The sequence below is a fragment of the Lathyrus oleraceus genome, chromosome 6 (genome assembly GCF_024323335.1).
Source record: "Lathyrus oleraceus cultivar Zhongwan6 chromosome 6, CAAS_Psat_ZW6_1.0, whole genome shotgun sequence".
Lineage (NCBI taxonomy): Eukaryota > Viridiplantae > Streptophyta > Magnoliopsida > Fabales > Fabaceae > Lathyrus > Lathyrus oleraceus.
The window spans coordinates 174,182,615-174,326,793 of NC_066584.1; the positions used below are offsets into that span (position 1 = coordinate 174,182,615).

The 144,179-nt window shown below is 35.5% G+C and overlaps 2 protein-coding genes across 8 annotated transcripts; one reads left to right on the forward strand and one right to left on the reverse strand.

Moving 5' to 3' along the window:
- Positions 1–37,415: 37,415 nt before the first annotated feature.
- On the reverse strand, positions 37,416–43,015 carry LOC127094613 (uncharacterized). The gene is made up of 3 exons (XM_051033423.1): positions 41,700–43,015; positions 38,342–41,613; positions 37,416–38,065 (listed from the first exon to the last, which is right to left on the reverse strand). The coding sequence occupies exons 1-3, from the start codon at positions 43,013–43,015 to the stop codon at positions 37,416–37,418; spliced, it is 5,238 nt and encodes a 1,745-aa protein (XP_050889380.1).
- A 10,202-nt stretch (positions 43,016–53,217) lies between these two features.
- LOC127091272 (uncharacterized) lies at positions 53,218–101,343 on the forward strand. Of its 7 annotated transcripts, none has more exons than XM_051029858.1 (30): positions 53,218–53,363; positions 55,058–55,210; positions 55,395–55,715; positions 56,040–56,200; positions 56,857–56,919; positions 57,308–57,425; positions 57,533–57,642; positions 57,733–57,825; positions 63,876–63,999; positions 64,669–64,736; positions 71,301–71,387; positions 71,606–71,758; positions 71,852–71,947; positions 72,082–72,141; positions 72,230–72,351; positions 77,370–77,457; positions 90,146–90,250; positions 90,346–90,450; positions 90,527–90,579; positions 90,678–90,741; positions 91,212–91,346; positions 91,858–91,970; positions 92,079–92,172; positions 95,091–95,310; positions 95,832–95,962; positions 97,457–97,603; positions 97,738–97,827; positions 98,900–98,998; positions 99,756–99,794; positions 100,932–101,343. In XM_051029858.1, the coding sequence occupies exons 3-30, from the start codon at positions 55,475–55,477 to the stop codon at positions 101,067–101,069; spliced, it is 3,117 nt and encodes a 1,038-aa protein (XP_050885815.1). In that variant the 5' UTR covers positions 53,218–53,363; positions 55,058–55,210; positions 55,395–55,474; the 3' UTR covers positions 101,070–101,343. The 7 variants fall into 7 exon arrangements, with proteins under 7 accessions (XP_050885815.1, XP_050885821.1, XP_050885818.1 ...); XM_051029864.1 differs by having other exon boundaries at positions 90,349–90,450; XM_051029861.1 differs by having other exon boundaries at positions 55,466–55,715.
- Positions 101,344–144,179: the final 42,836 nt, after the last annotated feature.

The following is a 144,179-nucleotide window of genomic DNA, read 5'->3' on the forward strand; positions in this document are numbered from 1 at the left end:
GAAGGACCTAGGTGAAGCAGCCTATATATTAGGAATCAGAATCTATAGAGATAGATCACAAAAACTGCTTGGCCTAAGTCAGAGTACATACATAGACAAAGTGCTGAGACGCTTTAATATGCATGATTCCAAGAAAGGATTCATACCTATGCAACATGGCCTGTGTCTATCAAAAACGTAATCCCCTTCAACTAAGGAAGAAAGGGAACGCATGAATAAGATTCCATATGCATCTGCAATAGGATCTATCATGTATGCCATGTTATGTACTCGACCAAATGTCTCGTATGCTTTAAGTGCAACGAGTAGGTACCAATCTGATCCTGGTGATGCCCATTGGGTAGCTGTTAAGAATATCCTTAAGTACTTGAGAAGGACTAAGGAATCATTCTTGATATATGGAAGTCAGGAAAAGTTGGCTGTAATTGGTTACACTGATGCTAGCTTCCAGACAGATAAGGATGACTTTAGATCGCAATCTGGTTATGTGTTTTGCTTGAACGGTGGCGCTGTGAGCTGGAAAAGTTCGAAGCAAGATACAGTTGCTGATTCTACAACCGAGGTCGAGTATATTGCTGCCTTAAGTGCAGCAAAGGAAGCTGTTTGGATCAATAAACTTGGCATAGTCCCTAGCATTGTGGATCCCATTGGTCTCTATTATGATAACAATGGTGTTATCGCACAAGCTAAGGAGCCTAGATCTCACCAACGATCCAAACACATACTTAGACGTTGTGTGAAAATATGTAAAGTACCTACACTTGACAATGTTGCTAACCCACTGACAAAGCTTCTTGCGCAGCAGAAGCATGATGGCCATACTAGATCAATGGGCATACGGGGTATGCCTGATTGGCTCTAGTGCTAGTGGGAGATTGTTGGTGTAAGCCCTAGAGGCCAATACTTTTGTTACTTGTATCGAATTATTTATTGATAATAAAAGGCATTTTCTTTATTATGGTTGATTAATAAAGTCCCTGGAATAGATAGTCCGTTTAATGTATTAAGTGTGACTTAATCATGAGAACACATTAAACATAAGGACACTATTCTTAAAGTATCCGTAGTCGAGCTTTAATGTGAAGTGGGATAACATTAAAGCATTAAGACTATTATGTTTGTAGACTGATGATCACATCTCATGGATCATGGATAAAGAGTTATCAAGTCTTAAACATAGGTATGAATATTAGGAGTAATATTTATACCGGATTGACCCGCTATGAGAATACTATATAGAAAGTTATGCAAAGTGTCATAAGTTATTCTCATGGTGATAATAGTGTATACCACTCTTCGACCTGAAACCACTATGGATCCTAGATGTAGAGTTGAGTGCTTTATTGCTGATCCAACGTTGTCCGTAACTGGATGACCATAAAGACAGTTGATGAGTACTCCACAAAGCATGTTGAGGGACATGAGTGTCCTAGATGGAATTTGCCAATCTTGCGTAACAGGATAAATGTCTATGGGCCCAATATTGAACTGGACAAGGGTGACACGGTCTATACCTTGTGTTCAATATAGACATAAGGGCAAAGGGGTAATTATACACATAATTATTATCACGGGAGGTTTTGTCAGATCACATGACATTTTCGTGACTTGGGTAGCAGTGATGTGTTGCTAGATACCGCTCACTGTTTATTATGTTAAATGCGTGATTTAATATAATTGCCAACGCCGCGAAAACCTATAGGGTCACACACAAAGGACGGATTGATAAGAGATAGAGTAACTAAGGAACACCGTAAGGTACGGTGCACTTAAGTGGGAGACGAAATATGGTAAGGTACCAAATACTTAAGTGATTTTGGGCATATTATAAGATATGGGCCAAAATACACTTAAGTGGGCTTTTTAGCTTGAAGCCCACACAAGTGGTTCTATAAATAGAACCCCTTGGGTAGAAGCATTGTCACTCCAATCCACTCAGACAGAAATTCAAGTAGAGACTTGGAATTTTTGTTTCCCTCTTTCTCTCACTCAAAGCCTTCATTCATAACAGCTAGCACTGCGATTGAAGGAATCCGTTCGTGTGGACTGAGTAGAGACGTTGTCATCGTTCAACGTTCGTGATCGCCCCGTGGATCTGTATCAAAGGTTTTGATCATTATCAGAGATATGCACCAAAGGTTTGAATCGCCATAAGAGGTAACGATTCTATCACTGATCATACCCATTCGTAAGGATCACTAAATGGAGAAATTTTTAAATTTCGCTGCGCCTTGGATGGAAATTCTCCAACAAAAACCTCGTAGTTCGTGGTATCAATTTCAAAGTGGGTGCATTGCTTTTAACAAAATTTTAAATTTAAAAGGCACAAGGGCCTAAAAATGGTTTGAATGAATGTTAGTCCTTTTTGGCTTTTGAAATTTTAAGTCTAGGATAGTTAAGTTCATTTACAAGTTTCAATTAAGAAAAGAGTTTGAAAATGCAATGGCATAAGGCCAAAGTTTCTAGTTTGTAATAATGGTCTAAGTTTAGAAAACAGACACAAGCAAAGAAGATTTTTTTTAAAAAAAGGAGAGATTTGAAATTAAAGAAATGGGGAGGAGATGAAGAGACTAATCCTAAGCAGTAATTTAAAAGTTGAGAGTTGAAAAAGATCTAACCAATGGGCTGCAATCCAATAGACAAGAATGTCATATAGAAACCCAAATTTCCCTTGGACTTTAGAATCAAGCAATATCAATACACAAGTAGCAAATTGAAGAGCAAGGCATCAAATAAAGATAACCACATCCAAGCTTAGCAACTCCATGATCTTCTTCAAGTTTTGCCCATGTAGAAGATGACTTCAAAGATGGCATAAGTTACAGGTTCAAAATAACAGCTTTACAATGATCATGTTACAGATGAACTCAAATGGATCTTCAATGATGTATCAAATGAAGTTTCAATTCACAAGCACTTGGTCTCATGAAAGTTGGCATTGGCCAAGTCCTTTGCATATGGAATGTTGCCTAATTCTAAGTCCAATAGTCTCAGATCAAACCAATAGTCTACACAACATATTTTTAGGGTTTTTGTTCTTATTATGTACATTAAGGTCAAAATACATACAAACAATAACAATATACACAATCACAATATATCACAAAAATATGGTCCAAGTGGACAAAATGAAAATGACATTAACATAAACAACTTGAGTGGTATGAATAATGACAAATGAAAAAGGCTTAAAAATTAAAGTGCATTAAAAGTAAATGACTTGAAATTAAATGTTAGTTGTTAATGAGTTAGAAGTTAGTATTGCTTTTGCTTTTGTTTTGTTTAAGTCATTATTTAGAGAACACTCAACCCACTTATCACAAGCATGGATCCTTGAACCAAGACATCTTCCAAAGGAAGGAAAAAGGGCCAAGTTTCCACACAATACCATGAAAGAGGGGAGACTTACAATCTCACTAACTAGAATGCTATGCCTTTTTGTGTCACAAATTTAGCGCTATGTTAAGCAATCGTAATTGGACCTATGCAGAAGTCACAATTATTTGAGGTTGGGCAATAGAATTTTGGCGTTAATGCATGTTAGAGACATAGTATGATGAACTATGCTCATGAAACATACCACACACAAAAAGAATATGCAAAGTGGGGGACATAATATCATCCATACTTATGTTGATTTTGCAATCAACTAGCCTTAGGATATAGAGACATTATAGGTCCATGACATGAATACATAAAGAATGGGAATGAGATGAAGAGGGAGGGGGAATGGATCAAACACAAATTGGACAAAGGAGGACTTTTACCAAGTTAAGATCATTCATTCTTTTTGGGAGATAGAATGTACATTCTATCAATCCCCTAAATCCAATGATATTAACCTAACAAAGTTAAATCAACCTTGACCAAGGCCCAACAACACAATTCAAACTCACAAAGTCAACTAAAATGGTTCTACACAATTTATTTGGCATTTAATCGAGTAAAAATAATAAAAATAATGCATTAAATTAAATATGGTTGGTCAATTTCCTAAAACCTCGTCAAAACACCAAAGAAATGGCCATGAGATTTATCATAGGTCAAACAAGGTAAAAGGACCTTGGAGAAAAAAATTCAAAATTTTTGGAAACTTAAAAGTATTTTTAAACAATTAAAAATATTTATAAAATCAATTAAATCATGACAAATATTAATAATGATCCAAAAAATAATTTTAATTCAGAAAATGAAAAAGGATTTTATTTTAAAAAAATTGGTGAAACTCTCATATTTTTTAGATCAATATTAAATTTAATATAAATTAATGAAAATAAAAGGAATAAAATTAAAATCAATTAAATCAGAAAAACGTGGACCACTTGATCTCCCTCATTAATTGAGGTGGCAGATCAAGTGGTGGAAACGTGTGTTCCATGATACGCTTGAGTCAGCGCACCACACGTCTGGTATTCAAAAGCAACGTTCAAGATTAAAACGATTTGAATTGATCCAATGGCTCAGGACACAGCCAACGCATCGTCGGAGCAAAGTGTCGATCATCTTCTTCGATGACCCTGGCCGGACTGGTTCCCTCATCACCATCACATAAATGAAAAAGGAGGACATGATCTTAAATAAAAAATGGCATAGATCACGAATATCACCTCAATTTAACCTAACTCTAAGTATATTGAGAGATGCATGGAGTTGAATTTTGAGGTGTATGAACTGAGTTGCTTTGATTTGACCTCAAAGCAACTCAATCTTCTTGCCTACATTGGTAGGACTTCAGATAACCAAGGATCCAAGAGAATTGATGAGAATTAAGGGAGAATTGAAGAGAAGAAAAATCTGGAAAAATACCTTCAATGTTGTGCAGAACTTCACTTCTCTTGCTTCAATTCGTGCTTGATCTTGCTTATGGAGGTTCCAGAAGTGGATTAGGAATGGTGCAAGGCTTTGGATCATGGAGTTCTTGAATCTCCAAACAATGAGATTCAAACTCAAATTTCAAGTGAAACTTATCAGGTTTTCCTTTGAATTACGAGGGTTTCAATGGTTGGAGGCAAAGCTGGCGTGCAAGGTCCTCCAAATCTGATGCAAGGGACCTCTATTTATAGCAAATGTAAGTGATATTTGCACACTTGAAAATGCTTCCAAAATTGGAAATGTGAAGTACACGCTTGCATGGGCATGTACAGGCCCATGAAGCAACTCAATTAGGTCCAAATGCAAGTGAAATGAAGTCTGAATGAGAATTGTGATGCAAGGCAAAGATGTTTTGATGTTTGAAGAATGATTATTGCCAACTGATACGACCCTCTTCAAGACATGAGCAGACCCCTCAAACCTTGTCCAAAATGAATGAATTTGTATTCTTTAGAAAGGTTATATCAAGGGGAACAACTATTATGTTTAACACTTTTCCATTTGAAGCTTGTATCATGGTGAATTTTGAGGTGGAAGTTTGGAAATTTCAACATGTCAAAATATTTTCTAAGTGTCAAGCCATATATTCAATTATTCCATCTTGGGTAACGTTTTATGTGAGCTTCAAATGAGAAAAGTGTCGTGAGTAAAGTTGTATCTATTTAAAAAAACTTCAAAATGGTCACAAATTTGACATCATTTGGATTTGGGATGAATGAGTTATACATTTTTGAAGTTGAGGAAAATCACTTGTTCAATGGTATTGGTCCAAAATGACTTATAATGTATCCTCATATCACATTCTCATAAAAGTTGAATTAGCTCTTCCTCCAAACATAAATGTTGAAGTAGACACACTTAATTTGATTGTGAAACTTGGAAATCGTTCATCTCATAAAAATTGAGCAAGTTATGGCATTGGGAAGTTGACTTTCAAAATAGGGTTTAGACAAAATGACCTATAATGTTTCAACATAAAAAATGACTTTCCAAGCAAAATTAGCTCTAGACCTAAACATGAAAGTTGTTTGGAATGTCATTTAGAGTAACTTTTATCTTTAAATAATTTTCATATGATGAAAATTGTAGGATATAAGGTCTATGGAGACCCAGTTTTGATTAGATTAATTCATCTGACCAACCACCATCAACCAACTTGCTAACTTGCAATTCTCTTGACTTTTTAGGCTCATGGGAGATAATATATGCATAAGATGATGGAATTTGAAGTGTCCTTTGAGATATTTGATCAATTGGTGAAGAAACTTGTTGATGAAGTTACTCAAGATACCCAGATGAAATAGGGTTTCCAAGGCAAACCAATTCCAAATTCTTGAAGAAATCTTGATCAAAATAACATGTAAAGATCATGGGGACTCGTATATGATTCTTAGAGCCAATATGGATCATTCCTTGGTTGAGCTCTTGGCAATGAGGGTCTTAAACCCTATATGTGAACTTGATGGATCAAATGTGATCATGTGCCCTCCCTACAAAAGAGTTAGACAAATACAAAGACATATTTTTGGTATTTTAGTTAGTAAAGATGATAAAATAACAAATATGATACAATCACATGGTGCTTGGTGATCTCTCCCAAAACAAACCCAATGAAAGAGGGGTAAGGAGGATATCAAGGTATGATCCCAATGCTAATGCATGTGATGAGATGACATGAGGGATCTTAGGGTTAAAATTGGGGTCTTATAGCTGGCATTGCCTAGACCATCTGATCATGAATCCACGTTATAATCATGGCCCTTGCTTTTGAATATCATGCATTCACACACGTTGACAGAGGTGTTTGACGGAAGCGCGCGCTTGACCATCATATCTGCCACCTCAATTAATGAGGGAGATTTAATGGCCCTTGTTTTTTTTAATTTCATTTTATTTTTTGGTTTTTTATTTAAACCCTTTATATTGTTTAATTCATATTAATTTCATTTTTAATCCAAAAAATATGGGACTTCCACCAAAAATCTTTAAATATTTTTCTCTTTCATATTCATAATTAAAATTATTTTTTGGATTAATTTTGATATTTTTCATGAATTAAATGTTTTTGTGTATATTTTTAATTATTTAAAAATATTTCTGAATTTTTAAAAATTGTGAAATTTTTTGTCTGATGTCCTTTGACCTTGTTTGACCTAGGGTAAATCCCTTGGCCATTTATTTGGTGTTTTAAAGGGATTTTAGATTTTGACCAAATTAAAATGCATTTTAATTTATTTTTAAATTGATTTTTAATTGATTAAATGCTTAAAAATGTTGTTGAGCCATTTTTATGGTCTTGTGATGTTTGACTTTCTGTTTGGGCCTTGGTCATGGTTGGTTTGACTTTTGTTGGATCAAAACCATTGGATTTAGGGGATTTATGAAATGCACATTTCATCTCCCAAAATGAACGGATGGTTTTGATTTGATGAAATTCCCCTTATGATCAATTTTTGTTTCTATCTTCCCCTCCCTCTTCATCTTCATTCCCTATTCTTTCTCATTCCCTCATTTGACCAATGAAATCTCCAATGTCCAAAGGCTAATTGATTCATCAATGACCTTGTGTCAGATGAATCAATACAAGTATGACTGAGATAGGTCCCTCCGTTTTGATTTTTTCTTTTAGTGTGTGGTATATTTAGGAGTTTAGTTCTTCATACAAAATATCTAACATGCATTAACACCTATATTTTTATTGCCCAACCTCAAATAGTTGTGACTTCTATATAAGTCCAATTACGATTGCTTAACATTGAGCTAAATTTGAACCTCAAGGCATAACATTCTAGTTAGTGAGATTGCAAGTCTCCTGTTCTTCATGGCATTGTATGGAAACTTGACCTTTTTTCCTTTCATGGGAGCTAGTGGCATACTTATTGAATTATCCAAGTTGGAGCCCTTCTCATGGAAGATGTCTTGGTTTAAGGATTCATACTTGTGAATGAATGGTTGAGTGTTCTCTAAAGAATGACTTAATCAATTATAAATCACCACTAATACTTGACTAACATTTAACTAACTCTTGTTAATATTGCTTTACTCTCAAGTCATTTACTATTATGCAATTTAAATTTCAGTCCTTTATCATTGATTGTCATTTACATTTCATATAACTTGTTTATGTTTATGTCATTTTCACTTTGCTCATTTGAGCCATATATTGTGATTTTATATATTGTTTATGTGTTTTGATTTTGTTTATGGTCTTAGGACCTTAAAACACCTAATAACAACAAAAACCCTAAAAAACATTTGGTGGACTGTTGAACTTAATTCAAACTTTTGGACTTAGGATTAGGCAACATTCCCTGTGCTAAAAGGACTTGGCCACTGCCAACATCTTGAGATTAAGCTACTTTGAACTGTGCCTTCATCTGATACAAGACTTGAGAATTTCTTGGGTTCATCTGCTACTTTGTCTTTGTGCTTAATTGTTATTTTGATCTTGTGTCTAATGTTTTGTTCTAAGTTGATCAAGGAATATTTCATCTGATACATGGGAAGACAATGAAGACTGTTAGCTATTGGAGTGCTTACTTGGATGTGACCTTCTTTATTTGATACCTTGATCTTCATGATGTCTGGATATTACTCATTGCTCATTGATTATTGCTTGATTAAAGTCCAAAGGAAAATGGGTTTCTATATGACACTCTTGTCTGTTGGATTGCATCCCATTGGTCATATATTTTCAACTCTTAACTTTTAATTTTTTTGCTTAGGATAACCTCTTCATCTCCTCCCACTTCTTAAATTTCAAAATCTCTCCCTCTTTTCAAAAACTTCTTTGCTTGTGATTTTAAACTTAGACTTTGTTTTAACAATTAGACACTTTGGCCTTATGCCATTGAATTTCCAAACTCTTTCTTAAATCAAATTTGTAAATAAACTTAATCATATTGACTTAAAATTTTAAAAGACAAAAAGAACTAACAACTCCATTCAAGCTTTTGGCCCCTTATGCCTTTTCCTATTAAACTTTTGTTAAAAGCAATTCACCAACTTATTTGAAATTTTTACCATGAACTACGAGGTTTTAATCCCTCATTTTTATGTTGGTACGTAGGCACAAGACCGAAGGTCTTGTAAAACACAAAAATATAATCAAGGAATTATTTTCTCATCCCCACACTCTATTTTTATCAAACATCATTTATACCAAAAACATATGCACACATAAAAAAGGACTCCTTAAGAGTACCTAGGACACTTTGGGTGCTAACACCTTCCCTCTGTGTAACCAACACCCTTACCTGTAATCTCTGGCATTTTATTAGTTTTGATTTGAAATTCTTATCTTTGGGTTTTGTTCATACTTTTCTCTTTTCCTTTGGAAACAATAAAAGTGCGGTGGCGACTCTGGTTTTATTGACGTCAAGTTTATTCATAGCTTGTTGGTCATGAATTTATCGCTACAAAAATTAAGTGGCCACTCTGCTGGGGAGTAGTCCTCAGTGGGTTTAGCCTACTTTTTTATGTGTATATATTTGTATATTTGATGTTTGTATATCTTGTTTGTATGATATAATTTGCTTGTTGTGCTTGGTGATCTATGAGTGGTGAGATAAGTTCTAACCCAAACTTGAGTGCAATTAAGATAGGAGGATGGTATAGTCATGTTCAACTTGTATGGAGTAGTCCTTAGCAAGTTGGGTTGAGACCCATCTACTCAATGGAGACCCTTTTGGAGTTACTAATGTCACACGAGTGATTTGTGGATAGGCATTACTTTTTCTGATTTGGGGTCCGAGAAGCTGAGGGCCATAGAACATTTAACCCAACTTGGCCTATTTAGGACGTAGTGCAGAGACTGTTCAGGTGTAGACTTGATCACAGTTGTTACACGATACTACACTCAGACGAGTCTCTCTTGAGAATATTATGGGTTGATGAGTCAGTCAACCTAACCTATAATATCTAATAGATGGGATTAAGACTCTGGGAACTTATTAGAACATGATCTACAGGTTTTTATCCCTAGTATACTCCTTTGGGATGGTTCTTTACCTGACTCCATGCTCGTGACTCACAACAAACCCTTTGATTCTTGGTTGATCCGATCAAATCTCATCAATATCAATGGAACTTGGGTGTTGATAAGGTGAAAATCGTAATCCACCAAAATGGATGATTGATCTTGATGATGACTTAATCCATCCCTTGACCTTTGTTTGTGTTTTGTGTGTGATCCCTTGTTTGTGATTGTTGCATTCATGCATACATACACATCATACCATTCATCACAGGAAAAACAAATTCAAGGAAACTGAGGTCTTGTTTGCAAATATTTTTAGACCATGGATTGTGGATGAAGGAACACTAAGAAGTACAGTTTCAGGCGTCCTAATTTGAAAGAGCTGAGTAATTTATCATTCTTTGTATTAAATCCCTTGGACTTCAAGCAACGTCATGGGAAGCTCTTGTCTGTATTATTTGCTTATGTGGTGAACGACTTCTGAGTGTCTTGGTTCAGTTCTATGATCCTCTCCATTGGTGTTTCACTTTTCCTAATTATCAGTTTGTGCCTACGTTAAAGGAGTATGCCCATCTCTTGGGAATACCCGTATCTGACAAGGTACCTTTCAGTGGATTAGAGGAGATTCAATGATCTCATGTTATAGTTGACGCTCTTCATCTGAAGAAATCTGAGATTGATGCTCATTTGGTAAAGAAAGGAGGAATTCTTGGTCTGACTTCTGATTTTCTCATTGGTAGGGCTACTGTTTTTGCTCAAGCTGGTAGCATGGATGCTTTTGAAGCCATCTTTGTATTTCTCATCTATGGCTTAGCTTTATTCCCTAACATTGACGGTTTTGTTGATGTTAACGCCATTAGAATTTTCTTGATGGGGAATCATGTTCCTACTCTGTTGGGTGACATGTATTTCTCTTTGCATTTGAGGAATTCTAAAGGTGGTGGGACTATTGTGTATTGTGTTCCTCTTCTGTACAAGTGGTTTATTTCACACTTGCCTCAGACGCACGCTTTTTTGGAGAACAAGCAATGTCTATGGTGGTCTCAGAGACTTATGTCTCTCACTAATAATGATATTGTTTGGTATGATTCTGCATTAAGTAGTAGGGACATTATTGATAGTTATGGTGAATTCTCTAATGTGCCCCTTATTGGTACACAAGGAGGAATTAACTACAACCCTGCTTTGGCTCGTCGTCAACTTGGGTTCCCTTGAGAGATAAACCTAATAACACCCAGTTAGAGGGTATATTTTATCAAGAGGGTAAAGATCCCTAACTTTTGAAGAAAAGGATGGTACATGCTTGGCATAATGTGCATAGGAAGGGTAGGTCCGAGGTTGGTCCATGCAATTGTGTAGCTTTGGAAGCTTACACTATTTGGGTGAAGAAGAGAGCTTTAGAGCGGAAGATGTCGTACGCTTGTGAAAGACCTATGTCTATGGTTATGGATGAGCCATCAACTCTCCTTAACCAAGATGTAGCGGAGTTGGAAGACACACTCACCAAGATGAAGCAAGAAAAATATATGTGGGAAGAGTGGTTCCATGCTTTAAGACGAAAGCATGAAGAGTTGCAGCTTGAGTCAAAAGACAAGGATGCGCATATTGAGGTTCTTGAAGACCGAGCAGTGAAGAGACAAAGAGAGCCAGAGGGATTACCTTCCTCTAGCATACCTCAAACTTCCGATGCTTAGAAGAAGATTGTTGATCAGTTAGTTCTTGAGAAGGCTCAAATGAAGACATCCTTTGAGTTTGAGATTCGACGCATCCGAAGGAAGTATGCACCCATAGCTAAGTCATCTAGTAAAGTTGCTAAGGGATCCTTAGGATGATAGTTTCCTTTTCTCTTGTATTTGTACTTTGGTTTCTGAAATTGTACTCAATGTAATCCTTCCAAATTTTATGAATAAAAATAGATTTTATGGTCAATCAAATTGTTATTATTGTTATATTTGCAAATAAGACCTCATATATTCCTTGAAATTAAAAACAAACAAAAACATTGCATTTCATGTATCATTTGCATAACAGATCTCTTCCGCCAGATGTCTTATCAGTTCTTCTTCTGTGCACCAGCCAAGCTAACTCACTGCTATAATACTCACACTAATCAACCGAAGAGAATGGAGCATCTAGAGCCAAAAAACCGAGAACTGAAGGACGAGATCACCAGACTTACGGTACTGATGGAGTTTGTCATTGCTTCCCAGAATCAGTCATCATCATCTACTGCAACTCCTCCTCCTTAGAGGATTGTCATTTTTGAGGATGCTTCTTCAACTGTTCCAATTGCCAGTGCTAGTCAATCCATTCCTTTTACACCTATTGGATTCCCTTGGGGAATGCCGTCAAATTTTATGCCAGAAGGGTATGCGCCCACATTTGTTTCTCTGTCGGCATCTGGCCAAATCATGTCAGTGCCACCTCCAGTTGTTCACACTCTTCCTCGTGTTGGGGACACTATCTACCATTCCGAGCCGTCTGAAGGTCCAGATGTATACGAGAAGATGGATGAAATGAAAGATCAATTCCTTGAGCTGCGCAAAGAGTTAAAGACTCTGAGAGGGAAAGACTTGTTTGGGAAGAGTACTGTTGAACTCTGCTTGGTCCCCAATGTTAAGATCCCGGTGAAATTCAAGGTCCCAGACTTTGAAAAGTACAAAGGGAATACTTGCCCGCTAAGCCATCTTGTTATGTATGCCAGAAAAATGTCTACTCAGACTGATAATGATTAGTTGCTAATTCACTATTTCCAAGACAGTTTAATTGGAGTTGCCTTAAGGTGGTACATGGGTTTGGATAGTGTAAGCATCCGTACTTTAAATGACTTAGGCGAGGCCTTTGTCAAGCAGTATAAGTATAATATGGATATGACGCCTGATAGAGACCAGTTGAGGTATATGTCTTAGAAGGATAAGGAGACATTCAAAGAATATGCCCAGAGATGGAGAGAATTGGTTGCTCAGATAAGTCCACCTCTTGAAGAGAAAGAAATGACGAAGATCTTATTGAAGACATTGAGTTCGTTTTATTACGAACATATGATTGCGAGTGCCCCCAATGATTTTACCTAAATGGTAAACATGGGGATGAGGCTAGAAGAAGGAGTTTGTGAAGGACGTTTGTCTAAAGAAAAGGTGTCAGCCAGCAAGAAGTACGGTGGTAGTTTCTCTAAGAGGAAGGAAAGAGAAACTAATTCAGTGTCTGTAGGGAGGCAAAGGAAGCCTCATGTCAGAAAAAGTTCTCAACCTCATCAACATCAACATCAAGTTTCCTCAGTAATTCCGGTTTTTTCTAACAACTCTAATAATCAATCAGTTCCAATTCAGCAACAACAACATTAACAACAACCGCAATAAAGAACCAACAACAACAACAACAATAATCACCAATAAAATTTTGAGAGGAAAAAGGTCTCTTTTGAGCCTATTCCTATGACGTATGCAGAGTTGTACCCGTCATTGGTCCTCAAGAATCTAATCCAACCAAGAAATCCTCCACAAATCTCTAAGCCACTACCATGGTGGTTCAAGCCTGATCTTTATTGTGCTTTTCACCAGGGAGCCCCTAGTCATGATGTAAATAATTGATATCCTCTAAAGTACGAAGTTCAGAAACTGGTAAAGAGTGGTATGATGTCCTTTGAGGACAGAGCGCCAAACGTGAAAGCAAATTTGTTGCCTCCTCATGGTAACACATCGGTGAACATGGTGGACGGTTGTCCAGGGAATTTCTGAGTTTTTGATGTGAGACGTATCCGAAGATCTCTGGTGGAGATGAATAAGACTTTGTGTTTAATCATTAAATGTGAACATGACCATGACGATTGTGTTATTTGTAGCACGAATCCCCGTGGGTGTATGATTGTCAAGAGATATATCCAGAAGTTGATGGATGAGAATGTAATCTAGATTCAACAGTTGAGGGATATGGGAGATGATGTGAATGTCATTGTGTCGGTGTTCAAGACCCCTGAGCGGGTAGTTATTCAGTTTGATAGTAGTAGCAACAGTAATGTCAATAGATCAATATCGTCGTTAGTCATACGGTTAGCAAGCCCTATCCCTTACTCATCTGACAAAGTTGTGCCATACCAATATAATGCCACTATGATTGAAGATGGTCAAGAGGTTCCTCTACCAGTTGCAGACTCAGTGGTAAATATTGCAGATATTATGAAGGTGACCCGTAGTGGTCGTGTGTTCAGTCCAGTTTTCTCTAAAGAAGTAAAAGATGTTGTAGCAAGTAAGAAGGCAGAGATTCCAGTAGTGAATCCAATTAGTGCTCCAACGTGTCAGTTTGGTGAGCCCAGCAAGTTAAAGACTAACAATGATGATGAGGTGTTAAGATTAATCAAAAGAAGTGAATTCAATGTTGTGGAGCAGCTGCTTCATACACCGTCAAAGATCTCCGTGCTATCATTGCTAATGAATTCTGAAGCGCACAGAGAGGCATTGCAAAAAGTGTTGGAACATGCCTATGTTGAACATGACATTAATGTGGATCAGTTTGACCACATTGTTACCAATATCACTTCTTGTAACAATTTGAGTTTTTGTGATGAAGAGCTTCCCGAGGAAGACAGAAATCACAACTTGGTATTACACATTTCGATGAATTGCAAGGAGGATGCTTTGTCCAATGTGTTGGTTGACACCGGGTCATCATTGAATGTGTTGCCGAAGTCAACTTTGTCAAGACTCTTTTATCAAGGCGTCCCAATGAGGTATAGCAGCGTAATTGTCAAAGCGTTTGACGGTTCTCATAAAACTGTCATTAGAGAAGTGAACCTTCCAGTGAAGATAGGTCCGAGTGATTTCCAAATTACTTTCCAAGTAATGTATATCCACTCGACCTACATATATTTATTGGGAAGGCCATGGATTCACGAAGTTGAAGTAGTGACGTATACCCTTCACCAGAAGCTGAAATTTGTGAAGAACGGCAAGATCGTCGTTGTTGGTGGAGAAAAGGCATTATTGGTAAGTCATTTGTCATCTTTCACGTATGTTGATGCTGAAGAAGAGGTTAGAACTCCGTTCCAAGCCATATCTATTGCTGATGAATTAAAGAAAACTGGGGCACCCATGTCTTCTTTGAAAGATGCGCAAGAGGCTATGCATGCTGGCAGTATTGATAAGTGGGGTCGTGTTGTGGAGGTCGCTGAAAACAAGAACAAAGCCGAGATAGGATTTCAACCAGGATCGTCCAGCGCCAATGTCAAAGTTATGCAACCAATTTTCCGCAGTGGAGGGTTCATTCTTTGGAATGATCAACACTCAGTTGCCGTTATTGAGGATAGTGGTGATGGAGACGAAGCTTGCACCAACTTTGTGACGCATGGTCAGAATTGCAACAATTGGGTCGTTGTTGATGTTCCTGTTGTCATTCATCGTTCTAAGTAATTTGTTTTTTTTTATTTTAAAGAAAAATCCTTCTCATATGCCTAAGGGAGAAGTAAACATTGTTGGGCATTTTCCGGATTATCATCAATGAAATACAATTTTATTCATCCACATCTATGATGTTTTATTTTTACTTTTTGCTTTTTTTGAAAATGGTAATCACAAAAAAAATTAAATAAATAATAATCCTTCCATCTGTATAATATTTGTTTGCACTCCACTTCTCTAAAATCGAAATATCAAATTATTATGCAGGTTGGTTCTCAAACCCATTGAATATAATGATCCTACTCTCTCTCCAAACTTTGATTTCCCTGTGTTTGAAGTTGAGGAAAAGATTGATGATGAAGAAGTATCTGATGAGTTATCCTGTTTACTTGAGCATGAGGAAAAAACCATTCAGTCGTTTGAAGAGATATTGAATTAGTCAACTTGGGTTCTGAGGATCATGTGAAGGAAGTCAAGATTGGGTCTCAACTATGTCCAGAAGCTAAAGAGGGGTTGATTAATCTTCTTTGAGATTATTCTGATGTGTTTTCCTGGTCCTATCAAGACATGCCTGGTTTGGATTCTGATATTGTGGAACATAGATTGCCATTGAAGCCATAATGTTCGTCGGTCAAGCAGAAATTGAGAAGAACTCATCCTGGTATGGCAGTAAAGATCAAAGAGGAAGTGTAGAAGAAGATTGATGTTGGTTTTCTTGTTACCTCCGAATATCCGTAATGGGTGGCCAACATTGTGCCTGTTTCGAAGAAAGATGGAAAAGTCTGCATGTGTGTTGATTATAGAGATTTGAATAAAGCCAGTTCGAAAGATGATTTTCCTCTGCCACAAATTGACATATTAGTAGAAAATACAACTAAATTCAAAGTCTTTTTCGTTTATGGACGGATTTTCCAGTTATAATCATATCAAGATGGCACCTGAAGATATGGAGAAAAACCATATTCATTACACCCTGGGGAACATTCTGTTATAGAGTGATGCCTTTTAGTTTAAAGAATGCTGGTGCAACGTACCAGAGAGCTATGACCACTCTTTTTCATGATATGATGCATAAAGAGATTGAAGTTTACGTTGATGATATGATTGCCAAATCAAGTGATGAAGAAGAACATGTTGAGAATTTATTGAAGTTATTCCAGCATCTGAGAAAGTATAAACTCCGCTTGAATCCCAATAAGTGTACTTTTGGTGTTCGTTCTGGTAAGTTGTTAGGCTTCATTGTCAGTGAGAAGGGTATTGAAGTTGATCCTCCCAAGGTCAAAGAAATTCAAGAAATGTCTGCGCCCAAAACTGAGAAACAAGTTAGAGGTTTTCTTGGCCGCTTGATCTATATCTCAAGATTTATATCGCATATGACTGCCACATGTGCGCCTATATTCAAGCTTCTTCGGAAAGACCAATCTTATGATTGGACCAAAGATTGCCAGAAAGATTTTGATAGTATTAAAGAGTATTTGCTTGAACCTCCAATTCTGTCTCCGCATGTTGAAGGAAGACCGTTGATCATGTATTTGGCTGTGCTTGATGAGAGTATGGGTTGTGTTCTTGGTCAGCAAGATGAATCTGAAAAGAAAGAGTATTCAACTTACTACCTCAGTAAGAAGTTCACCGACTGTGAGACTCGGTATTCTATGCTTGAGAAAACATGTTGCACATTGGCTTGGTCTGCTAAGCGTCTACGCCAGTATATGTTGAATGATACTACTTGGTTGATATCCAAAATGGAACCAAGCAAGTATATTTTTGAGAATCCTGCTTTAACTGGGAGGATCACCTATTGGCAGATGTTGTTATTTGAGTATGATATTGAATATTGATCTCAAAAAGCTATTAAAGGTAATGTCTTGGCTGACCATTTGGCTCACCAACCTATTCAAGATTACCAATCAGTGCAGTATGATTTTCTTGATGAAGAGATTTTATAATTGAAGATGAAAGATTATGACGAACCATTGCTTGAAGAAGGGCCATAACCTAGTTCTTGTTGGGGCATGTTATTTGATGAAGTTGTAAATTCATATGGTAATGGCATTGGGGCATTGATTATTACTCCACAAGGCACTCATTTTCCGTTTATAGTTAGATTGAATTTCAAGTGTACAAATAATATGGCTGAGTATGAAGCTTGAATTATGGGGCTTGAAGAGGCCATTGATCTCAGAATTAAATATCTTGACGTCTATGGAGATTCAGCTTTGGTTGTGAATTAGATCAAGGGTGAAGGGGAGACGAATCAACCCGGTTTAATACCATATAGAGACTATGCGATGATGATTTCAACTTTCTTTACAAAGGTTGAGTTTCATCATATCCCTCGAGATGAAAACCGGATGGCAGATGCTCTTGCAACATTGGCTTCAATGATTGTGGTGAAATTTTGGAATGAAGTTCCCAATTTGACTATGATGCGTCTTGATAGGCCAGCTCATGTGTTTGTTGTTGAAGAAGTCAAAGATGAAAAGTCTTGGTATTTTGATATCAAGTGTTTCCTCAAAAGTTAGATTTACCCACCTGGGGCATCTTTGAAAGATAAGAATACTTTGAGGAGATTAGCTAGCAACTTCTACCTAAATGGTGATATAATTTACAAGAGAAACTTCAATATGGTTTTGCTCAGATGCGTGGATAGACACGAAGCAGACTTATTGATGACTGAAGTCTATAAAGGTTCCTTTGGTACCCATTCCAATGGACATGCTTTGGCAAAGAAGATGTTGAGAGCCGGTTACTATTGGCTGACAATGGAATCTGACTGTTGCAAGTTTGTGAAGAAATGTCACAAGTGTCAAATTTATGCAGATAAGATTCATGTTCCTCTGACACTGTTGAACATCATTTCCTCCGCATAACCCTTCTCCATGTAGGGAATTGATATGATTGGTATGATTGAGCCCAAAGTTTCGAACGGACATCGTTTCATTCTGGTGGCTATTAATTACTTCACAAAGTGGGTTGAAGCGACATCGTATGCAAATGTTGTTGGTGTAAGCCCTAGAGGCCAATACTTTTGGTACTTGTATCGAATTATTTATTAATAATAAAAGGTTTTTTCTTTATTATGATTGTTTAATAAAGTCCCTAGAATATCTAGTCCGTTTAATGTATCAAGTGTGACTTAATCATGAGATCACATTAAACATAGGACATTATTCTTAAAGTATCTGTAGTCGAGCTTTATTGTGAAGTGGGATAACATTAAAACATTAAGACTATTATGTATATAGACTGATGATCACATCTCATGGATAATGGATAAGGAGTTATCAAGTCTTAAATATAGGTATGAATATTAAGAGTAATATTTATACTGGATTGACCCGCTATGAGAATACTATATAGAATATTTTGCAAAGTGTCATAAGTTATTCTCATGGTGATAATAGTGTATACCACCCTTCGACCTGAAACCACTATGGACCCTAGATGTAGAGTCGAGTGCCTTATTGCTAATCAAACATTGTCCGTAACTGGATGACCATAAAGACAGTTGATGGGTACTCCACGAAGCATGCTGAGGGACATGAGTGACCTAGATGGAATTTGCCCATCCTGCATAACAGGATAAATGTTTATGGGCACAATATTGAACTGGACAAGGATGACACGGTATATGCCTTGTGTTCAATATAGACATAAGGGCAAAAGGGTAATTGTACACATAAGTATTATCACAAAAGGATTTGTCAGATCACATGACATTTTCGTGTCTTAGGTACCAGTGATGTGTTACTAGATACCATTCACTGTTTATTATGTTAAATACGTGATTTAATATAATTGTCAATACCGCGAAAACCTACAGGGTCACACACAAAAGGACGGATTGATGAGAGATAGAGTAACTAAGAAACACTGTAAGGTATGGTTCACTTAAGTCAATTGTAGAACATCGTAATGTGTGGTGTACTTAAGTAGAATACGAAATATGGTAAGGTACCACGCGCTTAAGTGATTTTGGCATATTATAAGATATGGGCCACATACACTTAAGTGGACTTTTTAGCTTGCAGCCCACACAAGTGGTTCTATAAATAAAACCCTTATGCAGAAGCATTTGTGCAGTTGCAATTTCGTTTCTCTCTCTCTCTCTCTCTCTCTCTCTCTCTCTCTCTCTCTCTCTCTCTCTCTCTCTCTCTCTCTCTCTCTCTCTCTCTCTCTCACATACACACACACACACACACACACACTCAAAGCCTTCATTCGTAGCAGCTAGCACTGAGATTGAAGGAATCCGTTCGTGTGGACTGAGTAGAGGCGTTGTCATCGTTCAATGTTCGTGATCGCTCCGTAGATCTGCATCAAAGGTTTCAATCGCCACAAGAGGTAACGATTCTATCACTGATCATGCCCATTCGTAAGGATCACTAAAGGAGAAAATTTTAAATTCCACTGTGTTTTGGATCGCCCTTCTCCTTCAGTGGTATCAAAGCCACTTACAAAACCATGCATCTGATAGCTGTTTATTTTCTGTATTTTCTGTATTAATACGATTAAAAGACAAAATGAATCAAAGAATAATCGAGTAATTAAATTTGGCATCATGTGTGTACAATTTGGATGATTGATGTTGACTATGTTTCGGAATCCGATGTTAGTATGTTGAAGCGGCGATACATCAATCGTCCATAGGTTACGCAATTGAGATCGATCAAGTTATATATATGATATAAGTAATCCTGATGGAAAATACGGTATATATGATATATTGTTTCTGTTTTGTTCATTCAAACACTTAAGGTTGTTTTCCTCTGAGCGATCAATGGTCATTTGCTTCTTGATCCGACATTAGTATGGTGAAGCAATGATGTGTTGATCAATCATACTGAATTAACAATCGAGGTGTGTTTGACGGTCTGAAATTGGTGCATTAGGGTTAATGACAGCACAAGGGTTGTGTTGTCAAAGAGTTATACAATTAGGGTTGTGATTATGCAAGAGTTGTGCTTTAAAGTATCAAGTGTTGATGCAAAAAACAACATTGATTTCAAATGAATTATTCATTAAAAATTTGACTCGGGGCGATCAGTCGCCGGAACCCCAGGCTAACTCTGCGTAGTGTGACCGGTCGCCGAAATTTAGTTTGGTTTTAATTAATTAACAGAATTTAAATTAATAATAGTAATGTGTTTATTATTATTGTCTTGTGGTGATCGGTTATGGCCTTAGTTTTCCTTTATTTTGTTTTGGGATTTTAAAATACGACCTGCGTGTCGTGCCTCTCTTTTAATCTCTTAATGTAACTTCTTTTCTCATCTCACTCCCTCGTATGTAAAACGAGTTTCTTTTATATAATGTAATATTATGAAGAAAGAGAAGAATTCAATATCCAAGGAGGACAACCTTTAAGATCTTGCTTGGAGAAGCTTAGATCGTTATTAGGTTAGCTTAGGTTCTCTCATTGGCTTGGGAGAACAATTGCGCTAGGGGCCATAACTGTTTCATTATGTATGTTGATGCATATGAATGTATGTTGATGCATGTGAGAGACGATTTATATGATAAATAAGCCGGTGAGATCAGAATAATTGGAAATTCCCTCAAATTAAATATTAAGTTTATGCTTTCCAAGTTTTAGCACTCATCAAGACTAGTATCGAATAATGTAGGTTTCGCCTATGCGAGGTGCATGTTCTATATTGGTAAGGTGCGATGGGATAATTGTAATATCCAATTGCTAAAACAATGGGTCAAACTTAACTAAATAAATTATAATAATATTATATATGTTTAGAAGCAAGAGTCGGAAATGATCCATGTGATCGATTGAAATAAGGAGTTATTCACCCAACGAAAAAATTTGAGAGTTGTATTAGATACAATTGGAAGGAGTTCCTACCTAAATAACCTAGTTTTTTGTAATCCGCCTACACGAACTTAAAACAAAGCGAAATATGGATCTCGACCCACTAGAAAATCTTCCAACGGGATTTTCCGAATCAAATGGTGAGGGTCATTTGTTTTGAGTAAAATAGTGGGAGCAAAATTTTTTAAAGGCCTAATTAAATATGTTATTGATACTTATATTTTCATTATTTTCATGTAGATTACCATGACAACAAACACCTTTAACAACATTTTGCGATCAATCCTTGACAAGGAAAAATTCTTTGGGACAAATTTTCTGGATTGGCACCGAAATATGAGGATTATCCTCAAACATGATACAAAAGTTGTATGTCTAAGAGAAACCTGTTCCTGAAGAGGAACCTCCTAGTTTTGCACCTAAGGCAGAAAGAGATGCTTATAAGAAGCATGTCGATGATGCCAATGAAACTGCTTGTCTCATGCTAGCTACCATGAACTTAGAGTTGCAAAAGCAACATGAGAACATGGCAGCGTTCGATATGATCGAACACCTCAAGATGCTCTATCAAGAGCAAGCAAGGCATGAAAGGTTTGAAGTTTCAAAAGCCCTTTTTCAAGGCAAGTTAGCTGAGGGAGCCCCTGTAGGTCCCCATGTGCTCAAGATGATTGGGTATGTGGAAAACCTTGAGAGGTTGGGTTTTCCCCTCGGAAAGGAACTTGCGACTGATTTAATCTTGCAATCGTTGCCAGATAGATTCAGTCAATTTGTCCTAAATTTCAATATGAATGATATGGACAAATCTCTTCCTGAACTGCTAGCCATGTTAAGAACTGCTGAGCAGAATCTGAAGTCAAAAGGGAAGTCCATTCTGATGATCGGAAATGGAAAGAGACAGAACAAAAGGCCCACCAAGCAGGGTGATAAAGGGAATGTCAAGGAAGTTGCCAAACCCAAACCCACTATTGCTACTTTAAAGCCTAGTGGAGGCATAGCAAAAAAAGGCACCTGCTTCCATTGCGGTAAGACCGGACACTGGAAGAGAAACTGCCCAAAGTACCTGGAAGATAAGTAGAATGGAGTAGAGACTTCAACTTCAGGTATTTTTGTTATTGAAATTAATTTATCTACTTCTGCATCATGGGTATTAGATACTGGATGCGGTTCTCACATTTGTACCAATGTGTAGGGACTAAAAAGGAGTAAAGATTTGGCAAAAGGTGAAGTCGACCTACGAGTTGGCAATGGAGCAAAGGTTGCTGCTTTAGCCGTAGGAACTTATGTATTGACTTTACCTAGTGGTTTAATAATTCAGTTAGAGAACTCCAATGGAATGGTGTGTCTGAGAGAAGAAATTGAACCCTGTTGGACATGGTCCGATCCATGATGAGTCAAGCCGATCTTCCAAACTCCTTTTGGGGACATGTGCTGTTGACCGCAGCTTACACACTTAACCGTGTTCCATCCAAAAAGGTTGATAAGACACCATATGAGATATGGAGTGGTAAGAAACCACATATGTCTTACATGAAGATTTTGGGTTGCGAAGTTTATGTGAAACGACAAATTTCAACTAAGCTTGAGCCTAAATCTGACAAATGCTTATTTATGGGGTATCCTAAAGAAACAAGAGGGTATTACTTCTACAATCCTTCTGAGGGCAAAGTGTTTGTCGCTCGAACTGGAGTTTTCCTAGAAAAGGATTTTATTTCCAAAGGAATCAGTGGGAGGAAAGTAGAGCTTGAAGAAATTCAAGAATCACAAAGCATCGATACACCTATGGAGGAATTAGAGCAGGAAACACAAGTAGTTGTGGAAGAGCAACCTGCTCAAGTAGAACAAGACCAGCGTAGGTCAAGCAGGATACGTCACCAACCTGAGAGATATGGATATCTCATAACAGATCAAGGTGATGTATTACTCATGGATCAAGATGAGCCTGTGACCTACTAAGAGGCCATAACTGGTCCCGAGTCTGAGAAGTGGCTAGAAGCTATGAAATCTGAAATGGATTTCATGTACACAAACCAAGTTTGGACCTTGGTAGAGCCTCTTGTAGGAGTTAACCCTATAGGATGCAAGTGGGTCTTCAAAAAGAAGACTGACATGGATGGTAAGGTACATACCTATAAGGCAAGACTGGTTGCAAAAGGATATAAACAAATTCATGGGGTTGACTATGATGAAACCTTTTCACCAGTTGCAATGCTTAAATCTGTTCGGATTTTACTTGCTATCGCTGCATATCATGATTATGAAATATGGCAGATGGATGTCAAAATTGCTTTCCTTAATGGGAATCTTCTTGAGGATATGTACATGACACAGCCTGAAGGATTTGACATACCAGAAGAAGCCCCAAAGATATGTAAGTTACAAAGATCAATCTATGGATTGAAGCAAGCTTCCAGAAGCTGGAATCTTTGTTTTGATGAAACGGTAAAACAATATGGATTCATCAAGAACGAAGATGCGCCTTGTGTCTACAAGAAGGTTAGTGGGAGCATGATCGTTTTCCTGGTATTATATGTAGATGACATATTACTCATTGGAAACGATGTCTCTACCCTGCAACAAGTAAAGTCTTGGTTAGGGAAAAGCTTTTCTATGAAGGACCTAGGTAAAGCAGCATATATATTAGGAATCAGAATCTATAGAGATAGATCACAAAAACTGCATGACCTAAGTCAGAGTACGTACATAGACAAAGTGCTGAGATGCTTTAATATGCATGATTCCAAGAAAGGATTCATACCTATGCAACATGGCTTGTGTCTATCAAAAACACAATCCCCTTCAACTAAGGAAGAAAGGGATCACATGAATAAGATTCCATATGCATCTGCAATAGGACCTATCATGTATGCCATGTTATGTACTTGACCAGATGTCTCGTATGCTTTAAGTGCAACGAGTAGGTACCAATCTGATCCTGGTGATGCCCATTGGGTAGCTGTCAAGAATATCCTTAAGTATTTGAGAAGGACTAAGGACTCATTCTTGATATATGGAGGTCAGGAAGAGTTGGCTGTAAGTGGATACACCGATGCTAGCTTCCAGACAGATAAGGATGACTTTAGATCGTAATTTGGTTATGTGTTTTGCTTAAATGGTGGCGCTGTGAGCTGGAAAAGTTCAAAGCAAGATACAGTTGTTGATTCTACAATCAAGGCCGAGTATATTGCTACCTCAAGTGCAACAAAGGAAGATGTTTGGATCAAAAAGTTCATTAGTGAACTTGGCATAGTTCCTAGCATTGTGGATCCCATTGGTCTCTATTATGATAACAATGGTGCTATCGCACAAGCTAAGGAGCCTAGATCCCACCAACGATCCAAACACATACTTAGGCGTTATCACCTCATTCGAGAGATAATAGATAGAGGAGATGTGAAAATATGCAGAGTACCTACACTTGATAATATTGTTGACTCACTGACAAAGCCTCTTGCGCAGCAGAAGCATGATGGACATACTAGATCTATGGGCATTAGGGGTATGCCTGATTGGCTCTAGTGTTAGTGGGAGATTGTTGGTGTAAACCCTATAGGCAATACTTTTGGTACTTGTATCGAATTATTTATTAATAATAAAAGGCTTTTTCTTTATTATGTTTGTTTAATGAAGTCTCTAGAATAGCTAGTCCGTTTAATGTATCAAGTATGACTTAATCATGAGATCACATTAAACATAAGGACACTATTCTTAAAGTATTCGTAGTGAAGCTTTATTGTGAAGTGGGATAACATTAAAGCATGAAGACTATTATGTTTATAGACTGATGATCACATCTCATGGATCATGGATAAAGAGTTATCAAGTCTTAAACATATGTATGAATATTAAGAGTAATATTTATACTGGATTGACCCGCTATGAGGATACTATATAGAATGTTATGCAAAGTGTCATAAGTTATTCTCATGGTGATAATGGTGTATACCACCCTTCGACCTGAAACCACTATGGACCCTAGATGTAGAGTCGAGTGCCTTATTGTTGATCAAACGTTGTCCGTAATTGGATGACCATAAAGACAGTTGATGGGTACTCCACGAAGCATGCTAAGGGACATGAATGACCTAGATGGAATTTGCCCATCCTGCGTAACAGGATAAATGTCTATGGGCCCAATATTGAACTGGACAAGGATGACACGGTCTATGCCTTGTGTTCAATATAGACATAAGGGCAAAAGGGTAATTATACACATAATTATTATCACAGAAGGATTTGTCAGATCACATGACATTTTCGTGTCTTGGGTAGCAGTGATGTGTTGCTAGATATCGCTCACTGTTTATTATGTTAAATACGTGATTTAATATAATTGTCAATGCCGCGAAAACCTATAGGGTCACACACAAAGGACGGATTGATGAGAGATAGAGTAATTAAGGAATACCGTAATGTATGGTGCCCTTAAGTGAATTATAGAACATCGTAAGGTACGGTATACTTAAGTAGAATACGAAATATGGTAAGGTACCACGTGCTTAAGTGATTTTGGCATATTATAAGATATGGACCATATACACTTGAGTGGGCTTTTTAGCTTGCAGCCCACATAAGTGGTTCTATAAATAGAACCCTTGTGTAGAAGCATTGTTGCAGTTGTAATTTCGTTTCTCTCTCTCTCTCTCTCTCTCTCTCTCTCTCTCTCTCTCTCTCTCTCTCTCTCTCTCTCTCTCTCTCTCTCTCTCTCTCTCTCTCTCAAAGCTTTCATTTGTAACAGCTAGCACTAAGATTGAAGGAATCTGTTCATGTGGACTGAGTAGAGACGTTGTCATTGTTCAACGTTCGTGATCGCTCCGTAGATCTGCATCAAAGGTTATAATCGCCACAAGAGGTAACGATTCTATCACTGATCATGCCCATTCGTAAGGATCATTAAAGGAGAAATTTTAAATTCCGCTGCGTCTTGGATCGCCCTTCTCCTTCATATCCTTAATATGCTTATCCTAACCGATGACAGATATTCTTCCTTTTTGGTTTTCTACCCAGTAAAAAGGTAGTTGTAATCCCTATTTTATTCCCCAGAGAGTCTATCCTTGATATGTTCACTCTGATCGGTGACAAATTTTCTCTTCTCTTTGGTATTCTACTCAACAACTGGTAGTTATAATTCCTACTTTCCCCCGTTGAGTTTATCCTTGATATGTTCACCTTAACCAGTGACGGTTATTCTCTCTTTGGTATTCTATCCAGTAACTGGTAAATATAATTCTTATTTCTCGTTGGCAGTCTATCCTTGATATGTTTACCCTAACTGGTAATAGATATTCTTCCCCATTCCTCAGGTGGTCTATCCTTGATATGTTCATCCTAACTGATGACAGATATTCTTCCTTTGAGTTTATCATTGATATGTTCACTTTAATCAGGTAACGAATACTCTGTTTTTGGTTTTCTGCCCAGTAACCGGTAGTTGTAAATCCTATTTGATCTTTTTCCCCAGTAACTGGTAATGAATATACCTCTTTTTTCTCAATGAGTCATCCTTGATATGTTTACCCTAACCGGTAACGGATGTCCCTCTATTAGAGTGTATTATCTTTCTACCCAGTAACCGGTAATAATTAATATATCTCTTGTACTCCTGTGTTGAAGTCCATTCTTCCCCAGTTGAGTTTGAGTGCGTATTTCCTCGGTGGAATTGCCTTTTCCTGTTTGGTTCGAGTATTTCAGCTTTGTTCTGATCTACCTGTTTCCCCTGCAGATTTCCTTGGTTCCCCAACTGAGTCTTTCCATTAATTTATTTTCATGGGAATTCCCCTGGTGTCTCCAGCAGTTTTAAGTCGTAGCCTGACATAAGCACAACTTTTATCCCCAAAGTCTTTGTCTCCCTAGTGAGTTTTTCCTTACGGAATACGTTTTACTCCTGTAGACCTTCATTCTCTTCCGAATTCTTTTCCTTTGTGGCAATATACTCCCTACAAAGATTGTTTTAACATTCATATCATATACATCATGAGGTCTCTTAGGGACCAAAATTTGTTTCTAGATGTTGTTATTTAAGTCCATTCTACTGAGTTGATACGAAGATTTTAACCTTCACATCCTCAGTTAAAATATCCTTAAATAGGGGCAGCTGTAAGACCCCAATTTTGACCCTAAGATCCCTCATGTTATCTCATCATATGCATTGGCTTTGGGATCACACCTTGGCATCCTCCTTACCCCTCATTCATTGGGTTCGCATTGGGAGAGATCACCGAGCATATTTGATTGTATCATACTTTGTTTTTCATTATTTACTAACCAAAATGCCAAAAATATGTCTATATATAACTTTGTTTCTTTTGTAGGTAATGTGTGCATCTACCAATGCCTCATCAAGCTCACAATTAGGGTTTGAGACCATCAATGCAAGGATATTAATCAAGAGATGGTTCACATTGTTTCTGGACACCATTTATAGATCCCCATGATCTTCATTTATCATTTTGATCAAGAAATCATCAAGAGTTCGAAGCTTGTTTGCCTTGGAAACCCTAATTCATCTGAGTATCTTGTGTGACTTCCTCAGCAAGTTTCTTCAACAATTGATCAAATATTTCAAGGGATACTTCATATTGCATCATATTACACATGTATGATTATCCATGAGTCCAAAAGATCAAGATAACTTTAAGTTTGCAGAGTTCGAAGCTTGTTTGCCTTGGAAACCCTAATTCATCTGAGTATCTTGTATGACTTCCTCAGCAAGTTTCTTCAACAATTGATCAAATATTTCAAGTGATACTTCATATTACATCATCTTACACATGTATGATTTTCCATGAGTCCAAAAGATCAAGAGAACTTTAAGTTTGCAAGTTGGTTCAAGGTGGTTGACCAGAGAAAGTCAACTAGTCAAAAATGGGATTCCTTATACCCTATCTCCTACAATTTTTGTCATATGAAAATTATTCCAAGAGAAACATTACTCCTTATGAAATTCCAAACAACTTTCATGTTTATGTCAAGATCTAGTTTTGCATGGAAAGTCATTTTTTATGGTGAAAGATTATAGGTCATTTTGTCTCTACCCTAATTAGGAGGTCAACTTCCAAGGACCATAACATGCTCCATTTTTATGATATGAAGGCCATCCAAGTTTCATGATCAATTTCAATATGTACCCTCCAACTTTTATTCTTTGAGCAACTTCAAATTAAACTTGAAAAGGCATGTGCCAAAAGGAAACATTATAGGTCATTTTGGGTCATTACCATTGAACAAGCAACTTCCTTAACTTATAAAATGTATAACTCCTTCATTAAAAATTCAAATGAGGTCAAATTTGTGACCAAATTGAAGAGGATTGAGATAACTACAACTTTTATGAAGGAACATTTTCAATTTGAAGCCCATATCAAAAGTTATTCAAGGTGGAACAAGTAGATATTTGACTTGGTACTTAGAAACTTTTCAATTATGTTTGATTTCCCAAACTTCCACCTCAAGATTCATCATGATCCAAGCTTCAAATGTAAAAGTATTCAATATGAAAGTTGTTCGCCTTGATCTCACATTTCCAAAAAGTCCTAAATCACTTCACTTGGACAAGGTTTGAATAACTTGCACATGGTTACTCTTCATGGTTCCATTTGGATGAATCTCATGATAACTTCTCAATTACAAATGCATGGCTTCATGTTACACTTTCAGCATCACTCATGAACATTTCTGGACCTTTTGACATAATTTCATGGGCTTATCACATGCCTATGCAAGCATGCACATGAGAATTATTATTTTTGGACAAATTATGGAAGTGTATGGAAATCAATTGCCAAGCCTATAAATACAACCCCTTCTGCTCAGAATTGGGGACACCTTGCCCAAGCTTTTCCCCAACAACCTTCCCACCACCATTAGAGGATAAGCTTGAAGGTTTTCAAGTGAAAATCGAGTTTTAATTTCACTTATGTTTTGAAGTTGAAACTCCAAGAATCCAAACCATTTCAGCTCTCAATTCACCTCCTACAATCAAGTGGAAGCAAGCTCAAGCCAATTGAGATCCAGATCAAGCTTCGTCATTGCAAACATAAGGTGAAATTTGTCAAACTTTCTCTCTTTGATTTTTGGTTGGCTGAAGTCCTACCAATGTAGGCAACAAGATTGAGTTGCTTTAAGGTCAAATTGAATCAACTCAGATCATGAACCTCAAATTTCATATCCATGTATCTTTCAATATACTTGGAATTGGAAGAAATGGAGGCCAAATTCGTGCTCCTGGGCATTTTTCCTTTAAAATCATGTCCTTACTTTTTATTTTGGTTGTGGTTTATGGTGGACTAGTCCGGTGAGGTCCACCGGAGAAGATGACCGTAGCTAGGGCTCCGGTAGGGTGTTGGCATTGGCCATACCATCTGATCATGAATCCACGTTCTAATCATGGCCATTGCTTTTGAATACCACGCGTGTACACGCGTTGACTGAGGCGTTTGATGGAAGCGCGCGCTTGGCTATCAGATCTTCCACCTCAATTAATTAATGAGATTTGGTGGCCCTTGTTTTATTGAATTTCATTTTAGTTTCTGATTTTTCATTTAATCCCTTTATTTTGTTTAATTCATATTAATTTCATTTTTAATCCAAAAAATATGGGACTTTCACCAAAAATCTTTAAATATTGTTCTCTTCCATATTCTGAATTAAAATTATTTTTTGGATTAATTTTGATATTTTTCATGAATTAACTGTTTTGGTGTATATTTGTAATTGTTTAAAAATACTTATGACTTTAAAATTTGTGATTTTTTTGGTCTAAGGTCCTTTTACCTTGTTTGACTTAGGATAAATCCCTTGGCCACTTATTTGGTGTTTTGAAGGGATTTTAGGTTTTGACCAAATTAAAATGCATTTTAATCATTTTTAAATTGATTTTTAATTGATTAAATATTTAAAAATATTGTTGAGCCATTTTTATGGTCTTGTGATTTTTGACTTTCTGTTTGGGCCTTGGTCACGGTTTATTTGATTTTTGTTGGATCAAATCCATTGGATTTAGGGAATTGGTGAAATGTACATTTCATCTCCCAAAATGAATGGATGGTTTTGATTTGATGAAATTCCTCTCATGATCAATTTGTGTTTCTATCTTCCCCTCCCTCCTACTCTTCATCCCTATTCTTTCCCATTCCCTCATTTGACCAATGAAATCTCCAATGTCCAAAGGCTAATTGATTCATCAATGATCTTGTGTCAGATGAATCAATACATGTGTGCCTGAGATAGGTCCATCCCTTTTGATTTTTTCTTTTAGTGTGTGGCATGTTTAAGAGTTTGGTTCTTCATACTAAATCTCTAACATGCATTAACACCTATATTTTTATTGCCCGACCTCGGATAGTTGTGACTTCTATATAAGTCCAATAATGATTGTTTAACATATAGCTAAATTTGACCCTCAAGGCATAACATTTTAGTAAGTGAGATTGTAAGTCTCCCATTCTTTATGGCATTGTGTGGAGACTTGACCTTTTTTTCCTTTCATGGGAGCTAGTAGCATACTTGTTAAATTATCCAAGTTCAAGCCCTTCTCATGGAAGATTTCTTGGTTTAAGGATTCATACTTGTGAATGAATGGTTGAGTGTTCTCCAAAGAATGAATTAATCAATTAAAAATCACCACTAACACTTGATAAACATTTAACCAACTCTTGTTAATATTGCTTTACTTTCAAGTCATTTACTATTATGCAATTTAAATTTCAGTCCTTTATCATTCATTGCCATTTACATTTCATATAACTTGTTTATGTTTATGTCCTTTTCACTTTGCTCATTTAAGCCATATCTTGTGATTGTATATATTGTTTGTGTGTTTTGATTTTGTTTGTGGTATTAGGACCTTAAAACACCTAATAACAACAAAAACCCTAAAAAGCATCTAGTGGACTGTTGAACTTGATCCGAACTTTTGGACTTAGGATTAGGCAACATTCCCTGTGCTAAAAGGACTTGGCCAATGCCAACATGTTGAGACTGAGCTACTTTGAACTGTGCCTTCATCTGATACAAGACTTGAGAATTTCATGGGTTCATCTGCTACTCTTTCTCTGTGCTTAATTGTTATTTTGATCTTGTGTTTGATGTTTTGTTCTAAGTTGATCAAGGAATATTTCATCTGATACATGGGAAGACAATGAATATTGTTAGCTATTGGAGTGCTTTCTTGGATGTGGCCATCTTTATTTAATGTCTTGATCTTCATGATGTATGGATATTACTCATTGCTTATTGATTATTGCTTGATTAAAGTCCAAAGGAAAATGAATTTTTATATGACACTCTTGTCTGTTGGATTGCATCCCATTGGTTAGATCTTTTCAACTCTTAAATTTTAAATTTTTGCTTAGGATAGCCTCTTCATCTCCTCTCACTTCTTAAATTTCAAAATCTCTCCCTCTTTTTAAAAACTTATTTGCTTGTGATTTCAAACTTAGACTTTGTTTTAATGATTAGAAACTTTGGCCTTATGCCATTGAATTTCCAAACTCTTTCTTAAATCAAATTTGTAAATAAACTTAATCATATTGACTTAAAATTTCAAAAGACAAAAAGAACTAACAACTCCATTCAAGCTTTTGGCCCTTTGTGCCATTTCTTATTAAACTTTTGTTAAAAGCAATTCACCAACTTATTTGAAACTTTTACCACGAACTACGAGTGTTTGATCTCTCATTTTTATGTTGGTACGTAGGCACAAGACCAAAGGTCTTGTCAAACACAAAAATATAATCAAGGAATTCTTTTCTCATCCCCACACTCTATTTTTATCAAACATCATTTATACCAAAAACATATGCACACATAAAAAAAGGCTCCCTAGGAGTACCTAGGACACTTTGGGTGCTAACACATTCCCTCTGTCTAACTAACCCCCGTACCTGTAATCTCTGGCATTTTAAAACTTCTTATCTTTGGGTTTTGTTCGTACTTTTCCCTTTTCCTTTGGAAACATTAAAAGTGCGGTGGCGACTCTAGTTTTATTGATGTAAAGTTTATTCATAGCTTGATGGTCATGACTTTACCGCTACAGTGTCATAAATGTCAGATTTATCCTGATAAGATTCATGTGCCTATGACGTTTCTCAATGTTATTTCATCCCCATGGCCTTTCTCTATGTGGGGAATTGATGTAATTGGTATGATTGAGCCCAAAGCTTCGAACGGACATCGTTTCATTCTGGTAGCTATTGATTACTTCACCAAGTGGGTTGAAGCAACATCCTATGCTAATGTGACCAAGCAGGTTGTGGTCCAATTTATTAAGAATCAGATTATTTGCCGATATGATGTTCGAAGTAAGATCATTACCGATAATGGGTCGAACTTGAATAACAAGATGACGAAAGAGCTTTGTGACAATTTCAAGATTGAACATCATAACTCTTCTTCCTACAGACCTAAAATGAATTGGGTTGTTGAAGCTGCGAATAATAATATTAAGAAGATCATTCATAAGATGGTTGTGACGTATAAAGATTGGCATGAGATGCTCCCATTTGCTTTGCATGGATATCGTACATTTGTTTGCACTTCAACCGGGGCAACCCATTTCCCTCTTATGTATGGCATGGAAGCAGTGCTCCCTGTGGAGGTTGAGATCCCATCAATACGAGTCCTGATGGAAGCCAGTTTGTTTGAGGCTGAATGGTGTCATAACAGATATGATCAGTTGAATTTGATTGAAGAGAAAAGAATGACGACCTTGTATCATGGTTAGTTATATCAGAAGAGAATGAAGAAAACATTTGACAAGAAGGTTCGACCTCGTGTATTCAGAGAAGGTGACCCTGTGCTCAAGAAGATCTTGTCTTTCAAGACTGATTCTAGGGGCAAGTGGACTCCTAATTATGAAGGCACATATGTTGTTAAGAGAGATTTCTCTGGTGGTGCATTGATTCTTACAACTATGAATGGTGAGAAACTCCCTCATCCTATGAGTGCTGACGTAGTCAAGAAATATTTCATCTAGAAAATAAAAGAACAACTCGCTAAGTTGAAAACCCGAAAAAGCGGCTTAGGTAAAAATGAGCGTCTCGGTGGATAGAAAACCCAAAGGCGGTCCAGGAAAAAGTTAGAGACATAAACAGAAAATAATCATCCCAGTAGATTAACCCTGAAAAGGTAATCTAGGCAAAAGTTATGGATAATGTCAAGTAACTAACTGCATCATGCCAAACTTGATCGTTTGAAGCAACAATTCCCATCACAGATTCCTTTTCTGTCATCCTCGACCGAAGTCCAGAGCATATTGGAATTCAAAGTTGTTAGGGAGAATAGTGGTCATTGTATTTCAATGTAGCTCTTTTCATATATTTAGCATTTTCCAACTTTGTAATTGATCTCACCTGATCAGGAGGGTGTACCTGCAAAGTGCTCCAATGTTTAAGTCAGAAAAGGTACAGAATGAGGTTATCAGAGTGTGAGTTAGAATACCTGCCCCTTTGCCATGAAAGGGGTATTTATAGTGAGCCCCCAGCGCTGGGCCAAGGCTCCTAATGGGCTGGATTAGCTAGGCCCAAGGAGGAGCTGCCAGGGGACGCGTAAGAAGCGTTAAGACCTAGACCAAAGTCTGCCCCCTGGTCCAACTGCCCCTATCCCTAAGGCGACAATATAGGGGAGTTGGGTGACGTGGTGAGTGGGATGCCGTTAAGGCCCTGCCCGACACAACTGAGGTGCCCGCAACGTGGGTTGACGGTGAGTGGATGGAGATCGTACGAGGAGGACCCGCTCACTGTCCGACACGTGTTTAAGGGCCCGGGAGACGTTCGTCGGGCGGACTGTCGTCCACCTGACGCGTCCTCGTGGTCGTGTGGACATGGCCGTTTGGACGTGGGCTTGGCGAGTATTGGGCCGTGCCGTGCCTAGGGTCATGGCCCAGTCCGGAACAGGAGCCCCCCAAGTCGAGTCTCTGAGCCAGAGGGATGACTTATGTTTCGACTAAGGGTTCCCCGCGACGATGGGGAAGCTTGACCGTTAGACAGGCGAGGTCGTGCCAGACCTATTCATGACCGACCCTTTCTTCGGGAATGTCGGGGATGGAGGTGGTCGGTTGATCTGCGCCTTCCTTGTAGTAAACGTGGGTATGACGCGGGGAGGTGGCGTCTTGGTGAGTCGAGGAGATGGATAGGTGCTCGGGTCGCTTCAGCTTCTCATCTTTGACAGACGTGTCTCAGAATTAGTGGGGTCGCTTCGTTTCGCGCGCAAAGACGGCGTAGGCAGGCTAGGTAATGATGACCTAGCGTGTTGGTCTACGTGCCAAGCCCTATAAAAAGGGGTTGAGTAACTTCATTTCCACTTTTTCTTTTTGCTCACGCGTTCACCGGAGTTCTCCACATTCTCTCTCGTTTGCTCTCTCAACCGTCTGGACCGCCGTCTCCGCCCGTCCTCCTATCTGAACCACCGTTTTCTGCTCGGACACCACCGTACCTTTTCAACTTAACTATGTCAGGTACGGTTTTCCACTGTGACCCATTCTTTTTCCTTGTTGTTTTCTGTCAAACGCATGCTATTTTCGTAGAAATGTGGTTAGGTTTAACTTAGGGACAGTGTAGTGGACTGTAGGTGTATATTAGATGGTAGAAAATAGGGTTGGGATCCTACTGTACCGGGCATAAACTTCATATGCCGGGCAACACTTGCATAGGTTGTATGAAGTTTATGCCCGGTCTCCATAGAATGCGCGGGCCACCGAGTTGAGCACGGTTAGTGTCCGTCGCCGCTACGCCCTTTCACTTGACCTGCGGTGGAAGGGTGGATTTGATACGACGTCGAATTCACTCTTTCTGTCTGCGTTTCAGGTGTTACCGGGCGCTTACGACCGAGGAAGGAAGATTCTGGGTCCTCCACCGACGACGCGACAATCGCTCGTCTTCCTGTCGGGGATGGGAGTGTCCGAGATGGTACCGAACACGCCTCCTCTTCCGGGCAGGTCGACTTCTCCTGGGTTGCGGACGAGCCCTTGGAGGAGGAATCAGACTTCTGTGACGAAGCCATCACTGCTCACGCTATGGTCGAGGCCATAAACCGGGAGGATCCACCGAACTGGTATTGCTGCGCCCCCAAGGAAGAAGACCGCATTTGTCATCATTTCCCGGGGAAGCAGTTCACCATGTATGAATTTGCTTTTCGTGAGGCGGGGATGAGACTGCCCTTCAGCTCCTTCCAGATGTCGGTTTTCAAGTGGCTCCGGCTGGCGCCGTCCCAACTACATCCTAATGCCCTCGCATTTATGCGGGCATTCGAGTTAGTTTGCCAGTTCCTCGGCATTGGTTGCACCCGGGCTCTCTTCTTCCACGTGTTCCATCTCCAGAGGTCCGGTTCCCGTGGCCGCCACAGTTGGGTTTCTTTCAAGCAGCCCGTGCGTCTGTTCAAGACGTACGAGGATTCTGTTCGCCATTTCAAAAGCCGGTGGTACGTGGTGATGCCGATTACCCGGGCTGCCCTTCACTCTCTCTACTACTATCAACGGGAACCCAACGGGGAGGAGACGCTGATGTCGAAGATACCGCTGAGGTGGCAGCGTGATCATTTCGATCTCTCCACAGCGCATTACCGGGTCAAGTACGCGATGCTCGGCGAGGAGGATAGGCTCGCGTACAAGAAGCTGGTCGATTACGTGCAGAGCTTCAGCTTGGCGTTCTGGGCGAATCGACAGGGCGTGCCCTACCTGGATGAGGCCGGGGAGCTAATCACCGAGACGCGTTATATCAATACGAAGGCTCTGCTCGAGTGTGATACCGAGGAGGAAGCTCTGGCGTTATTGAGTAGGCAGACTTTGTTTAGCTTTTTATTTCTGTTTATGACTTCGGTCGCTAACGTTTGTGTGTAATTTATTTGCAGGTGCCATGCCCAATGCTCGTGATCGGGTGCTGAAGCTGGCGAATCAGGTCGGCGCTCCTGACCGGGTGCCCAAGAAGAAGAAGAAAACTGCGGCCCGTGTCTCGGAGATTGCTGGCGATGCCGGGGTCGGTCCCTCGCAGGCGGCGAGCGTGATTCCTTCCTCTCCTCCTCGGCTTAACCCGATCACCATTCCTGACAGCAGTCCGTCGCCAGCGGCTTCTCCCCTCCATAAACGGAAGCGTCCGGCTGGGGCCCTTACCAGGTCGTCTCCAGGAGGTTCGCATGGACCGGGCAGCTATCTTCTGCCTCCCTGCTATGTGGAACGGTCGTTCTTCAAGGCCGAGGAGTCGATTGCTGTGCCTGCGCCTGAGGCCAAGGCTATTCTGGACCAGGATGTTGCTGCCCGGAGGAAAGATCTGGCCAGGGATATTGCTGCCGTCATCCGGGTGATGGAGACGGCCATGGTTCTGACCGACACTGCGGTCTCCACCGCCTCGCTGGAGGAAGCCCTTTTGCAGGTTCGGACAGAGAAGGAAAGACTATCTCAAGATCTGTCGGACTACAAAGAAGAGCATCAGCTGCAGGAAGGGCTGCGCCAGAAGCTGGAGGAGGTGGAAAGGGAGAGGGACCAGTTGAAGGCTGCTAAGGCGAGCCTGGAAGAGCAGGTGGTCGACCATCAGAAGCTGACCGAGGACAACGCCTACCTACGGGCTCAGGTTGAGTCTCTCGAGGGAAAGGTCCGTCCTCTGGCAGATGAGACCGAGGAGGAACGCGCCTTTGGCTCGCGCGGTGAGCTGCTAGGGCATATCCGGACCCTCAGCCAAGATCTTGTGGCCTGCTTCAAAGAGGGTTTCGACAATGCTGTCGAGCAGCTCGGGCTTCTGAACCCTGAGTTGGTGACGGAAGGGTCGGCCTATAACTGCTGCGTCCGGGATGGTGAGATCATCTGCCCGTTTGAAGTGGAGGAGGAGCTGGGGGGAGAAGAAGAAGAAGAGGATGAAGAGGAGCTCCGAGCGGAGTCTTAGTTTATATGTTTTTCTTATCATGGCCTGCGTGCCTCATGTATTTTGGCCTTCGGGCGTTGTAATATGGCCTTCGGGCGTACTTGGCTTCGGCCGCCTTTGTCGTTTCTAATGTATGAATATTTTTGTTACCGTTCATTGTGCTCGTTTGTGTTTGATATTTGTTTGCATGAATTCGTACTCTGCTCGACTTTGTTAATCTCCTCGGTTTAGGGAACCGACGAAGTGTCGGGCTTTGTGCCCGTGGGTATCGAAGCCCGGGTCCGTTGTTCGAACCCTGGTCCCGAGGCTTGGGTCCTCCCATCGCGAGCTGGGTGCCCTGCCAGTCTTGGTACTTCGACGTTGGGTCTTGGTCAAGATCCCAACCGTCGGGGAGGGTTGTGTTTGTTGTGTGACCCCGGATCGTTCCCGGGTCTCGTGGTTCCTCCCTGGGGTTTTGGGGACGAAGAGCGTGGCCGTACCTGCCACGTCTCCCCGTGGCGTACTTAGCTGTAATATTGTCTAAGTTTTTCTGCGTTCCATGGTCGAGCGAGTTGTTCTCCTTGTAGGTTTTCTAGGTAATAGGCCCCGTTGCTCGTTTTGTCGCGGACGCGGTAAGGGCCTTCCCAGTTGGCCGCCAGTTTGCCCTCTCTCGGGTTTTTCTGGTTTCTTCTGAGGACCAGGGTGCCGACCTGGAACTCTCTTTTTATGACTTTCGCGTCATGACGTAGTGCTATCTTTTGTTTGAGGGTTGTTTCCCGGAGAGCTGCTTCGGAACGTATCTCCTCGACTAGGTCGAGCTCGGCTCTAAGGGTTTCATCGTTCATTTCCTCGTCTAGGGGCTCCTCTGTCCTCCTCGTTGGCGTCCGTATCTCCACCGGGATGACTGCCTCGGTGCCGTAAGTTAGTCGGAACGGGGTTTCCCCGGTGGTAGAATGCGGTGTCGTGCGGTAGGCCCATAGGACGCTATGTAGCTCCTCGACCCATGCCCTCTTTGCCTCGCCGAGTCTGCGTTTGAGGCCACGTAAGATTACCCTGTTGGCCGCCTCTGCTTGCCCGTTCGTCTGCGGATGCTCGACAGACGTGAAATGCTGTGTGGTGCCCAGGCTGGCGATGAAGTCCTGGAATCCTCCGTCCGTGAATTGTGTCCCGTTGTCTGTGACAAGTGCCAGGGGTATACCGAACCGAGCGAGGATGTTGCGTTTGAAGAACCGGAGAATGTTCTGCGCGGTTATTTTAGCCAGTGCCTCCGCCTCGATCCATTTGGTGAAGTAATCCACCCCGACGATGAGGTATTTATTCTGATATGATCCGGTGACGAAGGGTCCGAGGATGTCCATGCCCCACCACGCGAAGGGCCATGGGGAAGACAACGATCTGAGGTCGTTCGGGGGTGCGAGGTGCATGTCGGCATGTCGTTGGCATTTGTCACATCTTTTGACGTGCTCTTTCGAATCGTTTTGCATGGTCGGCCAGTAGTAGCCTGCTCGAAGGGCTTTTCGTGCGAGCGATCGTCCGCCGAGGTGTTGAGCGTTAATTCCCCGATGTATCTCTCCAAGTATGTCGGGGACTTTCTCTTCCTCGACGCATTTGAGTAGTGGGATGGAGAATCCTCTCCGGTAGAGTTTGCCTTCGAGGAGTACGTACGAGCATGCGCGTCGTTTGACAATGGCCGCCTCTTTCGGGTCAGCCGGGAGTTCGTCTCGTGTGAGGTAATTGTAGATGGGTGTCATCCAACAGTGGGCATCTCCAATAGCGTTGACCTCGAGTGGAGGCGGTAGTTTGTCGATGCTGGGCCGCGGGAGAATTTCTTGGATTACTGATTTATTCCCACCCTTTTTCCTCGTGCTGGCTAGTTTCGAGAGAACGTCTGCCCGTGTGTTGTGCTCGCGGGGTATGTGTTGAACTTCCCATTTTTCAAATCTATCAAGTTTTTCTTTGACGAGGGACAAGTACCCGAGGAGGTTGTCGTTCTTGGTTTGGTATTCTCCTCGCACTTGTGAGGCCACGAGCTGGGAGTCGGTGGATATTTTTACCTCTTTTGCTCCCAGGTCGTCGGCTAACCTCAGGCCTGCGAGGAAGGCTTCGTATTCGGCTTGGTTGTTTGATGTTGGGAATGCTAGCGCTAACGATACCTCTATCAGGATCCCTTCTTCATTTTCGAGGATGATCCCGGCCCCGCTGCCTGATGTGCTAGAGGCGCCATCGACGAAGATCGTCCATTTGTGGGCGCTTTCTGCTGGAGTCGGGCAGTGGGTCATCTCCGCGACGAAGTCGGCCAGCGCCTGAGCTTTCAAGGCTTTCCTACTTTCGTATTGTATGTCGAATTCGGAGAGTTCTAATGACCACTTGAGCATCCTCCCGGCCATATCCGGGCGCCCGAGCAGCTGTTTGATTGGCTGGTCGGTCCTCACCTTTATCGTGTGTGCGAGGAAGTAATATCGTAGTCTCCTCGCTGTGTTGATGAGGGCCAGGGCGACCTTTTCGATTTGCTGATATCGGAGCTCGGGACCTTGGAGTGCTTTACTCGTAAAATAGATGGGCTTTTGTCCTTCGTCGGTTTCTCTTATTAGAACGGCGCTGACGGCCTCGGTTGCCACGGATAGGTATAAGTATAGGGTTTCCTTTTCTGATGGCCGTGATAAGACCGGGGGTTGGGACAGAACCTTCTTTAGATGGAGTAGCGCTTGTTCGCATTCATCGGTCCAGTCAAAGGTAGCCTCTTTGCGAAGGAGTCTGAAGAATGGCAATGCGTGCTGGGCGGACTTGGCGATGAAACGGGAGAGTGAGGCGAGCACTCCATTGAGTGACTGGATCGATTTTTTGGTTTTTGGGGTCGGAAACTCCGAGAATGCCCGGCATTTGTCGGGGTTGGCCTCGATCCCTCTTTCGGTGAGATAGAAACCGAGGAACTTGCCTGCCCGGACTCCGAACGTGCATTTCTCGGGGTTGAACCTCATTTTACACTGTCTCGCCTGCTCGAATACCTTCGTAAGGTGTCGAGCATGGGTTACCTCCTCGTGTGATTTGACGATCATGTCGTCCATGTACACTTCGAGCATGTCCCCTATTTCGTCCTTGAAGACTTTGTTCATCATGCGTTGGTATGTAGCGCCAGCGTTCTTGAGCCCGAACGGCATCACGTTGTAGTAGTAATTGCCCGTTGGGGTCATGAACGCTGTGTGTTTCTTGTCTGCGGGCGACATAGGGATCTGGTTGTATCCACTATATGCGTCCATGAAGGACAAGAGTTTAAAACCTGCAGAGTTGTCAACGAGCGAGTCTATATTAGGGAGGGGGAAAGCATCTTTCGGGCAAGCCCTATTAAGATCAGTATAATCAACACACATACGCCATTTTCCATTATTTTTCTTAACGAGGACTACATTAGAGAGCCAGGTTGTGTACTGGGCTTCAGAAATAAAATTTGCCTCTAAGAGGTCTTTTACAGCTCGCTCGGCAGCCTCTGCCTTTTCGGGCGATTGCTTGCGTCTACGCTGTGCTATGGGCTTGGCTGCCCGGTCTACAGCTAGCTTATGACACGCGATCTCGGGGTCCAGCCCGGGCATTTCTGCGGCATTCCACGCGAAGAGGTCGGAGTTCTCTTTGAGGCATGCTACTAGCTCTTCTCTTGTTTCCTCGGGTAGTCCCTTACCTATCTTCACCGTCCTTTCCGGATCGTCCCCAAGAGGAATGAGTTCGAACTCCCCGTCGGGGATTGGTCGGACCGGGTGTTCGAGAGAGCGTTCCTTGGGGAACCTCCCCTCTCCGGTCTCGTCCAGCCCGATGCGACAGTCGAGGTCGATGGCGTTGACTCCTCGGACAGGATCCTCGGTCTTGAGTTTTTTGTTGTTGCAGTTGCTCTTCGTGCTGACTACGGCCTGTCCTTTTACTGCGGCGTCGTAGCATCGCCGGGCTGCTTCGATGTCACCATGGATGGTGACCACACGTCCCAATTTGGTGTAGTATTTCATCTTCAGGTGGACGGTGGATGGGACCGCAGTGAGTTCGGCCAGCGTCGGGCGTCCAAAGATGCAATTGTAGAGAGACGGACAGTCTACGACTAGGAATTGGATTTTGACTTCCCTGGCCGTTTCTTGTTCGCCGAAAGTGACGAGGAGCTCAACATATCCCCACGGTCTGGTTGTTGCTCCGTTGAATCCTTGGAGATCTGATCCGACGTAGGGGGCTAAGTTGGTCTTGTCTAGCTTCAGAGTCTTGAAGAGGTGGACGTACATGATATCCACTGAGCTGCCTTCGTCGACCAGGATGCGTCGTACGTCGAATCTGGCCATCTTTGCTCTAATCAATAGTGGGATGGCCGAGTTCGGGGATCCGCCCGGGAGTTCCTCCAGGAAGAAGGATATTGGGTTGGATTTTCCCCGGTATTTTGTCAATGTCGCTTTCTGCTCGGGGGCAGTCAGTAGGAGTTCGTCGAACTTGCGTTTGACGGAGAGGGCCGCGGATTCCCCGTTAGTTCCTCCTCCTGATATCACCAGTGTGGTAGGGAAGTCTTCCCAGGGGCTGAGTGCAGTGATCTTGCCCTCGGGCAATGGTTCGGGGGGGAAGAAATCTTCCGGTCGTGACACGCAGAGGGCCACTTGATAGGGAGAGTTGTCGGGGGGTGTGTTTTCCGGGGTCTCTTCTTCTCTGGCTCGTCGTGTCTGGGAGCTTCGTTCTTCCTCGTGTACTGCTTCAGGTGCCCTTCTTGGATTAAAATTTCAATCGCATCTTTCAGGTGGACGCAGTCTTCGGTCACGTGTCCGTGACTTCTGTGGAACCGGCAGTACTTTGATTTGTCGGTGTGGGGCTTTGGTGCAGACGGTTTTGGGAACCTGACCCTGCCCTGCTTAAATTCAGAGTTGATACATTCTGCGAGGATACGCTCTCGAGGAGCTGTCAGTAAGGTGTACTCGCTATATCTGCCCGCGGGGCCTCTTCCTTCCCGGAGCTCGCGAGGTCTTTCTTCTCTTCGTCTGTCTCCGTTGCGACGGGAAATGCTCGTGTCCTCGCGTTTTGAGTGCTCGGTCTCCCCAGCGTTACGTCCGCTGCGGGCATTGTGTGCCACCTGCTTTTCCTCGTATCTGATGTAGGCCTGGGCTTTATGCAGGAGCTCGTTTAAGGTGCGGGGAGGCTCGATCCCTACGGCTCTGCTAAGTTCACTGCCGGGTAAGAGACCTCTCTCGAGGAGATACTTCTTCATGTGCTCGGTGGTATCTACCTCGACAGCTTCCTGGTTGAATCGCTCGATGTATGAGCGCAGCGTTTCATTCTTCTTCTGCACTATGGCTTCAAGGGTCGCCTCAGTCTTGGGGTGACGACGGGAAGCTGTAAAGTGCCGGGTGAACATGGACCTCATGACTCTCCATGACGTAATGGACTCAGGGGCCAAGCTTTTGTACCAGGCCATGGCCCCTTTCCTGAGGGTCGTTGAGAACAGTCGGCATTTGAGGTGCCCGGTTATATCATTGCGGTAGTCGAGCATCGCGTTGACGTTGTCGACGTGATCGTCGGGATCTGTAGTCCCGTCGTACACAGCTAGGTTTGGCGGTTTCTCCATGCCTTTGGGGAGCGGGGCTTCCATTATTGCCCGAGATAGGGGGCAATGCAAATCTTCCTCGTCGCTCCTTAAGGGAGACAGTTCGTTGTTGTCGGGGCTGTGCCCGCGCCTTGGTGATGTTCTCGCTCGACCACCGTCACGATGGGCGCGTGCCCTGCTGGCGTGGGGTTCGGGAGAGCGACGTCCTCGCTTCTTCGTTGGCTCCGGACGTTGTTGTATCCTACTCACCGGCTGGGGCCGGGCCTCTTGTCGTTCGGCTTCGAGGGCCATGATTCGTTCGTGCTGCTGGTGGAGCATAGAACCGGCCTGATTGAGGGCATTCACCATGGCAATCATTACGGCGTCTCCTTCAACGGGAACGGGAATGGGATGAAATGTCTCTGCCCCTAAATTGTGGGCGTGAGGGACATCTCCGTTGTTTTGGGGCTCTGGAGACGGGGTGGATGGATGACCGTCCCGAACGTCCGCCTCATGGGATGGCGGGCCGTCGTCCATGTTGTAGTTGACGAGGGGACGGCTGTGATCGCTATGTTGTTCTCCGGCCATGTTGGAAGGACAGAAATGAATGAGCTTTTGATCCTCGTTTGATGAAGATGGGGATAGCTAGTTCCCACAGACGGCGCCACTGATCTCACCTGATCAGGAGGGTGTACCTGCAAAGTGCTCCAATGTTTAAGTCAGAAAAGGTACAGAATGAGGTTATCAGAGTGTGAGTTAGAATACCTGCCCCTTTGCCATGAAAGGGGTATTTATAGTGAGCCCCCAGCGCTGGGCCAAGGCTCCTAATGGGCTGGATTAGCTAGGCCCAAGGAGGAGCTGCCAGGGGACGCGTAAGAAGCGTTAAGACCTAGACCAAAGTCTGCCCCCTGGTCCAACTGCCCCTATCCCTAAGGCGACAATATAGGGGAGTTGGGTGACGTGGTGAGTGGGATGCCGTTAAGGCCCTGCCCGACACAACTGAGGTGCCCGCAACGTGGGTTGACGGTGAGTGGATGGAGATCGTACGAGGAGGACCCGCTCACTGTCCGACACGTGTTTAAGGGCCCGGGGAGACGTTCGTCGGGCGGACTGTCGTCCACCTGACGCGTCCTCGTGGTCGTGTGGACATGGCCGTTTGGACGTGGGCTTGGCGAGTATTGGGCCGTGCCGTGCCTAGGGTCATGGCCCAGTCCGGAACAGTAATGATCCATGGAGTCACGCCATTTGCGGACTACCATTCTATCAATAAAATTTGAGCCTTTTGCCCAATTGTTTATTACTCTTATTTTGTTTTAGTTTATGAGATTTCATTTATTTCTGATGATCATTTTTGAAATAAAAATGTATTTAAACAATCATGTTTTTTTGAAAATCTACAAAAGATATACGTATGTTCCTTGACTTGTGAATACAAAAGAGGAATATTAATGGTAATCCCAATGATGGTAAGATCCTGAAGAATGGAATTCAGTGACCTCCCCATGCCTGATTTTCTTTTACAACAGTATCCCCATCATCAGATTACAAGAGTGGTGTAATCCAAGTGAATCTTTGCCAACATCTCCATCTTGTTGAGATCAGTCGAGTATCTTTTTGTACTATGTTATCGGTCTTGCACCTTTGCGTTTATTTTGTCAGTATAATCATACACATATGCATAGCATCATGATGCTTACTTGAGCATTTTTTTGCATTTTTTTGCAATAATACCTTACCATTCGCTGGAACTTTTCCCCCCGCAGAGTGTGTGCGTCCTTTTTCCCGTAGAGTGTCGACCTTAAGCAGAAAGAATTCATCCTTTTTAATTCCCCACTGAGTCTGATCCTTGTGGAAAATTTTGCTTCAGTTTTTCCCTCCGGTTCATTATCTGGATGGAACCAATCCCCAATTGAGTTCATGCCCTCATTAGATTGATCCCTCTTTGACCACTTATCTCCAGTTCATTCATGGTCTGAACTTTAGTCTCCCTTTGATTGGTTACCTTTGTTAAGTTATCATTTGGCTGGTAGTTGGTAATCATTCCCTTTGGCTTATTATATTTGTTAAGCTATCACTCGGTTGATAGTAGGTAATATTTCTTCTCCCTCTCATTGGTTACCTTTATTGAGTTATCACTTGGCTGGTAGTTGGTAATCATTTCCTTTGGCTTATTACCTTTGTTAAGCTATCACTCGGCTAATAGTAGGTAATATTCCTTTTACCTCTGATTGATTACCTTTGTTAAGATATCACTTGGCTGGTAGTTGGTAATCATTCCTTTTGGCTTATTACCTTTGTTAAGCTATCACTCGGCTGATAGTAGGTAATATTCCTTTTACCTCTGATTGGTTACCTTTGTTAAGCTATCACTTGGCTAGTAGTTGATAATCATTCCCTTTGGCTTATTACCTTTGTTAAGCTATCACTCGGCTGATAGTAGGAAATATTTTGTTTACCTCTGATTGGTTACCTTTGTTAAGCTATCACTTGGTTGGTAGTTGGTAATCATTCTCTTAGGCTTATTACCTTTGTTAAGATATCACTTGTCAGATAGTAAGTAATATTCCATTTACCTCTGATTGGTTACCTTTATTAAGCTATCACTTGGCTGATAGTTGATAATCATTCTCTTTGGATTATTACCTTTGTTAAGTTACCACTCGGTTGATAATAGGTAATTGTTCCTTTTACCCTTTGGTTGGTTACCTTTGCTAAGCTATCACTTGGCTAGTAGTTGGTAATCATTTTGTTCGAGCTTATTGCCTTTGTTAAGCTATCACTCAGCTGATAGTAGGTAATATTCCTCTCTTATTGGAGTCAGGGTTTTTCCTTCTTGATAATTGCTTTTCCCCGACGAAGTCTTACTTTGTTAAGTCTCCCCCGTGTGGTCTTTAGTTCGTACTCTAACCATGCATCGGTTATTTTCGAGCTTTTCCTTTTCCCCCTACGGAATTTTTTTTTGTCCCTAGTTGGGTACCCCTTTGAAATTTGTCTTTCCTTTGCGGAATTCCAGTCTCCTATTTTCTCTAGTAGTTATTTGTCTCTTGTGGCGCTATATTTCCCATAGAGATTCTTGTTAGCATTCATATCATATCATAAGCATCTTGCGGTATCTTAGGACCAAAAATTGAATCCTTAATATTTAAGTCTCTCCAATCTTGTTGAGACGAATATTTCAACCTTCATATCTCCAAATTGAAGAAACTTAAATATGGGCATCTGTCATACCCTAATTTTTAACCCTAAGACCCCACATATCATTTTGCATACAAGCAAGGTCACATCTTGACCCTTACCCTATCCATCTTTGGGTTTGCTTCTTGCAGAGATCACCAAACACCTATTTGCTTTACCTGTGTGTTTATTTGATTAATTGCTTATCTAACCACTAATCAAAATGCCAAAATATGCCTTGTTTCTATTATGTTTATTGTGTAAGGTAGGTTTCCTCAAGTCAAAACATCTCAAATTTTGGTGGCTTACTTCTCAAGAAAAGTCAAAGGTTCATGTGTTTATTTCCATGCCTTCTTCAACAAGTAAGTTCAAGCTTTGAGAAATTTAATCAAGAGGCAATCAAGGACACCTCATCTTAGGTTCATATGATCACCCATGTTCTTTGAAATGCAAGAGCCAATTATGTTCCTCTACAACTTCTCTTTACATGACAAGAGCCAATTATGCTTGGACGATCATCAAAAGTTTGGAGACATTATAGGTAATTTGTGGACATAGTGAAATTTGACCTATTTTCAAGTGAATTTTTGCCAACTTTCAAAGATCATAACTTCCTTAAGTTTCAACATATGAAGTTGATTCTTCTTGCACAATGTCATTTGTGATGCCATCTACAAGTTTGCTTCAAGCACTAAGGTCAAATTATGCTTGGAAGGCCAAGGATTTCATTAGAGCATTATAGGTCATCTTCAGCCTTAAAGCATTCAAATTTTTCTAAGTTATGGAACCGGTATTTTATGCCAACTTCAACATACCATAACTTTGTGCTCAAACATCCAAATGCAACCTTTCTTGGCACATTGTAAACTTGACCATGATGTTAACACATTGCAAAAAGAATGAGATCAAAAAGCCTCTTGAGTAGGATGCCCCATTGAGTTGAATATGGTGACTTGAAACTGCAAAAATCACCATAACCCGAAATTTGATCATGACTAAAGTCAACTCCAAGCCAAATTAGCAAGTGTTTTGGTTCTAAACATGTTTAATCAAACCTCCAGAAGTTAATTGACACTCAAAACACATCATTTGGCTAAGTTTTGATGGATTATAAGTCACACTTTCCATGCATTCTAAGCAAATTGGTTTTGCACTAATTGAGCATCATTTGGCACGTATGAGATCACCAATTGCTTCCCTATAAATAGAGGAATATGTTGCATTCATATGCAAGCTTTGGAGAGCCAAGAAACCCCTGCTACAACTTGAAGTTTTTCTAGAAAATTCATAATCGTGTTTTGAATTTCAGCCCGCTTCAATCCATTTTCTTGATTCTATTACCTCCATTGGAGTCCTATGAAACTTTTGCAACAATTCCCAAGCTCTAAGACCTTCTAAATTGCTCAAACCAGATCGAGCTTCGCCAACTTCTGATCACCATCTGGACAAGGTAGTTCTGAGCATCATTTGAACTCAAATAAGTTACCACAATGTAGTCATTCACTCTCTAATGTTTTCCCCTAACTTATCTGGTGTTGATTGATCATGTTCATCATTTAATTTTACTTTTTGTGTTTTGCTTATTTCTGAAACTTCTTTGAAGTTCCCTTTGCCCAGTTCACATAAATGAATTTGAAGCATAACATTGAATTCAGTAAGAGGATCACAATGGTGGTGGTCTCGTGTCTTGAAGTTGCCAAACAATGAAACTCCGGTGAGAGCTCATTGGAGAAGACAACTGAAGTATTTCTCAGGTGGTATGAGTTTGGATCAGACACGTTGACATTTTGAAATGTTTTTATTGGTTAAATTCAAACTGGATACTATGTTTGGCTTACGATCGTTCCATCGTGTTTCTCAGCATTTGGAGTGTTGGATCTGCCACGTCAATTAATGAGGTGTGATCCAACGCTCCTGGTTTTTTCTGATTTTAATTCTAATTCTTTTATTATTTTAAATTGTTTTTTCTTTAAAAATTCGTAGTAATTTCATTTTTTACCCAAAATAATTTCTAAAATTCTCTTTTATTTTTTCATATTTTTTTTCACTGATTTTCTATTTTTCATGAATTTTATCTTTTGTCTTTTATTTTAATTGGTTTAAAAATACTTTTCTGCATTTTAAAATTCTAAAATTTTTATTATATGTTTCTCATTTTATTTCCAACCTTCCATAATTTTCTTGGCCATTTATTTGGTGTTTTGAAGGATTTTGTGGATTTTCCATTTTATTTCTATTTTAAAAATACCTTTAATGCATTTTTATTTAATTTAATTACATTTTTAATTTGTTTGACCTTGTGGATTTCTGTTGGCTTTGGATCATGATGATTTTGACTTCAAGTCTCATCAAACTCAATGAATCTTGGATGTTGATAAGGTGAAAACCCTAATATATCAAAATGGATGATTGATTTTGATGATGACTTGATCAAATTTGTGATTCAATTTAGATGTGACCTCTTTTGTCCCATTTCATCTTCATCCCTTTCTTTTCTTTTGATCAATTGGATGGATTTGTGTCCATCTTGTTCATGATGTGTGGATTGGTGCTTGATGAACTTTCATCATTTCAAATCTATCTTCTAAGTGATCATGAATTATTTAAGGTACTTTGGATTGATGCATAAGTTTTTCCTAAGTGTCATGAAATATGGATTGAAGTAATGGACCATCCTTCTACCCTTTGTGCTTGATCACCCCTTTTCATTTTCTTTTCTTGTGTGACATAGCTTTAGGAGGATGATTTATATATAATTTTTCTAGCATGTATTAACACAAACATTATTATTGACTGACCTCAGATAGTTGTGACTTCTACATAAGTCCAATTATGATTGCTTAACATAGTGCTAAATTTGTCTCAAAAGCTAATGTCATTTTTATAAGTGAGATTGTAAGTCTCTTATTCCTCATGGTATTGTGTGAAAATTTTGCTCCTTTTCCATTTATGAGAGTTACTAGTATACTTGTTGATTTTATCCAAGTTGGAGTCATTCTCATAAATGATGTATAGACTCATATTTTCATGCTTGTGAGTGGATAATTGAATGTTCTCCAAAAAGTGATCAAAAAATCTTTTTATCTTTGATTACTAACATCACTTACTAACACTCTACTTATATTAACTTTTATTTTTAAGTCATTTATTTTATGTTCCTTTATTTTTTTAATGTCATTTACTTTATGCTTTATGTTTAGCATTTCATATTACATTGTGATTATGTCATTTTGTTCTTGGTCCATTTGGACCATTCTTTATGTCATTTTTAAAAAAACTAAAAAAGGAATCTTGTCTCTCTTATTCGTGGACTTGTGGTTACTGTCCTTGACATCTTTATGGAGTTGTGGACTTAGAATTAGGATATTAAGCTTTACTTAGGGACTTGTGACCCGAGACCTTGAAATTCATCTGATGCCTTTGACTTGGGATTTCCTTTGGAAAGCTTGGATTGGTTACTCTGGTTTCATCTGACACAAGGATTATTATTTTTACTTATTTTTCTTGATGGGTGCTTAATTCAAAGGAGGGAATTCTTGCTTGACTTATGTCATAAATCTTGTCATCGCTTGGTTGGAGGCTTAATCCAAAGGAGGAATTCTTGCTTTACTTATGTCATAACGTTTTTCATCTCTTGGTTAGATCTTTCTTCTTTAGCTTTTACTTTACTGCTTTAGGATAGTCCCTTCTTCTCCTCCCCCCTTCTTTAATTTTCAAAATCTTCTCTCTTTTTCAAAATCTTCTTGTTTTAACTTGAACCACTTTCTCAATAAACCTTGATTTTTGTCAAGTGATTTTCAAAACCTTTTCCTTAATAAATGTCAATCCATCTTAAGCATATTTAGATCAATTTCAAAAGACTAAAAAGGCCTAACTCATTCAAACCATTTTGTGCCCTTGTGAATTTTTCCTTTTAAACTTTTTCTCAAGGCATTAGACATAAGTCATTTCCATAGTTGAGTTATAATCCTCCTATCTCCATAGTATTGATGATGATTCTTTTCCATCTGTGGGAGCTAATGGCATACTTGTTGATCCTTATCCAAGTTGAAGTCCTTCTCATGATGATACAAAGTTCTCATACTTGTGGGTGACTAGTCGAGTATTCTCCTTAAAATGACAAAATGTTTTTTTCCATAAAAATGAATCAAAATAAACATCTTTGTTATTTTTACCACGCACTACGAGGTTTTGATCCTCCATTGCACTTTGTTGGTACGTAGGCATGAGACTTTAAAAGTCTTAGAAAACACCAAATCATAATAAAAATGTTTCTTTTCTCATCTCTCCAATCTTTTAACAAACAACACCCTTTTACAAACCAAAATGTGTATATTTTCAAAGTGGTTGCTCTAATCTTTTATTTTCCCATTTTCCTTTGGAAACAATAAAAGCGCGATGATGACTCTTGCTCAGCGAGTTAAGTTAATCAATAACTTAATCTTAATTTTTTTACCGCTACAGGTTGCTCCAAGATTGAGACAGTTTTTCTTAGTGTCTGGGTTGACGATATATACTACATAATCTTATCATTTGATCAGCTGTATCCATTTTTGTTCTAATACGCGTGTTGTTTGGCCGTTCTTTTTTCTTTCTTCGCATCTCATCGTTGTGCCAAACTATGTCACCTTGATATGGAGGTTGATATTCCTCCATTGCTAGCACTGAGAAGCTTTCGTTATAGACATTCATGACGGTAATGACCTTGTAAGCATCAGATAGATGGTTGTAAGTGTCCTGGCAAGTATGTGTGCATGCCACAATGACATGAGAGTAAGGTATACGAAAGGCTTGGAACTTGTCACAGTCGCACTAACTTCTGTTTAGTCTGACAACATATGATAAATTTGGCATCCCCTCATAGTGGTCCATTGTTTCTTATACACTGAAATTTTGCCTATGACGATCAAAGATTGTAACCGCGTGTGTGCTAGATTTGATAGTTTCCTCTTTCATCATTTTCATACAACAATCACTGAATAATTGACCTGGCATTAACACTGCACTCCATCTTTCGCCTTTGGTTGCGAAGGTCGATGTCAACCTAAAATAAGTTGTTCTCACCAATGCGATTATTAGTAGATTTCTAATGCCTTTGAAGATGTCGTTCATGCATTCCACAAGGTTTGTTGTCATATGGCCTCATCGCCATTCTCTATCAAATGCCCTTGTCCACTGCTCTAATGGTATATTATCCATCCACCTTCCCACATCTGCATTTGACAATCTAATTTCGTCATGGTAATATTGAAATGGTGGCTAAGTTAGAGCATACCCTACATTCACCACTTTTTTGCGAAGGTTCTTGTCTTTAATTGCACACATGAAGTTTTGTGCGATATGTCTAATGAAATAGACATGGGTAGAAGGAAGATTATGCCATCCGTTGTCATGGTTATTGTAAGCATTCTCAATAGCAGTATGTCTATCTGAAATCAAAAAGAGATTGGTTTGTGGAACGACATATGTTCTGAGATGACTAAGGAAGAAACCCCAACCACCAACGGTTTCACCTTCAACCAGAGCAAAGGTAATGGGAAAGACATTATTGTTGTCATCTTGTGCAACAACCATAAGCAAAGTGCCCTTGTATTTTCCGTATAACCATGTTTCATCAATTTGAATAATAGGTTTGCAGAATGCGAAACCTTTGATGCATGGTTGAAACGCCCAAAGGAGACAGTGAAAAAATCTATTTCCACAAACACAAGTTTCATCTAGCGTAAATGCTGGCAATGTCTCCATAACTGCAATAATCCCCGATGCGTATGTTTTAAGTGTCCATAAAAACCATGGTAATTCTTTCTATGAATCCTCCCAGTTGCATATCGAGGGTAAGGCAGTAAATGGGAAAACCAACTATGCGAATTCAATTTGCATGGAACTCTTGGGTGTTAACTTGTTAGATGATAATTTGAGAGGTCAATGTATACTCCTTTCACGCCTTAAGGCATATTACAATAACTTACAGTTAGATGAAAATTCTACCGAAGACGCTCAAATAATTAAAACTAGGTGTTATATTATGCTTTTAATTGGTTTATTTTTATTTCCCGAAGGTAGTGGTTCTAGTATGCATGCTATGTATTTACCTTTATTAAGACATGTAGATAGAATAAGAAGTTATAGTTGGGGGTCCGCTTGTTTGGATTATCTTTATAGCTCTTTGTGTAAAAAATGCACACAAAGACACATCTATATTTTTTAGATGTGATGTTTTGCTCCAAGTATGAGGTTGGTCCAGACTACCGTCCCCAGTGTTCGTCAACCACAACCCGTTCACATTCCCTACGCATAAAAGTAAGTTCTTAATAATGGACTATATTTACTTACTTTACCGATTCCTATCTCTAATAATATATTTACTTTTTTGGTGCAGATGGTCGGCTCGTGGTATGAGTTACAACAGATGTCATAGACACTGTATTAACCAGTATCACAATCTCCTGGATCACCTTCGACCAACAAATGTATTGTCATGAACCAAATTAATTCGTAATAATATGTACCTATACGACCCACGTCAGGTAACTTACACACAAGAAGGTTCAACATTTAACCCCTAATACATTGTCGGACCGGTTACTCACAATCCTCTACCCATTAAAATTTCTGGCCCACAAACAGACAAACCTTCGACCTTAACATGCCAAACACCCAACTACAATACCAAGAGCATACCTCGTACCATCACCAACAAGTAGATCATCATTAAGACATCCAACATCGATATGCACCCAACGTATCACCCTATCATAGCCGCCTTAGCCAAAACACTCAGCGATCATTTAACACCAACCATCCCTCCTCCTCCTATAGCCAAGAAGCCCGAACATCACAAAACCAAAATATGAAACAATCATATGGATACCAAACACCACAACAATCATTTCAACATTTCCTCGACGCGTCATTCACACCAATGTCGCCCTTTAATCGTCCTGGTCGCCCTCCAATAACTCAAACACAACCAACTACTCTGGCATGAGTCACGAACTTAACTATGACGGTAGTGCTTCATTGCATACATAGGACTACACATATTTGTTTGAATATCTTAGGGAATATCCTGTAGCTGGTGGTGATGTTCCTGGCCCTTAAATCTTCAAACATTTGGGGTGAATCATCAACGTGGGTTAGAGTCACGCGTTCGGGTAGCTAGGGGATGCGGTACCGGAGGTCGGTTAGGTCATCCCGGTCAACGACATTAGTTTTTTTGGTATTCGTATGTAAATTCATATTAATATTAATACCAATTGGTTCGATTTCAACTTTTATATAAAATATACATTGTTTTAAAAAAAAATACACAACATACATAAGTGTCAGTCCAATTGACGTATTCTTTTAAACCTAACACATAAGTGTCAATTAAATTGATAACACTAAGTGCATAAGTCAATTCAATTGACGTCAACTCTTTAACTTATAGAGCATGCATCAATTCATCTGACACCAATTTTTTAAAATGAGTTATTTTGAAAAATTATCTGAAATATAAATTATTTTGGATTTTTTTTTAAAACTGAACTATTTGCGTAAAAAAATTCAAAAATCCTAATTATAGATATATATTTTTTGAGAAAATAATTATGGATATAAATGAAAGATATAGAAGAAGAAGAAAAAAACACCGTAGTCTTGGTTCAGTTTTCTTCTCTGATTCTCAAACTCTGGAACTCTCTCGTATTCCCCTTCTTCTCACCCAACACTCACCGCTAGACCTCAGATTCTTCTCAAACTTGCGCCATTGTTGCTATCTGTAAGAACTCCATCACAATCTCACTAACTCATCTTCTTTATCTCCAACTCTCGATGATTCTACTGCATATGAACTATCACTAATATTTTTAAGTGGCGACGTTGTTCTCTTTTAATCACTGTAATTGATGATCCACATTTATCTTGACGACTTGTTTTTAGTTTCCCCTCTTTTGGTACGTTCCTGATAATGAATGTTCAAATTTATGCTTGTTGAGTTTGTTTTTTGAATTGCTTTGCTCTATCTTCACTATGATTGTGCGCTAGAAAAACTCCGTTAAGGTTTAAAGTTCAGTCCAAACTGGATCTTCTTCTATTATTATTTTACTATTGCTAGGGGAATTTTGATTGTTTGTGATCTGAAGAAAATGGAAGGTTTTATGCCTACAATTTCAAGTGTTTTTTGCACATTGCAATTGTTATACCCTATACTCTAGAAACGGGGAGGCATGTCATATGGAGCATTGAGAAGAAATAAGGCATGAAAAATATTCTGCATGCGATTGCTTTCTATGTTTCAATAAGTGAATCTATAGCAGGCATTGAATCTATTTGCTAGTACCACTACTGCCATGCATTAATAGTAGATGTAGAGAATCCAAATTGATAAGTTATTAAAATTAGATAATATTTGGTATATTGTTTCCCATGACTTGTTGGTACTCTAGAGACTAGAGCTAACATGTCCAAGGCGATCAATTGAAAAATTGTTATGAATTATAATGCCAAGCTAGGGCACAATTAGGATAGATAATAAACGGCAATTCAAGCAGTTAAGAGTAGTTAATGTGGACTTGAGAAAGGTGTTTACACGGAAAAAGAAGAAATCAGTAATGTATTTGACTAATTTGCATCGATGTACCCTATAATTGACTACTCGATGCATAACATTCATAGATGAAATAGGAATTTATATGTTCAATTTACAAAACCCTAAGATGCTTTGTTGAAAAGAACTTCAATGCACTAAATGTTCAATTTACTTAGTCCCTATCAAAGCCAACATAAATTTTCAAGTCAGCATTGATTGCTAATTTCCTCTAAAACAACATTCTCATTAATTGATAATTTGATATATAGTTCATTTAATATGCCAACCCTTAGTCGCCTCACTATGGCTACAAGTTGCGTCTCTAGGTACATTTAGTGCTTGGGTCTCATTACTTGGTAATAGCCCATTCATTGTGGGTTTATTCCATCTTTAAGGTGTGTTTGGTGACCTGTTCTTATTGTTAGATTTCTTCAATGATGAATGTAATTAATGTAACACACTCATATATCATGTAAATAAATGAACATTTTCAAAATCTTAAGATGTTAGAAGGAGTTCAATGACTGATTATTATTCCTTTGCTTTCTACTATCTTGTACAAAACTAATTATAATAAGGGAAGTGAGGATATCAATGCTTCTTTCAATGTGTGTCTACTATCTTCCTTCATGAGATGGATGCCCTGTCATCTACATGCATCCATCCATAAAGGCATAAGTGCTTATATTTTTGTTTTAATGGTGTTGGCATGATCCGCTACGAAATTAGAACAGGTTATTGATCCAGAAAAACAATTTATTAGAATGACAATTGTTTTATGTGTTTTTTTTGGTGTGGTGAATAATACCTGTTTTATTTAGTTGATGATTCTATATTATGAGTCAAATTTTGAAATAATTTTGACATATTCTTTCTTCTGTCAGGATTACACTGCTCATTTTTCTTGGACCTGTGCTATTGTGGCTGGATTTTCTGATGATTTCTGCCATGATCCTTTTATGCTGAGCTATCTTTGTATTTTAGAGTATTCTTGTAATTCAAACAGTTTCAGAATTGAAATATCATCTTGTACACCTGTAAACATTTAATGTTTTAGTGCTACTATATATCCAATTTGATAAATTTCTATGGTGTCTGATGATTTGCATTGAATTGACGCTTTCGATATATTACTTTTGTTTCTTGCTTTGACTAACTTTATATTACTTTTTTGTGTTTCCACCTCTAAATATATTCTTGAATTCACATGAAACCTTGTAGATTTATATTGTTTATACGTGGAAAATGGAGAAGAACTGACTTCATCTGAATTCTTGGATATACTTCCTAAGCAGTGAAGAATGGAGACTTTAGCTCAACTGGAAGCATTGTGTGAGAGGCTTTATAACTCACAGGATTCTGTTGAGCGAGCACAGGCTGAAAGCACTCTGAAATGTTTTTCCTCAAATGCTGACTACATTTCGCAGTGCCAATATGTTCTCGATAATGCATCCTCTCCATATGCATTGATGTTGGCTAGTTCAAGCTTGTTGAAGCAAGTCACAGAGCAAAGCCTTCCTTTACAGCTCCGGCTTGATATTCGTAATATTCTTGCTTACTTGCAGATGATTAAAACTAGGAGTATTTTAGGGGCTTTATTTGTCCATTTTCCAAACCCGATTTTACTGAGTGCGGTTTCAGCATAAGTAGATACCGTCAATAATAGCATTATATTAGGTGTCACATACTTTTGCATATATTAACCTCTCTTGAATTAACGTCCTAGGGAGATTTTCTCCTATTTTATTTTCAGGTTCTTTTGGGAAATTTGTATTCATAATTTTGGATTGTATTGCTGTCATTTTTTAAATTTAGAGTTGCTACTTTCTTTTTATCCATATTGATCAGATTGCTATTTTTCTGAAGGAAACTACCTCTTAAACTATCTGGCCAGTAAAGGACCTGAATTGGAGCCCTTTGTCCTTGGATCATTGATCCAACTTTTATCTCGTATTACAAAGTTTGGGTGGCTAGATGATGAAAGATTCCGGGAGGTTGTTAAAGAGGCAACAAACTTCTTGAGTCAGGTGACATGACATATTTTTATAAGATAGCTACATCTATGTGAACACGCCACTTTCTATATTTCACAGGCATTTTGTTTAGTACATGACATTTATTTGATGTATAAATGACATTCAAACCAGATTTCTTACATTGATGACTACATTAAATTAGCTCTTAATGAATCCTTTTAGTTTAGTGTTTCTCTTGTTTCTGAAAGTCCCTCTCTGACTTCTGATTTTAGATGCTGTATAGTCCACCCAAATGCAGCAAAGTTTAAAAACATTTCACTTTGCCACATAACTTTAGCTTGCCTTCTTTACTTCTTCAAATATATGTTGAACTGATTAGAAGAATGGGTTCACACCCAATATTTTCGGTTGTTGTCAATTTCTCACTATGGTGATGCCATGGTGGATTTTGTGCCAGCCACCATAGGCTGCAATATCTACTATATCTGCCATTCTTCCGCTATTTGCCACAACACCACGTTTGTATGAAGGATATTTGGGAATATGGTGGTTTAGGATTTTGTGATTTTTTCTTTCTAAATATTTTTGTTCTGTTTCATTTTCTTTTGATTGGTTTTCCCCATTTTTTTAAAATTCTTCTCTGCTTGTGTTATTACACTTCTAATTGCATTGAGTTTTTAATCTCACATAGTCATTACTTTTGGCAGGCACAGTATCATTATGCTATAGGTTTAAAGATATTGAATCAGATTGTTTCCGAGATAAATCAGGTTTGTGTGAATATTTAATGTTTCAATAAAAAGTAATCATTTAATAGCAGGCTATACAAAAACACAGCACACTAACTATATATCTAGTTGAAAGAAACATGTTTCTGAATAATATTCACACAATTAATCTGTATATAGGTAACTTTGAAGTTTATTGGCTTAGCTAATGATAGGAAAAATAGCCGTAAAATCTGTTCTTATGAAGGGTTCTACTGAGTAATGATGATTATTGGAATCAGCAATCAGAGAACGATAACCGCGTGTTATCTTTGATCTTAGTGTTACTTTGGTGATCTACCACATGTTATATTTGTTTTGAAATTGTGAATTTTTATTTAGCTGATGATTTTGTTGCTGTTACGTATTTGTTTGTGTTCTTCATTTTCAGCATACTGTTGGGTTACATGCTACTCGTCAACGTAGGATTGCAATCTCTTTTAGGGATCAATCCCTTTTTCTAATATTCCAGATATCGTTAACTTCTCTCTTCAAGTTAAAAGTGGATGGTATATTGAATATTTGATATGGTGGTCATACATGTATACACTCATTTTTTGGAGTAATAACACAATCCATTCTCTGAATTTTGTAATTGTGTTTTATGTACTCTTAGTTGGGAGCAAGTTGCAGGAACTGTCTCTGATGCTTTCCCTGAGTTGCTTATCATTTGATTTTATGGGGACATCATATGATGAAAGCTCAGATGAGATTGGTACTAATCAGGTATATACATTCCTTTGTTAATAGATGGTTGTCTCTATTGCCTTCCCCTAGTTTGCAGTTCTTTATTTGGAATTCACATTATTTTTACAGGTTCCATTAACTTGGAAACCTGTCCTTGAGGATCCCTCAACATTGCAGATATTTTTTGACTTTTATACAATGAATCAACCATTTTCGAAAGAGGTTTGTTTCTATTAATTTACTTTGGTAGGAGAGTCAATGCCTTCTAAATTTTTTTATTGAATACATTATTTTTGAAATGTCGTCTGAAACACCTGTCTAAATTATTTTTTCTACTTTTGTTTGGTTGCGATAAATTTACATTTCACAAGAATTCCTTACATGGTGGAAAACTTAATTTTTCTCTTTATCTTGCTTTATTTACTCCACCTAACCCTCAGCTACCTTACAATGGTCTTAATTTTCGGTTAACATCGTTGATTTTATCTTCCCAATATTTTAATGTGACATGGTATTGGAGTGGTGGCATGTGTATTGTGTTGTAAAATATTTTACTGATATATTAAAAAGTAATTCTTACATGTTACATCTACATGCTTTAAATAAGAGAGAATAGAAAACCTAATGGGCTTTGACTAATGGGCCTCATTACTAATAGAAATAATTACTATTTACAATCTAATATTTACAACACTCCTCCTCAAGCTGGTGAATGGATATCTATCATTCCCAGCTTGCAAGTAAGTTGCCTGAATCTTTCTGTTGGTAAGCCTTTTGTTAACACATCTGCCAGTTGATGCTCGGAAGGAACGTAAGATGTAGTTATCAGTCCACTATCCAACTTCTCTTTGATAAAATGTCGGTCAATCTCAATGTGTTTAGTCCTGTCATGCTGAACAGGATTATGAGCAATACTAATAGCCGATTTATTGTCACAAAACAATGTCATAGGACCTTCACATTGTATCTTCAAGTCTTCTAGAATTTGTTTCATCCACAATAGGTCACAAATTCCTAATGCCATAGCTCTAAATTCTGCCTCGGCGCTTGATCGAGCAACTACACTTTGCTTCTTACTCTTCCAAGCTACAAGGTTACCACACAGAAAAGTACAATAGCCTGACGTAGATCTTCTGTCACTCACTGATCCGGCATAATCTGCATCAGTGTAAGTCTCCATAGTTAGATTTCCACCTCTTTTAAACAAAAGTCCTCTCCCTGGAGTTGCTTTAAGATATTGTAGAACGCGGTCTACAGCCTGCAAATGTCTCACCCTCGGATCATGCATGAATTGGCTCACCACACTGACTGCATATGCCAAATCTGGTCTAGTGTGTGCCAAGTAAATCAATTTTCCCACTAATCTCTGATATTGACCCTTGTCAACTTTGTCACTTTCCTCCTCAAAGCTTATCCTGTGATTTTGTTCAATGGGAACACTTGCAGGTTTGCATCCAAGTTTGCCAGTTTCCTGCAAAAGATCAAGCACATACTTCCTTTGAGAAATAAAGATGCCTTGCTTTGAGTAGGCTACCTCAATTCCCAAGAAATACTTGAGTTGTCCAAGGTCTTTCATCTCAAACTCTGCTGATAATTTCTCTTTGAGGAAATGTCTCTCAGTCAAATCATCTCCTGTAACAATAATATCATCAACATAAACAAGAAGTACAGTCAGTTTTCCTCCTTGTGAATGTTTAAAAAATAAAGTGTGGTCTCCTTGACTTTGCTTATAGCCCAAACACATCATTGCCTTTGTGAATCTTCCAAACCATGCCCGAGGGGACTGCTTTAGTCCATATAAGGCTTTCTTCAATTTACACACCTTGTTAGCTCCATTTGTTATGCCAACACCTGGTGGAATCTCCATATACACTTCTTCCTCTAAGTCTCCATGCAAGAACGCATTTTTAACATCAAACTGTTGCAATTCCCATCCACATGAAGCAGCAAGAGATAGTAAAATTCGAACAATATTCATCTTTGCCACTGGGGCAAATGTCTCCTCATAATCAATACCATACGTCTGAGTATAACCTTTTGCCACTAGTCTTGCTTTGTACCGATCAAGTGTACCATCAGATTTGTACTTTACAGTATAGATCCATCTGCATCCAACTGGACTTTTGTCTCTTTTCCTTTCAATAATCTCCCAAGTACCATTTTTTTCAAGTGCTCTCATTTCCTCATCCATAGCTTGGATCCAATTTTTATTTTGCAATGCTTCTTCAACAGATGATGGGATTTTCACAGAATCAACAGCTGCAATAAAACTTTGATATTGTGTGGAAAGATGTTTAGTGGAGACATATTGAGAGATAGGGTGTCGATATAGGGAGGGACAAGATCTTTTATCCTTCCTCAAAGCAATGGGTAAATCAACTGGATTAGTGTCACAAGTATCAGAAATGGCACAATCATCACTAGAGGAATCATTTTCAGTACTTACCTCCGGTTCAGGCGATTGAATTTGTTTCTGGAGAAGGTCAGGTTTACTTCTTCTCTGATACACTAGAGTTGGTGCTGGAGGTGCTGATTCCTGTAAAACAGAAGGCCTTGAAGGACCAGGAACACTTACTGGCTCAGATTCAGGTGTTGAACTAGGACTCAAACTCAAACTAGGTGACAACTCGGGTTCAAGAGAGGGAACACTGATAGGTGTTCTAGGGAGGCTAGGACCAAGGATCAGAAACTCGGACTCAGACTCTGACTCTGACTCTAAGTCACTTATGTTCTCCCCCTGAGATTGAGAACGAGTGAAATATGACACATTTTCATGAAAGGTGACATCTTTGGAGACAAAGAATTTTCGACTCGGAGGATGATAACATTTGTACCCTCTTTTGTTGGGTGCATAACCCAGAAAGATACATCTGACAGCACGGGGATCCAATTTGTTGCGATATTGTTTGTGAACATGAACAAAAGCAACACAACCAAAAATGCGAGACTCAAGAGTGTGTAAGATAGGAACAGATGGAAAACGTGAAAGCATAAATTGGGCAGGACTTTGATTACCTAACACTCGAGATGGGACCCGGTTAATCAGATAGGCAGCAGTAAGAATTGCCTCACCCTAATAAGAGGTAGGAACAAACATTTGAAAAAGGAGAGATCTAGCAACTTCAAGTAAATGACGATTTTTTCTTTCTGCGACACCGTTTTGTTGTGGGGTGTCAACACATGTGAATTCATGGAGAATGCCATGTTTACTAGTGAAGTTGGAAAAGGTATGATTGACATATTCTTTACCATTGTCAGAACGAATTCTTTTTATGCCTTTCCCAAATTGCGTTTGTACCATATTATAAAATTGGATAAATATTTGTGGTACTTCGGATTTAGTATTCATCAAGAAAATCCAAGTTACCCGAGTACAATCATCAATAAATGAGACAAACCATTTTGCACCAAAAATATTAGAGGTAGGGGCAGGTCCCCAAACATCAGAATGAATCAAATCAAAAGGTTCATCACTTTTATTAAAACTGGAAGGAAAAGATACACGATTGTGTTTTGCCAACTGACAAACATCACACTTAAAAGACTCAACAGAATGGTGTAAGAACAACGACGGGAACATAGACTTAATTATATAAAATGGAGGATGACCGAGACGCTTGTGCTGAAGCCAAATTTGTGAGGCTGAAGAGGAAGACTGAGACTGGAAACAGGAGGACAACACCTTTGGATGGTCATCAGAGAAGTAGTATAACCCTTCCTTTTCCTTAGCAATTCCAATCGTCTGCCCCGTGGTAAGGTCCTGAAAAACACAATGGGACATAGAAAAAATTACTTTACAATTCAGATCACGGGTAAGCTTATGGATGGAAATTAAATTGTGGGAAAGTGTGGGAACATGAAGCACAGATTGCAACTGGAATGGAGGTTGCAAGTCAATATTTCCAGTGCCAACAACACAAGCATGAGAGTCATCAGCAACAGTGATATAAGGAATACTCGAAGGTGTGGTATAAGAGCATAATAATGTGGAATCAAATGTCATATGATTAGTAGCACCAGAGTCAAGAATCCACGCATTCTTAGGAATATTACCACAAACAGTAAGAGATCGGGAACACAAACTCTTACCAGTAACTGCTAGAGACCTAGAACCAGAAGGCTTACTCATGGAGTCAAGCATAGATTTCAACCGTTCCACATCATTCTGACTGAAGGAGGAAAGATCAGTTCCCCTCTTTTCAAAGCTTTCAGTATCCTGGACATGTGTAGCAACATGTGCCTGATACTGGTGCATGTTGCGAGAACCGCCACCTCGGCTAAGAACCTGCTCCCTCCCATGAAGTTTGAAACACCTATCCTTTGTATGCCCTGATCGGTTACAATGCTCACAATAGAATTTGTCACGAACATTCTTGGATGATGATGGTGGTGGTCCTTGTCTTGTTGTTTTGCTAGCTACTAATGCTGACACATCCGGGGGCTGTTCATGAAGCATAGCTTGACGACGGGTTTCCTCACTACGGACAGTGTAAAAAACTTCATTAAGATCAGGAAATTTTTCCTTACCCGAAATCTGCACCCGAATAGGGTCAAATTCAGCATTAAGGCCTGCTAGGAAATCAAAGATCCTATCCCGCTCAACAACAGTATTCAAGGTGGCAGTATCCTTGCTGCACTCCATCTTCAAATTCTGATACTGATCCAACTCAATCCAAAAACCATTGAGAACTCCAAAATACTCAGTGATCGAAAGATTTCCCTGCTTAGTGTTGAAGATTTTCCTCTTTAAATCATAACAAGCAGACATATCTTGTTTCATGGAATAACTGCGACGAAGATACTCCCAAACTGCCTTTGCACTTGAGAGATACATGCAATTTCTACTAATTTTTGGAGATATGGAGTTCCAAAGCCAAGTAATAATAGCAGAATCATCTTTATCCCAGGAAGGGAAGTTAGGAGCAGTAACCAGAGGAGGATTTCCTTCAATATGATCAAGCATGTCGCAACATTTAAGAGTGTGTCTGATGAACTGAGACCATTGAAAATAATTTTTGCCGGTAAGCCAATAACCTTTTTGAACGACAAAATCCTTAGCATTAAATGGGGCTGGTGGATTTGTGGGAGGTGGAGGTGGAGGTGGAGGTGGAGGTGGAGGTGGTTGATCGTTAATAATCTCAGCCATTGAAAGGACAATCGAGAGAAAACAAACCAAGAAACAGGATGGGTTAGGGTTTCAAAGATGAGTGAACAAAAAACAAGAAGCACGCAAAACAACAATGACCCAAACACCCAAAAACAACAACAAACTGCAAACTGCAGTAAAAAAAACTCCGCTACAAGGCGGCTAGGGTTTAGGCGGAAGCGAATCCCCCAAAATCGGGAACTCTTGATACCATGTTATAAAATATTTTACTGATATATTAAAAAGTAATTCTTACATGTTACATCTACATGCTTTAAATAAGAGAGAATAGAAAACCTAATGGGCTTTGACTAATGGGCCTCATTACTAATAGAAATAATTACTATTTACAATCTAATATTTACAACATATTGTATTTGAGTTTGACGCCTTCGTTAATTTTACTTATTATGCTTGAAACCTTTGCTTCTTTCAATACTATGACATGGTTTGTTATCCTCTTTACACAATACTGTTATATGTTTCTGATTTTGTTGATGTTAAGAATGGTTTTGACCTTTGCTATGTTATGTTTGTAATTGTTCAGGCTTACTGAACTTGTAAAGTATGATACTATTTGATCAATGAATATAGTATTTGAGCATTGCCCTATTTACTTTATATCTTATGTGCTAATATTTTTAGCCTAAACATAAATATGGGTCTGTGAGGAATAATAATGAGTCAACTACAAGACCCCTCCCTGCAAGTCTATAAGAGGAGGAAAATTATCAGTAAGGATATTTTTGGTCTTTTGTAGTTAGTTAGGATATTTTTGTTTTGGATCTCTACGCCCTATTGTACATGATGACTTTCTACATATAAGACTTCCTTTCTCTCTTTCGGGGATCTTTTTGGCAATTGTAGTTTTTACTGGAAATTCCAGTGAAGGAGAATATTCTCTCTTGTGTACCTTTTACCTTTTTCAGTCAATAAACTGTAGGGACGGATAAACTCCCTTTCTACTAACATTCTTCCAAAGAACTCTAACAGGGTCCTCTGTTTCTTGAAATTTACCATGATAGCAAAATTCTAAATTTAAATATGGTATTCTGCTTTATCATCAGTATGTAAAGAAACTCCTGTATATTGTGATTATTTGATATAATTTTTTGATAATATGTAGGCATTGGAATGCTTGTTGCGTCTTGCTTCTACTAGACGATCTTTGTTTTCTGATGATACTGCCCGATTGAAGTTTTTGTCACAGTTAATGCTGGGCACCAAAGAAATTTTGCAAACTGGAATAGGTAAACCATATTTTTGCCTCCTGCTTATTGTGCGTGTGCACATGTATTACCCTGCTAGTGTAATTTAGATGCCGATCCCAAAAATACTCCAGGGGATAGTAAGATTGATGCTATTATGAAATTTTTATACACTGTGTAATTTAAAATTTTGTTATTTGAAGAACTAAAATTTGAAAACTTTTGCAATTACAATCTAAGTGGTTAATGCATTTCAAATAGGTGGTTAATTACATCTAGTAGATGGTTAATGGATATATCAAAAGTCATGTCTAAACTCATTAACCATCAACTTAACTTCATAAACCACGAATTTGGAGTGATCAACTACAATTTTAAGGTGCTCAAATCTACATGTAGTTGAACAATCACATTAATCACTCAAAAATTTGTCGCGGAAGTTTGTATAAATTGGTCTAGGGATCTAGGAGGAAACACCCAATATGCTCCAGAAAGGTTAAATAATCAATTCCATGTAGAAACAACAGCCTATCAATGTTAGAGCGTCTGTGGAAATGATCACGAAACATTCATTACTCAAGTGAAAATAGGCATATAAATGTCATCGTTAGCATTGGTTTATTTCTTTATTATGTTTCAGTTCTTGGAAATTTATGTCCCTAATATTTTTTTCCAACTTCCCATATTTAATTCATTTTCATTGTAATACAGGTCTTGCTGATCATGATAACTATCATGCATTTTGTCGGCTTCTTGGCCGCTTTAAAGTAAATTATCAGGTAAGTCAAATGCTCTTACCGATTCTTCCTGTATCTCGGAAAATCTTTAAACCCATTTCCTTTTAACTGTAGACATGGTTTTATGGTTTTTTTCTATCTAAGATTTTTATATGAAACGCACATCTAGGTTAGCACTAAAATGAGAATAAAATTAAATCAATACTCAGCTGTCAATACAATTGTCAACATCCTCAAGTTGGCACATAGATATCTATCATGCCCAACTTAAAAAAATTTCAAAACTGTGCCTGAACAATCCTTTTGTAAGGATATCATCAACTTGTTGTGAGGTAGGCACAAAAGGCATGCATATCAGAACTGTGTCCACCTTTTCCATTATAAAATACCTATCAATTTCTACATGTTTGGTTCGGTCAATGTTGTCAATGTTGAACAGGATTTTAAGAAATACTAGTAGCTGCCTAAGAAATACTAGTATCTGCCTTGTTATCACAATACAACTTCATTAGGAGAGTTATATGAACTTTCTGTTCTTCTAGAATTCTTTGAAACCATAGAATCTCACAAACACCTTGGGCCATTGCCGTAACTAGATGTTGACTTCCTATCTGAAATCAGTCTACATCACTAAACATTTCTATGCCTTGTTGACCTGTTTTCTTAAAGAACAATCCTATGTCTGGAGCACTTTTTAAGTATCTTAGAATGCGGTAGATATCCTCTAAATATTCCTCATGTGGCGAGTGCATGAATTGACTCACTAAACTGACAAATGCTATATCTAGACGAGTATAAGATAAATAAACTAGCCTACCTACTAATCTTTGATACTGAGATGTTTCCAATGGATCACCAGTGTCATTACAACATGTTGAAATATCAGAGAAAGAGAAACATTTAGGTAAAATCGGATGATTGAATAGCATTTAGCCTACCTACTAATCTTTGATACTGAGATGCTTCCAATGGATCACCACTGTCATTACAACATGATGAAATACCAGAGAAAGAGAAACATTTAGATAAAATCGAATGATTGAATAGCATTACGGAAGTTCTATTATATAGGGAATTACACAATTAATTCTATTAATTTATAAGGAATATACTATGGTATATTTACGGAATTTGCTATGAAATATTCTATTCTAAATATATGCAAATATCAACACTTCCTCTCAAGTTGGAGCATATAAGTCAAATGCACCAAACTTGCTACATATATAACAACATGCAACGTGAAAAATCATCAATAAAGATAACAAAATACCTAAGTAGAGATAGTACGCAAGGGACGACAAACTTCGGAGTGAACTAAAGCAAAAGGGGACAAAGTCCGTTTATTGACTCGATTGGAAAAGTAACTACCAGTGTGTTTCCATAACTGACACGATTCACAATGCAAATTAGATGACTTCGATAAACATGACATCAATTTCTGTAGTTTGGAAAGACTTGAATGACTTATTTGAGCATGACTAGTGAGAGGAGAATCTGCGACTGAGCATGTTTTAAATGACGCAGGGAGGTAGTAAAGGCCTTGAGACCCACATCCGACGCCAATCGTCCGTCCGAACTCCGATCTTGCAGGGTAACATTACTGTTCGTGAATGTGACAATACAATCAAGAGAAGGAGTTAAACAACTGGATGGAAGTAAATTAAATGGACTATTAGGTATATATAGAGTAGAAGTAAGAGAGAGAAGGTAGAATTTGAACAATATCAAATCCTTGGGATCACGTTTGAGAATCATTAGCAGAAGTTATTGTTAAATCCGAATATTATTTTGTGATAATGAATATACAAGCACTAATATATTTAAATAGAGTATTTTGACCTAATAGGCCTTATTAAAAGTCTAAACATGAATTACTAATAATATTAAAGTTAACTATTTACAACACTCCTCATTAAGCTAGTGAATGTATATCTATTATTTTAAATTTGGAAACAATTCTTTCAAAGTTATTGTTATTTAGTTCTTTCATTAGAAGATCTGCAAGGTTGCCGTGGGAGGACACATATGTAGTGCAAATAAGACCACTATCTAATTTTTCTATAATGAAGTGTGTCAACTTCAATATGTTTGGTTCTACCATGTTGCACTGGATTATGGGCTATGCTAATTGCAGACTTATCATCACAATAAAGTCTCATTGGTTCATCACACTTTATCTTCAAATATTCTAAAATCAATTTTATCCATAGTAATTCACATATCCTTTGTGTCATTTCCCTAAACTCTACTTTAGCACTAGATCTTCATACTACAATTTATTTTTTACTCTTTCAAGTCACAAGATTTCCATCTAGGAAAGTGCAATAACATGTAGTTGATCTCCTATCTACAATTGACCCTGCATAGTCGACATCGGTATATGCTTCAAAGTTCACACTCCCATTTCTTTCAAATAAAATTTCTGTACCAGGTGTTCCTTTCAAATATTGTACAATTCGGAATGCAACTTGTAAATGAATCTCTGTTGGTCGGTGCATGAATTGGCTGACTAAGCTAACAACGAAAGCAACGTCAAGTCTAGTATGTGAGAGGTATATAAGTATTTTGACTAATCTCCGATACTTTTCCTTATCAACCGCAATATCTTCTTTGTTTTGCAACATTACACTTGGATCAACTAGTGTATTTGCAAACTTGCATGTTGTCTTGCAAGTCTCATGCAGAAGATCAGTAATGTATTTCTATTGAGATATGAAAATTCATTTTTTTAGAGTGGACAACTTCAATTCTCAGAAAGTATTTCAATTTTTTCAATGTCTTAATCTGAATTCCTTGGCTAAGTGTATGCCTAACAATTCTTGTCCTTACTCATCATTAGCTGTAGCTATAATAATATCATCCACATACACTAGTAACATAGTTACTCCCCCTATTTCAGAATGTTTGGTAAATAGGGTATGATCTCCTTGACTTTGTTTGAAGCACAAACCTACCATAACTTTAGTAAATCTTCAAAATCATGTTCGTGTCGATTGCTTTAACCAGTGTTATCAAATAGCGACACTATGGCCGCTGTGGCGGATATACATGACGATTTTTGGACTCGCCAGAATGGTAAATATCGGTCGGTATTGCGGGTTTTTCCTCCATAATCCGCTATAACAGCGCCGCCAAGTGGCCAACATGACGGGTTTTTGGCTCTCTGCCATGGACCTCCATCTGCCGACAACACTGACTCTAACCCATAAAAGGATTTTCTTAACTTGTACACGGTGTTGACAGTATGTTCACGAAACCCACAAGGCACATCCATGTAAATTACTTCTTCAAGTTCACCATGAAGGAATGCATTTTTCACATTAAATTGGTTTTAGTTCCAATTTTAATTAGTTGCTGAAGATAATATCACCTTGACAATGTTCAATTTTGCAACTAGAGCAAATGTCTTTAAATAATCTACTCCATAGATTTAAGTGAATCCTTTGGCTACGAATCTTGTTTTGTACCTCTCAATAGATCAATCTACCTTGTATTTATCAGGGTATACCCATTTGCACCCTACAGGTTTCTTTTTATTTGGTAGAGAAACCAATTCCCAAGTATTATTCTTATCTTGCGTGTCTATCTCCAAATCCATTTCCATTTTCTGTCAGACAATGCCTCAGATAGAGAGACATGTAGTGTTATAGTGTTCATATTTGTGAGGAAGGCTTAATGGGTAAGTGAACTGTGTTCGAAGATTAGGTAGTTGGACAGAGGATAAAGTGACTTTTTGGTAAAGTTTTTGGTATCTTTTCTAATGACAATTGAAAGATGTAAATCTTTAGTGTGATGATAGTGGTGGTGGAATTGAGTTGGAATCTGGTTCATGTTCATGATAAAATTCAGAAATTGAATCATTAGAATTTGAAGGGCTAACATAATTTGTTTCATGTAATGTCGGATCAGGGTCTTGGATATGAGTAGATTCAGGAATGATCTTTCTCCTTGTATATACTAAATTCATCGCATATCTTACATCAATTTCAACATTTTCATTTTTTTTTCCAGAAGAGTAAAGTCAGAAAGTAGAAGAGACTCATCTTCCTTATTTACGTTCTCCCCCTGAAGATGAGTTTGAACGAAGTAACTTAATTGTTCATGGAAAGTGACATCTCGAGAAATAAAGAATTAATGAGATAGTGGATGATAATATTTGTAACTCTTTTAGGTGGAAGAATATCCTATAAAGTCACACACTTTAAGGCTATATGATCAAGTTTCCTTCTACCATTACTATGAATATGGACGAATAATGTACACCCAAATATTCTAGGAGTGAAGTAGGTGGACACATTAGGATAGAACAATGATAAGATTTCCATAGGAGTTTATGAGATACAATGCGGTTAAAATTGCCTCGCCTTAATATTTCTTGGAAATTTTATTTTAAGATATCACGACACATGTTTGGTCTAACAAATGCCCATTTTTTCTCTCAGCAATGCCATTTCGTTAGGTGTTTTAACACGCGAAGACTCATGAATGATACATTCATTCTGACACTTATTAAATTTATGATTAAAGTAATCCTTCGCATTATTAGACCAAATCCTCTTAATACTTATATCAAATTAATTTTTAACCATGGAGAAAAATTGAGGAAACACAACTAACTTTAGATTTTTGTTTAAGTAGACCCAAGTAACCTGAGTACAATCATCAATAAAGGTTATGAACCAAGGAACACCTAAAATATTTCGAAGATGGATTCCACACATATGTATGAATTGGATAAAATGGAAAAGTACTCATTTTATTACTAACGAAGAAAAGATATGCGCTTGTGTTTAGCAAGCTCACACACCTCACAACGAAAACTCTCAACATCTAATGTTTTAAATGAAATAAAAAATAACCACTTAATGAATCTAACGAAGGATGACCCAGGCGACAATCGTATAAGAGAACCTTCTCCGTACTGGTCTTTATTGATCCTGAAAAAAAAGAAATCGTTGCTGAGAAAATCTGGGTTTGAATCTTTGTTATCCTAATAGTAAAGACCATTATATTCTCTAGCACTTCCAATCGTCCTCCCCGAATTCTTGTCCTGAAAAACACAAGAGTGATTATAGAAAATAAGTCTTTTGAGTGTTTGTATGGAAATTTTAGACTAGTAGACAATTTTGGGATATGAGGGACCTTAACGGAACACCTGGAAAAGGAATTCTATTCAAACGTAATGGAAATGTTAGGCTTGAAGCCTATACAAATGCTGATTATGTAGGGTCAATTGTGGATGGAAGGTCAACCATAGAGTATTTACCCTCGGAGAAAATCTTATAACTTGAAAAAGTAAAAAGCAAAAGTGTGGTAGCAAAGTTTAGTGTTGAAGTAGAATTTCGAGCCATGACACTAGGTATATGTGCGCTCATACTTTTCTAAGACCTTGCTAAAATGGGAAGAGCTAATGAAACTTTATTGTGACAATAAATCAACAATTAACATAGCTCATAGTCCAGTGCAACACGATAGAATTAAACATGTTGAAGTTGACAGACATTTCATCAAAGAAAAACTTAACAGTGGCTTGATAAGCACACCATAAGTGTCATCTCAAAATCAACTTGCAGATATTCTAACTAAGGGACTCAACAACCACAATTTTGAAAGAATCTTGTCCAAGCTGGGGATTGATAACATCTATTCACCAACTTGAGGCGGTGTCGAAAATCTCGCAGTATTTAAAAAAATTGATTTAGTAAATTTGTAAAATCTTTCTTATTTATGTACATGTTGATATGATTATATGATTAGGAAAACCACTTTAATTCTAGAGAAATGCAATTAGAACAACTTACTATTTCCTCGATTAATACTCTATGTCTCATAAAAAGTGTCGCATTTGCACTTTTCCTTTGTCTCAAAATAAATGTCTCTTTACAATATCAATACATAATTATTATTTTTTCGACAACTATATCTTTATTTATTAACTTTCATTCTATTCAACTACTCTATTAATTATAATTAATAAGAGTATTTTAATAAATGATACTAATTTTATCATTAAAATCAACACACCTAATCAGTTTCTTAAAAATCTCGCATAACTCAAATTTGACACTTATTATGAGACGGAGGGAGTATAGGAATTATGTATATATTGAATATATTAGATGCATCTTTTTATGTTTATAAAATGAGAAAATAATTTACTCATAGTATTGATCATGTTCCATCACACCAGCAGACAACATACATTCTTACCAATGCCCTTCCGATGAGCATATATGAGAATATTAGATTCAATATGGGTATGATAGGTCTATCACCTAGGTTGAGGAATGTTGAAAACTAGCAAAGAATATGTTGTGCAGAATCAGTTGATTCTGTTTGTACAAATCATATTATGATACATACAACTCATAGAACTTTTATATAAATTAATTAGTTGACTGTTACCTTCTTTATCACAGTTAATCTTAGCATTTATATGAATAATTGTTTTCCTGATTTCTAGGCTAAATTGGCTCTACCCTCTTTGCCGGCTTTACTATATATACATCTCATGTATTATTTATCAATTCAATGAAATGTAAAAACATATTTCTGCAGAAGACATTCTCTTACCTTTTCCTTATTTCTTTATTTCCACTGTAGTTATCAGAACTTATAAATGCTGAAGGTTATAGTGATTGGATACGCTTAGTAGCAGAGTTTACATTAAAATCTTTGCAGTCTTGGAAGGTATGTTTCTATGACTATTTAATATGTTCCCCAGGGCCACTGAAATATACACTTTGTTTGGTGAAAGATAGGAGCTGTATGTAAGCCTTTCTTTACGATTGGAGGGTCATCTAAATTGATAAATTTCTTTTCCATCTTTAGGACGCTGCTTGTATTGTTTTCATAGTTTCAATTAATTGTTTACTTAATAATTGTGCTTTTTTTTCTCTCTCTTTCAGTGGGCTGGCAGCAGTGTTTACTACCTTCTAAATTTATGGTCTAAATCAGTGACCTCTGTGCGGTATCTCAAGAGTGACAAACCTAGCCTGCTAGATGAATATGTCCCTAAAGTTATAGAATGTTTTGTATCATTGAGATTTGATTCATTGCAGGTCAGGTGTTTTTGTACTCTTTTACAGAGATGCGTTAAGTGAGTGAAGTATTTTTTTTCCTCAATTTGACCTTAAATCAATAAATAATTACAGTCTGAACTATCTGATGAACTTGGTGAAGACCCACTTGACAATGTAGAAGTGCTTCAAGATCAACTTGAATTTTTCCCTTACCTCTGTAGATTTCAGGTTCATGCTTTTTCATTCTTCTCCTGAGTTTCATGTTACCGTATGCACAAAATTATATTCTTTTAATACCATGTAGTTTATTCTTTGAATAACTATCTTTACTTTGAGTTCTTTATTGTTTCGATGAATTTCAGTATGAAAGTTGCAGTTCATATTTAATGAAGATAGTGGAGCCTATCATACAAAGCTATATGGTATTCTTGCGGTGGTTGTTCTTAGTAAAGTGTTTTAGGTTTTATTGTACAATTGGCTGATTTTGTTATATTTTTTATTTATGTGTAGAAGGTAGCAAATCTCCAAATCCCCATGAATAGCTATGAACTTTCTGTAACTGAAACCAAACTTGCTTGGTTCACGCACATTGTTGCTGCAATACTCAAGACAAAGCATACGTCTGGTTTTAGGTAATTGCTTAAGCAGTTGGTGAAAACTAAGCACTTTCGGGCAATTAAGTGTTGAGTTATCTATTAACAGAATTGTTCTGAGATGGAAAAATGTCATGTATTTCATTGAGTCATCATATGCTATATATAATTACAAGATTGAATGGAAATAGCTAATCATTCCAAAAATAGTTTCCTAATATTAAAGGACATTGATGCTATAGATACTAAATTGAATATATGTATAGCTGGTACATAATTGAATATCTTCATGATGTTATTGGCAATTAACAACAAGATATCAATTGCCTAAAACCTCCCCTCAAGTTGGAGCATGCAGATTGTGGATGCCCAACTTGTTTAGAAAATAATCAAACTGTTGTTTTCCCAATGCTTTAGTAAATATATCAGCTAGTTGAATATTAGTGGACACATGGTGAGTTGAAATGTTGCCTTTGAGAAGCTCATCACGTAAGAAGTGACAATCAACTTCGATGTGTTTTGTGCGCTCATGGAAGACTGGATTGGCAGCTATATGTAATGCTGATTGACTGTCACAATATATCTTCATGGGGCAAGATTGGGGGACACCGAGAGAGAGCAAAAGTGCTTTCAACCATTTGAGCTCACATGTGGTAGTAGCCATGGAACGATATTCCGCCTCAGCCGAGGAACGTGAGACAACATGTTGTTTCTTGGTTTTCCAAGAGATAGGAGAATTCCCAAGGAAAACAATCCATCCAGTGAGAGAGCGCCTAGTCAAAGGACATCCTGCCCAATCCAAGTCACACCAGGCATAAATTTGAAGATCACAATCAGCTTGGAGAAGAATACCTTGGCCAGGATTTCCCTTGAGATAACGGACGACACGGAGAGCTGCGTTCCAGTGCTCTTCTAAAGGTTTTTGCATAAATTGAGCCAACATATGAATAGAGTAAGAAAGTTCTGGTCTAGTGATAGTTAAGTAGACCAAACGACCTACTAGTCTTCGATACCGATCCGGATTAGAAAGAGGAGTTCCAGTGGCCAAGGGAAGATGATGATTCTGATCTAAGGGAAAACCAACGGGTTTAGCTCCCAACAACCCAACTTCGGTGATGATATCAAGTGTATATTTCCTTTGACACAAGAAAATCCCATTGGAGTTGCGAGCCACCTCAAGGCCAAGAAAATATTTTAAAGGGCCAAGATCTTTCATATGAAAGCATGTGTTCAAGTAGGATTTGAAGGACTCAATTGATTTGTTGTTGTTTCCAGAAATGATAAGATCATCCACATAGACTAACACATATAGCTCTACATAGTCACGATGTAGAGTAAAGAGAGAATAGTCAGAGTAGCACTGTATAAAACCATACCGTTGCAGAGCATTTTTGAGTTTGGCAAACCAACATCGAGGTGCCTGTTTCAATCCATATAAAGATTTGTGCAAGCGGCATACTTGATTTGGTGTAGAGGTCTTGAAACCGGGAGGTAATTTCATATATACTTCTTCATCAAGCTCACCGTGTAAAAAAACATTGTGAACATCCATTTGGTGAAGTTCCCAGCGCTTGGCAGCCGCAACAGCGAGAAATGTTCTCACAGTTACCATTTTTACCACTGGTGCAAAGGTTTCATGATAATCCAGCCCCTCAACTTGGTTATTCCCCGTAATAACAAGTCTTGCCTTATAACGCTCGATAGTTCCATCTGAATGATATTTAATCCGATACACCCATTTGCTACCAATAGCCTTTTTGTTTGGAGGAAGCGTTTCTACTGTCCAAGTGCCATTATTTTCAAGAGCTTCAATTTCCAGCTTCATGGCATCTCGCCATCGAATATTTTTGACGGCTTCAGCAAAGTTTTGAGGTTCTGTAGCTGCAGAAACAGCGGCTAAAAATTTCCTGTGTCGTGGTGAAAAGTTAGCATAATTTACATACTTGGCTAAAGGATAAGGTGTACCTGAGGGGCGTGATGAAGCAGTAGAACAATTTGAGGGGCATATCTTAGTGATGGTATTGGTCACAAAGTCTTGCAGCTTGGTAGAAGGCAATTTGATACGATGACCACGTCCCAAATTTTCGATAGTGTCTGCAGCCTGTGGTTCCTCACTGGTTTCAACAAATGATGACATATTTTGGGAGTCAAATGGAGAAGATCCAGCAGGAGATTCAATTGAAACAGGTGGCGTGACACTTGACACATCTTTATCAAGTAATGTTGCAGTTTCAATTGCTGGAGTTGAGGGGACAGCAGGTATAGTAGGAACAAGCTGGAAAAAATCGTCTTCAATAACATTACTAAAAGATGCACCAGGCAAGATGTGATCATTTTCAGACGGAATTTCGGCAGCAAAAGGAAATTCATTTTCACAGAAAACAACATCTCTTGAGTTAAAGAAAACGCCCAACTCTAAATCACACATACGCCATCCCTTGGTGCCATATGGATAGCCCACAAATACACATTTTCGACTTCTAGCAGCAAATTTATCACCCTTATGATGTTGATTATGCGCATAAGCTAGGCAACCAATGACACGGAGGTGCTCAAGAGAGGGACGTTTATCATACAAGAGTTCAAATGGAGTCTTACCATCCAAGTTCCTTGTAGGAGTGCGATTGATCAAATAACACGCAGCAAGAGCACATTCACCCCAAAATTGAATTGGAAATTAAGCTTGAAAGCGCAAGGCACGGGCAACATTGAGAATATGTCTATGCTTCCGCTCCACTCTTCCATTTTGTTGTGGTGTCCCAACACATGAAGTTTCGTGAATTATACCATTGTCACGAAAATATGTTTTCATGCAAGTAAATTCGGTCCCATTATCACTACGAACAATCTTTACTTGTTTATTGAATTGTCGCTCGACCATTGCAAAGAATTGACAAAGATATTTAGAGACTTCTGTTTTCTCAACAATGAGATAAATCTACACCGCTCTCGAGTAGTCATCAACAATGGTTAAAAAATATCTAGCGCCACAAAATGTTGGGTTGCGATAAGGCCCCCATAAATCACAATGGATTAAATGAAATGCAGAAGTTGCTTTATTTTCACTAATTGGAAAAGTATCTCGAGACTGTTTTGCTCTAAGACATATTTCACATGATTGGGTACATAGATAATTGTTTCTATTAGAGCTAACATTCGGAAACATTTGCAGAGCCTTCAAAGATGCGTGTCCTAGTCTGCGATGTAACAGGTCCAAAGGAATTTCCTTATTTGTTTTCACTGCAGCTGCTTTGACCATCTCTTTAAGATAATATAGCCCCTCTCTTTGTTCACCCGCTCCAATCGGCGTCCTCAAAGTGGGGTCATGTATAAGACAAAACTTATCAGTAAATTTAACAGTGTAGTTAAAATCTTTTAGCAGCTGCGATACTGAGATAAGATTGCAGTGTAAACTAGGCACATATAAGACATTAGTTAATCTTATTCTTTCATTGAGCATCACAATTCCTTCCTTTGTCGCCATTGTCTCTTCACCGTTTGGTAGTCCAACAGAGCACTCAAAAATATTGTGCACATTGGTTAAGCATTCCAGTTGACCGGTCATATGATTTGATGCACCTGTATCAATAATCCATGGCAAAAAGGAACACTTACCACTTAGCTTCTCGGTTGCACCTAGCTTTACATTGTTCAAAAGACTGACCAATGCTTGCCATTGATCACTAGTAATATTTCTTGGATTACAAATATCGGAACTTGACGTTTCAGAAGCAACCTCTTCTTTAGATGGTTTTGCTTGTGCTACATGAGCCTTAACAGCTCCTCCACGTTTTTTGTTGTTAGAAACAACGTTATATTGTTCTGGTTTCCCACGCCCGGTTCCTTTCAACTGTCCGCATTGTCGATCTCCCCACCAATCAGGATATCCTATTACCTGAAAACAACCATCTGAATCATGGCCCGTTCGATTGCAATGACTGCACATTCCTCCTTTTTCTTTACGTTTGAAGTTGGACTGCACTGCAAACGCCATGACCTCACCACGATCTTCGGCCGTACGGGTCACATTGCGCAACCGTTCCTCCTGAATTAATGTCGCATAAACTTTGTTCAATGTAGGCAGAGGATCCTGAGCGAGAAGATTGGACCGTACTGTTCCATAGAGAGCGTCATCTAATCCCATGAGGAATTGATGGATTTTCTCTTCTTCGCGTTTCTTTTGCAACACAGAGCTGAGATTGCACTTGCAACGCCCACACTTGCATGCCGGGATCTGATCGTAATTCGCCAATTCTTCCCACAACTTCTTCAGTTTCCCATAATATGTCACAATGGTCAGTCCTTTTTGTTTGCATTCAACGAGCTCTGCTTTGAGCTGTTGAATACGTGGTCCATTAACAATGGAAAACCGCTCCTTAATGTCTTCCCAAAGATCCATGGCTACCTCCATATGCGACATAGTTGATCGCAATGAAGGTTCAATTGTGTTCATGATCCAAGAGACCAACAAGGAGTTGTTAGTCCACCAATCTTCAAGATCTGAAGATTCCTCATCAGGTTTGCTGATTGATCCATCAACAAAACCAAATTTCTTTCTTGCTCGAAGTGCCGTTCTAAGTGAACGAGCCCATTCGTCATAGTTTTCTCCCTTTAATTGAACCTGTGTTATCAAACTCCCAGGATTATCATTGGAAGTGATATCATAGGGAGAGATGGTTTTTCGGATGACTGCTCCATCGCCATTGTTGACTGACTTGGAAGATTCCTTCACAGGAGAACTTTCACCTTCACTGTCAGACATGATTTAAATGTTTTATTCTATATGTATAACCTGCTCTGATACCATAACAGAATTGTTTTGAGATGGAAAAATGTCATGTATTTCATTGAGTCCTTATATGTTATATATAATTACAAGATTGAATGGAAATAGCTAATCATTCCAAAAATAGTTTCCTAATATTAAAGGACATTGATGCTATAGATACTAAATTGAATATATGTACAGCTGGTACATAATTGAATATCTTCATGATGTTATTGGCAATTAACAGCAAGATATCAATTACCTAAAATCTATGATTTCTATATTACAGTGGAGAATCGCATGAGGTACTCGATGCAGAGATTTCAGCATGTGTTCTGCAATTGGTAAATATTTCTGACAGTGGAATTCACAATAAGGTATATGAATATTCATGGATAAAATTTAGTGTATCTGAAAATATTTGAAAATTTGCATGATCTTAATGAGTAGGCTCTGGTTTATTCAATTGATAACAGCCGAGTAGTACAACTAACAGAGGGGGAAAAATCATAATATTCCTAATTTATCTGGGCTCTGGTTTTTTGGTCTTACAAAGGATTTTATCTTCCTAATTTATTTATTCCCATAAAATCATAATATTCCTAATTTATCCACACTCAGTATTGGGTTTTTGTTTTATATTATATTTCTGCAGTATGCTTTATTCGGAAAGTCTATTTGACGTCAACTGAAAAATCTAAAAAAGTTTCTTAACAGAATTCTGAAAACTGAATATTCTGTTTCTCATTAATTCTTAGTAGTGATGATTACTGTTAATATTTAATATTAACTTATTAATATAGGAATAGTATGTAAATATACTCTAGCGTATTCTGGAATATTCCCTTAGCGTAGCATATTGGGTAGATTATTCCTTAGCATAATCCTTTGTAATTATTACTCATTATTGTATTATTGGCTGTGTAATAAAATTTCAGTAGTGCAGTTTAAACACAGTTTCACCTAATGCCTCTTGTTTTCTCTCTTATTTTGTCTTTTTCAAGATGATATCTAGAGTCTATTGAGAGACAACCATTCACCGTGTATCCAGTAGACCCACTGTCATCTGTTGAGAATTCTTTTTCGGTCAACTATGTTTCAATTCCGATTTGCCCCTCCTATGCTGCCATCACCTAGTCTGACACTCATTTCGGGCCACCACCGCCACTGCAACCTCCTCCTCTGGCGACTTTTCCTGTGAGTAGGGGTGTGCATGGTTCAAAATCCAAACCAAATTGAATCAAATATATGGATCAATTTGGTTTTTAAAACCACTTTGACAAAACCGGTTTACTTTTTTAAAATCGGTTTATGTTTGGATCGGTTTGGTTAATAACCGGTTTGCACTAAAAAAACTAGTTTTATTTGGATCAATTTTAAAACCAAATTTCCCTCAAATTTATTTCGATTAAAACTTAGTTTCCAATCCAACAACTTAACTCTATCCAACCGCTTTTGAAATCAATCACTATTCGTCTGCGAAGAAGAAATGCTAAGAAACTGTTAAAAAGAGTTTCAAACTTCAATTTGAAAAATCAAAATTGAGTAATTATATATATATATATATATATATATATATATATATATATATATATATATATATATATATATATATTTTCTTTTGTTTCACCTTCTCAAAAAAAATGCTCTCTCTCTATAGTATTTTATGACTCCACTCATCTTCACTTTTATTTTATATAAGTAAAAGAGATTTCTTAGAAGAAACTTAGGAGTCTAATGAATGAATTAATATAAGAAAAGATGCTAAAAACAACTCAGTAATCATATACTTTCAACATAATAAAAAGTATTTAGTATATTATGTTGAATGTGGGAGGAGAGACTAAACACATCATTATGAGACCATAATTTTAAACACAAAACTCTATTCAAGAAAAGATAATTAATGTGTATTTTTTTATCTTATCATAGAAAATAATTTTTATGACTTTTTATTTACTTTAATTGTCACTTATGAACCAAAAACAGAGAGAAAACAAAGCAATTAGTTTCTAAACCTAATAATGTGGGTTTTTAAAATAGGTGCACCATATTTTTAAAAGTGGTTCTTGGGAACCAGTTGTTTTGCACACCCCTACCTGTGAGTGACCACCACTCCTCTACTATCTTGTATCCTCTCGATTGGCCTGTCCTATGAATATCGCCACTATCGACCACCACAAATGCCACTTCCTTACCCGCGCATGAGATTTACGTACCTCCACACTCCATATCTACCCTTATCTTTCAATTTTGATTCACGGAAATACCTTTTCGACAAGCTATGAAGATTTCTTTAGGTGGTGTTAGAGTAATCTGAACATCAATACTGCTTCATCAGTTGCACACACAGATAATATATTTGTTTGTCTCTTAATCATCTTTTCTTGAACATTGTGTTCTTGACCCTGGTGCATCTGACCATATTACTGGTAATAAAAGTCCGGGTTCTTGTTCCAGTCTGGGCCAACACATATGTTATAAAGGTCTAACAACTCATAAGCTTAACACTACCAACAAAATCTAAGTCAAGACTTTTTAACTCTAAAATGTCTCCTATCTCCGATTGTCACAAATTCTATCACATGCCTAAAATACAAGCTAACTATGTAAAATATAAATTGTGACTGTCACTTTATATAAATCCTTTTTAGGTTCTATTTTTAACAAATGTAGGACTTGATTTTTTTTTCAATACACTCTTCACGTCCAACACTATTTGGTTTAGTGCGCGGATATAAATTATAGGTGATCCGAATTATTGATATGTGAGATTTGGTTTTTCCAATACATTCCTTTATGCCTAACACTATTGGATTTGGTGCATATATAAATGGTGGATGGGCCGAATCAATATACTTTTAATATCATGTTAAAGTGAAATTAAATTGAGAGAAAGATCAAAATTCTATTGATTGAAAGATAGAATTGTACATTAAGTGATGTGATGTGTACATTGAGTGATGTGATGTTGCAGAAGCATCTATTTATAGATTATGCTACATCAACTAATTCTGTTAGGGCAATTACAACTAGCTAACATCATTAGGCATTTTGTTAGGAGAATTACAACCAGCAGGCAACAACTGACACTAGGGATGACAATATGCATGGTACACATGTACCCGTCCTTATATTCGTGTTTTAAAAAAAATCCCTGTACCTAAACTCATACTTGCGTAGGCATCGATGTTTGTATCCGTACCCATATCTAATGAGTACCTAAGTATCCATACCCGTTATCCACATTTCTAGTAAAAATAAATCTATCAAAAATCATATTATTTTTAGTTTGTAACTGTTAAGAATGTGTGGTTTAGCCTAACTCAACCCTACAAAACCGGTTGGTAGAGTGAGGGCTGTCCCCACTTATAAACTCATGTTGAGACCATATATTATCCGATGTGGGACTCTTAACAACCCCCCTCACGTCCAGGACTGGACATCTGGAGCGTGGAAATAAATGGTGGGTGACCCGATAGCGGAAACCATAGTAGGTGGTCCACCGGATCTTAAACAAGGCTCTGATACCATGTTAAGAATGTGTGGTTTAGCCTAACTCACCCCTACAAAACCGGTTGATAGAGTGAGGGTTGTCCCCACTTATAAACTTATGTTCGGGTCATATAGTATCAGATGTGGGACTCTTAACAGTAACTTTCAAAAAAATTTCAAAGACTTTATTGCTGGATTATGAAATTGTTGGAATTCCCGCTTTCATTGCGGTCCGCCCTTAGGCTATGTTTGGATAATTTAAAACTAACGGAGCGGAGCGGAATACAACGGAATGGAATGGAACAGAGTGGAACGAAACGGAACATAAACTTCATTCCACTGTTTGAATATTTACAATGGAGCGGAACTAATATTCCATTCCACTATTTGGAAATTGGACGGAGCGAAAATGCATTATAATTTTTTATTCCATTTATACCCTTGAACACTTAAGATAAAAAATACTACAATATTGATAGATCCAACATTCATACAATAAAATAATACATATAATCATAAAAAATATCAACTTAACATTTTAAAAAAAATTAAACATATTGTCATAAATTTAAAATATATAAACTTAATAAACAAAATACTTAACAAGTGCATAAGTTTTTCACACCATACTTAATAAACAAAATCAAGTCTTGTTAATAAATCCTATTTTTATAGCACTAAGAATCCAATTTTTATTGTAGATATGTTACTGTATGCTACGAAAATGTTATAGCACTGCAAATTCAATTTTTATAGCACTGCAGATTTAATTTTGGTTGCAAATCCAATTTTTGTAGCAGGTATTATATAGCTCTGCAAGTCCAATTTATATAGTATTAACTAGCATTATAAATCATGAAGAAAAGCAATCCATGGACAGTAATGATAGAAAAAGACACACAACAATAGGAAAAAGCAACAAGGAGCACACAAGAGTATCATACCTAATTTCTAAAAATTGAAATACTTATGAACATGAAAATAAATCAATAGAACATACATATAAATAGGTGAAAAAATAAGAAGAAATATGACATACCTTGTTAGGATAGAAAAAGAAGCAGGTCTGAAAAGAGAAGAGTTACAGTGAATGAATAGAAAAATGTCACGTGAATTGAAGAATGAAGAATAGGAACGGTTAATAAAATTGAAATTTTTGAGGACAAAATTGTAATTGGGTTATTAATTGATTCCATTCCATTGGATACACTCCAATTTGGGGGAATGTAAAATGGGTTAAAAAAGTGGTATTGGATGGAATTGGTTCAATCACACTCCATTCCATTCATTTTTTGCAAAACCAAACAATGGAATATAACTCTACTCCACTCCATTCCATTCCATTCCATCCCTTTCCATCAATCCAAACAGATCCTTAGTCACCTAAATTGCGGCATTTACCTTGCCTTTATTGCGGTCCGTCCTTAGTCGCCTTCATTGTGGTCTGCCCTTAGTCGTCTAAATTGCGGCATTTGACTTGCCTTCATTGCAACCTCCAACATCTTTTTCATTGTGTTGGGTTTGAAGGGGTAGATTTAGTCTCACATTGCTTAAATATATGGCATGTGTTGTGTTTATAAGTGGGGACATTCGTCATCTTACAAAAGTCGGTTTTGTAGGGAGGAGTTTGACCCAACCCACACATTCTAAGATGGTATCAGAGCCTATCCTAGATTATTTTTTGGGCTTTCCATATCGTCCATGTCTCGGCCTCATTGTGGACCGAACATTAGGGGGTTGTATTGGAATTTCTGCCTTCATTGCGGTCCTCTCCTAGTAGCCTAAATTGCGGCATTTGACTTGTTTTCATTGCAGCCTCCAACACCTTCAATGTGTTGGGTTTGAAGGGGTATATTTGGTCCCACATTGCTTAGAAATATGACATGTGTTGTGTTTATAAGTGGATGCAATTCTCACCTGACAAGTTGATTTTAAAGGGATGAGTTAGGCCCAATCCATACATTCTAAGAGAAATGAACATTTGTATTAAAATGCATAATAGTTATGTTATAAATGATTAAGTAGTTTGTTATTTTTATTAGTAATTTAAGTTTGGATCTTTAGTAAGGCTCATTAGGTCAGAATACTCTATTTAAAGAGATTAGCACTTGTATATTCTTAACAATAATATATCAAATTATTTAGTTTTGATATGCTATTAGAGTCTAGTTCCGATCCAGGGTCCTGTGGGTTATGGGCCCACGCTTCCACCCAAAAAGGTTACAAATGTTATCATCCACCGTCTCACAAGTTCGTTACCTCTCGAGACGTCACTTTCCATGAATAGAAAAGTTACTTCGTTCAAACTCATCATCAGGGGGAGAACGTAAATAAGGAAGATAAGTCCCTTATACTTCCAGATCTTACTCTTGGAACTGAACGTGATTCTGAAAAAGATGAAACTGATGTAAGATATGGGAAAAATTTAGTATATACAAAAAGGAAGACCATTCCTGAATCTACTCATATCCAAGAATTTGAACAGACATGTCACCACTACTATCACCCTATCAAGATTTACATCTTCCAATTGTCCTTAGGAAAGATACCAGAAACTGTACCAAACAACCACTTTACCTTCTATCCAACTACCTAAGTTTTGAACACGTTTCACCTACCCATAAAGCTTTCCTTACAAATCCGAACACTATAAAACTACCTACCTCTCTATTTGAGGCATTGTCTGATTGAAAATGGAAACAAACCATGGATATGGAGGCACTGGAAATACTTGGGAATTGGTTTCTTTACCAAATGGATTTCTTTACCAAATGGAAAGAAACCTTCAGGGTACAAGTAGGTATACACTATTAAATACAAAGCAGATGGATCGATTGAGAGGTACAAAATAAGATTGGTAGGCAAAAGATTCACTCAAACTTATGGAGTAGATTATTCAGAGACATTTGCTCCAGTTGCAAAAATTAATACAGTTAGAGTGATATTATCTTTAGCCGCTAATTGTAATTGGAACTTAAACCAATTTGATGTGAAGAATGCATTCCTTCATAGTGAACTTGAAAAAGAAATCTACATGGATGTACCTCCTGGGTTCGGTGAACATACCAACACTGTGTGCAAGTTAAAAAAAATCTTTATATGTGTTAAAGCAATCGCCACGAGCATGGTTTTGAAGATTCACTAAAGTTATGATAGGTTTGGGCTTCAAACAAAGTCAAGGAGATCATACCTTATTTATCAAACATTCTGAAACAGGGGTAATAATTGTGTTATTGGTATATGTGGACGATATTATAGTCACAGGTAATGATGAGGAAGGACAACAATTGTTGGATATACACTTAGTCAAAGAATTTGAGATTAAATCCTTAGGAAAATTGAAATACTTTTTGGAAATTGAAGTTGCCCACTCTAAGAAAGTAATTTTCATATCTCAACAAAAATACATTACTAATCTTCTACAGAAAACTGACAAGACAACATGCAAGTCTGCAAATACACCAGTTGATTCAAGTGTAAAGTTGGGAAATGCAGAAGATATTGCGATTGATAAGAAAATGTATTAGAGATTAGTCGGAAAACTTATATACCTCTCACATACTAGACTTGATGTTGCTTTTGCTGTTATCTTAATCAACCAATTCATGCACCGAACAAAGGAGATTCACTTACAAGTTGCGTTCCGAATTATACAATATTTGAAAGGAACACCTGGTAGAAGAATTTTGTTTGAAAGAAATGGGAGTGTAGGTCTTGAAACATATACCAATGCCGACTATGCAGGATCAATTGTGGATAGGAGATCAACTACAGGTTATTGCACTTTCCTAGGTGAAAATCTTGTGATTTGAAAAATTAAGAAACAAAATATAGTATCGAGATCTAGTGCTGAAGCAGAGTTCAGGACAATGGCATAAGGGATATGTGAACTAATATGGCCGAAATCAATCTTAGATGATCTAAGGATAAAATTTGATGGACCGATGAGACTTTATTGTGATAATAAGTCGGCTATCGGCATAACTCATAACCCAGTGCAACATGACAGAACCAAACATATTGAAATTTTTAGACACTTCATTAAAGAAAAATTAGACAGTGGTCTTATTTGTACTCTCCATATATGTCCTCCCAAGACAATTTTGCAGATCTTCTAATAAAAGAGTTTAACAACAATAACTTTGAAGAAATTGTTTCCAAGTTGGGAATGATAGAAATATATATTCACCAGCTTGAGGGGGAGTGTTATAGATAATTAATTAGATTGTTATTTTTATTAGTAATTTAAGTTTGGATCTTTAGTAAGGCCTATTAGGTAAGAATACTCTATTTAAAGAGATTAACACTTGTATATTATTAACAATAATATATCAAATTATTCAGGTTTAATAGTGTTGATATTTGTAAATATAATATTAAGAATATTTGTATATCGAATAGTCCCACATCGACTATATCATGTAATTAGTTATAATCTCTCTATATATAATAAAGTCTCCGTAGTGTTTTTCAAAACACGCGGTTTATTCAAATATCTCTTAGTCTCTTGTATTTCAACATGGTATCTAGAGCCTGCTAAGAGGCAATTCTTTCTTCGCCGTGCTTTACCCGGTTGATCCATTGTCTTCCGGTGAGAATTTTTTTTTTGCAAACCGTGTCATCACTCCGGTTTGCTTCTCATTTTTCAAAATTCTCCGGTAACCTACCAGCAGAAGCGCCTCTTCCGATCCAGCCGTTCCCCACTTTTCATCGGCAGAAACCTCCGCACGTGACAGCACGTCCAACGGCCGATCCCGACAATTTTTCCACTGCTCCACTCTCCATAGATTCTACTGTTTCGGTAGCACACACTGGTAACTCATCTGCTTGTCTCTCTCAATCATCTTCTCTTGGATCTTGGGTCCTTGATTCTGGTGCATCTGATCATGTTACCGGTAATAAAAATCTTTTCTCTTCCCTCTCTACATCCGGTTTCTTACCTACTATAACTTCTGCCAATGGTTCTCAAACCCGATCCGAAGGGATTGGTACTGTTCGAATTCTACGTTCTCTCTCGGTTACTTCTGTCCTCTATATATCTAATTGTCCATTTAATTTACTTTCAGTCAGTCGTTTAACTCGTTCTCTTGATTGTAGTGTCACCTTCACTAATAATAATGTTACCCTGCAGGATCGGAGTTCGGGATGGACGATTGGTGTCAGATGTGAGTCTCAAGGCCTTTATTACCTCTCAGTGTCATCTCAGACATGCTCAGCCAAAGATTCTCCACTAACTATCCATGTTCAGTTAGGTCATCTCAGTCTTTCCAAACTACATAAGTTGGTGCCAAATTTATCAAAGGTATCTAATTTACATTGTGAGTCGTGTCAGCTAGGGAAACACACCCGTGGTCAGTTTCCCAATTGAGTCAAAAAACGAGCTTCGTCCCCTTTTGCTTTAGTTCACACAGATGTTTGGGGTCCCTATTGTATTGTCTCTACTCTTGAGTCTAGGTATTTTGTCACCTTTATTGATGATTTTTCACGTTGCACGTGGTTATTCTTAATGAAGAATAGATCTGAATTATTTTCTATTTTTGAACAATTCTATCAAGAAATAAGAACTCAATTCGGTGTGTCTATCCGTACCTTAAGAAGTGACAATGCCCGTGAATATTTATCCCAACAATTTTAGAATTTCATGTCACACAATGATATTCTCCATCAAATATCTTGCCCTCACACACCTCAACAAAACGGGGTAGCCGGACGCAAAAATCGGAATCTTGTAGAAACCACTCGGACCCTACTTCTCCATGGTAATGTTCCACTTCGGTTTTGGGGGGATGCTGTGCTAACGACATTTTATCTTATAAATCGCATGCCCTTATCTGTCCTTAACAATAAAATCCCTCATTCAATCCTTTTTCCCAATTCCTCCCTGAGTCTCCGGGTCCACATGTTTTGTACACAATCTCTCTTCTAGTCTTGATAAACTCTCAGCTCGATCACTAAAGTGTGTCTTTCTTGGTTATCATCGATCCCAAAAAGGTTATCGTTGTTATTCATATACTCTACAACGATACCTAGTATTGGTCGATGTTACCTTCTTCGAGTCGGTTCTATATTTCGAGTCCAGTCACGTAACTCCAGAACCCATTCAAGAAAGTACTCCCACACCTTTTCCGACAGTTATTAATGTCCCGCCTACCATTATCCCCCAGCAGTCTAGGGCTCCTGACCCACCCACTTCTCGACCACTTCAAACACATCAGCGTCGTCACCCAACGTCTGTCGTCCCTGTCCCTGAGGTCATACCTGTCCCTGAGGTCATTGCAGACTCTCCTCCGACGCCTCCGCCATCACCGGATCTGATCCTGCAACCTGAGTCCGATCTTCCGATTGCCCTTCGAAAAGGTATACGTCAAACACGAAATCCTTCTCCACATTATATTGATTTATGTTATCATCGTCTTTCCCCTTTGCAGTATACTTGTTTGTCTTCTTTGCCTTCTGTTTCTATTCCTAAAACTTCATGTGAAGCATTGTCTCACCCTGAGTGGAGGCAAGCAATGATTGATGAAATGTGTGCTCTTCAAAGCAGTGGTACCTGGGAACTGGTTTCTCTACCCCATGGGAAATCTTTAGTAGGTTGTCGTTGGCTTTATACAGTGAAGGTTGGTCCAGATGGTAAGATTGATCGATTTAAAGCTCGCTTGGTAGCCAAAGGATACACTCAGATTTTTGGATTGGATTATAGTGATACCTTCTCGCCTGTAGCCAAGATGGCATTTGTTAGACTTCTTTTAGCCATTGCAGCCATTCGACATTGGCCTCGTCATCAACTTGACATCAAAAATGCTTTTTTACATGGTGATCTTGAAGAGGAAGTATATATGGAGCAACCAGCTGGATTTGTTGCTCACGGGGAGTCATCGAATATGGTGTGTAGGTTACACAGGTCTCTTTATGGTCTTGGGCAATCTCCGAGAGTTTGGTTCGGCAGATTCAGCACTGTAGTACAACAGTTTGGTATGGTCCATAGTGAAGCTGACCATTCTGTTTTTTATCGTCACTCAGCCCAAGGGTGTATTTATCTTATTGTGTATGTAGATGATATTGTCATAACTGGTAGTGATCAGCAGGGTATACTCCTGTTAAAGCAACATCTCTCAAATCAATTTCAGACAAAAGATCTTGGTAAACTTCGTTATTTCTTGGGTATTGAGGTAGCCCAATCTATAGATGGTTTGGTGATTTCTCAACGGAAATATGCTATGGATATTTTGGATGAAACAAGTTTGTTGAATTCTAAACCAGCTGATACTCCTATGGATCCAAGTGTCAAACTACTACCCAATCAGGGGGAGCCTCTATCTGACTCAGGTAGGTATAGAAGATTGGTTGGAAAGTTGAATTATCTCACCGTCACTCGTCCAGACATTTCTTTTGCAGTTAGTGTGGTAAGTCAGTTCTTAAACTCCCTTTGTCAGGAACACATGGATGCTGTTATCCGGATTCTGAGATACATCAAACGTGCTCCAGGAAAAGGTCTAGTGTATGGAAATAAATGACATACTCAGATAGTTGGATACTCGGATGCTGATTGGGCAGGGTCACCCATTGATAGACGATCCACCTCTGGGTATTGTGTACTTGTTGGAGGAAACCTTATATCCTGGAAAAGTAAGAAACAAAACGTAGTTGCAAGATCAAGCGCTGAGGCAGAGTATAGGGTCATGGCAATGACAACATGTGAACTTATTTGGTTAAAACAGTTGCTCAAGGAACTTCAAATTGAAGAAGCAAGACCAATGGCACTTATTTGTGATAATCAAGCCGCATTGCACATCGCTTCAAATCCAGTCTTCCATGAGAGGACCAAACATATTGAGATAGATTGTCACTTTGTCAGAGAGAAAATCGAATTAGGTGACATCGTCACAAACTTTGTCAACTCTAATGATCAATTGGCAGACTTGTTTACAAAATCTCTGCGAAGCCCCATAACTAATTATATATGTAACAAGCTTGGTGCATTTGACTTATATGCTCAAGCTTGAGGGGAAGTGTTGATATTTGTAAATATAATATTAAGAATATTTGTATATCGAATAGTCCCACATCGACTATATCATGTAATTAGTTATAATCTTTCTATATATAATAAAGTCTCCGTAGTGATCTATGGACATGGGCGCGGATAATTACCCACTAAAATAAACGAGTATGGGTGCGGATACAGGTTCTAAGCCCCACCTCATACCCGAACTATATATATTTATATATAATAATTTATATTATATAAAAATGTATTTCTATCAATTTTAAAAAATATATCACTATTAAACTATTTGTTGAAATACAAGAGACTAAGAGACATTTGAATAAACCGTGTGTTTTGAAAAGAACTACGGAGACTTTATTATATATAGAGAGATTATAACTAATTACATGATATAGTCGATGTGGGACTATTCGATATACAAATATTCTTAATATTATATTTACAAATATCAACACTCCCCCTCAAGCTTGAGCATATAAGTCAAATGCACCAACACAACCATTCACTCTGTCTGTTGTGGGTAGAACCTATCCTAGATCACTTGTTGGGCTATTTGCATCGTCCATGCTTTGGCCTCATTGAGGCCCGAGCGTGAATGGTTGTGTTGGAATTTCCGCTTTCATTGCGGTTTGTCCCTAATCACCTAAATTGCGGCATTTGACTTGTCTTCATTGCAGTCTCTAACACCTTCATTGTGTTGGGTTTGAAAGGGTAGATTTAGTCCCACTTTGCTTAGATATATGACATGTATTGTGTTTATAAGTAGGGACAATCCTCACCTTACAAGTCGGTTTTGTCGGGATGAGTTAGGCTCAACCCACACATTCCAAGAGAAATAAACAAACATTTGTATTTGTTAAGAGTCCCACATCGGACAATATATGGACTAAACATGTGTTTATAAGTGGGGGCAGTCCTCACTCTACCAACCGGTTTTGTAGGGTTGAGTTAGGCCCAACCACACATTCTTAACATGGTATCAGAGCCTCCTCTAAGATCCGGTGGGCCACCTACTATGGTTTCCGCTATCGGGCCACCCACCATTTATTTTCACGCTCTAGATGTCCAGTCCTGGGCGTGAGGGGGTGCGTTAAGAGTCCCACATCGGACAATATATGGCCTGAACATGTGTTTATAAGTGGGGGTAGTCCTCACTCTACCAACCGGTTTTGTAGGGTTGAGTTAGGCTCAAATCACACATTCTTAACAGTATTAAAATGTTATGGGTATTTTTTGCGAATATCCATTAGATATGGATCAAATTACCATTCCTAACCGAGACTTATTCTAACAGATACCTAAAATACAAGATATCTATGTAGAATATAAACTGTGACTTATCTAACAACATTTCATGATTTTGATTTATCTTTTTGCTTTGATGTGAATCATTTCGCGAGACTGGTCAAGAATTTTCGAATACACTATTAGCCAGCGATGTTATAACTGCTTTTGATTTTAATGTATCTCTATGGCTTCTTGAAGTATTAAAGTCTATCCCTATTCCTTAGCTTTGTTTTTTTTTTTTTTTTATATTTCTTGATGCTGTTGGATAAATTTAGAGGTACGAAGATGTAAGCAAGCAAAGATTTGATCGAGCTATACTAACCTTTTTACAACATCTTAGAAGGTGTTATATTGGTGACCAGGTTGTTTTGTCTTCCAAGGTATTGCTTTGGTAGATATTTTCCTTTCATCTTTTTAATATTTTTAAGAAAGTTCAGCCACTGTATTTTCTTGATATTTTGGATGGCAACTGCAGCAGTTATATACCCGGCTATCTGAACTTCTTGGACTACACGATCATCTACTACTGATAAATGTTATTGTAGGAAAGATTACTACTAATCTCAAGTATTACACAAAGGTGGGGGGATTTTAGATTTCATAATTCTCCCCATTACTATTATTATTGAGTTCATACACGGAAACTCTATTTGCAGTGCAAAGAGCTTATTGATCATACATTAACTCTCTTCCTGGAAATGGCATCAGGGTTAGTCTGGTTGTCTCAACTACCTTGGAGTATTATCATTTATTATTTACATTTTTGGATGCCGTCTATATAATTTGATAAGGATTTTGTTTCTGTAGATCCATGACGGGAAAGCTGCTTCTTAAGTTGGATATTGTTCAGCACATAATTTTGAATCATAATGTGAGCTACTTCTAACCATTAAATGAGATACACTGTTTTTTTAGGAAACTCTGGTATCTGGCTCTAGGACTGACCAATTCCATTGTCCATTAGTGGGGGTCCAACCCAATTAAAGCAAACTTTGTATGAACTAGTCCAATACAATATTTGTTGGCACTAGTGGGATTTGAACTTGAGACCTTGAGAGAAGCACACTCTTAGGTTCCAAGCCTTCACCAACAGGCCAAACCTGGGGTTTTATGAGATACACTTTTGATCTCCTTTGTACTAACATATTAAAGTCATACTGTATAGGGAATGAGAAAAAGAGAGAATAAATACTACACAATATATGATTTTGTGCATCATAATGTGATAGAAATACAAAACACTGACTTAAGAGAAACTACTTTCTTGATTTTTGTGTATTTGTATTCTTGTTTTTATCAACAAAGTTCTAAGGGAAACTTTTTTCTCACTTTCCTTATCAGAGGGAACAATTCCCTTTTTTAGAAAATTGGGAATGTTTCCGCAGCAGAACAACGCTGTATTATACATTTGGCATGTTGGTGTTCATGGAAGATAGCCAATTGAAATTCAAATCTTCAGTGGAACCTTTCCTACAGGTTGGTAGTTTTTGTTTACCATTACAATTCAATAGAAAGTGCAATAATCAATTTTAGAAGATGTAGTTTTAGTTTTTCTTCATCTCAGTTTTATGAAGTTTAGTCAATTGTATAAATCTTTTGAAAGATGTTCATCTGATTTCCGTGCATGTAATTTTTTTATAACCTTACCAAGAATCTCTTGACGTCTTTTGACAACTAATCAACCAAACTACATACACTCGTGCGCCCCTTCAATTGTTGGTCATTTGTGAATTACTGCTCCTAATAAGTTTAACTCCCCAAACTTAAAATATTGTCTACTTAATCCTTTTTTTTATTGGTTTGACCTCTGTAGATTCTTATGTAACAATTGATGCATGTTGTTCTACCATCATATACTGAACTAGTTTTTAAATGTGAAATATGTCCAGCAAAATGTTTGCAACTTACAGTTTAGCATTGTCAGTTTATTATTAATTGGTTTATCCTACTTGTTTTTTCATTCTGATTGATGGTTTTTCCACGGTAGGTTTTTGGTAGATTGAATTCAACACCTGATGCATTGTTTCAATCAGATGCTGTAAAATATGCATTTATTGGATTGATGCGTGATCTTCGAGGAATAGCAATGGCAACTAATAGGTTGGTAGAATTTCTATTTTATCGTCTGAGGCCTTGTTTGGTTATGGCTTTTTTTCTCTCTCTGTTGTTAAAAATATTAGTTCGATTTGGTTTCTTTGGATTGCACAGTCGTAGAACATATGGATTCCTTTTTGATTGGCTTTATCCTGCACACATGCCAATTCTTTTGAAAAGCCTTGCACATTATGCTGACGCTCCAGAGGTATGTGATCACAAAGTAACTGATGCAATTCGAGGAATAATATCATCATCTTAATTTTCCTTTATTTTGTATAATTTGTCATCACATCATTATATTTTTATTGGTGAGTCTAGTATTTAAATTTCCCTTAACAAACGGTCTTGCGTTATCAAGCATGACCCATTTTTTGCATTTAAAATATGACTAATAACTTGTGAGTTAAAGTTGAATGTCTACTATGGAGTACATATTATAGGTATGAAGTTTGTACTTTCCCATTATTTTGTTGATAAACTGGCATTAGGTGAGCTAGTTAGGTGATAACGTAAATAAGTATTCAATAGGAAAAGTTGAAAGATAGGTGAGTTAGTCAGATGATAACATAAATAAGTATTCAATACGAAAAGTTGATCAAATAAAATAGTAACTGACAGCAATTGGATATGCAGAGGAAATTACTGGATTTTTTTTTGACAATAATAGTAGTCTGATATTGACAACAATTGGAGATGCAAAGGAAATTACTGAAAATTATTCCCTGACAATAATAGTAGTCTGATATTGACAACAATTGGAGATGCAAAGGAAATTACTGAAAATTATTCCCTGACAATAATAGTAGTCTGATATTGACAACAATTGGAGATAATAGAAACAAATAATTTTTTTTCCGAATGTTTATGAATGTGCTTAGATACATTGCTCTTAGCGTACAACAACAATAACCGAGCGTTACCCCACTAAGTGGGATCAGTTACATGTATCAACTTTCGTCATAATGTTCTATCCAGAACTATGCTTTTATTCAAATCGTTAATCTCGAGGTCTTTCTTAATAATCTCTCTTGTGGTCTTTCTAGACCTTCGTTTTCCTTTAGTTGTTTGACTTCTCTCCATCTGATCTACTTTCCTTACCATTGAGTCTACCGTATCGGTTTTCTCTCTACATGCCCAAACCACCTAAGTCTATTTTCCACCATCTTTTCTATTATAGGTGCTACTCCAACACTTTAATATTTTCATTTCTAATCCTATCATTTATAGTCTTACCACACATCCTATAACATTCTCATCTCTGCCACACTTATTTTATTCTCGTGATGACTCTTAAGCGCCTAGAATTCTGTCCCGTACAACATCGCAGGTATTACCGTAGTCCGCAATTCGACAAAATTTTTCCTTCAGCTTGAGCGGTACCTTTGCGTTACATAAAACTCCTGAAGCCCTCCTCCACTTCAGCCACCTAACTTGAAGGAAAAATTTCCACTTCAGCTTGAGCGGTACCTTTGCGTTATATAATTTGAGTTGTTCTAATTCATTCCTACGAAATCGATTTGTAAGGTGAGGGTTGTCCAACCTTTATGAACACTACACATACCACATCTCTAAGCAATATGAGACTAAATACAACCCTTTACACCTAACACAATGAAGGTGTTGGAGGCTGCAACAAAGACAAGCCAAATGCGATTTAGGCAGGGTAATGGCAAACTACAATGAAGATTAAATTTCCAACACTCCCTCTTATGCTCGGGCCTCAATGAGCATGTAGTGTGGATGATGTGGGAAGTCCGACAACAAATCTATGATATATTCCGACATATTTTACCAACAGAGAGGATGTTACATAAATGTTTTAGTACAAGTAGCACATTTTTTAACTCAATGTGTCTAGATAAAGTAATTTTTTCTTCTCCCGCAATTGATGAAAAACTTCCACCTGCAACTCTTATCTTTTTAGTTTTGGGACAAGGTAAATAAGTTTTAAATAGAGAAGAGAGTCTGGTCAAATGGTGAAAAGCATCGAAATCTATGATCCACGGTGCACCCATATTTGAGGTACAATTTAAATAGCTAGGGTACTAAAATTACCTATTTATGCTAGAGAATTATGAAGCTCCGACACGCCATTCATACGGCGTGTCGTCGTGTCAGACACGTGTCGAACACCGACACGCGTACGACACACGTACGACACGTATTGGACACATTTTTGAAGAGTCCAACCAAAAAATAAATTTAATTGTTACGGACACGGATACGACACCTTATTTCAAATAAAGGACACAATCCAATTCAGAAAATTCCAGATTTTTAAAAATAAATAAAAACTCAGCTCAAAATTTTTCAAAATTTAAAAAATAAATAGGTTTTTTAACTTTCATATTCCATTTCTTTAATATAAAAACAACACAATTAGGATTCCTTATTTTTTTTATATTTCCCTACTTTTGTCTCCATAAAATTCTTTTATCTTCTCTGATTATTTTCATCTTTGCACACCATTGCTTCGGTTTTCACAAGGTATCTATGAATATCAATTATGATGTTCGAAATTTGTTTGAAAGTGTTGAAAGAATTTTTGATTATTTTATCTTAAATAAACATAAATTTTGCTTCTCTTTTAAACTTTTTACAAATTTTACCCATAAATTGTATTATTATATTAATATATAAAATATATATAGCCGTGTCCGTGTCCTATGATTTTTACATTAGCGGGGTCCTCGTGTCCGTCTCCGTGTCGTGTCCCGTGTCCGTGTCCGAGTCCGGGCTTCATAGCTAGAGAAGCATTAGGAGTATCAGATAAAGGTCTAGATTTTAACAACCTTATGAGCTCCTCAACTTAATCTTTGTTCAACTTGGTTTTTCCCACCTCATGGACAGATTTGGGTGCTCTAGGACCTGCGATCTTCATATGTGCTGGTTTTCCATAGAGTTTATAGCAAGTTTCTCGGGTTTCCTTCTGGACAGATTGAGACCATCGAAAATATTTCGACCCATTGAGTCGAAAATAGGTGTCCATCTTCCCTAAATAAATAATAATTTCCAATACTGAGTTTGTGCTAAATAGCTCATGTCAGAATTGCTAATCTTGTAATCCTTACAATTTTAATTTCCATACCTGGAAGAATGTTTGATTTCATTAGGTTAATGCAGGTAGCAACTCCATTGTTGAAATTTGTTGCTGAACTGGTCCTGAACAAATCCCAGCGATTGACTTTCGATTCTTCTTCCCCTAATGGAATACTACTTTTTCGAGAAGTCAGTAAACTGATTGTTGCATATGGATCTAGAATTTTACCTCTTCCTAATAAAGCAGACATGTATACATCCAAATACAAGGGAATATCAATTTGTTTGATAATTCTTGAACGAGGTTTGTATCTACTGTAACATATTATCATAGTTCTATCACTTTTTACTTTTTAACATCATGGATGTGATGAAGTGGATGAACTGTTCTAAGTAATCTAGTTTTTGCTACATGTAACGTTAGCGATTAATCATAAACACCAAATGTTAAATTCATTTTTTCAAAGACATCAACTCCCTACCACACTATTCATAATCATCTAACTCTTATTTAAATATCTTTTGCATGTTTTACTTAGATAATGATTTTTCACGTGATCCTTGTGTAATTTTATTCATGATATACATGTAGTCTGAAATATGAAAAATCCTAGAGAAAGCACTATAAAATTTTCTGTAGGTATATATTGTAAAACCTGGGTTCATGCTTGATTTCTTCTTTCACATTTGCAGTCTTATTTACAATATTGTATTCAATTTTTTGTGCTTGAAGAAAATACAATGGAGTTAAACAATATAGTAAGAGCATCATATTTTCATTACACGTGAGTGTTATTTGTTTAATATTTGCTTTTTTACCTGCAGCACTCTCTGGGAACTTTGTCAACTTCGGTATATTTGAACTTTATGGTGATAGGGCCCTCTTTGATGCTCTTGACATCACTATAAAGTTGATGTTGTCAATTCCTCTGGGAGACATATTTGCATTTCGGAAGGTATTACTTTACTTTTATGTTATGTTTTTTAATTTATTGAGTTGGTTAATGAAAGACTTGCTTTCCTCCATTTGTTTCTTGTTTGTTTGTTGTAAATTGCAATGTACCTGTAATTACGAGTACATTTCATTATCAAACCCTACACGTAATGGTTGAATTTGAAATATTTCACTAGCTTTCTCAAGGAATTTACAAGTCAAGGGAGCAAATAGAAACCTATGGTGTCATGTGTCGGAAACTGACATAACAAAGGTGTCCTACAATTTTTTTTTCTTTGACATACCTTAGACAATGTTCAAACATACGACAATCTCATAAGGTAATAATGAACATTTCTAAAAAAAGTTAGAACAAAAACAAGTTTCAATACTAATATAATAGTATTTTAATTAGGTACTTAAAAAATTCTTGCATATTCTATCCAAAAGAAAATTCTTGCATATGTACGTCTCTTCACATACAAAGATTTCTCAGGGGTAGACGGACCAATTCCTAGCTACCACTAGTTTGGAGAGTAAACGTCTCGTCAATAATGGCTTGCCTCCACTCAGGACAAGTTAGGCTTCATCTGGAGATTTAAAAATAGAAAAGAAGACAAAGAAGACAAGCAAATATAACACAAAGGGGAAAGACGGTGATAACATAAATCATTGTAATGTTGAAAGGGATTTTGTGTTTGATGTATACCTTGTTCGAAGGGCAATAGAAATATTGAACTCAGGTTGCAAAATCATATCCAGTAATGGAGACAGCGTCAAAGGAGAATCTACAGTGGCCTCGAGGACAGGTACAACAGAGGTTGGGTGACGGTGGTGATATGTTTGTTGTGGTCTTGAAATGGTGCGGTCAATCGTAGGGGTATCTAGTGGGTTAGACTCCCTGGCTGGATTCATAAGAAACAATAGACATGACCAGTGGCCGGACGCGCTATCACCCGCAATAGGAGTGACAACGCGTGGGTGTATTGGAGGCGCCTGAGGGAGCTTGGAGTGGTGGTTAGTGGCAGGATTTTGGGGATAGGCCGGACCGTAGTGTCGCTTGTGATGGTGGGGTGGTTTGCTGGAAAGTCGGAAGAATCGACGGCAGTGACCGGTAAATGATGAAAACATAGACTGGAATGAGTCGACAGTGAATGAGAGGCAAACAATAGTTGTAACACGGTTTGCCAAAAAAACTTCTCATTGAAAGACAGTGCGTCAACCAGGTAAGCACGGTGAAAAGTTGTCTCTCAATAGACTCTGGATACTATGTTGAAATACGAGAGAAAAAGAGAAATTTAGATAAACCGTGTGTCTAGATAGTACTAGGGAAGTTGTATTATATAGTGAATTCTACACCTAATTGTATTAACTACCTAATGAATATGCTACGATATATTTAAGAAATATACTATAGTCGTACTGTCATAGCATATTTATAGTCGTACTGTCATAACTTCTGATCATTTGGATAAATTTAAGTTACAACATTTTTCTCATCTGGTCTATTTTGCAGGTTGCAGCGTCTTACTTTACGTTTTTGGAGACTCTATTCAATGGCCATTTGTCATTTGTGCTCAATTTAGATAAAACCGCATTAATGCTAATTGTTGAATCGCTCGAGTTAGGCATTAAAGACTTGAGTGAAAAAATATCATCTCAGGTTTGTAAAAATTTTAATTCATGAAATGCACGTCTGCTTGTTTTGCTCATGAATAAGGAAACTGAGCACAAACTATTTGATGATCTAATGCCATTTGTTTATATTGATTCATAAATTTCCTTTCGTTTATGTAGTGCGCCTCTGCCATTGACAACTTAGCTACATTTTATTTCAACAATCTCACAGTTGGATTCATCTCTGAGTTTCCTGAGCTATTCTCTAGAGTAAGTTTGTGGTTTGCTTGCTGCTTGGATTTATCTTTGTTTCCTTATAATTTACCATTGATGGCTTTCTGTGTTACATATTGGATGTCGTATTCGGTTAACATCATTTGCCACCGGGCAGTCCTTCCACTAATAGCGAGCTTCTCAAAAATGTACTTTATTGGATCCATTTTGGATATCAACAAAGTTGTATGGCAAATCATATATTGTCTTGGGCATTGAGCTGCCCAAGCTAAAGCACAACAAGTTTTCTCCAATAGTGAGCATCTAGTCTCACACTCGGTGAACTTCTTGCTTAAGTAATAGATTGCATGCTCTTACTCGGTGAACTTCATGCAGTTTTGAAGAAAAAAATAAAATAAAACATGATCAGTAATCATATTTTTAAAAATTATTTTAAAGTTGCACAATATTACAAATTTGTCATTAATATAAAGTGTAATACTTTTTCTTGTTTTTTCTCTTCTCAATTTTCAAAATTAAAAACCACACATCTAAAATCTATTTTTGTTATCTAGTTTTTAAAAATCTTAAATAGAGATTAATTTTGTAAAATTAAGCTACCGAATAAGTTTTATTGTTTTCAAATTTCAAAAACTAAAAAAACAGTTTTACAAAACCAAATCAAACAGACCATAAATACTCACCCATATTTATAAGTATACAAGACTCCTAATCTTAAAAAGATAAGGAAATAAAAAAATCACGATAATAACCAAGTTATATAGAAACTAATATTAAGAAATATTTGATGACCACATCTCATAATTTAGTGGACTGTGATCAACTATCATGTTTTTATTGTTTCCGTAGTTTTACGACTCTTATTTATTAATGGATTACCTAATTTATTTTGAGTTTCATATTTCTAGAATTTTATATATCGGACTTAGATGTATTGTGCAACGCTATTATGTTTTTAATATACCCGTAAATTTGTGATTCTTGTTTACATAAGAGACCCATTTTTTGTATGTTTAGATAAGATAAATTTGTTTCTCCAAAATCTTCTTACATTCTCATGTTTCACCATGTCCTAATCATTAATTGTCTCTTAATATATTTTCCTCAGATATTAAGAACCTTATTTGAGGTTGTTATATTGGAGGACCGTGGGAATCAATGGACTCATAGCAGTGCAATTCTAAGTATGATACTAATTAGTAAAGAGGTATGCCCATCCTGTTTTAACTAGGTTCCATATTAGTATAATGTGTTTGTTAAAAATAGCACATTTGATGTGATAAGACCTGAAAGTAGGAGGCAATCCTCTCCATATTGGCTGATTTTGTAGGGTTGAGATTGCCCAAATTATATGATATCAAAGTCTATCCTAGGCCATCCATGCTCGGATGTCTAGTCCTAGGCGTGAAAAGGCCATGTTTAGAGTACCACATTGAATGTTCACATAGCCTAAAAAAGTGATCAACATTGAAAGACATACTAGTCAATTTTGTTGGGCTGAGTTAACTCAAATTCTATTCTATGAGTATCTATACATTATAAATTTGGTGCATATGATTTATATGCTCATGCTTGAGAGAGAATATTGATATTTATGTAAATAGTAAGTAATTAGGATGAACATGATATCGTAGTTATTATGTAATTAATACTGAGATTGTACGTTGATTCTCTTAGAACCTATATATTAGAATCTCTCATTCAAGTGTTATAATGTGTTCATATTATCTCATGTATCCTGAAGAAGCATTTCCTCTTATTTGATATTGATGGGCTTGGGTTAATACTTGTACTTGTACTTGACGTAATTAGTAGTTTCATATATTTTTTTTAATATCAATGCATATATATCTTTCTAATCTAATACTATTAAGAGAATCCTTTCTTACTCCTCCCTACAAAAAATCCTATGATTTTTACCGTATATACTAACTTGTTGATTTTATTTTTTATTTTTCTTGCAGTTGTTTGCAAATACGAAGGCTCAAATTTTGGCTTCATATGTAAGTCCAGAGCTGTCTGAAATTTGCTATTGTCCTGCATGTCTTATTACATAAATTAGCAGTATTATTGTCTTCTATAAACTGTATAGTACTATCATAAATACAAAATGACCTGTTTCTAGATAAATTGATTAGTAATTGGTCTAATTTTTATAACATTAAACAAAATCAACTGCAATTATACACACTCTAGATGCTTAATCATAGGTGTGAAGGACATGTTTAGAACGCAATTATCCCACCTACATTGGCCTATGCTCTAGATGTTCAAGCCTGAGCTTGAGTAGGTATGTTTAAACTCTCATATTGACCAGATATAATGACCTAGGTTGTGCTCGTGACACATTGTTGCTCATCTTACAAGTTGGTTTTGTTGGATTGAGTTAGGTTTTGAGCCTGTATTCTTATATTCTCTGTAATTAGCTAGTATCGATTTAGCTTAACTGTAAATTGAATTGGGCCACCAAACACGAAATTTTTCGAAAGAATAACAAGAAATTTGATGTCAAAATCTACACAAACCCTTGTTCCTAGAACAGCTTTCAACTGAAGAGATAGTGAGTTTGAGTTTCAGATATTGCAATAGATTGTTCAAATTGTGGATTTAGTTTGTTGAAATTGGAAGTATGTTATAATAATAGGTCCATAATAAATCTGACTCTTCTGTAGAGTATGTAATAGCAGTTTTATTGCACCATGTTTCCTTCTACATGTTAATGCATGGGGTGTTTAAGTTTGCACACTACATTGCAATGACTACTGCATCATCAATGATGATAGGGCCCTATTACCATAAAGTTCTAATTTTGAGCATAATCCAAGGGTTGTTTTAGTTTACAAACATCCGTAATTGGAAGTAGATATACTGAGGACTAAACTGGTTTTATATGTGTGGGGTATCCACTACCTTACAATATTTTGTACTAAATAGCATTTCGCAGAACAATAGTGGTATATCCTATAGCGGCAATTTAGCAACATTGATTCATTGTAATCTGGGGTTTAAGATTTCAAACAAAAGGAAATAAGATTTCTTAAAGTCTTGCACTATGTTTCCTGTTTAGTTATTCTACTTGTAATACAAGTTGCAATAATTTCTAGTTTTAAAATCTTAGTTTTGTTTGAATTAATATGCAGCCACCAGACAGACATCAGACACTTTCTCTGTGCTTTGACAAGCTTATGGAAGATGTGAAGATTAGCTTGGACTCAAAGAACAGGGGCAAATTCTCCAAGAACCTAACCAGATTTAAGTCTGAGTTTTGTGTCAAATAGCATCTGCCTGGCTGAACTATTTTTGTTAGCTCAAGAAACCATATTGTATCTGCTGCTTTTTCCTTTCCTCATAGATTGTATCTGCCTGGGTGTTTGATTTAGAGTCCTTTACAATTGTACATTTACCATAGTCCCGTTTTCTATTTTGGTCATAGGGGTATTGGCTTGATGAAAGGTCTGCTGGCACCAATGTTGTTAAATGCCATGGCAGAATGATGTGGCGGATTTTTTACACACACTGCAGTAGTGTGATTATATGACAGATTTTTGGCCATTTTCTGATGGCATATCTTTAATAGATAAAGCAGGAACGTAGGTCTTTAAAAAAATGGCAGGCACAAATTATTTAAACTCCAAATTAAAAAGATACATTGAGATAAACTGATGTTCAGCTACTGTGATGGAAAATATTTGCGTTTATTTTATACGATTTTTTTATATTTAAAATTTTAGGTGGGTTGGGTTTGGGAATCACACATTTGGCTCATTTTAAAAAGATTAAGGGTATGTTTACGGGATTTTAAGAAATGTGGTTGAGTCTAATTCAATCTTATAAAATCAGTTGATAGAGTGAGGATTGCCCCCATTTATATAAACACATGTTCAAGCCATATACTCACGTCTAGGATTGGACATCTGGAGCGTAAAAATAAATGGTAGGTGATCCGATAACGAAAATCATAGTAGGTGGTCCATTAAATCTTAAACGAGACTCTGATATCATGTTAAGAAATGTGGTTGTGCCTAACTTAATCCTATAAAATCGGTTGGTAGAGTGAGGACTGTCCTCATACATATTTAGTCGATGTGAGATTCTTAACAGAGGGTAAGACTCGGGAGGATTATGTCTATATTTTGATATTTATTTGATATCATAAAATATTTTTAAAAAATATGATACTATAAACTAGGGGTGGCAAAATGGATGGATTGGATGGATATGGATTGGATCGTTAATGGATGGATCAAAACAATCCATTATCCATTAACAATCCATTAAATTTTTTTTAAAAATATCCAATCCAATCCATCCATTAAAAATAAAAATCCATCGAATCCATCCATTATCATATTTTTAGTAGATAGATAATCATCCATCCATTTCTTTTTCCTTTAAAAGTTTTCTTTTTTGAAAAAAATCACTTATTTTTTTGAAAAATTTATTTATTTATATTTTTTTAATAAAACAATATAAACTTTTTTTGAGAAAAATTATTTTATTTCAAAAAAAAAATATTTTTTTGTATTTTCGAAAAAAATAATTTAAAAATTGTTTTTTTTTTCGAAAAAAAATATTTTTTTTATATTCGTAAAAAAATAAATTTTTCGAAAATAAAATCAAAATTTGGTATTTTTCAAAATTAATTTTAAATTTTTGGAAAAAAAACGATTTTTTGTATTTTCAAAAAAAAATATTTTTTTTTGAAAAAATAATTTTATTTTTATTTTTCAAAAAAAAAGTTTTTTTTTTGAAATTTTTTTTTATTGAAAATATCTTGTTATGATGTCAATACATTATATTTTATAAATTTAGATTTTAAAAAATTCAAATATCAATACATTAAAATTTAAGACAATAAAATTAATCATAAAAAATATGCATATTTTCTTGTTTTGGTGTTTAAAACATATATATAACTTTTTAAAATGATATAAAATAAGTAATTCCCTCTACCAATGTTGATTTGGTGTAATAAACCAGTCACCTTGAGAAGGCTACTATGTTAAAAAAAATACATTAATTAGCTAAGTAATATGTGTATATGAATAATTATTTTAATTCAAAGACATGCATTAGGAGTGTTTCAACCCATCCTATAATGATTGAAGCAAACATAGCTCTTTACCCATGTATCCATCTAATAGATTTCACGTTTCTATTAAAAGTAGTTCTACGTTATTTTCACATTTTGTTTTATTTTCATAACTGTAACCCATCTTTGTCTATATAAAGTGTCATTTTGTTTATTTCTTTTTTTTCATGTTCATTTTTGAAAACAACATGTTATGATATCAATACATTATATTTTATAAATTTAGATTTTAAAAAATTCAAATATCAATACATTACAATTTAGGACAATAAAATTAATCATTAAAAATACTCATATTCTATTTTAATGGTTTTTAAAGCATATATTTAATTTTTTAAAATGGTATAAAATAAGTAATTTGCTCTACTAATGTTGATTTGGTGTAATAAACCTAGTCACCTTGAGAAGGCTACTAGGTTAAACAGATACATTAAGTAGCTAAGTAATATGTATATGAATATGTCATTTTAATTCAAAGACATGCATTTGGAGTGTTTCAACCCATCCTATAATATTTGACGCAAACATAGCTCTTTACCCATGTATCCATCTCATAGGTTTCACGTTTCTATTAAAAGTAGTTCTATGTTATTTTCACATTTAGATTTGTTTTCATAATTTAACCTATCTTTGTCTTTATAAACTTTCGTTTTCTTTATTTCTTTTTTTCATGTTCATTTTTTTAAAATAACATATTACGATATCAATAATTATATTTTAGAATTTTAGATTTAAAAAAATTCAATTATCAATACATTACAACTTAAGTTAATAAAATTAATCATAAAAATACACATATTCATTTGTTTTGGTGTTTAAAACATATATTTAATTTTTAAAAGTGGTATAAAATAAGTAATTAACTTTATTAATGTTGATTTGGTATAATAAACCTAGTCACCTTGAGAAGGCTACTATGTTAAACTAATATATTAAGTAGCTAAGTAATATGTATATGAATATGTCATTTTAAACCAAATACATGCATTAGGAGTGTTTCAACCCATCCTATAAGGTTTGTAGCAAACGTAGCACTTTACCCATGTATCCATCTAATAGGTTTCACGTTTCTACTAAAAGTAGTTCTACGTTATTTTCACATTTTGTTTTTGTTTCGTAACTGTAACCCATATTTGTCTATATAAAGTGTCATTTTCTTTATTTCTTTTTTTTTTCACGTTCATTTTTTGAAAACAACATGTTATGATATCAATATATTATATTTTATAAATTTAGATTTTAAAAAAATTCAAATATCAATACATTAAAGTTTAAGAAAAATATTAATCATAAAAAATATGCATATTCTCTTGTTTTGGTGTTTAAAACATATATTAATTTTAAAAATGGTATAAAATAAGAAATTCACTCCCAATATTGATTTGGTGTAATAAATCTAGTCACCTTGAGAAGGCTACTATGTTAAACAAATACATTAAGTGGCTAAGTAATATGTATATGAATATGTCTTTTAATTCAAAGACATGCATTTGGAGTGTTCCAACCCATCCTATAATGTTTGAAGCAAACATAGCTCTTTGCCCATGTATCCATCTAATAGGTTTCACGTTTCTAATAAAAGTAGTTCTACGTTATTTTCACATTTAGATTTGTTTTCATAACTGTAACTCATCTTTGTTTATATAAACTGTCATTTTCTTTATTTCTTTTTTTTCACGATCATTTATTGAAAACAACATGTTATGATATCAATACATTATATGTTATAAATTTAGATTTCAAAAAATTCAAATATCAATACTTTACAATTTAAGAGAATAAAATTAATCATAAAAATAAGTAATTCGCTCTACCAATGTTGATTTGGTATAATAAACCAGTTACCTTGAGAAGGCTACTATGTTAAAAAAAATACATTAAGTAGCTAAGTAATATGTGTATATGAATAATTATTTTAATTCAAAGACATGCATTAGGTGTGTTTCAACCCATCCTATAATGTTTAAAGCAAACATAGCTCTTTACCCATGTATCCATCTAATAGATTTCACGTTTCTATTAAAAGTAGTTCTACGTTATTTTCACATTTTGTTTTATTTTCATAACTGTAACCCATCTTTGTCTATATAAAGTGTCATTTTCTTTATTTCTTTTTTTTCATGTTCATTTTTTGAAAACAACATGTTATGATATCAATACATTATATTTTATAAATTTAGATTTTAAAAAATTCAAATATCAATACATTACAATTTAGGACAATAAAATTAATCATTAAAAATACTCATATTCTATTTTAATGGTGTTTTAAAGCATATATTTATTTTTTGAAATGGTATAAGATAAGTAATTCGCTCTACTAATGTTGATTTGCTGTAATAAACCTAGTCACCTTGAGAAGGCTACTAGGTTAAACAGATACATTAAGTAGCTAAGTAATATGTATATGAATATGTCATTTTAATTCAAAGACATGCATTTGGAGTGTTTCACCCATCCTATAATGTTTGACGCAAACATAGCTCTTTACCCATGTATCCATCTCATAGATTTCACGTTTCTATTAAAAGTAGTTCTACGTTATTTTCACATTTAGATTGTTTTGATAACTTTAACCTATCTTTGTCACTATAAACTTTCGTTTTCTTTATTTCTTTTTTTCATGTTCAATTTTTTAAAATAACATATAACGATATCAATAATTATATTTTAGAATTTTAGATTTAAAAAATTCAATTATCAATACATTACAACTTAAGTTAATAAAATTAATCATAAAAATACACATATTCATTTGTTTTGGTGTTTAAATCATATATTTAATTTTTAAAAGTGGTATAAAATAAGTAATTAACTTTATTAATGTTGACTTGGTATAATAAACCTAGTCACCTTGAGAAGGCTACTATGTTAAACTAATATATTAAGTAGCTAAGTAATATGTATATGAATATGTCATTTTAAACCAAATACATGCATTAGGAGTGTTTCAACCCATCCTATAAGGTTTGAAGCAAACATTACTCTTTACCCATGTATCCATCTAATAGGTTTCACGTTTCTAATAAAAGTAGTTCTACGTTATTTTCACATTTTGTTTTGGTTTCATAACTGTAACCCATCTTTGTCTATATAAAGTGTCATTTTCTTTATTTCTTTTTTTTCACTTTCATTTTTTGAAAACAACTTGTTATGATATCAATACATTATATTTTATAAATTTAGATTTTAAAAAAATTCAAATATCAATACATTAAAGTTTAAGAGAATAATATTAATCATAAAAAATATGCATATTCTCTTGTTTTGGTGTTTAAAACATATATTTAATTTTTAAAAATGGTACAAAATAAGAAATTCGCTATCCTAATGTTGATTTGGTGTAATAAATCTAGTCACCTTGAGAAGACTACTATGTTAAACAAATACATTAAGTGGCTAAGTAATATGTATATGAATATGTCTTTTAATTCAAAGACATGCATTTGGAGTGTTCCAACCCATCCTATAATGTTTGAAGCAAACATAGCTCTTTACCCATGTATACATCTAATAGGTTTCACGTTTTTAATAAAAGTAGTTCTACGTTATTTTCACATTTAGATTTGTTTTCATAACTGTAACTCATCTTTGTTTATATAAACTGTCATTTTCTCTATTTCTTTTTTTTCACGTTCATTTATTGAAAACAACATGTTATGATATCAATACATTATATGTTATAAATTTAGATTTCAAAAAATTCAAATATCAATACATTACAATTTAAGGAAATAAAATTAATCATAAAAAATATGCATATTCTCTTGATTTGGTGTTTAAAACATATATATAATTTTTTAAAATGGTATAAAATAAGTAATTTGCTCTACCAATGTTGATATAGTGTAATAAACCAGTCACCTTGAGAAGGCTACTATGTTAAAAAAAATACATTAAGTAGCTAAGTAATATGGGTTTATGAATAATTATTTTAATTCAAAGACATGCATTAGGAGTGTTTCAACCCATCCTATAATGATTGAAGCAAACATAGCTCTTTACCCATGTATCCATCTAATAGGTTTCACGTTTCTATTAAAAGTAGTTCTACGTTATTTTCACATTTTGTTTTATTTTCATAACTGTAACCCATCTTTGTCTATATAAAGTGTCATTTTCTTTATTTCTTTTTTTTCATGTTCATTTTTTGAAAACAACATGTTATGATATCAATACATTATATTTTATAAATTTAGATTTTAAAAAAATTCAAATATCAATACATTAAAGTTTAAGAAAATAATATTAATCATAAAAAATATGCATATTCTCTTGTTTTGGTGTTTAAAACATATATTTAATTTTTAAAAATGGTATAAAATAAGAAATTCACTCCCAATATTGATTTGGTGTAATAAATCTAGTCACCTTGAGAAGGCTACTATGTTAAACAAATACATTAAGTGGCTAAGTAATATGTATATGAATATGTCTTTTAATTCAAAGACATGCATTTGGAGTGTTCCAACCCATCCTATAATGTTTGAAGCAAACATAGCTCTTTGCCCATGTATCCATCTAATAGGTTTCACGTTTCTAATAAAAGTAGTTCTACGTTATTTTCACATTTAGATTTGTTTTCATAACTGTAACTCATCTTTGTTTATATAAACTGTCATTTTCTTTATTTCTTTTTTTTCACGATCATTTATTGAAAACAACATGTTATGATATCAATACATTATATGTTATAAATTTAGATTTCAAAAAATTCAAATATCAATACTTTACAATTTAAGAGAATAAAATTAATCATAAAAATAAGTAATTCGCTCTACCAATGTTGATTTGGTATAATAAACCAGTTACCTTGAGAAGGCTACTATGTTAAAAAAAATACATTAAGTAGCTAAGTAATATGTGTATATGAATAATTATTTTAATTCAAAGACATGCATTAGGTGTGTTTCAACCCATCCTATAATGTTTAAAGCAAACATAGCTCTTTACCCATGTATCCATCTAATAGATTTCACGTTTCTATTAAAAGTAGTTCTACGTTATTTTCACATTTTGTTTTATTTTCATAACTGTAACCCATCTTTGTCTATATAAAGTGTCATTTTCTTTATTTCTTTTTTTTCATGTTCATTTTTTGAAAACAACATGTTATGATATCAATACATTATATTTATAAATTTAGATTTTAAAAAATTCAAATATCAATACATTACAATTTAGGACAATAAAATTAATCATTAAAAATACTCATATTCTATTTTAATGGTGTTTAAAGCATATATTTAATTTTTTGAAATGGTATAAGATAAGTAATTCGCTCTACTAATGTTGATTTGCTGTAATAAACCTAGTCACCTTGAGAAGGCTACTAGGTTAAACAGATACATTAAGTAGCTAAGTAATATGTATATGAATATGTCATTTTAATTCAAAGACATGCATTTGGAGTGTTTCAACCCATCCTATAATGTTTGACGCAAACATAGCTCTTTACCCATGTATCCATCTCATAGATTTCACGTTTCTATTAAAAGTAGTTCTACGTTATTTTCACATTTAGATTTGTTTTGATAACTTTAACCTATCTTTGTCACTATAAACTTTCGTTTTCTTTATTTCTTTTTTTCATGTTCAATTTTTTAAAATAACATATAACGATATCAATAATTATATTTTAGAATTTTAGATTTAAAAAAATTCAATTATCAATACATTACAACTTAAGTTAATAAAATTAATCATAAAAATACACATATTCATTTGTTTTGGTGTTTAAATCATATATTTAATTTTTAAAAGTGGTATAAAATAAGTAATTAACTTTATTAATGTTGACTTGGTATAATAAACCTAGTCACCTTGAGAAGGCTACTATGTTAAACTAATATATTAAGTAGCTAAGTAATATGTATATGAATATGTCATTTTAAACCAAATACATGCATTAGGAGTGTTTCAACCCATCCTATAAGGTTTGAAGCAAACATTACTCTTTACCCATGTATCCATCTAATAGGTTTCACGTTTCTAATAAAAGTAGTTCTACGTTATTTTCACATTTTGTTTTGGTTTCATAACTGTAACCCATCTTTGTCTATATAAAGTGTCATTTTCTTTATTTCTTTTTTCACTTTTTTTTGAAAACAACTTGTTATGATATCAATACATTATATTTTATAAATTTAGATTTTAAAAAAATTCAAATATCAATACATTAAAGTTAAGAGAATAATATTAATCATAAAAAATATGCATATTCTCTTGTTTTGGTGTTTAAAACATATATTTATTTTTAAAAATGGTACAAATAAGAAATTCGCTATCCCAATGTTGATTTGGTGTAATAAATCTAGTCACCTTGAGAAGACTACTATGTTAAACAAATACATTAAGTGGCTAAGTAATATGTATATGAATATGTCTTTTAATTCAAAGACATGCATTTGGAGTGTTCCAACCCATCCTATAATGTTTGAAGCAAACATAGCTCTTTACCAATGTATACATCTAATAGGTTTCACGTTTTTAATAAAAGTAGTTCTACGTTATTTTCACATTTAGATTTGTTTTCATAACTGTAACTCATCTTTGTTTATATAAACTGTCATTTTCTCTATTTCTTTTTTTTCACGTTCATTTATTGAAAACAACATGTTATGATATCAATACATTATATGTTATAAATTTAGATTTCAAAAAAATCAAATATCAATACATTACAATTTAAGGAAATAAAATTAATCATAAAAAATATGCATATTCTCTTGATTTGGTGTTTAAAACATATATATAATTTTTTAAAATGGTATAAAATAAGTAATTTGCTCTACCAATGTTGATATAGTGTAATAAACCAGTCACCTTGAGAAGGCTACTATGTTAAAAAAAATACATTAAGTAGCTAAGTAATATGGGTTTATGAATAATTATTTTAATTCAAAGACATGCATTAGGAGTGTTTCAACCCATCCTATAATGATTGAAGCAAACATAGCTCTTTACCCATGTATCCATCTAATAGGTTTCACGTTTCTATTAAAAGTAGTTCTACGTTATTTTCACATTTTGTTTTATTTTCATAACTGTAACCCATCTTTGTCTATATAAAGTGTCATTTTCTTTATTTCTTTTTTTTCATGTTCATTTTTTGAAAACAACATGTTATGATATCAATACATTATATTTTATAAATTTAGATTTTAAAAAATTCAAATATCAATACATTACAATTTAGGACAATAAAATTAATCATTAAAAATACTCATATTCTATTTTAATGGTGTTTAAAGCATATATTTAATTTTTTGAAATGGTATAAGATAAGTAATTCGCTCTACTAATGTTGATTTGGTGTAATAAACCTAGTCACCTTGAGAAGGCTACTAGGTTAAACAGATACATTAAGTAGCTAAGTAATATGTATATGAATATGTCATTTTAAACCAAATACATGCATTAGGAGTGTTTCAACCCATCCTATAAGGTTTGAAGCAAACATAGCTCTTTACCCATGTATCCATCTAATAGGTTTCATGTTTCTAATAAAAGTAGTTCTATGTTATTTCGACATTTTGTTTTGGTTTCATAACTGTAACCCATCTTTGTCTATATAAAGTGTCATTTTCTTTATTTCTTTTTTTTCACGTTCATTTATTGAAAACAACATGTTATGATATCAATACTTTATATTTTATAAATTTAGATTTAAAAAAAATTCTAATATCAATACATTAAAGTTTAAGAGAATAAAATTAATCATAAAAAATATGCATATTCTCTTGATTTGGTGTTTAAAACATATATTTAATTTTTTAAAATGGTATAAAATAAGTAATTCGCTCTACCAATGTTGATTTGGTGTAATAAACCAGTCACCTTGAGAAGGCTACTATGTTCAAAAAAATACATTAAGTAGCTAAGTAATATGTGTATATGAATAATTATTTTAATTCAAAGACATGTATTAGGAGTGTTTCAACCCATCCTATAATGTTTGAAGCAAACATAGCTCTTAACCCATGTATCCATCTAATAGGTTTCACGTTTCTATTAAAAGTAGTTCTACCTTATTTTCACATTTTGTTTTGTTTTCATAACTGTAACCCATCTTTGTCTATATAAAGTGTCATTTTCTTTATTTCTTTTTTTTCACGGTCATTTTTGGAAAACGACATGTTATGATATCAATACGTTATATTTTATAAGTTTAGATTTTAAAAAATTCCAATATCAATACATTAAAATTTAAGACAATAAAATTAATCATAAAAAATATGCATATTCTCTTGTTTTGGTGTTTAAAACATATATTTAATTTTTAAAACTGGTATAAAATAAGTAATTTGCTCTACCAATGATGATTTGGTGTAATAAAACCATTCACTTTGAGATGACTACTATGTTAAAAAAATACATTAAGTAGCTAAGTAATATTTATATATAAATGTCATTTTAATTCACAGGCATGCATTAGGAGTGTTTCAACCCATCCTATAATGTTTAAAGCAAACAAAGCTCTTTACCCATGTATCCATCTAATAGGTTTCACGTTTCTAATAAAAGTAGTTCCACGTTATTTTCACATTTTATTTTGTTTTCATAACTTTAACCCATCATTGTTTATATAAAGTGTCATTTTCTTTATTTCTTTTTTTTCATGTTCATTTTTTGAAAACAACATGTTATGATATCAATACATTATATTTTATAAATTTAGATTTAAAAAAACTCAAATATCAATACATTAAAATTTAAGACAATAAAATTAATCATAAAAAATATGCATATTCTCTTGTTTTGGTGTTTAAAACATATATATAATTTTTTAAAATGGTATAAAATAAGTAATTCCCTCTACCAATGTTGATTTGGTGTAATAAACCAGTCACCTTGAGAAGGCTACTATGTTAAAAAAAACATTAAGTAGCTAAGTAATATGTGTATATGAATAATTATTTTAATTCAAAGACATGCATTAGGAGTGTTTCAACACATCATATAATGTTTGAAGCAAACATAGCTCTTTACCCATGTATCCATCTAATAGGTTTCACGTTTCTATTAAAAGTAATTCTACGTTATTTTCACATTTTGTTTTATTTTCATAACTGTAACCCATCTTTGTCTATATAAAGTGTCATTTTCTTTATTTCTTTTTTTTCATGTTCATTTTTTGAAAACAACATGTTATGATATCAATATATTATATTTTATAAATTTAGATTTTAAAAAATTCAAATATCAATACATTACAATTTAGGACAATAAAATTAATCATTAAAAATACTCATATTCTATTTTAATGGTGTTTAAAGCATATATTTAATTTTTTGAAATGGTATAAGATAAGTAATTTGCTCTACTAATGTTGATTTGGTGTAATAAACCTAGTCACCTTGAGAAGGCTACTAGGTTAAACAGATACATTAAGTAGCTAAGTAATATGTATATGAATATGTCATTTTAATTCAAAGACATGCATTTGGAGTGTTTCAACCCATCCTATAATATTTGAAGCAAACATAGCTCTTTACCCATGTATCCATCTCATAGATTTCACGTTTCTATTAAAAGTAGTTCTACCTTATTTTCACATTTAGATTTGTTTTCATAACTTTAACCTATCTTTGTCTTTATAAACTTTCGTTTTCTTTAATTCTTTTTTTCATGTTCATTTTTTTAAAATAACATATTACGATATCAATAATTATATTTTAGAATTTTAGATTTAAAAAAATTCAATTATCAATAATTACAACTTAAGTTAATAAAATTAATCATAAAAATACACATATTCATTTGTTTTGGTGTTTAAAACATATATTTAATTTTTAAAAGTGGTATAAATTAAGTAATTAACTTTATTAATGTTGATTTGGTATAATAAACCTAGTCACCTTGAGAAGGTTATTATGTTAAACTAATACATTAAGTAGCTAAGTAATATGTATATGAATATGTCATTTTAAACCAAATACATGCATTAGGAGTGTTTCAACCCATCCTATAAGGTTTGTAGCAAACGTAGCACTTTACCCATGTATCCATCTAATAGATTTCACGTTTCTAATAAAAGTAGTTCTACGTTATTTTCACATTTTGTTTTTGTTTCATAACTGTAACCCATCTTTGTCTATATAAAGTGTCATTTTCTTTATTTCTTTTTTTTTCACGTTCATTTTTTGAAAACAACATGTTATGATATCAATATATTATATTTTATAAATTTAGATTTTAAAAAAATTCAAATATCAATACATTAAAGTTTAAGAAAATAATATTAATCATAAAAAATATGCATATTCTCTTGTTTTGGTGTTTAAAACATATATTTAATTTTTAAAAATGGTATAAAATAAGAAATTCACTCCCAATGTTGATTTGGTGTAATAAATTTAGTCACCTTGAGAAGGCTACTATGTTAAACAAATACATTAAGTGTGTCATACGGTGAACTGGACTTTTTGTGTTTTTTATCGCAATGTCGCGGTTAGCAAGAGTCGCCACCGACTTTTCTTTTATCCAATAAGGAAAGGTGGAAAAGAACAGGAAAGACCTTAATTTAGATTTTGGGTTCGGGAGGTACATTATACAAAGGGAAGGTGTTAGCACCCTTTGTATCCATGGTTATCCATGGGCTCTTAATTGCTCGATCACTTATATTATTTTTGTCTAAAAAGTGTTTGTGAATTGTTTGGAAAATTGTTTTGAAAAGAGAATTTAACTTTGTAATGATTCTTGTATGAATGTATACAAAGTGGTTATCCCGTTTTAGTTTTGAAAATTGTTTAGAAAAATATAACTCGGTAATGATTCTAGTATGAATGTATACCAAGTGGTGATTTTCTAAAGGCATTTTGAAAGGTGTGAGGTGCAAAAAAAATGTTTTAAGTTGTGAGCCAGCAATTAAGAGTTATACCGACCCAAGGTCTTTACGGGCATTTCCTATCCTTATGAGGGTAAAACTGTCCTTATTATTGAGAAATAAGTAGTTTTATCCTTTGGATGTAAAAGGGTCATCGTAGGGTCGTCGATTGGTCATTGAAGGCAACAGTTACGAGGATACCTTAACATTCGAAGGGACTATCATCTTTTAACCGTAGGCAACATCGGAGGGTCATCGAGGGACAAAGTTGTATATTCGAAGGCAACATCCGAGGGACTATAATTTATTTTATGATGATTTAACCGAAGGGTCTTTGCTAAGGGTATCCCCACGTTCGCGGGACATGACCGTAATATCGTAATCGTAAGGCAACAAAGAGAGGTCCAAGATCACTTATTCAAAGGCAAAGTTTTACAATTAATTATATAATTAGGATGAAACTCCACATTAAAATTATTAAAAATAATATATTAAAAAATTAATACATTAGAAATTAATACATTAAAAATTAATTTAGGGTGAAACTCCACAAGGGTATCCCACAAATAAAGTGGAATACCTAGCCAATAACCTTTTCCTGGGATATGTGAACCTTTACGAAACTCAAAAAAAGAAACATGTCAGAACACCAAATCAGGGTGCAATCGAAGATTACACCGGAGAAATATCACAACTATAAATAGGATAGGATAAATAATGCATGGCTATGATAAAAACATAAAAAAAACAGACTAGAAGAATCAGGTACTGTCTCGTTCGCCTCTGCCTCGCCTAGCGAAGGCCACGGATTTTGAATTTGAAAACAGCCCCATGTTAGGAACTTTGAATTTTATGGCATTTTATCACAGGAATAACATGGTCAAACATTCAGGGTATTCAGGCATATTTAAATTCCCATACGAAAGCAAATTATATATCAACATTTAATCATGATGCATTATATATGTAGATATGGCCAATTGAAAGTATAAACAATAGAGATACGCAAACCTGTTTGCCAATTCAAGGTTGAAGGGATTGACCACTTGTAGTATCGGAATAAGTTAGGCAGCGGGAATTGGACGGCGATGGCTTCGGTGCAGATGGGCTGCCTTCAGGGTTTCTTTACTCTGAATTCTCCGGGTAGGCAGGGTTCCTATGCCAAAGTTTCTATCCGTCCTTCTCTGTTCTCTCTCTTTCTTTTTCCTCAAGGTTTTGTTCCAAGGAAACCTCAGAGTGTTTTGCTTCTCTTCCTTCTTTCTCCAGTAAATCTCCCAGTGTAAACTCCAAGTCTAACTCCAAGTGTAACTCCAAGTGTCACTCCCCTACTGAAGCTTGGAATGAGGGAGACCCAAGTCCAAAATAATTTGTTATATTTTATTTATTTATTTATTTTAATTTATTTAATTAATTAATTAATTAATTAATTAAATTTCTTTTTCTTTTTTTCTTTTTTTTTTTCGTTTTTTTTTTCGTTTTTTTTTTTTTTTTTTTTTTTTTTTTTTTTTAAGGAAAAATGATGGGTAATTTTTGGGGTATGACAGCTGCCCCTGTTCAATATTCTTGAACCGAGAGAGTTAGGATGGCGTGTATGCCATTCGTGGTCTGGAGGTGGAAGATTATTGAACACTAGAATGCCCCAAAAATTTGCACTTGAGAATCGACAGTTGGTCTTGATGGAGATGGGCTTAAAGATGCCATCCGGGAGGTTTGATGACGAAAGCTTCAGATCGCGCCGTATATTAGGCCAATTTGAAGACATGGGTGCCACACTGGGTCGTACGTTAGACCGTATAATGAGTCATCCATTAGGCTGCCGACTTCGCTGGGGAGTCGTAGTGTGTCATATGCTGTTGGGGATAAAGGATCAGAATGGACCATACGCTAGATCGTATCTGAGTTGCAGAATGAGCCGTACGTTAGGCTGAATCTGATGACGAAAGGGGTAGTCGTACGTTAGACTACACTTCAGAAATGTACCGTATGTTAGGTAGGATCTGATGATGAAAGGGGTAGTCGTACGTTAGACTACACTTCAGAAATGTACCGTATGTTAGGTAGCATCTGAGGGGATGAACATCCGAACGGGTCGTACGTTAGACCGTCGCAGAATGAGTCGTCTGTTAGGCCGCATCTGATGATGAAAGCGGTAGTCGTACGCCAGACTACACTTCAGAAATGTACCGTACGTTAGATAGCATCTGAGGATTGTAAGATCCAAACGGGTCGTACGTTAGACCGCGTTGGGGTTGTTGAAGTTCAGAATGGATCGTACGTTAGATCATATCCGAGTTGTAGAATGAGCCGTCCGTTAGGCTGCATCTGAAAAAGAAAGTAGTCGTACGCTAGACTACACCCCTGAACGTACCGTACGCTAGGCAGTATCCGAGGATTTGAAGGTCCAAATGGGTCGTACGTTAGACCGCATTGGAGTTGCTGAAGAAGTCATATGTTGGGCTGAATCAGAATGAACCGTACGTTAGGCTGTATCTGATAACCTGTATATGTTGTACTTGCAATAAATGTCTGGGATGGGCTTAAAGATGCCATCGTTAGGAGGATATCGAAGTGTTGTCAGAATGAATGTTCCCATGAACTGTATTTGAAATATGTATCTGAATCTTGAATGTGATTGATAAAGGTGTCTGTCTGAATGAACCTTTTATTTTGACTATATCAGGAGGATAAATAACCTGCAAAGAAAAGTTAGCTTCATGCTATGTCATGATGCATGAGATGTTTCGTGTTATGCTAAAATAAATGTGAATGTTGTATGCATGCGTATGCTGTGAAAGGATGTAATGAATGAGTTATGCGTATGAGAAGTTCTGCTTGGGGACTCTACTGGGGAAAATAAATCCCCATCTACTGATTGGAGATATTTGTAACGATGACCCTTTCTCGGCAGGGGGTTCTTGATTCTGTCTGATGGTAGAAATATTCCACAGATCTTGGCTGAGGATGGATGAGATGATCAATCTGTCTGATGATGCCGACCTCTGTTGGGGAATAGCTGGCTGTGTCGGGGAATACTGCCAATTTCTGAGGAAAAAAAAAAGGCTTGCTGGGGAAGAGAATTGGTAGCGGATTCATTGGAAGCATGATTAGACCTTTTCCTTGATCCTGAAGTCGGGTAGTAATTGCTATTGCTATTCTATGCATGTATTTTTGGTAAACATCAGTCATATTCAAATGCACATATTAATTCAAATTAAATCAATGGACATTTACGCAACCAAAACAGAAAAGTAAAAACAAAAGCATCTTTTTTTTGAAAGAGGGTTGTATTGATTTTGAAAGGAGGCCTATAAACAGGCAATTTGTGTACAAGGAGACAGAAATCCTAGTAAGAGGAAATTGTCGAAAACAAAGAGAAAGCTATGTGGAAGAAGTCCTATTGATTTTAAGCCTACTACTGTCATTATGTCTTCGAGCATCTCATCCCTTGCTGTCGGATAGAAGTGATTGGCTTGGTCAGTCCCTCGAACTTGGATGAAAGTTGACTGAGAACGGGACATAGTCATACGCTTTAATCCCTAATTTTGCCTGGACCGCCTTTTCAGGTTTTCAGTCCACCAGGATACCCTTTTTTGCCCAAGCCGCCTTTTCAGGTTTTCGACTTGCCGGGTGTACATTTTTTTTTATATATCCCTAATTTTTGCCCGAACCCTTTTGGTTCGCCGGGATGCCCTTACTTTTGCCTAGATACGTCGATCTAGCGGGTCTCTTTCATGCGTAGTATTTTTTAACTATGTCCGCGTTCACGGGATGTGGGAAGTCTTCACCATCCATAGTAGCGAGTATCATGGCTCCACCAGAGAATACCTTCTTAACCACAAATGGCCCTTCGTATGTGGGAGTCCATTTGCCTCTGGGATCACCTTGTGGTAGAATGATACGCTTGATCACCAAGTCGCCAAGTTGGTACACCTGTCTCTTAACTCTTTTGTTAAATGCCTGGGTCATGCATTTCTGATATATCTGCCCATGACAAACAGCCGCAAGTCTCTTCTCATCAATCAGATTTATCTGATCGAGTCGAGTCTGAATCCATTCATCTTCATCTAAGCCCGCGGGGTGGCCCCGGGGGGGGGGGGGGGGGCATTTATTTTTTCTTTTTTTTTTTGTTTTTTTTTTTTTTTTTTTTTCACCCCCCCCCAAATTTTCTGATGTTTTTTTTTTTTTGCTCTTTCATGATTCTTAGAGAGGGAATCTGAACTTCCACTAGTAAGATGGCTTCCATTCCATAGACTAAAGAGAACGGAGTTGCCCCTGTCGTAGTGCGCACTGAAGTGCGATAACCGTAAAGAGTAAAGGGTAACATCTCATGCCAGTCTTTGTATGTTACTGTCATTTCTTGCATGACCTTCTTGATATTGTTAGCAGTCCCCACGGTGCCGTTCATCTTTGGCCGGTACGGAGAAGAGTTATGGTGTTTTATTTTGAACTGCGTGCAGAGTTCAGTAATCATTTTGTTGTTCAAATTAGTACCATTGTCAGTGATAACTCTTTCAGGAGACAGCAGGTTTCTCAAATAGGTATTTGATAGAATCCATCTTAGAAGTCAATAAGGTGGTATGATTCAACATATACTGTCTTAGTCGGCGAGCAGCCCAGGCCAAAGCACAGCAAGCTTTCTCGGGCTGTGAGTATCTTGTTTCACAGTCGGTACCTTTTGCTAAGGCAGTATATGGCATGCTCTTTTCGACCAGACTCGTCATGTTGCCCCAACACACCTCATTGAATTTTCTAACACGGTCAAATACGTAATTAAAGGTCTTCCTTCAACTGGTGGCATCGGAACTGGAGGTTCTTGGCGATATTTCCTGATTTTGTCATAAGCTTCTTGGCATTCATCATTCCATACCATCTCTTGATTTTGTCTCAGTAATTTGAAGATGGGTTTGCAGGTAGCAGTCAAGTGTGGAATGAATCGGGCAATGTAATTCGAGTGCCCCAAGAAACCTCTGACTTCTTTCTTGTTTATTTCAGTACCCAGATTTACAATTTCAATTGATTCCTCATGCGGCTGTATAGTCTTTTCTTCTTGCAGTAGTCGGGCAAGTTCTCCAGGGACTTCACAATCTTCCTCGCTTCCATCCTCGGCTTGGTAGATCGGATTTTCAAAGTCATAATGAACAGTAGCAGAGTCATTACCAACAGGATCCAGAGTGGATATGGATCGGCAAATTGTTACGTGAGTGTGTGCAAGAAACATAGCTTGTTTGAAAAATGACAGGAAAGATAAAGAGCGCAATATTTGAATGCAAAAAGTCCATTGATCTATTGAATATGAATATGCTTATGAAAATGACAAACCCCTAACAAATTAGCCATTGTGCCTCGGGCATAGACACAATGCTTTAAGAAGTTTGATTGTAAAAGAAAATTAAAATTTGCAATTCTAGAATAAACAATAACAATTACTCCTGACTAAAGGAAATCGGGATAATGTCTTCAGTCTTCCAATTGTTGAGTCCGTCACCAATTGTTGGGAAAATCCAGCTATCCAAGTCGCAATCACTATCAGCATCTTCCATAGCATTAATCTGATTTTTGACTATCTTTCCAGAGTTAAACCCCAGGCCAGCTTTATCAGACTTGTACGGTACATTGATCAGTTGACCCCAACCAGCACGATCACCATTTTCAATCGCGGCTTGAGCATCTTTCAGAGAGATCATGACAGGGGGAGCACGAACAACTTGGGCACAAGGGGAGTTGGCTTAAGGACAGGACTGGGTGGAGGAACCACTTCAAATGACTGAGAAGGAGTCTCAAAGAATTCACCATCCATCTCGACGTATTTGAAGGCTTGCACACTACTGACAATATACTCTTCTTCTCCACATACAGTGACAACCATGCCTGCTATTGGATACTTCAGCTTTTGATGAAGCGACGAAGCTACCGCACCTGCCCCATGGATCCAAGGGCGCCCCAACAAGCAGGAGTAGGCGGGACGAATGTCCATCACGTGAAAGGTAGTGTTGAAGACTTGAGGTCCTATCTTGATAGGGAGAACCACTTCACCATAGACAACACTCTTCGCACCATCGTAAGCACGCACCACAACATCACTAGGTTTCAGTTCAATGCCTTTGTAGTCAAATTTATCGAGTACAGCTTTCGGGAGCACATTCAAGGAAGAGCCGTTGTCGATCAACACGTGAGCCAGGGTGATCCCCTCACACTCGATGGAGATATGCAGAGCTTTATTGTGATTCTTTCCTGCTGGCGTCAGGTCAGCATCGGAAAAGCCTAGGCCATTGTCAACAGTCAAATTAGCAACATAATGTTCGAATTGATCGACGGATGTTTCTTGAGGCACATGAGCGGTCTTCAAGAATTTCATCAATGCATTGGCATGGGATTCAGAGGATAATAACAAGGACAACATTGAGATTTTAGACGGAGTATGCCCCAATTGTTCCACTACATCAAAATCGCTCTTACGGATGATTTTCAGCATCTCTTCCATTTCCTGTTTGGCAACATCTTCAGAAGTAACTTCGACCGATGTCTCTGACTGAGGAGGATTGACTGGTCTTTTTCCTCGAATTTCGGGAGCGGGAGGTGAGATTTCTGGGGAGTAGATCCTTCCACTTCGAGTAACTTTACTAGTCCCCACAATATCATTAGGATTAGCAGAACTACCAACTTGCTTTATGCCATGGATGTAAACGTCGCCTCCATAGTTCCACGGAATAGCTTTGCTGGAGGAATATGGCACGGGGCCAGGTGCGGTAATAATCAGGGGAGCCACTTTGGGCTCAGCGGTAATCTTCACAGGCACTCTAGTAGCGGTAATCTTCACTGGAGCTTTGGACCTAACAATCACAGATACCTCTTCAATAGAGTTGTCCACCTTAGGAACCCTTTCAAATAGAATTGTACGATCATCCATCAGCCGTTGAATGCCGTTCTTCAACTTCAAACAATCATTGGGTCGGAGTACACAGAGATCGCAATCTTCAGCACAACCTGGAAATAAACCAGCTTGCAATAAATTCTTCTTAACGATCAGGAGAGGAGATGCTAAATCAGCAACGTCAGTAACGTGAGAATTGTCGTCCACAACATTAACATTCTGGTCATGATTAGGCATAGGTGCTGTGATGACATTGGGGGTCGCCGGAGGATCAAATTCAATTTCTCCAGCGTCGATCATATCCTGAATCTTGTTCTTCAACAACCAGCAATCATTCGTATCATGCCCGGGGCTATCAGAGTGATAGGCACACCTGGCGTTGGGATTATAACGAGGAGAAGTAGTGTTGGGATTTGCAGGAGGGCCTCTGAGGGTAATCAAATTGGCCTTTAACATACTCTGCAGTGCTTGGGTTAAAGTCATATTGATCTTGGTAAACTGTCTTCTCGACCTGTCTTGTCTGTGTTGGAAGTTCTGAGATGGCGGTGCGGCAATTGTAACTGCCCCAACAGTATGGTCACGATTCCTCTTGTTATGCTTCCTCTCACTGTACACAGCATTTGATTCATTCTTTCCCTGATAGGACTTTTTGGTGCTTGCAGAAGTAGCTGCCTGTATCTTTCCACTTCGAATGCCGCTTTCAACCCGTTCACCTGTCAAGATAAGTTCAGTGAAACCTGACGAGGAACTTCCCAGTAGATGGCTGTAGAATGGGCCAGTCAGTGTACCCATGAACATGTCCACTAACTCTCGATCAGTCATAGGGGGTTTGACTCTGCCAGCCAAATCTCTCCACTTTTGAGCATATTCTTTGAAACTTTCTTTAGAGCCCATAGTCATATTTTGTAGCTGTAGCCGAGTAGGCGCTAACTCAGAATTATACTGGTAGTGCTTGTAGAAAGCTGTTGCTAAATCAGTCCATGTGCGGATGTTAGAGCTCTCAAGCTGATAATACCACTCTAACTGTGTGCCAGACAGACTCTCTTGGAAGAAATGGATCCACAGTTTCTTATCAGTAGTGTGCGGCTGAATCTTTCTCACATAAGCCCTTAGATGCATCTGAGGACAAGAGGCACCATCATACTTAGTGAAAATGGGAACCTTGAATTTGCGGGGAATGACCACATCAGAGACCAGACCCAAGTTTTCGAAATCCAGACCGGGCACTTTCTGCCCCTCCATAGCTAGCATACGTTCTTCCAGCAACTTGTACTTATCATCCTTCGGAGAGTACTGTTCATGTTCATAATCTTCATCGTCGTCCTCAGAATTGACGAGATTAGGATTCTCATCTTCCGAATCATTCTCGGTCTCTTCTTCTGAATCCTTCGGAATTCTAATCTTGACTCCTGTAACCTGTCCCTTAAGCCTTCTCCCCGGGTTGATGTAACCCACAGGTTTCTGGTCCTTCTTCTTCTCCATCAAAAGAGCTTTCAGTTCTTCCTGCCCCTTAGATAAGCTCAGCATCATTTCCTGAATTGAGCATTCTGGGCCTGGAGATCTTTGACAGTTTGTTCGAGAGCCATTGTTCAATCTGTTTGAATCTGCTGGAATCTGTTTGATAGGAAAATCGTGAGAACACTGATCCTTTAGAATACCTGTTATGCGATGCAATGCAATGTATGAAATGTTTTCAAGGACTTTCGGGATTTAACTTTGCATAAACTACCAAAAAGAGCTTTTTTTTTTCTAGCAGAGTTAAATCCCTAAATCCTTGAAATGGTTAGTACAATGCCATGATGTTATGATGTTATGTTGTTATGATGTTATGTTGTTATGATGTCATGTTGTTAGATAAATAACAAGCACAAGCAAGTCACAAAACAATCATTCCTAGGTTTTAAGGCTTGCGTGAGTTCCATAGGTAAATACCCTCCCCACTGAAGTTTGGTTGGTTCAACCTGTCTTAGAATAGTAACCGGGTTCTAGAAGGATCTCAAATCATTGACCTTTCCTTAAGTCCACTTCAGTGCAACACCAAGTGGTTGACCGAAGCTTCCCTAAAGTCCAATCTCAAAGAGTGTAGTATCGAGTCTCAACCAACTCCAGTCGGAACCGAAGCCAGTTATCTCACTACTTTCTAATGGCCAGGATGAGTCAATTAGGGTTCTAAAGGTCTGGTTAATGCTTTTATGACACCACGCGAATGCCAAATATTTCCTCAACTAACATGAGGAACATCAGGACATCCAAAGTGCCACATTAACCGTAGCCATCATTTTGACCATTCCAGTATACGCCGGACAGTCGCGATGATCTCTTGCTACTTACCTAAGGTACACTAGATCCGGGTGTAGGATCTTTCACTCAAGCATAACATACCCAAGCAATCCCTTAAAAATAAATCAGACAAATTGAATAAGTGATCTTGTTTTTAAGGTAACCTCTCTTTTTAAATATTTAGGGTCCCCAGCAGAGTCGCCAGTTCTGTCATACGGTGAACTGGACTTTTTTGTGTTTTATCGCAATGTCGCGGTTAGCAAGAGTCGCCACCGACTTTTCTTTTATCCAATAAGGAAAGGTGGAAAAGAACAGGAAAGACCTTAATTTAGATTTTGGGTTCGGGAGGTACATTATACAAAGGGAAGGTGTTAGCACCCTTTGTATCCATGGTTATCCATGGGCTCTTAATTGCTCGATCACTTATATTATTTTTGTCTAAAAAGTGTTTGTGAATTGTTTGGAAAATTGTTTTGAAAAGAGAATTTAACTTTGTAATGATTCTTGTATGAATGTATACAAAGTGGTTATCCCGTTTTAATTTTGAAAATTGTTTAGAAAAATATAACTCGGTAATGATTCTAGTATGAATGTATACCAAGTGGTGATTTTCTAAAGGCATTTTGAAAGGTGTGAGGTGCAAAAAAAATGTTTTAAGTTGTGAGCCAGCAATTAAGAGTTATACCGACCCAAGGTCTTTACGGGCATTTCCTATCCTTATGAGGGTAAAACTGTCCTTATTATTGAGAAATAAGTAGTTTTATCCTTTGGATGTAAAAGGGTCATCGTAGGGTCATCGATTGGTCATTGAAGGCAACAGTTACGAGGATACCTTAGCATTCGAAGGGACTATCATCTTTTAACCGTAGGCAACATCGGAGGGTCATCGAGGGACAAAGTTGTATATTCGAAGGCAACATCCGAGGGACTATAATTTATTTTATGATGATTTAACCGAAGGGTCTTTGCTAAGGGTATCCCCACGTTCGCGGGACATGACCATAGTATCGTAATCGTAAGGCAACAAAGAGAGGTCCAAGATCACTTATTCAAAGGCAAAGTTTTACAATTAATTATATAATTAGGATGAAACTCCACATTAAAATTATTAAAAATAATATATTAAAAAATTAATACATTAGAAATTAATACATTAAAAAATTAATTTAGGGTGAAACTCCACAAGGGTATCCCACAAATAAAGTGGAATACCTAGCCAATAACCTTTTCCTGGGATATGTGAACCTTTACGAAACTCAAAAAAAGAAACATGTCAGAACACCAAATCAGGGTGCAATCGAAGATTACACCGGAGAAATATCACAACAATAAATAGGATAGGATAAATAATGCATGGCTATGATAAAAACATAAAAAAAACAGACTAGAAGAATCAGGTACTGTCTCGTTCGCCTCTGCCTCGCCTAGCGAAGGCCACGGATTTTGAATTTGAAAACAGCCCCATGTTAGGAACTTTGAATTTTATGGCATTTTATCACAGGAATAACATGGTCAAACATTCAGGGTATTCAGGCATATTTAAATTCCCATACGAAAGCAAATTATATATCAACATTTAATCATGATGCATTATATATGTAGATATGGCCAATTGAAAGTATAAACAATAGAGATACGCAAACCTGTTTGCCAATTCAAGGTTGAAGGGATTGACCACTTGTAGTATCGGAATAAGTTAGGCAGCGGGAATTGGACGGCGATGGCTTCGGTGCAGATGGGCTGCCTTCAGGGTTTCTTTACTCTGAATTCTCCGGGTAGGCAGGGTTCCTATGCCAAAGTTTCTATCCGTCCTTCTCTGTTCTCTCTCTTTCTTTTTCCTCAAGGTTTTGTTCCAAGGAAACCTCAGAGTGTTTTGCTTCTCTTCCTTCTTTCTCCAGTAAATCTCCCAGTGTAAACTCCAAGTCTAACTCCAAGTGTAACTCCAAGTGTCACTCCCCTACTGAAACTTCAGTATTTATAGACTAATTTCGTGGGTAATGGGCTTGGAATGAGGGAGACCCAAGTCCAAAATAATTTGTTATATTTTATTTATTTATTTATTTTAATTATTTAATTAATTAATTAATTAATTAATTAATTAATTTTTTTTTCTTTTTTTTTCTTTTTTTTTCGTTTTTCTTTTCGTTTTTTTTTCGTTTTTTTTTTTTTTTTTTTTTTTTTTAGGAAAAATGATGGGTAATTTTTGGGGTATGACAAAGTGGCTAAGTAATATGTATATGAATATGTCTTTTAATTCAAAGACATGCATTTGGAGTGTTCCAACCCATCCTATAATGTTTGAAGCAAACATAGCTCTTTGCCCATGTATCCATCTAATAGGTTTCACGTTTCTAATAAAAGTAGTTCTACGTTATTTTCACATTTAGATTTGTTTTCATAACTGTAACTCATCTTTGTTTATATAAACTGTCATTTTCTTTATTTCTTTTTTTTCACGATCATTTATTGAAAACAACATGTTATGATATCAATACATTATATGTTATAAATTTAGATTTCAAAAAATCAAATATCAATACATTACAATTTAAGAGAATAAAATTAATCATAAAAAATATGCACATTCTCTTGATTTGGTGTTAAAAACATATTTAATTTTTTAAAAATGGTATAAAATAAGTAATTCGCTCTACCAATGTTGATTTGGTATAATAAACCAGTCACCTTGAGAAGGCTACTATGTTAAAAAAAATACATTAAGTAGCTAAGTAATATGTGTATATGAATAATTATTTTAATTCAAAGACATGCATTAGGTGTGTTTCAACCCATCCTATAATGTTTAAAGCAAACATAGCCCTTTACCCATGTATCCATCTAATAGATTTCACGTTTCTATTAAAAGTAGTTCTACGTTATTTTCACATTTTGTTTTATTTTCATAACTGTAACCCATCTTTGTCTATATAAAGTGTCATTTTCTTTATTTCTTTTTTTTCATGTTCATTTTTTGAAAACAACATGTTATGATATCAATACATTATATTTTATAAATTTAGATTTTAAAAAATTCAAATATCAATACATTACAATTTAGGACAATAAAATTAATCATTAAAAATACTCATATTCTATTTTAATGGTGTTTAAAGCATATATTTAATTTTTTTGAAATGGTATAAGATAAGTAATTCGCTCTACTAATGTTGATTTGGTGTAAATACCTAGTCACCTTGAGAAGGCTACTAGGTTAACAGATACATTAAGTAGCTAAGTAATATGTATATGAATATGTCATTTTAATTCAAAGACATGCATTTGGAGTGTTTCAACCCATCCTATAATGTTTGACGCAAACATAGCTCTTTACCCATGTATCCATCTCATAGATTTCACGTTTCTATTAAAAGTAGTTCTACGTTATTTTCACATTTAGATTTGTTTTGATAACTTTAACCTAACTTTGTCACTATAAACTTTCGTTTTCTTTATTTCTTTTTTTCATGTTCAATTTTTTAAAATAACATATAACGATATCAATAATTATATTTTTGAATTTTAGATTTAAAAAAATTCAATTATCAATACATTACAACTTAAGTTAATAAAATTAATCATAAAAATACACATATTCATTTGTTTTGGGTGTTTAAAACATATATTTAATTTTAAAAGTGGTATAAATAAGTAATTAACTTTATTAATGTTGATTTGGTATAATAAACCCAGTCACCTTGAGAAGGCTACTATGTTAAACTAATATATTAAGTAGCTAAGTAATATGTATATGAATATGTCATTTTAAACCAAATACATGCATTAGGAGTGTTTCAACCCATCCTATAAGGTTTGTAGCAAACGTAGCACTTTACCCATGTATCCATCTAATAGGTTTCACGTTTCTACTAAAAGTAGTTCTACGTTATTTTCACATTTTGTTTTTGTTTCGTAACTGTAACCCATATTTGTCTATATAAAGTGTCATTTTCTTTATTTCTTTTTTTTTCACGTTCATTTTTTGAAAACAACATGTTATGATATCAATATATTATATTTTATAAATTTATATTTTAAAAAAATTCAAATATCAATACATTAAAGTTTAAGAAAATAATATTAATCATAAAAAATATGCATATTCTCTTGTTTTGGTGTTTAAAACATATATTTAATTTTTAAAAATGGTATAAAATAAGAAATTCACTCCCAATATTGATTTGGTGTAATAAATCTAGTCACCTTGAGAAGGCTACTATGTTAAACAAATACATTAAGTGGCTAAGTAATATGTATATGAATATGTCTTTTAATTCAAAGACATGCATTTGGAGTGTTCCAACCCATCCTATAATGTTTGAAGCAAACATAGCTCTTTGCCCATGTATCCATCTAATAGGTTTCACGTTTCTAATAAAAGTAGTTCTACGTTATTTTCACATTTAGATTTGTTTTCATAACTGTAACTCATCTTTGTCTATATAAACTGTCATTTTCTTTATTTCTTTTTTTTCACGATCATTTATTGAAAACAACATGTTATGATATCAATACATTATATGTTATAAATTTAGATTTCAAAAAATTCAAATATCAATACATTACAATTTAAGAGAATAAAATTAATCATAAAAAATATGCACTTTCTCTTGATTTGGTGTTTAAAACATATATTTAATTTTTAAAAATGGTATAAAATAAGTAATTCGCTCTACCAATGTTGATTTGGTATAATAAACCAGTCACCTTGAGAAGGCTACTATGTTAAAAAAAATACATTAAGTAGCTAAGTAATATGTGTATATGAATAATTATTTTATTCAAAGACATGCATTAGGTGTGTTTCAACCCATCCTATAATGTTTAAAGCAAACATAGCTCTTTACCCATGTATCCATCTAATAGATTTCACGTTTCTATTAAAAGTAGTTCTACGTTATTTTCACATTTTGTTTATTTTCATAACTGTAACCCATCTTTGTCTATATAAAGTGTCATTTTCTTTATTTCTTTTTTTTCATGTTCATTTTTTGAAAACAACATGTTATGATATCAATACATTATATTTTATAAATTTAGATTTAAAAAATTCAAATATCAATACATTACAATTTAGGACAATAAAATTAATCATTAAAAATACTCATATTCTATTTAATGGTGTTTAAAGCATATATTTAATTTTTGAAATGGTATAAGATAAGTAATTCGCTCTACTAATGTTGATTTGGTGTAATAACCTAGTCACCTTGAGAAGGCTACTAGGTTAAACAGATACATTAAGTAGCTAAGTAATATGTATATGAATATGTCATTTTAATTCAAAGACATGCATTTGGAGTGTTTCAACCCATCCTATATTTTTGACGCAAACATAGCTCTTTACCCATGTATCCATCTCATAGATTTCACGTTTCTATTAAAAGTAGTTCTACGTTATTTTCACATTTAGATTTGTTTTGATAACCTTAACCTATCTTTGTCACTATAAACTTTCGTTTTCTTTATTTCTTTTTTTCATGTTCAATTTTTTAAAATAACATATAACGATATCAATAATTATATTTTAGAATTTTAGATTTAAAAAAATTCAATTATCAATACATTACAACTTAAGTTAATAAAATTATTCATAAAAATACACATATTCATTTGTTTTGGTGTTTAAAACATATATTTAATTTTTAAAAGTGGTATAAAATAAGTAATTAACTTTATTAATGTTGATTTGGTATAATAAACCTAGTCACCTTGAGAAGGCTACTATGTTAAACTAATATATTAAGTAGTTAAGTAATATGTATATGAATATGTCATTTTAAACCAAATACATGCATTAGGAGTGTTTCAACCCATCCTATAAGGTTTGAAGCAAACATTACTCTTTACCCATGTATCCATCTAATAGGTTTCACGTTTCTAATAAAAGTAGTTCTACGTTATTTTCACATTTTGTTTTGGTTTCATAACTGTAACCCATCTTTGTCTATATAAAGTGTCATTTTCTTTATTTCTTTTTTTTCACTTTCATTTTTTGAAAACAACTTGTTATGATATCAATACATTATATTTTATAAATTTAGATTTTAAAAAATTCAAATATCAATACATTAAAGTTTAAGAGAATATTTTAATCATAAAAAATATGCATATTCTCTTGTTTTGTGTTTAAAACATATATTTAATTTTTAAAAATGGTACAAAATAAGAAAATCGCTCTCCCAATGTTGATTTGGTGTAATAAATCTAGTCACCTTGAGAAGGCTACTATGTTAAACAAATACATTAAGTGGCTAAGTAATATGTATATGAATATGTCTTTTAATTCAAAGACATGCATTTGGAGTGTTCCAACCCATCCTATAATGTTTGAAGCAAACATAGCTCTTTACCCATGTATACATCTAATAGGTTTCACGTTTTTAATAAAAGTAGTTCTACGTTATTTTCACATTTAGATTTGTTTTCATAACTGTAACTCATCTTTGTTTATATAAACTGTCATTTTCTTTATTTCTTTTTTTTCACGTTCATTTATTGAAAACAACATGTTATGATATCAATACATTATATGTTATAAATTTAGATTTCAAAAATTTCAAATATCAATACATTACAATTTAAGACAATAAAATTAATCATAAAAAATATGCATATTCTCTTGATTTGGTGTTTAAAACATATATATAATTTTTTAAAATGGTATAAAATAAGTAATTTGCTCTACCAATGTTGATATGGTGTAATAAACCAGTCACCTTGAGAAGGCTACTATGTTAAAAAAAATACATTAAGTAGCTAAGTAATATGGGTTTATGAATAATTATTTTAATTCAAAGACATGCATTAGGAGTGTTTCAACCCATCCTATAATGATTGAAGCAAACATAGCTCTTTACCCATGTATCCATCTAATAGGTTTCACGTTTCTATTAAAAGTAGTCCTACGTTATTTTCACATTTTGTTTTATTTTCATAACTGTAACCCATCTTTGTCTATATAAACTGCCAGTTTCTTTATTTCTTTTTTTTCATGTTCATTTTTTGAAAACAACATGTTATGATATCAATACATTATATTTTATAAATTTAGATTTTAAAAAATTCAAATATCAATACATTACAATTTAGGACAATAAAATTAATCATTAAAAATACTCATATTCTGTTTTAATGGTGTTTAAAGCATATATTTAATTTTTTGAAATGGTATAAGATAAGTAATTCGCTCTACTAATGTTGATTTGGTGTAATAAACCTAGTCAACTTGAGAAGGCTACTAGGTTAAACAGATACATTAAGTAGCTAAGTAATATGTATATGAATATGTCATTTTAATTCAAAGACATGCATTTGGAGTGTTTCAACCCATCCTATAATGTTTGACGCAAACATAGCTCTTTACCCATGTATCCATCTCATAGATTTCACGTTTCTATTAAAAGTAGTTCTACGTTATTTTCACATTTAGATTTGTTTTGATAACTTTAACCTATCTTTGTCACTATAAACTTTCATTTTCTTTATTTCTTTTTTTCATGTTCAATTTTTTAAAATAACATATAACGATATCATTAATTATATTTTAGAATTTTAGATTTAAAAAAATTCAATTATCAATACATTACAACTTAAGTTAATAAAATTAATCATAAAAATACACATATTCATTTGTTTTGGTGTTTAAAACATATATTTAATTTTTAAAAGTGGTATAAAATAAGTAATTAACTTTATTAATGTTGATTTGGTATAATAAACCTAGTCACCTTGAGAAGGTTATTATGTTAAACTAATACATTAAGTAGCTAAGTAATATGTATATGAATATGTCATTTTAAACCAAATACATGCATTAGGAGTGTTTCAACCCATCCTATAAGGTTTGTAGCAAACGTAGCACTTTACCCATGTATCCATCTAATAGGTTTCACGTTTCTAATAAAAGTAGTTCTACGTTATTTTCACATTTTGTTTTTGTTTCATAACTGTAACCCATCTTTGTCTATATAAAGTGTCATTTTCTTTATTTCTTTTTTTTTCACGTTCATTTTTTGAAAACAACATGTTATGATATCAATATATTATATTTTATAAATTTAGATTTTAAAAAAATTCAAATATCAATACATTAAAGTTTAAGAAAATAATATTAATCATAAAAAATATGCATATTCTCTTGTTTTGGTGTTTAAAACATATATTTAATTTTTAAAAAATGGTATAAAATAAGAAATTCACTCCCAATGTTGATTTGGTGTAATAAATCTAGTCACCTTGAGAAGGCTACTATGTTAAACAAATACATTAAGTGGCTAAGTAATATGTATATGAATATGTGTTTTAATTCAAAGACATGCATTTGGAGTGTTCCAACCCATCCTATAATGTTTGAAGCAAACATAGCTCTTTGCCCATGTATCCATCTAATAGGTTTCACGTTTCTAATAAAAGTAGTTCTACGTTATTTTCACATTTAGATTTGTTTTCATAACTGTACCTCATATTTGTTTATATAAACTGTCATTTTCTTTATTTCTTTTTTTTCACGATCATTTATTGAAAACAACATGTTATGATATCAATACATTATATGTTATAAATTTAGATTTCAAAAAATTCAAATATCAATACAGTACAATTTAAGAGAATAAAATTAATCATAAAAAATATGCACATTCTCTTGATTTGGTGTTTAAAACATATATTTAATTTTTAAAAATGGTATAAAATAAGTAATTCGCTCTACCAATGTTGATTTGGTATAATAAACCAGTCACCTTGAGAAGGCTACTATGTTAAAAAAAATACATTAAGTAGCTTAGTAATATGTGTATATGAATAATTATTTTAATTCAAAGACATGCATTAGGTGTGTTTCAACCCATCCTATAATGTTTAAAGCAAACATAGCTCTTTACCCATGTATCCATCTAATAGATTTCACGTTTCTATTAAAAGTAGTTCTACGTTATTTTCACATTTTGTTTTATTTTCATAACTGTAACCCATCTTTGTCTATATAAAGTGTCATTTTCTTTATTTCTTTTTTTTCATGTTCATTTTTTGAAAACAACATGTTATGATATCAATACATTATATTTTATAAATTTAGATTTTAAAAAATTCAAATATCAATACATTACAATTTAGGACAATAAAATTAATCATTAAAAATACTCATATTCTATTTTAATGGTGTTTAAAGCATATATTTAATTTTTTGAAACGGTATAAGATAAGTAATTCGCTCTACTAATGTTGATTTGGTGTAATAAACCTAGTCACCTTGAGAAGGCTACTAGGTTAAACAGATACATTAAGTAGCTAAGTAATATGTATATGAATATGTCATTTTAATTCAAAGACATGCATTTGGAGTGTTTCAACCCATCCTATAATGTTTGACGCAAACATAGCTCTTTACCCATGTATCAATCTCATAGATTTCACGTTTCTATTAAAAGTAGTTCTACGTTATTTTCACATTTAGATTTGTTTTGATAATTTTAACCTATCTTTGTCACTATAAACTTTCGTTTTCTTTATTTCTTTTTTTCATGTTCAATTTTTTAAAATAACTATAACGATATCAATAATTATATTTTAGAATTTTAGATTTAAAAAAATTCAATTATCAATACATTACAACTTAAGTTATTAAAATTAATCATAAAAATACACATATTCATTTGTTTTGGTGTTTAAAACATATATTTAATTTTTAAAAGTGGTATAAAATAAGTAATTAACTTTATTAATGTTGATTTGGTATAATAAACCCAATCACCTTGAGAAGGCTACTATGTTAAACTAATATATTAAGTAGCTAAGTAATATGTATATGAATATATCATTTTAAACATAATACATGCATTAGGAGTGTTTCAACCCATCCTATAAGGTTTGAAGCAAACATTACTCTTTACCCATGTATCCATCTAATAGGTTTCACGTTTCTAATAAAAGTAGTTCTACGTTATTTTCACATTTTGTTTTGGTTTCATAACTGTAACCCATCTTTGTCTATATAAAGTGTCAGTTTCTTTATTTCTTTTTTTTCACGTTCATTTTTTGAAAACAACTTGTTATGATATCAATACATTATATTTTATAAATTTAGATTTTAAAAAAATTCAAATATCATTAAAGTTTAAGAGAATAATATTAATCATAAAAAATATGCATATTCTCTTGTTTTGGTGTTTAAAACATATATTTTATTTTTAAAAATGGTACAAAATAAGAAATTCGCTCTCCCAATGTTGATTTGGTGTAATAAATCTAGTCACCTTGAGAAGGCTACTATGTTAAACAAATACATTAAGTGGCTAAGTAATATGTATATGAATATGTCTTTTAATTCAAAGACATGCATTTGGAGTGTTCCAACCCATCCTATAATGTTTGAAGCAAACATAGCTCTTTACCCATGTATACATCTAATAGGTTTCACGTTTTTAATAAAAGTAGTTCTACGCTATTTTCACATTTAGATTTGTTTTCATAACTGTAACTCATCTTTGTTTATATAAACTGTCATTTTCTTTATTTCTTTTTTTTCACGTTCATTTATTGAAAACAACATGTTATGATATCAATACATTATATGTTATAAATTTAGATTTCAAAAATTTCAAATATCAATACATTACAATTTAAGACAATAAAATTAATCATAAAAAATATGCATATTCTCTTGATTTGCTGTTTAAAACATATATATAATTTTTTAAAATGGTATAAAATAAGTAATTTGCTCTACCAATGTTGATATGGTGTAATAAACCATTCACCTTGAGAAGGCTACTATGTTAAAAAAAATACATTAAGTAGCTAAGTAATATGGGTTTATGAATAATTATTTTAATTCAAAGACATGCATTAGGAGTGTTTCAACCCATCCTATAATGATTGAAGCAAACATAGCTCTTTACCCATGTATCCATCTAATAGGTTTCACGTTTCTATTAAAAGTAGTTCTACGTTATTTTCACATTTTGTTTTATTTTCATAACCGTAACCCATCTTTGTCTATATAAACTGCCAGTTTCTTTATTTCTTTTTTTTCATGTTCATTTTTTGAAAACAACATGTTATGATATCAATACATTATATTTTATAAATTTAGATTTTAAAAAATTCAAATATCAATACATTACAATTTAGGACAATAAAATTAATCATTAAAAATACTCATATTCTATTTTAATGGTGTTTAAAGCATATATTTAATTTTTTGAAATGGTATAAGATAAGTAATTCGCTCTACTAATGTTGATTTGGTGTAATAAACCTAGTCACCTTGAGAAGGCTACTAGGTTAAACAGATACATTAAGTAGCTAAGTAATATGTATATGAATATGTCAATTTAATTCAAAGACATGCATTTGGAGTGTTTCAACCCATCCTATAATATTTGACGCAAACATAGCTCTTTACCCATGTATCCATCTCATAGATTTCACGTTTCTATTAAAAGTAGTTCTACCTTATTTTCACATTTAGATTTGTCTTCATAACTTTAACCTATCTTTGTCTTTATAAACTTTCGTTTTCTTTATTTCTTTTTTTCATGTTCATTTTTTTAAAATAACATATTATGATATCAATAATTATATTTTAGAATTTTAGATTTAAAAAAATTCAATTATCAATACATTACAACTTAAGTTAATAAAATTAATCATAAAAATACACATATTCATTTGTTTTGTTGTTTAAAACATATATTTAATTTTTAAAAGTGGTATAAATTAAGTAATTAACTTTATTAATGTTGATTTGGTATAATAAACCTAGTCACCTTGAGAAGGTTATTATGTTAAACTAATACATTAAGTAGCTAAGTAATATGTATATGAATATGTCATTTTAAACCAAATACATGCATTAGGAGTGTTTCAACCCATCCTATAAGGTTTGTAGCAAACGTAGCACTTTACCCATGTATCCATATAATAGGTTTCACGTTTCTAATAAAAGTAGTTCTACGTTATTTTCACATTTTGTTTTTGTTTCATAACTGTAACCCATCTTTGTCTATATAAAGTGTCATTTTCTTTATTTCTTTTTTTTTCACGTTCATTTTTTGAAAACAACATGTTATGATATCAATATATTATATTTTATAAATTTAGATTTTAAAAAAATTCAAATATCAATACATTAAAGTTTAAGAAAATAATATTAATCATAAAAAATATGCATATTCTCTTGTTTTGGTGTTTAAAACATATATTTAATTTTTAAAAATGGTATAAAATAAGAAATTCACTCCCAATGTTGATTTGGTGTAATAAATCTAGTCACCTTGAGAAGGCTACTATGTTAAACAAATACATTAAGTGGCTAAGTAATATGTATATGAATATGTCTTTTAATTCAAAGACATGCATTTGGAGTGTTCCAACCCATCCTATAATGTTTGAAGCAAACATAGCTCTTTGCCCATGTATCCATCTAATAGGTTTCACGTTTCTAATAAAGTAGTTCTACGTTATTTTCACATTTAGATTTGTTTTCATAACTGTAACTCATCTTTGTTTATATAAACTGTCATTTTCTTTATTTCTTTTTTTTCACGATCATTTATTGAAAACAACATGTTATGATATCAATACATTATATGTTATAAATTTAGATTTCAAGAAATTCAAATATCAATACATTAAAATTTAAGAGAATAAAATTAATCATAAAAAATATGCACATTCTCTTGATTTGGTGTTTAAAACATATATTTAATTTTTAAAAATGGTATAAAATAAGTAATTCGCTCTACCAATGTTGATTTGGTATAATAAACCAGTCACCTTGAGAAGGCTACTATGTTAAAAAAAATACATTAAGTAGCTAAGTAATATGTGTATATGAATAATTATTTTAATTCAAAGACATGCATTAGGTGTGTTTCAACCCATCCTATAATGTTTAAAGCAAACATAGCTCTTTACCCATGTATCCATCTAATAGATTTCACGTTTCTATTAAAAGTAGTTCTACGTTATTTTCACATTTTGTTTTATTTTCATAACTGTAACCCATCTTTGTCTATATAAAGTGTCATTTTCTTTATTTCTTTTTTTTCATGTTCATTTTTTGAAAACAACATGTTATGATATCAATACATTATATTTTATAAATTTAGATTTTAAAAAATTCAAATATCAATACATTACAATTTAGGACAATAAAATTAATCATTAAAAATACTCATATTCTATTTTAATGGTGTTTAAAGCATATATTTAATTTTTTGAAATGGTATAAGATAAGTAATTCGCTCTACTAATGTTGATTTGGTGTAATAAACCTAGTCACCTTGAGAAGGCTACTAGGTTAAACAGATAAATTAAGTAGCTAAGTAATATGTATATGAATATGTCATTTTAATTCAAAGACATGCATTTGGAGTGTTTCAACCCATCCTATAATGTTTGACGCAAACATAGCTCTTTACCCATGTATCCATCTCATAGATTTCACGTTTCTATTAAAAGTAGTTCTACGTTATTTTCACATTTAGATTTGTTTTGATAACTTTAACCTATCTTTGTCACTATAAACTTTCGTTTTCTTTATTTCTTTTTTTCATGTTCAATTTTTTAAAATAACATATAACGATATCAATAATTATATTTTAGAATTTTAGATTTAAAAAAATTCAATTATCAATACATTACAACTTAAGTTAATAAAATTAATCATAAAAATACACATATTCATTTGTTTTGGTGTTTAAAACTTATATTTAATTTTTAAAAGTTGTATAAAATAAGTAATTAACTTTATTAATGTTGATTTGGTATAGTAAACCTAGTCACCTTGAGAAGGCTACTGTGTTAAACTAATATATTAAGTAGCTAAGTAATATGTATATGAATATGTCATTTTAAACCAAATACATGCATTAGGTGTGTTTCAACCCATCCTATAAGGTTTGAAGCAAACATTACTCTTTACCCATGTATCCATCTAATAGGTTTCACGTTTCTAATAAAAGTAGTTCTACGTTATTTTCACATTTTGTTTTGGTTTCATAACTGTAACCCATCTTTGTCTATATAAAGTGTCATTTTCTTTATTTCTTTTTTTTCACGTTCATTTTTTGAAAACAACTTGTTATGATATCAATACATTATATTTTATAAATTTAGATTTTAAAAAAATTCAAATATCAATACATTAAAGTTTAAGAGAATAATATTAATCATAAAAAATATGCATATTCTCTTGTTTTGGTGTTTAAAACATATATTTAATTTTTAAAAATGGTACAAAATAAGAAATTCGCTCTCCCAATGTTGATTTGGTGTAATAAATCAAGTCACCTTGAGAAGGCTACTATGTTAAACAAATACATTAAGTGGCTAAGTAATATGTATATGAATATGTCTTTTAATTCAAAGACATGCATTTGGAGTGTTCCAACCCATCCTATAATGTTTGAAGCAAACATAGCTCTTTACCCATGTATACATCTAATAGGTTTCACGTTTTTAATAAAAGTAGTTCTACGTTATTTTCACATTTAGATTTGTTTTCATAACTGTAACTCATCTTTGTTTATATAAACTGTCATTTTCTTTATTTCTTTTTTTTCACGTTCATTTATTGAAAACAACATGTTATGATATCAATACATTATATGTTATAAATTTAGATTTCAAAAAATTCAAATATCAATACATTACAATTTAAGACAATAAAATTAATCATAAAAAAATATGCATATTCTCTTGATTTGGTGTTTAAAACATATATATAATTTTTTAAAATGGTATAAAATAAGTAATTTGCTCTACCAATGTTGATATGGTGTAATAAACCAGTCACCTTGAGAAGGCTACTATGTTAAAAAAAATACATTAAGTAGCTAAGTAATATGGGTTTATGAATAATTATTTTAATTCAAAGACATGCATTAGGAGTGTTTCAACCCATCCTATAATGATTGAAGCAAACATAGCTCTTTACCCATGTATCCATCTAATAGGTTTCACGTTTCTATTAAAAGTAGTTCTACGTTATTTTCACATTTTGTTTTATTTTCATAACTGTAACCCATCTTTGTCTATATAAACTGCCAGTTTCTTTATTTCTTTTTTTTCATGTTCATTTTTTGAAAACAACATGTTATGATATCAATACATTATATTTTATAAATTTAGATTTTAAAAAATTCAAATATCAATACATTACAATTTAGGACAATAAAATTAATCATTAAAAATACTCATATTCTATTTTAATGGTGTTTAAAGCATATATTTAATTTTTTGAAATGGTATAAGATAAGTAATTCGCTCTACTAATGTTGATTTGGTGTAATAAACCTAGTCACCTTGAGAAGACTACTAGGTTAAACAGATACATTAAGTAGCTAAGTAATATGTATATGAATATGTCATTTTAATTCAAAGACATGCATTTGGAGTGTTTCGACCCATCCTATAATATTTGACGCAAACATAGCTCTTTACCCATGTATCCATCTCATAGATTTCACGTTTCTATTAAAAGTAGTTCTACCTTATTTTCACATTTAGATTTGTTTTCATAACTTTAACCTATCTTTGTCTTTATAAACTTTCGTTTTCTTTATTTCTTTTTTTCATGTTCATTTTTTTAAAATAACATATTACGATATCAATAATTATATTTTAGAATTTTAGATTTAAAAAAATTCAATTATCAATACATTACAACTTAAGTTAATAAAATTAATCATAAAAATACACATATTCATTTGTTTTGGTGTTTAAAACATATATTTAATTTTTAAAAGTGGTATAAATTAAGTAATTAACTTTATTAATGTTGATTTGGTATAATAAACCTAGTCACCTTGAGAAGGTTATTATGTTAAACTAATACATTAAGTAGCTAAGTAATATGTATATGAATATGTCATTTTAAACCAAATACATGCATTAGGAGTGTTTCAACCCATCCTATAAGGTTTGTAGCAAACGTAGCACTTTACCCATGTATCCATCTAATAGGTTTCACGTTTCTAATAAAAGTAGTTCTACGTTATTTTCACATAGATTATTTTCCCCCAAATGCTAAAACTATCTAAGAACTCACCTAGTAGAAGAAGAAGATGAACTTGGTGACGATGAAGATGAGATGATGGTGTTGATGAACATGCTCTTCATGGGCTTTCCATCTTCTTTCTCTTTTCTTCTTCTTCCTCTTTCTTCTTTCCTTCTCTTTCTCTTCTTTTCCCTTTCTGATAACTCTTTCTCTCATTCTTCTTATCTCTTCCCACTACTTCTTATTCTTTTCTTCTTTTCTTTTCCACCACACAATACATATACTATATAATATATATAATATATAATATTAAGTAGTGACATAAAATATTCCAAGTGATATTTCATCTTCCAGCACCAATTGACCAATTATTAATGTTACCAAAAATGTCCTCTCTTGTACTTATTAATATTGGTCTGTCTCTTTTATTAATAATTAATCTCTTCAGAGTTCACCGGTTACTCTATTGGTCCCAATTGACAAGATTTACAGCACATAGGAGCTCCAATTGTTACAAATGATAATAGATAATTTACATAGGAACTCAATTGATCTCAACTGACAACTAATTGAGCATTTAAGGGAATATGGGATATTCCATTCTCCCCCCCCCCATTAAATTGAAATTCGCCCCCGAATTTCCTTCACTCAACAAACAAACAATCCTTGTATCAACGTCTTAGACCAACACTTGACCTCTCTTCGATTCCAAACCTCTGACATACTCATCCTTCTAACTTGTCTTTGCTGACAAATTTCCTTCTTTCATAAACTCTTGAAACTTCTTGGTTTCCATCACAATCTCATTCTGATATTGGATTAACATTTAGACTTGCTCCCCCTTAATTCCTCTTATATACCGCTCAACATCCATGTTAACCGATTAACCTAAAACGTTAACCGGTTAACCTCTCACGAAACTGCCCAGAAAGTGAATTTTGCTACGCGTTAACCGGTTAACTTATAGCGTTAACCGGTTAACACTGTAAAAAAAGGGGAAATTTCCAATTTCCATTAGTAACTTCTTTCCTTAAATAACTCCACTTCTTTTCCTTAAATAACTCCTCTTTTATTTTCCTTTCCATCTACCATTTTTACCTACCATTTTCACATAACATGATTTTTCAACAACAACCAACATGATATCAACACATAGCATGGATAGGGAGTATGAACACAACAATTTCATCACAATTTACACAAACCCTAACCCCACAAATATAGATTATTTTCCCCCAAATGCTAAAACTATCTAAGAACTCACCTATTAGAAGAAGAAGATGAACTTGGTGATGATGAAGATGAGATGATGGTGTTGATGAACATGCTCTTCATGAGCTTTCCATCTTCTTTCTCTTTTCTTCTTCTTCCTCTTTCTTCTTTCCTTCTCTTTCTCTTCTTTTCCCTTTCTGATAACTCTTTCTCTCTTTCTTCTTATCTCTTCCCACTACTAATTCTTTTCTTCTTTTCTTTTCCACCATACTACACATATACTATATAATATATATATAATATATAATATTAAGTAGTGACATAAAATATCCCAAGTGATATTTCATCTTCCAGCACCGATTGACCAATTATTAATGTTACCAAAAATGTCCTCTCTTGTACTTATTAATATTGGTCTGTCTCTTTTATTAATAATTAATCTCTTCAGAGCTCACCGGTTACTCTATTGGTTCCAATTGACAACATTTACAGCACATAGGAGCTCCAATTGTTACAAATGATAATAGATAATTTACATAGGAACTCAATTGATCTCAACTGACAACTAATTGAGCATTTAAGGGAATATGGGATATTACATTCTCCCCCCCCCCCTTAAATTGAAATTCGCCCCCGAATTTCCTTCACTCAACAAACAAACAGTCCTTGTATCAACGTCTTAGACCAACACTTGACCTCTCTTCGATTCCAAACCTCTAACACACTCATCCTTCTAACTTGTCTTTGCTGACAAATTTCCTTCTTTCATAAACTCTTGAAACTTCTTGATTTCCATCAAAATCTCATTCTGATATTGGATTAACATTTAGACTTGCTCCCACTTAATTCCTCTTATATACCGCTCAACATCCATGTTAACCGGTTAACCTAAAACGTTAACCGGTTAACCTCTCACGAAACTGCCCAGAAAGTGAATTTTGCTACAGGTTAACCGGTTAACTCATAGCGTTAACCGGTTAACACTGTAAAAAAAGGGGAAATTTCCAATTTCCATTAGTAACTTCTTTCCTTAAATAACTCCACTTCTTTTCCTTAAATAACTCCTCTTCTATTTTCCTTTCCATCTACCATTTTTACCTACCATTTTCACATAACATGATTTTTCAACAACAACCAACATGATATCAACACATAGCATGGATAGGGAGTATGAACACAACAAGTTCATCACAATTTGCACAAACCCTAACCCCACAAATATAGATTATTTTCCCCCAAATGCTAAAACTATCTAAGAACTCACCTAGTAGAAGAAGAAGATGAACTTGGTGATGATGAAGATGAGATGATGGTGTTGATGAACATGCTCTTCATGAGCTTTCCATCTTCTTTCTCTTTTCTTCTTCTTCCTCTTTCTTCTTTCCTTCTCTTTCTCTTCTTTTCCCTTTCTGATAACTCTTTCTCTCTTTCTTCTTATCTCTTCCCACTACTTCTTATTCTTTTCTTCTTTTCTTTTCCACCACATAATACATATACTATATAATATATATAATATATAATATTAAGTAGTGACATAAAATATCCCAAGTGATATTTCATCTTCCAGCACCAATTGACCAATTATTAATGTTACCAAAAATGTCCTCTCTTGTACTTATTAATATTGGTCTGTCTCTTTTATTAATAATTAATCTCTTCAGAGTTCACCGGTTACTCTATTGGTCCCAATTGACAACATTTACAGCACATAGGAGCTCCAATTGTTACAAATGATAATAGATAATTTACATAGGAACTCAATTGATCTCAACTGACAACTAATTGAGCATTTAAGGGAATATGGGATATTATATTCTCCCCCCCCCCCTTAAATTGAAATTCGCCCCCGAATTTCCTTCACTCAACAAACAAACAATCCTTGTATCAATGTCTTAGACCAACACTTGACCTCTCTTCGATTCCAAACCTCTGACACACTCATCCTTCTAACTTGTCTTTGCTGACAAATTTCCTTCTTTCATAAACTCTTGAAACTTCTTGATTTCCATCACAATCTCATTCTGATATTCGATTAACATTTAGACTTGCTCCCACTTAATTCCTCTTATATACCGCTCAACATCCATGTTAGCCGGTTAACGTAAAATGTTTACCAGTTAACCTCTCACGAAACTGCCCAGAAAGTGAATTTTGCTACGCGTTAACCGGTTAACTCATAGCGTTAACCGGTTAACACTGTAAAAAAAGGGGAAATTTCCAATTTCCATTAGTAACTTCTTTCCTTAAATAACTCCACTTCTTTTCCTTAAATAACTCCTCTTTTATTTTCCTTTCCATCTACCATTTTTACCTACCATTTTCACATAACATGATTTTTCAACAACAACCAACATGATATCAACACATAGCATGGATAGGGAGTATGAACACAACAATTTCATCACAATTTACACAAACCCTAACCCCACAAATATAGATTATTTTCCCCCAAATGCTAAAACTATCTAAGAACTCACCTAGTAGAAGAAGAAGATGAACTTGGTGATGATGAAGATGAGATGATGATGTTGATGAACATGCTCTTCATGAGCTTTCCATCTTCTTTCTCTTTTCTTCTTCTTCCTCTTTCTTCTTTCCTTCTCTTTCTCTTCTTTTCCCTTTCTGATAACTCTTTCTCTCTTTCTTCTTATCTCTTCCCACTACTTCTTATTCTTTTCTTCTTTTCTTTTCCACCACATAATACATATACTATATAATATATATAATATATAATATTAAGTAGTGACATAAAATATCCCAAGTGATATTTCATCTTCCAGCACCAATTGACCAATTATTAATGTTACCAAAAATGTCCTCTCTTGTACTTATTAATATTGGTCTGTCTCTTTTATTAATAATTAATCTCTTCAGAGTTCACCGGTTACTCTATTGGTCCCAATTGACAACATTTACAGCACATAGGAGCTCCAATTGTTACAAATGATAATAGATAATTTACATAGGAACTCAATTGATCTCAACTGACAACTAATTGAGCATTTAAGGGAATATGGGATATTACATTCTCCCCCCCCCCTTAAATTGAAATTCGCCCCCGAATTTCCTTCACTCAACAAACAAACAATCCTTGTATCAATGTCTTAGACCAACACTTGACCTCTCTTCGATTCCAAACCTCTGACACACTCATCCTTCTAACTTGTCTTTGCTGACAAATTTCCTTCTTTCATACACTCTTGAAACTTCTTGATTTCCATCACAATCTCATTCTGATATTGGATTAACATTTAGACTTGCTCCCACTTAATTCCTCTTATATACCGCTCAACATCCATGTTAGCCGGTTAACGTAAAACGTTTACCAGTTAACCTCTCACGAAACTGCCCAGAAAGTGAATTTTGCTACGCGTTAACCGGTTAACTCATAGCGTTAACCGGTTAACACTGTAAAAAAGGGGAAATTTCCAATTTCCATTAGTAACTTCTTTCCTTAAATAACTCCACTTCTTTTCCTTAAATAACTCCTCTTTTATTTTCCTTTCCATCTACCATTTTTACCTACCATTTTCACATAACATGATTTTTCAACAACAACCAACATGATATCGACACATAGCATGGATAGGGAGTATGAACACAACAAGTTCATCACAATTTGCACAAACCCTAACCCCACAAATATAGATTATTTTCCCCCAAATGCTAAAACTATCTAAGAACTCACCTAGTAGAAGAAGAAGATGAACTTGGTGATGATGAAGATGAGATGATGATGTTGATGAACATGCTCTTCATGAGCTTTCCATCTTCTTTCTCTTTTCTTCTTCTTCCTCTTTCTTCTTTCCTTCTCTTTCTCTTCTTTTCCCTTTCTGATAACTCTTTCTCTCTTTCTTCTTATCTCTTCCCACTACTTCTTATTCTTTTCTTCTTTTCTTTTCCACCACATAATACATATACTATATAATATATATAATATATAATATTAAGTAGTGACATAAAATATCCCAAGTGATATTTCATCTTCCAGCACCAATTGACCAATTATTAATGTTACCAAAAATGTCCTCTCTTGTACTTATTAATATTGGTCTGTCTCTTTTATTAATAATTAATCTCTTCAGAGTTCACCGGTTACTCTATT

Excerpts from the sequence above, each read along its gene's own strand:
- LOC127094613 (XM_051033423.1), bottom strand. The coding sequence starts at position 43,015 with ATGGCCGGAGAACAACATAGCGATCACAGCCGTCCCCTCGTCAACTAC. Across the intron at positions 41,614-41,699 it reads CCCCACACCGACAAATCAAA|GGCACCTGAAGCAGTACACG; the intron begins GTACTGCCGGTT and ends TAATCCAAGAAG. Across the intron at positions 38,066-38,341 it reads GAAAGAGCACGTCAAAAGAT|ACAACGGGACACAATTCACG; the intron begins GTGACAAATGCC and ends CACTTGTCACAG.
- LOC127091272 (XM_051029858.1), top strand. The coding sequence starts at position 55,475 with ATGGAGACTTTAGCTCAACTGGAAGCATTGTGTGAGAGGCTTTATAAC. Across the intron at positions 64,000-64,668 it reads AATTTTGCAAACTGGAATAG|GTCTTGCTGATCATGATAAC; the intron begins GTAAACCATATT and ends ATTGTAATACAG. Across the intron at positions 91,347-91,857 it reads CAGTGGAACCTTTCCTACAG|GTTTTTGGTAGATTGAATTC; the intron begins GTTGGTAGTTTT and ends TTTCCACGGTAG.